Below are 105,802 nucleotides of genomic sequence, written 5' to 3' on the forward strand. Positions count from 1 at the left end.
GTATTCTTGGAACAGCATTGTCCCAGTTTCCACCCCAACCTCCAGCCTCCCTACCCCAAGGGGCTCTCAGCTTCTATGAGCTAAAACATTTTTTCAAAGAAGAAAGCTATTATCCGTGTAAGTGGGTGAATTTGAATATGGAGTACAAGTTAGATAATGTTGTTTTGATGCCATTAACAGAATTTTTTTTTTTTTTTTTTTTTTTGCAGTGCTGGGGATCAAACCCAGGGACTTGTGCTTGCAACGCAAGCACTCTACCAACTGAGCTCTCTCCCCAGCCCCATCAACAGAATGTTAAAAATTTGGAGCATTGCGATCTGTGTAGGAGAATGATTTTATTTTTCTGGAGATTTCCGTGAAGTATTTAGGTCTGAAATATTTTGAGGTCTGCAACTTAATTTCAAATGGGAGAGAGACAGAAAGGGAGGCAAAGCCCCTGGGGGACCCCTCCATGGGGGTGCTTTGTACTTTTGTTATAATTTTTCTGCAAGAATGACAATTTCAAGATAAATAAATGGGGATGAATCAACACATATTTCCCATTAAGACTTTTGCACGTTTCAAACAATCGGAAGAGTTTTTTCCCTTCCTTGGAGTGTCAGCCTGGGTGGCATTCACTCAAGGCTCGTTGCGTGCTGATTGTGTGCTAAGCATTGTTCTAATGGACAAAACTCAGAAATCCTTGCTCTGGCGGAGCTGCCATCACGGTGGGAAAAGCTCGCCCACCGCACATTTCTGTTCTCTGCACCTGCGCCCTCGCCATCTGGCTACAGGTGTGAAAAGGCTCGTTGCCTAGGCTACGTCCGTCCTCCACTTCTCTGATTTCATCTCAGGTGACTATCGGCCCAGCTAAAAGATATTACCAGCCTCCCTTGCAGCTAAGATAGCTAAGGAAAAAACAAAAACAAAAACAACTCAAATATCCGGGTGGGGCACCCAGAACAGTTTCTTAAAGGGATGCGGTAGCTGGTAAGCATCCTTCACCCCTTCATCATTTTTCTTTTGAACATGGATGTGATGGCTCCAGCCGCCACGGTGAACCAAGAGATAAAATTCAGAGTGTGATCCAAGCACCGAGACAGGCAGTAGAGAAGGCGAGAGGCGCCTGGATTCCTGACGACACTGCACCCTGCAATGCTGGCCCACCCTCTGGACTTGTTTCCTAGGGGGAAATAAAGTTCTCTCCTTCAGTCAGTCTGTAGTCTGTCACTCAACTATAACTCGAAGCCCTTGGCATCCACGAACCCACCCACCAGAGCTGATGCGGGAAGGCGGCAGTGGGCCAGTGTTTGTTGAGTCCGTCTGCGCGCCAGACGTGGAACTCAGGCATTGAACTTCTCTGATCATCACAACTACACTTGGAGATAGACCCTTGTGGGTGAGGACACTGAGGCACAGAGCAGTTGAATCACTTGGCCAAGCGCTACAGCCAGGCTGTGCAGTCATCCAACCACACCTGTCTTACGACAAAGGACACTGCCTTGCAAAACTGGCAGGGGAAGGCTTCTCTGGGTGGCCCTGATGAGCCACACCTGTGGGAAGCTCCAGGTGGTCTTCTTGCCCACTGACCGAGGCTGTGACAAGAGGGCATTCACAAAGGACCAGATGAGCACCCAGGCACTGGGGCTCACGCTCTCGGAAATACCCTTCCCACCATGAGAGGTAGCCCGGCCAAGACGCTGAGTGATGGAGGACCACCAGGGAAGGGTGACCGCGTGAGCAGCCCAAGTGACCAGGACCCAGGTGGCCTCAGGAGTGGGCACAGGAGACACCAGCAGAAGGATCACCAGGTCAACACACAGAATCTTGAGAAATAAGAATCAGACTGCTGCTTTTGCCTGCCAGGTTTTGGGGTCGTTTATCACATATCAACAGATCACCAAAATAGGTAGGTGAGACACTGGAAGTGACCAGAGGAAAGAGACAAATTCTCTCACCAATGTCTTAGTCTGATCTGTGCTGCTATAAAAGGATACCTAAGACTGGGTAATTTATAAAGAACAGAAATTTATTCCTCAGAGGCCTGGAAGCTGGGAAGTCCAAGATGGAGACGTCTCTACCTGGTGAGGGTGTTCCTGCTTCCTGCTCCCAAGATGGAAGGCAGACGGGCAAGCAGGCAAGCTAACCCAAGGCCCCGTGAAGCCTCTCCTATAAGGCCACTAACATCAATCAGCAGGGCGGTGCCACATGGGCTGATGGCTCTTAGAGTCCCCATTACCTTATACGACCACATTGGCAACAGCTGGATTTTTGAGAGAACCTTGGCGACCATTCATTGACCCTGTGTACTGTAGGACCCAGAGGAAGCCACGAACGGGGGAGAATGCAATCAGCATATCCAAGTGATCAGCCATCAGGCGCTGACTTTCTCAGCTTCCAGAAGATTCCATCACATGAGAGATGGTCCTAGACTCAGGAGCCTAAAGATGTGGGTTAAGTTCTCGGGATGAGCACTTTCTGGTTGTGTAATCTTTGGCAAGTTATTTCACTTCACTGTGCATTATTTATTTGGCCTCAAATACCTATTTAAAAACCCTAGAAAATGCAACCTCATCTAAACGGAAAGTAGCTGGCTTGCTTCCTGAGGAAGGAAATACGCAGGTGTATACAGATGTCAAGACTCATCGACGATACACTTTAAATGTGTGCAGCTCACTGTATATAAATTATACCTTCGTGTGACGGTCCCTTTTCTGTATCAGCTTGGAGAGGCTTCAGTATCCAGTTGTTCCCTTAAACACTAGCTCAGGTGCTTCTGTGAAGGGGCTTTGAAGATGTGATTAAATCTACAGTCGGTTGACTAAAGTAAAGGAGAGGATCCTCATGATATCTGTTGACTTCATCTAATCAGCTTAAACGCAAAACTGAGGTTTCCGCGAGAGAGAAGAAATTCTGCGCCTGCAGACAAGCAGCATCACTTCCTGCAAAGCCGATTCCCTGAAATCAGCCTCTCTCCATAAATCTGTGTGTGTGTGTGTGTGTGTGTGTGTGTACACACGCACGTGTGCGCACGCGCCCCTTTTTTTCTGGTAGAACCCTGACTAATACATCAATAAAGTGGTTTAAAAAAAAAGATTTAAAAATATACATAAGGGACCACAGATGTAGTTCAGTGGTAGAGCTCATGCCTAGCAAGTGTCGTGCTCTGAATTTGGTTCCCAGCACAAAGAACAGGAAGAGGAAGAAGAGGAGGACAAGGAGGAGGAGAGGAAAAGAAGGAGGAAGAGGAGGAGGACAATGAGGAAGAAGGAAAAAAGAAAGCCAAATAAATAAAGAAGAGAACCAGGCATGGTGGTGCACACCTGTAATCCCAGCAGTTCAGGAGGCTGAGACAGGAGGATCACAAGTTCAAAGCCAGCCTCAGCAAAATCGAGGCACTAAGCAACTCAGTGAGACCCTGTCTCTAAGTAAAATGCAAAATAGAACTGGGGATGTGGCTCCAGCCCTCGTTCAGCTGAGGATGAAGCAAGGCAGCAACTTATGCAAATATTTGGGCAAAGAACTTCAGGTGGCAGGAACTGCAAGTGCAAAGGTCCTGGGACAGTGCTGGGGTTGGAGTGTGTCCTCCAAAGGCTCCTGTCTCTGATCTCTAGTGAGGCAGTGTTGAGGTGGAGAAGACCTTAAGAAGCAGGGCTCAGTGGAAGATAATTAGGTCACAGGGGAAGCTCTTAAAGGGGTTAATACTGGTCTCAAGAGCAGGTTGTTATAAAGCAAGTCCATTCCATGCATGCAGCCCCTTTGGCATAAGACTGCTTCCCTTTCCAGTTCTCCACTGCGTTATGACGCAGCCAAGGGGGCCTCTGCAGAGAGCAAACAGATGAGATTGCCTGATTTTGGACTTTCAGTTTCCAAAATTGGGGATTAAATAAACCTCTTTCCTTTAGAAAGTACCCAGCCTCAGGTATTTTGTTATAGCAACAGAAGCTGGACTAACAGATTATATAGATGACAGTAGTTGATTGCGGCTGTCTGCCCAGCATGTACTGATTGCCAGTCTGAGACCAAATGAGAGAGACCACAGTAAGCACATCGGGGGAAGTTAACATAATGAATTATGAAGGAATGCAGAGGATTAACTACAGAGATGGAAAGAACTCTAAAGGACACCCAAAGGCTGAGGAAGAGTGTCCAAGGAAGGACAAACTTGGAAGTGGGCTTCAGGCCCTCACCGCTGATGACAGTAGAAGTTCTCTGGGTGCCAGGTAAACAGAAACAACCCTCTGGGTGGAGGCAAGCCCAGGTTGGTAGGCAGATGCACAGAGAATCAGAGAGCTGCTGAGGGCACTGACAGACTAGGAACTAAAGAGGCCCTGCACTGCAGGAGCCCAGGAACTTCCGTGTGGGGCGCAGACCAGGCAGCTGCAGGCCAGATGGATGAAGTCTGGGTCATCAGCTCACTAATGGCCAGCCCCATGTCTCTGCCCAGCATTCACATTCTGGGGGCTGGAGAGAGGATGTGAGGACAGTGACGACCAGCCTAGCGCCCTCTGAGGTGCCTGGAGAGGCTGCCGCCACCTAAGTCAAAAGGCAGGCGGGAAATGCTGGAGAAAGCAGGCGACTCCCTGAGCCTGCAGCAGCATGGTCCCCGGGAAGTCACGGGCTCCCGGCAGCGCCCAAAGAGCGGGCTTGGCGGGAGCCCTCGGCGAGCCGCCCCTTGTCCTGCCGCGTCTCTCCAGCACCCTCTACTGGCCAGGCTGACCAAGTTTCTGGCTGGCAAAGGAGGCACCGGCAGGCCCTGGGTATCCACTGGGGGCTTTAGCCAACTACAGTGAAAAATTAAGAAAAAAAAAAAAATTCCAGAAAGTTCCAAAAGCAAAAGGAATTTGGGGGCGGGGTATACTGAACACTAAGCCGAATCCATGTGTGTAGAGGGACGTGCAGGCCACCCTGCCGTACCCCACCGTCTCACAGAGCCATCTCCCCGCGGCCGGTGGCTCAGCCCTGCACTGTCGGTGGGCCTAGGCGACTGCGAGGGTGCTGAACATGCGCAGATTTTTTTCTCATCTTTATTTTCTAAACGATCCAACGACCACATAGCATGTACACTGCATTAGGTATTATACATAATCTGGGATGGTCTAATATACAAGAGATGTACATAGGTTCTAGGCAAATACTATGAACTTTTTTGTTGTTGTTATTGTTTTTCGGTTTTTTGTTTTGTATTTTACCACAGTACTGGGAATTGGACCCAGGGGCGCTCTACCACTGAGCTACATCCCCAGCTCTTTTTATTTATTTATTTATTTTAATTTTGAGCAGAGTTTTGCTAAATTCCTGAGACTGGCCTCAAACTTGCAATCCTCCTCCCTCAGCCTCCCAAGTCACTGGGATTACAGGCTTGCACCTGGCGCCCAGCTACTATATCACTTTAGTTAAGGGGCTTGAGCATCCTCAGATTTTGGTGTCCTTGAACAAATGTTCCTTGGACACCGAAGGAGTATGTACAAGGCTTAACTTGGTTATCACAGAGCAAGCAAAAGGAATAACTTTAGAGTCAAGAAGCAATAAATTTAAAACCCACACAAATGCTCTCTGGCACTGTGGTTATCACATTACTGAGCCGATCCTTCCTCACCAAGAAGCCAACAAACTCACTCCCAGGCATGCTCCCTCGCACCTCTGAGGTGGGTTGTTGTTGTTGTTTCTTTTTTTTTTTTTTTTTTGCAGTTATGTGACCTGGGCTCCTCCAATCAGATGCATCCTCAGAAACTTGAGTTCCAAAGTGAGCCATCCCTAGCGGAGGCACCGGCCTGTAATCCTAGCAGCTCAGGAGGCTGAGGCAGGAGGATCGCAAGTCCAAAGCCAGCAACTTAGTGAGGCCCTGTCTCAAAATAAAAGGGGCTGGGGATGTGGCTCAGTGGTTAAGCACCCCGGGTTCAATCCCTGGTGCAAAGGAAAAGCAAACCACAGACACACAAGAAATGCAAAGACTTGTCCACACAAAATCTTATATACAAGTGTTCATGGCAGCATTGTTCATAATAGCCAGACGCAAAAGATCACTTATGGTACAATACCACTTACATGAAGTATCCAGAGTGGATGTGGGAGAAAACAGAGGATAACACTGCTAAGAATGTGAGATTTCTTCTTGGGGTGATAAAAATGTTCCAAAATTGATTGTGGTGATGGTTTCACAACGCTGCATCTCCTGAAGTCCATCGAATTGTTTATTTTACATGGGTGAGCTCCATGGTATGGGAATTACATCTCCATGGAGCTGTTATGAAAAAAATATGTAATGAAATGTCAAGCAGGGTTATGGAGTATGAAATGCATTAAGGCAGACTCGAGGGCAGTATCTGACTTTGCCGCTTACAAATTGGCTGACCTTGGATGGGTTGCTTTACATTTCCAATCCTTAGTTTCCTCATCTATAAAATTGGGATTCCATCCGTGGGGCAATTGTGAGGAATAAATGAAGTGAATAATAGTACCTGGGATGGAATAAAGTGCTCAATAATTGTTGGATTTTGTTATTAAATAAAAATAAGAAGCAGGCCATAAGAGGAGATGACCATAAAAACAGAGCGGTACCTGGTGTCCACTGCAATAGAGCCAGGCAGGTGGGACAGAGTTTTCTGGAGCCCCGTCCTATTAGCAGTTCTAAGCAGCACATGCGGAGCTTTTCTCCAGAGAAGCCCTCAGGGTGTGGATGGGGTCGTTCAGATCTTTAGCTTCATGATTTGCCTCTCTGCCCTCTCGGATGATCTATGAGTTTCCCACGGCCTGCAACTGCTCAGAAAAGTGGCCAGTGTGGATTCTGTTGTCTGCAACTAACTAAGAGCCCTGGGATACACAGTTAGGAACAGGCTCCTTGTTCAGGACACAGCAGGGAGGCCAGATGGTAGAAGAGGGGAGTGAAGAGATGAGGTCAGGAGGCCCAGACGGTCCAGGTCTCAAGGACTTTGCCAGGCATGGCATTGGTGGTGGCATGCGTTTTGTGCCAAGTGGAACAGGAGCCACCTGGGGGTTTTGAATAGAAAGCCGATGTGATCTCCAACTATAAGGGAGAAACAGAGTGTGGGGATCTTGGGGGACCAGGAGGAGGCTGCTGTGGTTAGCCAGGTGGGAGTTGATGGGGATCAAGACCAAGACGGGGAGGGTGTGGAGAAGGGAGATGTGGGTGAATATGGAAACAATTTGAAAATGAAGGACTGGGCAAAGGACTTAAAATCAGCATACTACAGTGACATGCCCATCAGTGTACATAGTAGCTCAATTCACAATAGCTAAGCTATGGAACCAGCCTAGGTGCCCTTCAACAGATGAATGATTAAAGAAAATGTGGTATATACACACAATGGAATATTACTCAGCCATAAAGAAGAATGAATTATGGCATTTCCTGGTAAATGGATAGAACTGGAGACTATCATGCTAACTGAAATAAGTCAATCCCCCAAAACCAAAGACCAAATGTTCTCTGATATATGGATGCTTATTCACAACAAGGCAGGGGAGAGAAGAGAAGTTTATTGAACTGGACAAAGGGGAATGAAGGGAAGGGAGAAGGATGGGAATAGAAAAGATAGTGGAATGAATCAGACATCACTTGCCTATGTTCATATATGAATACATGGCCAGTGAAACACCACATCACGTTCAACCATAACAATGCTTCATGTGTGTATAATATGTCCAAATACATCCTACTGTCATATAAAGTAAAAAATAAATAAATAAAAATAAAAAAATAAAAGATAAAAAAGTACAGGGTTGGGGGTGTGGCTCAGTGGTAGAGCATGTGCCTAGCACACAGGAGGTCCCAGATTCCCTCCCTAGCACTACACTCGAAAAAAAAAATTATTTTAAAAAGCACCTTTAAACTTGGCACACTGCAACATGCATGTAGTTTCAGCTACTAGGGAGGCCAAGGCCAGAGGCTCACTTGAGCCCAGGAGTTCAAGGCCAGCCAGTCAGCCGAGGCAGCAGTGAGACCCTTCCCCAAAATAGTAATAGAGCTGGGGACATAGCTCAGTGGTAGAGCACTTGTCTAGCATGGACAAGGCCCTGGGTTTGATCCCCAGCACAGCAAAATAATAATATATTTTAAAAATACATAACAAAATATACAACTCAATGGTTTCAAAAAAGAAAAGTCACTTTAGATAATAAATTAGCCCGGCGTGGTGGCTCACGCCTGTAATTTCAGCAGCTCAGGAGGCCGAGGCAGAAGGATCGCGAGTTCAAAGCCAGCCTCAGCAAAGGCGAGCCACTAAGCAACTCAGTGAGACCCTGTCTCTAAATAAATACAAAATAGGGCTGGGGATGTAGCTCAGTGGCCGAGTGCACCTGAGTTTAATCCCCAGTACCAAAAAAAAAAAAAAAAAAAAAAAGAAAAGAAAAAGGAAAAAAAAGTCACTTTAGATAATAAATTAATAATTTTTTTAAAAAAGTACAGTCATCAGAATTAGCTGATAAATTGAGAGTGTGTGTGTGTGTGTGTGTGTGTGTGTGTGTGTGTCTGTGGTGCGGGGGGGGGGGGGAGAGGGAGGTGGGGTTGCTCAATGGGTACGATGAGGCCTCAATTTCCTCAACAGAAAGAGGAGGATAATCCTGCATCGGGTCGTTGAGGGGCAGCTCCTAATCGTGGGTGTAAAGCACTTAGTGCATTTCATGAAACACAGTCACTGTCATCATTATTTATTACGGGGTATGTGTGAGACAAGTCATCTGAACCCATCATCTTTCTTCTGGCACCCCCCCAAAACTCCTACACGTGTCCCCTAAGATTCCAAGAAAGGCCTCCTCCGTGCCCCAATTTCTTTAAAAACATCTACCTCCTTACTTTGTACTTTCACCATCGCTAGAAAATAGGGGTGACTCAGGGCGACTTCCTCTCCTCCCGCCACTCCCTGAGTGCTGAGGATTTTCCAGTCAGGAATCTCTTTCTAGAAGAACTCCAAGCTCCCTGCTCCAGCCTCTTTCCTGAGTCTCTTTCAGCCTGCCATCCCCTGGCCGCCACCCACCTGGGCTTCCCCAGCCCTGCCCTGGAGACCCTTGCAAATCCAGGCGCGGTTCCTGGCTCTCTCCCGCGGAACTCTGGCGCAGAGACTTGATTGGTCTCATCATCACACACCATCAGGGGTTCCCAAACTTGACTGTGTTCCAGAATCAGCTAGAGGTCTTGCTAAAACATAGATTGCTGGATCCCACCCCCAGCACTGTTGATTCAATAGCTCAGAGAACGGGTGGTTCTAACAACTTCCCAGGTGACGCTGATGCTACTGGTCCACAGACCACACTTTGAGAATCACTGCTTTATAACAGGTGGCCGTAACAGGGAATGATTAAAACTCTTGCTCCTCAAAGTGGGAGCCTTAGCATCTTGTGGAGGCTGATCCACAGACCAACAGCATCAGCATCGCCTTTACAGAATGGTAGAAATGCAGAATCTCTTGTTGGGTACAGTGGCCCGCACCCGTAGTCCCAGCCACCCAGGAAAATGAGGCAAGAGGATCACCTGAGCCCAGAAGTTTGAGGTCAATCTGGGTGACAGAGTGAGACCCCATCTCCGGAAGGGGAAGGGGAAGGGAAGAAGGAAGGGAAGAAGGAAGGAAGGAAGGAAGGAAGGAAGGAAGGGAAGGGAAGGGAAGGGAAGGGGAAGGGGAAAAGAAGGGAAGGGGAAGGGAAGGTGGGGGAGGGCAAGGGAAGGAGGGGGAAGGGAAGGAGGGGGAGGGGAAGGGAAGGAGGGGGAAGGGAAGGAGGGGGAGGGGGAGGGGAAGGGAAGGAGGGGGAAGGGAAGGGAAGGGAAGGGAAAGAGTCTCAGGCCCTGACCCAGACTCAAAAATCTACACTTTAACACTGTCCACAGGTGATTCATAGACATATTAAAGTTGAAGAAACACCGACTTCAATCCCAGAGCTGTCTATTACTAATTGAGATCTGAAAGAGGAAAACCTCATCTTGAGGTCTCAGTTTCCTCATCTGTAAAATGGAAGTGATTGAAACACCACCATCACAAGGTTGTAGTTAGAATTACATGAATTAAACGTAAGTATCGAGACCCGAGAATTCAAAAGCAAAGGGGAACCTTCCAGTGGGGGACACAGAGTCTCCAGAGAAACACACCCGTGGAGAAGCCTTAGCTCTCAGGACAAAGCTAAGTGAGACTGACCTGCCCTGATCAACAGCTAGCCAGCCTGCCAGCCGCCTGTCCCACTCCGTCCCCTAATGGGTGACCCAGCCCAGGTCCTTAACCCTCCGCTCCACCCATTCAACAGGCAGAGCCAGTGGGTCCAGCATGGTCCTGGTGGCCGCAGCTGGAACAGCGGTGTCTCCTTGCCTCTGGGGACCCAGAGGCAGCACTAGGGGAGGGTCCAGTCAGAGGCATCCAAAGTAGCACAGGTGGCTTCCCTTGTGAGTGTCCCCACAGGGTGATTAGGAAGGCAAGCGCTGGAGTCAGGAACCCCGGGCATGAACACAACTACCAGCTGGGCCTCGAGGAAAACAGCAAATAATAATAAAACAGAGCCACGGAGTCAGGAGCATAGCCCGGGGAGGTACTCAGAACAGGGGAGCATTCAGGAGTGCTCTGAGGGTCGCCTCTCCCACTTGCTAAAGGCCTTGGTGCGCTTGCTCCCAGCATGCCTCTCTGCTCCTTCGTGGTCCATGTGTCCCCTGCTTGGGAGAGAACGGCAGTGGCTCTTCCTATTGAGATCTTCCCTGTTGCGCAAGCTGGGGGCTCCTCCGCGTCGCCGTCCTCAGAGCCGCTCCCCCTGCGGGACCATGACAGGAAACCCTTGCCCATCCTGGCAGGTAGGAGGGGCTCGTCCGTATTTGATGGAAGAAAGGATGGGCGACTCCTTTGGGACTGCGGGCTGGGCTGTGGGCCACAGCTGCCACCTCCCCACAGGGCCTGGGCCTGCGCCTGCTGTAGCACGCAGGGAGGGGAGGCGCTTCTGGTTTAGATCTGAACTGTCCCCCAAAGCTCGGGTGTCGAGGTCTCGGTCCCCAAGGCAGCAGTGTCCAGAGGTGGGACCTCTGGGAGGCGAGTGGCCTCATGGATGGATTAATCCATTTATGGACTCTTGACTTCCTGGGTTCTTTTGGTGGTGACTTTGGGAGGTGGGGCCGGGTTGGAGGAAGTAGGTCCCTGGGGTATACCCTGGAAGGGTATATTTGTCCCCACCCCTTCCTCTCTTGCTCTCTGCTCCCTGGTCACCCTGAGGGGAGCATCTCTGCCCCACCGCATCCCCCTCCACCATGATGCTTTTCCTCATGACAGGCCCAGAAACGATGGAGCCAGCTGATCATGAACCCAACCAAAATAAATCTCTCCTCCTCTGAACTGATTTTCTCTGGTATTTTGTCACAGCAACAGAAAGATGACAAGGACTTAAGGGAGGGGTGCATGGGAAGGAGAAGGAACAGGGCCTCAGACAAAGGAGGACAGGTGACCCGTGAGGGTCAAGTTGGAAAAAACGCTTTGAACTCGAGATCCTCCCGCCTCAGCCTACGCGCTGCTGGGATCACAGTCCTGCGCCACCACCCGTACTGATGGGGTTCCACGTGATGTTTTGAAGCACTGATGCGTCGTGTCGGGTTTGAATCAGGGTAAACTGCTATCTCTTCCCACATTCACCATTTCTTCATGATGAAAACGTTCAAAAATCCGTTCTTTGAGTTTTTGGAAATTCACAGGACACGACTGTTCCCTGCGGTCACCGTACCATGCCTCAGCCCGCCACGGGGCTCACTCCTATTTCACTATAGCGAGTCCCCATTGGTCATTTCGCCGTCCCTCCCCCACCCCACCTGCCCCGCGCCATCCCAGGTATGAACTCTGAGGGGACACGAAGGGCAAACCACGGCACTGCTCCTGGGCTCCCTAGGGACACAACAAGACTCCAAGGTGGCAGGGCTGGCACTGAGGAAGGAGGGAGGCCAAGAAAGCAGGGGAGGTCGCTCCGCGCAGGGTCCCCCACCTCGGCTTCTCCCACCCCCACCCCAGAAACTGTGCCTAGTGCTCCTCCCACCTGACCCACCTGGACAGTTCAGCCACTTCCAGGAGCCTTGCCCAGGGAGAAAAGCAAGTGTGCGGTGGGATGGATGCCCCTTTACACCGACAGGAACAAGGACGGAATCTGCAGCTTGTCTAGCCGGGACAGTGGCTCACACCTGTCGTCCCAGTGGCTTGGGAGGCTGAGGTAGGAGGATCGCAAGTTTGAGGCCAGCCTCAGCAACTTAGCGAGAGCCTATTTCAAAATAAAATAGGGCTGGGGATGTAGCTCAGTGGTTAAGCGCCCCTGAGTTCCAATCCCGGGGAGAATGGTTGTCAAAGTGAGCCCTAGTGTAAAAGAGAGGGGTGGAGAGGGAGAAAAGAGAAAAATACACCTTAAATGGAAAGTAGGCATGGAATTACAACTCTTAATATTTTGACCTTTTAGAAACTTTTTTTTATTTTAAAATGCTATAGACTTACAAGAAGTTGCAAAAACACTACAAAGAGCCACACCACACCCCCGTACCCCTCAGTCAGCTTTCCCTAAAGGTAACATCTGACATTCTGAAAACAACATTGTCACAATACAGCGTAGTAGATGACACGCCTTCCTGGCACTTCCCCATCTTTGGAAGGTGCTCCTTTCTTTGTGTGAGCCTTTGTATATGATTCCGGGACATTTCATCACATGTATAAATCCACAATCAAGATGCAGAATTGCTTTTTTACCACAAAGAAACACCTAGCACCGCCCCTTTCCTGTCACTGCCTCCTGCTCCTTTCTTCACCCTTGACAACCACTAATCTCTTTTCCATCTCTATAATTTTGTCATTTCCAGAATGTTATATACCCGGGTGACGCATGCCTGTAATTCCAGCTACTCAGGAGGCTGACGTAGGAGGTCACAAGTTCGAGGCCAGCCTGAGTAATTCAGTGAGACCCTGTCTCAAAATAAGAAGGACGGGATGGAGCTCAGTGGATTTGCCTAGCATGCAGGAGCCCCTGGTCCAATTCCCATGAATGAACAAAAGAAGTTCTACAAATTGAATCATACAACAACATCTTTTTTCCCCCCGCTCAACAAAATGTCCTTAAAATCCATGAGAGTTATGCCAATCGATGGTTTAAGGTCTTTTATTGCTGATGGATCCCCTTGTGTGGATGAGCCAAACTTGAACCATTTGCCTCTAGAAAGACATGAGTTGCTTCTAGTTCGGAATTTTAAAAATATATATATTTTTAGTTGTAGATGGACACAACACCTTTATTTTATATGTGGTGCTGAGGATCAAACCCAGTGCCTCACATGTGCCAGGCAAGCACTGAGCCACAACCCCAGCCCCAGTTTAGGATTATTACTAAATCAGCTGCTGTTAACATTTTTCTTGTGTTTTTGTACAAACATACATGTTGACAGGCACACACGGTAATCCCAGCAACTTTGGAGACTTAGGCAGGAGGATTGCAAGTTCGAGGCCAGCTTCAGCAACTTAGCAAGACCCTAAGCAACTCAGTGAGACCCTGTCTCAAAATAAAATATAAAAAAGGGCTGGGGATGTGGCTCAGTGATTAAGTACCCCTAGCTTCAATCCCCAGTGCAAAAAAGAAAGAAAGAAAAACATCAGAATGAATGCCCAGGAGTGTGATTGCTGAGTCATGTGGTAAGTGTATGCTTAATTTTTAAGAAACTGACAATGTTTGCCTGGCATGTGCAAAGCCCTGGTTCAATCCCTAGTATCACCACAAAAGTAAATTAATCATTTAATTAAGTAAATAAAATAAAAAGAAAGAAAAGAAAGTGACAAGAGTTTTCCAGAATGACTGCCATTTGATATTCCCACAAGCCACATACTCCTGTCCCTGCCAGCCTTTGGTCGTATCAGTGTTATTGCTAGTCATCCTAATAGGTGTGCAGTGATGACATGGTTTTAATTTGTATTTCACTAATGGCTAGTGATATTGACATTTTCCATGTTGATCCTCTTTGATGAATTACCTGTTCATGTCTTCTGCCTGCTTTCTACCAGATTGTTTCTTGTTTTTATGGATCAGTTTTGAAAGTTATATGTGTGTAAATAGATCATTAGTCCATGTTGGATATGTGATTTGCATTTTTTTCCATTAATGACTTGTTTTCTCATTCTTTTAACAGGATCTTTCACAGACCAAATGGCTATTTTGATAGAGTGCAGTTGATCCTTTTCATAGTTTAAAGATGTGTTTGAGCAGGGTATGGTGACACATGCCTGTGACCCCAGGCTTGCAGATTCAAGGTCAGCCTCAGCGACCTAGCAAGATCCTCAGCCACTTAGTGAGACCCTGTCTTCAAAGAAAGAAAGAAAAGGAAAGAAAGAGAGAGAGAGAGAGAGAGAGAGAGAGAGAGAGAGAGAGAGAGGGAGGAAGGGAGGGAGGGAGGGAGAGAGGGAGGGAAAGAAAAGGAGGGAGGGAGAGAGAAAGAGAAAGGGAGAAAGAAAGAAAGAAAGAAAGAAAGAAAGAAAGAAAGAAAGAAAGAAAGAAAGAAAGAAAGAAAGAAAGAATCGTGTCTTTTTTTTTTTTTTTTTTAAGCCGGGTGTGACCACATTGGTGGTCCCAGCTATTTGGGAGACTGAGGCAGGAGAATCACTTGAACCCAGAGTTCAAGGCAAGTCTAGGCAACATAGTGAGACCCCATCTGACAAACCTAGAAAAAGAAGAGTTAAATAAACCAAATAAAGCAGAAGGAAAGACATACTATGTCTTTTAGACCCATCTTCTTTCTGTTTTACTGGAATTTCAATGATATGAATACTAGATCTTTTCTTACCATCCCTAATGTCCTTGAAGCTTTTCATTTAAAAAAATCAATTTTCTCTCTTTTGTTTCATTCTTCAATCTATTTACTACTTGCTTCTGTTGTTCAAAATGGATCATTTCTATTGATCTTTGAGCTCCCTGATTCTTTTCTCCATCATCTCCATTCACTAGCTGGCCCCACTAGTGAATTTTACTTCAGTTCTTGTTATTTTTTTCACTTCTAAAATGTCCATTCATTTCTTTGTATGTGCTATTTCTTTGAAGCTTTCTATTTTTAAGTTGTTTCAAGAGTATTTCTGATTGCTTGTTGAAGCATTTTTACAATAGTTAACTTAAAACTCTTGTCAGCTAATTCCAATATCAGTTTCACCTTGGTTTTTCCACCTGTTGACTGACTTTTCTCACTCTACTTGAGCTTTTCCTGGTTCTTGAGATGACAAGTATTTATTTATTGTGGTGCTTGGTGTTGAACCCAGGATCTCACATATGCTAAGCAAGTGCTCTACTACTGTGAGAAAAATATGAAAAATCATTATCTCTTGTATCTTGGAACATTAAAGACATTATATCATGAAGACTTTGGCTTCTTTTTAAATTTTGTCATTGCCAAGACAATCAACAAAGCTCTGTTCACACATTCCCAGTGCCAGTCACCTTGCACGGTGACAGAATCACAAGTTTGTTACATGGTAACTGTAGCACAACTTGCAAAAAGAATAAGCTTATCCGTATGTAAAGGGGAAAACTGTATAAGTGTGCGTATGTAATTCCTTTATTCTCAGGGCCGCAGAGGCAGAGGAATAACTGATCAGAAATGACTATGTAGGGTGCTTGGTGGGGTGGGAATTAGACGTGACAAGCCCCCATCATAGTTAGGGAAACTAAGAGCTGTGCCAGATAGCCAAGTTGGCTCACTCCCACGAGTGGCAGCTGATGGCAAGTGAGGCTGGGAGCGTGGTGGTCTGAGAGTGACTGGCTTTCTCACATGGCACCAAGCAAATGCCTAGTCGAGGAACTCCCAAGCCCTTCTGGAGGGGAGGAAGCAGGCACTATGATGAGTATTTAAAACCACTGCCCACTGGGCATGGTGGCGCACACCTGTCATCCCAGGGGCTTAGGAGGCTGAGGCAGGAGGATCCCGAGTTCAAAGCCAGCCTCAGCAACTTGGTGAGACCCTGTCTCTAAACAAAGTACAAAAAAAAGTGGGGGGGCTGGGGATGTGGCTCAGTTGTTAATCATCCCTGGTTCAATACCCAGTACAAAAAAAAAAAAAAAAAGCCACCAAACTGCTGTCCTGGTGGGTGAGGTGGCACATGCCTATCATCCCAGCAATTCTGGAGGCTGAGGCAGGAGGATCACAAGGTGATAGACCAGCCTGGGCAACTGATCAAGACCCTGTTTCAAAATAAGAACCAAAAAGGGTTGGAGATGTAGCTCAGGGGTACAGCGCCCCTGGGTTCAATCCCTGGTATGAGGGAGAAAGAAGTTGGAAGCTACCTATAGCAATTAAATTGAAATAGAATGAAAGTTTAAGTCCTCTGTTGCATGAGTCAGGTTTTAAGTATTCCACAGCTGCATGTGGCTAGTATTACAGTAGTCGCTGGCTATCTGCCAGGGTTTGGCTCCAGGATTCTCCACGGACACCAAAACACACAGATGCTTGAGTTCCTTATGTAAAATGATGTAGTATTCATATATTCCTATGCACATCTTTCTGTACTCCTTAAATCATCTCTAGATTATTTATAATGCCTATTACGGTGTAAAGTCTATGTAAATACTTGTCAGACTGTATTGCTTAGGGAATAATGACCAAAATTGAAGTTTATACACATCCAATAGAAATGCAGTTATTTTTCCAGTCCATGGTTGGTTGAATCTGTGATGCAGAACCACCCTGTGGAGAACCAACTGAATATGTCCATTACTGCAGAAGGTTCTACCGAACTGCACTGCTTAGACAATAGAAGCACAGGTGTGCTCTGTGACATGGCAGTCCTACCCCTGGATGTACCCATGTCTGAGCTTGGGTCTTCCCAAAGTCTACCCTGAGCCAAGAGTATAGGTGATTGATTTGGAAAATGCTCCCCAGAACCATAAGTGATTGGGGATAGTGAGACCGGAAGAACAAAATGATCATAAATGCCAGGCATGGTGGCTCATGCCTGTGAACCCAGCATTTGTCACACACCTGTAACCCTGGGGAGGCTGAGGCAGGAGGGTCACGAGTTCAAAGTCAGCCTCAGCAACTTAGCGAGGCCCTAAACAACTCAGTGAGACCCTGTCTCTAAATAAAATACAAAAAAGGGCTGGGGATGTGGCTCAGTGGTTGAGAGCCTCTGAATTCAATCCCCAGTACCCCCCAAAAAAGGAACACTATAAAGGGTGCAGCCTGGAGTAGCGGGAGACACTTGGGGTACTTGCCCAATGATGACAGTGAGCGCCCCGCTTCAGTTTTGCACCCTGTGGCCCTCACTTGCCTCACCCCAGCCCCAGCCTTAAAAGGGTGACTGCCGTGAGCATCTAGAGCTCACTCGCGCTAGGGACCCTTGGAAGATGCAGGAATCGTGTAGCAGCCACCTCGGAGGTGGCCCTCTCAGGAACAGGGCACTGTGGCATTCCTTCCCTGACTTCCGACCACCGCTGGTTGGTCCTGGGGGAGTCAGTCCTAGTACTTCCGGTCTGTTCAGCATGCAGACCGTGGAAAGACCTAGACTCAACCGGAGAAGCAGGAAGAGCCAGGCACAGGAGGTGGGAAGCTGTCAGCGTGTGGGAACTGCCCACCATATCTGCGAGTGGCTGCCCAAGCGAGCTGACGGGATGTGGTAGGAGGGCGCCAGCTGGTGTGCCGCAGTATATTCTAGAAAGTCTCCCACACAGAGGACAGGTGTGAGCCCCATGACGATGGAGAGCTGGAGGCAACCTAAGTGTCCATCTCTGGGGGAGTCAGTTAGTGAAGGTGCTGTGGGCGCACCCTGGAAGACAGCGGCCGTCAGCAGCAGAACTTGAGGTTCAGGGACTCAACATGCAGCATTAAGTTAAAGAAGAAGAAGATTTAAAGCACACTCTCACTTATGTAAATTGGAAGCCCATACACACACAATCACAAATTATAAAGGCATATCTTTGCAGCCATAGATCAAACCCATTCAATGGGGCGTTTATGGGGAGGAGGGGTGGCGGCGGGAACTGGTGATCGGGACGTGAGACCGCAGAGGGTCTTTTATGGGCCATTGGTGATCCTGCGTTACGATATGAGGAGTGTTATTAATAACTTTTGGCACCTAAGGACTGAGAAAAAGAAATAAAAGAATGAAAAATGCAGGGCTCCTGCACATTGGAGCCATTTCTTACCTGCCACACAATTGTTATGACCGCGGGGGTGGTGACAGCAGAGCCATCAGGCTGACGCCTGCCGAGTGGAAGCCCCCCTCAATGCCTGCTGCCCAGGCAGCCCCTCCGAGCCCCTGGAAGTGCCCTTGTCCTCAGCAAATGAGGAACTGCCTGCCCCTTTCCTGAGGAACAGGAAGAACTGGTGACTGAGGAAGTTCTTTGCAGATGCGACGAGGCTTGCACACAGGACTCTTCACAGCTCAACCCTGTAGCTAATCAACTGTGGGACCCAAGGCAGGTGGCTTTGCCTTCCTCGGCCTCAGTTACCACATCAGTGAAATGGGAAGGATCTGTGTATTATTCAGGGCTCTCCAGAGAAACAGAACCCTAGGATACACAGTCCTGGGTCACATAACAGCATTTCCCCCAGCAATGGACCATCTACACCACAATGGTCCCACGAGATTACAGTGTCTAATGTGGGGTGCAGTGGTGCACACCGTGATCCCAGAAACTCTGGAGGCTGAGGCAAGAGGATCGTGAGTTGAAGGTCTTCCCAAGTAACTTAGTGAGACCCTTTCCCAAACACACACACACACACACACACACACACACACACACACACAAAAGAATTATATTATCTAGTGACATCCTAACCATCTTAATTTGTGCAAGTACCTTCTAGAATGTTCACACAACAAAATAAGCAACGCATCATCACTCAGAACCTGTTCCCATGATGAAGTGACTTAAGACTATATATGCACAGCTATATGAGAAGGGACTTACAGAAATGTACTATTGGCTCACGTAATTATGGTGACTGGGAAAGCCCACAATAGGCCATCTGCAAACTGCAGAACCAGGGAAACGTGATTCAATCCAAGTCTGGAGGCCTCAGAACAGGGAGGTTGAGGGTGTAACTCTCATCTGAGGCCAAAGGCCTGGGAATCTGGGGAACTGCAAGTCCCAGAATCCAAAGGCCACAAGAGGTAGAGTCTGAGGTACAAGGGCAGGAAGAGAAGGGTGCCCCAGCACAGAAGAAAGAGCAAATTCGTCTTGCCTCTGCCTTTTTGAGATCCTGGAGATTGAACCTAGGGGTGCTTTAACACTGAGCCACAACTGGACATGGTGCACACTCTAGTAACCCTAGTAACTCTGGAGGCTGAGGCAGGAGGATTGCAAGTTCAAAGTCAGACTTAGCAACTTAGCGAGACTCTAGGTAACTTAGTGAGACCTACATTTCCAGCCCTGTTTTTTACCTTTTTTATTTTGAGACAGGAACTCACTAAGTGGGTGAGGCTGGCTTTGAACTTGAGATCCTCCCCCTCCTCCAGAGTCACTGGGATTATACCACACCCAGCTCCTCTGCCTTTTTGTTCCATCTGGGTCCTCGACTGATTGGAAGGTACTTGCTCACACTGGGCCAGGGCAGCTCTTACTCAGTCTGCTGACTCAGTCCCTTCCAGAAACACCTTCACAGTCACATCCAGAAATGATGTTCTACCAGCTACCTGGGCACCCCTCAGCTAGTCAAGCTGACACCCAAAATTAGCCATCACAGTCACAAAAGGAACTATTCGTGGACTGTTAGGAGCATGAAATGAGTTCATGCGTGGAATGTTCTGGTACAGGGAATTGAATCCAGGGGTGCTGTACCATTGAACTACATCCCCAGCCCTTTTTATTTTTTATTTTGAGGCAGGGTATCACGAGGTTGCTTAGGGCCTCCCTAAGTTGCTGAGGCTGGCCTTGAACTTGGGATCCTCCTGCTCAGCCTCCCCAGTCATTGGGTTTACAGGTGTGTGTCCAATGCTGGACTCACCTGGCCACGTGCACACCTGCTGCTTACTCACTGGCTCCACTCATTCATGTCTTCTGACTCAAGTGTTGCGTGCCTTACTGGCCAACGTTAATTCAGACTGCACCTTTAGCTGGGGTTAAAAAGCGGAGCCAGTAGCCAGGGAAGCAGCTGCGATTTGGCCAACGCTCTAACAATCCCCGCAGCATGGCGCCTGATGCTGGTGAGTATGGTGCTGGGCTTGGCCAAAGTAGGACCTGGCCCCTCTATCAAGCCCACTACAGCCAGGTTGGTATGTCACCTTGACAGGTGTCAAATCGCTGTCACCACAGGAGCTGGAGGTGTACCAAGGATGCCTTCGTGAGTTTCCGAGGTTGTGGGCTAACATTGTGGCCAAGCTGGTGGCCTGCCGCTATGGGCTAACCTTTAACCTTTCTGATATGGGTTCAACTTAAACCTTCCTGTCAGGCCAACCTTCCTCCTTCTGCTATGAGCTAGCCCCCAGCCCTCCTGCATGGGCTAACCTGTGCCCTTGCTCTCGAGGAAAAGTCACTCTTGCTGAAAAACTGCAGATGCGGCTCATACCCCTCCCTCAGGACCTGCGACCTGCAGGCACCGCAGGTGATCTGGATGTGCCGTTGCCCTTGCCCCTCTCCCTGGCCTCCATAGTGGCCCCTTCATCTTCCCATCTCATCTCCCCACCTGTCCCGCTTCCCAGTGCCCCCAAGTGTCCCTCCCAGCTCCTTCTCACCTCCTGTCCTCCCGGCCATGGCCTCGGGCTGTGCCCCAGGTGCTTCCATCCTGGTCCTGTTCCGTCTCCCTCTGCCTCGGGTGCTCGGGTTCACTCCCCCTACTTTCCCTAACCTGACCTCTTCCCACCTGTCCCCACCCCCTGTCCCCAAGGCCTCCTGTGACCCCCCTGGGGATCCCCTTTCCCCTTCCTCATCCCCCTACCTCACCTGGATCCCTGTCATCTGCATTATTCCTCACATGTCCCCTTCTCACTCCCTCCCTCATCCTGGCCCTCGCCTGTCCCTGTCACATGTTCCATGTCACCTATCCACTCCCTGTTCTCCTGTACTGTCCCCTCACTGGGCAGTCTTACCTATTGTCTCTCACTTGTGTCCCCTGGCCTGTTCTTTGTCACCTCTTCTCAGGATGGTGGCACCCTATGGCCCCGCAGGCTGAGCTGGCCCTGATGCTGAAGGTGGGAGGGGGGGAGTCCTGGACCAACCCCTTCACACCCAGTGCCACACCCAGTCCCAGCTCCGGACCCGTTTGTGTCCTTGGCCCCAGGCCAGCTGTGTTGTGGCTCTGGTGGCCGCACTTGCCCTGTGCCCCTGGCCCCACTCACACCTCTTCCTGCCCATAGATCCCGGCTCAGCCCACAGCAGGCCCAGGCCCCACGGCAGCCACCGCTGCCAACACGGCCTGTCCCGCTGGTTGCAGAGGTTCCAGGAGGTTCCAGGATGGCCCACGGGGGGCCATCAAGCTCTCCCTGCCTCCCGCAGGAGTCCCGGCAGCCTCGTGGCCTCTGTCACCTCCCACCTTCAGCCTCCTGATCCGGCCAGAGGCGTGTCTCCAGGGGGGGCTGAGAACTGGACCCACCCCGCCTACCTGGGAGCCCCGCCTTATTTTTGCTTTGGGCCCCGCCCTGCCTGAAGTCATTTCCCCTCCCCCCTTATTTATGGAACTACCGTCCTGACGCTTAACCCAGGACTGAGTGTATTTTTGTACTTTTATAAACCATACAGGTAAACAGGAAGGAATCGGGCCCTCTGTGACACATGCATCCTTTGCCGTGCGGTGACTGCGGGCACCTGCGCAGCGCGGCTGTTTGGTACCAGCAAGATCCGCGGCGGGGTGGGTACGTTGGCGTGTGCCTGACTTCTGTGGCTGTGCGTCCAAGTGTCTTCCCAAACCCAGGTCCAACCAAAGCTGCATACCTGTGCACACCCGTGCGCACGTGCGCGCTTTCCTGTGTTTATACATCGGTCTCTCCCCACCTGCGTGAACTGCAGCTCTCCCTTCTGGGTACCTGGGATGAACCGGGAGCTTTAACAGTCAGAACGCTTGATTCTCTAATAAGTAACCAAAAAACTCAACTTACATGGCCAAAATAAAAACGAGTTTATAATCAACCTAACAAAACTTGTGCCTGGCACGTGGCACATGCCTGTAATTCCAGTGGCTCAAGAAGCTGAGGCAGGAGCATTACAAGTTCAAAGCCAGCCACAGTAAATTAGTGAGGCCCTAAGTGACTTGGTGAGAGGGTTGGGGGTGTAGCTCAGTGGCTAACTGCCCATGAGTTCAATACCTGGTACCAATAAATAAATAAAGTAAGTAAGTAAGTGAGTAAGTAAGTTAGTTGGCAGGGAAGTTCTAGGACTGTTTAATTGTTTCATTCTATAATATCCTTGGAGAACAGGCTTCTACCCATTTTTGTTGACTGATTCTTACTCTAACTACCTCATAATTCCAAGATGGCAGCCACAGCTCCAGCTGTCACACCCAAACCACCTCAGAACAATAATAAACCACTCCAAATGTAGTGGAATAAAGCAATGACCATCTGACTATGCTCACAGATTTTGTGGGACACAAATTTGGACAAGATTCAAAGTGAATAGCTTGCCTCCACTCCATGATCTCTGGGACACTGTTTTATTTTGCAGGTTTTTTTTTTTTTTCCTTTGGGTCACACTCTCAGCCCCACTTCCATACTTCTGAGGGCAAGGGAAAAATTTTCACAAAAACCTCCTATTAGATATGCATGCTTGTCTCGCTGGCCAGAATTAAGTCATATGCCCAAATCTAAACCAATCGTTATCAAGAAAGATGGAGGCTGGTGGGGTGGCATATACCTGTAATCCCAGTGGTTCAGAAGGATCGGAAGTTCAAAGCCAGCCTCAGCAACTTAGTGAGGCCCTAAGTGACTCAGTGAGACCCTGTCTCTAGATAAAATATAAAAAGGGCTGGGGATGTGGCTCAGTGGGTGTATGCCAAAGAAGAAAGGAAGGAAGAAAGATGGAATTACAAAGATAGTCCCAAAGCAATCAAGATTCTCCCCAAAGACTGAAGAGGAGCCCTTTCCCTGAAAACCTGCCCCCAAGAGGGCAAATAACAGAATAAACTTGGAGCCCACAAGCCAGGGAGGCTGGAGAAGGGACCTAGGTAGCGGCCTGAATTTGCATGCAAGGTCCGAGGCTCCGGCTATTTCAGGACTGAAGTTTGTGTTCCATGGTAGCATTGTTTCTATTGTTAAAACACCGAAATGCTTTCCTATCCGCAGGTAAATAGCTATTTCTCCAAGATGCTCCAGAGCATACCCTTCCCATGCTGCCCAGCCTCCACCCTGGGACTCCCAGACCTTCCTGCAATTCCAAAGCAAAGAGTTAGTACAGGCAGCCCAGCCCTGGGTGTCCACGGATGGATTCAACCAGGGATGGAGAATATTTGAAAAAAAAAAAATGGGCCTGTCCTGAACATGTACAGACCTTTTTCTTGCCCTTATTCCCTAAACATAAAAACTATTTATATAGGACTTATGTCATCTTAGATAGTATAAGTGATCTAGAGATGATTTAACAGATACAGAAGGATGTGCTCAGATGCTACACAAGTACTATGGGATGCCACTGTGTATAGGGTCTTGAGCATCTCAGGATTTTGGTATGCCCAGGGATCTTGGAAACAATCCCCCAAGGATACCAAAGGATGGCTATTTGTGTTAAACAACAAAAAGACTTCATTATAGAGTTTATAGTTTGGTAAAGAGTTCCATGGACTGAAAAAACACAGTGTCGGGCTTGGATTTATTTCCCTTTCTTATGACACCTGCTTTCCTGGCTGCCCTGCAGCTGGCAGTGTCCGTGCATCTCAGGGCTTTTTAAGTGTACTAATTGGTGAAAATAATTTTGTCCCCCTCTGGTACTAGGGAATGAACCCAGAGGCAATCTACCACTGAGCTACATCCCCAGGCCTTTAAAATTTTTTAATTTGTTATTTTAAGACTGGGCCTCACTAAGTTGCTAATGCTGGCCTTGAACTTGAGATCCTCCTGCCTCAGCCTCCCAAGTCACTGGGATTACAGCCATGTGTCACTGTACCTGGCTATGAAAATAATTTAAAACAGAGTCTGACACAGGACACACACCATATATGTGCATGTTGGTGCTACTCTTATTATTTAAATTTTTTTCTTCCCTGATATAAGTGAAACCTTTTTCTGTTTATTCCCTTCCTTCCTATTTAATTCACTGGTATAGGGATTGAGACCTGGGGCTGTAGCAACCATCTTAAGACAATGAAGCAGCAACTTAGGATATGAGGCTATCATTTTGAGGACGGAAGAACAAAAGATAAGTAAATTGAGTCTTTGCTGATATCAATATGCCATTGTGCACACACCTGTAATCCCAGTGGCTCGGAGGCTGAGGCAGGAGGATCGAGAGTTCAAAGCCAGCCTCAGCAATTTACTGAGGCCCTAAGCAACTTAGCAAGACCCTGTCTCTAAATAAAATATTAAAAAGGGCTGGGGATGTAGCTCAGTGTTTAGGCACCCCTGGGTTCAATCCTGGGTTCCAAATAAATAAAAAATAAGTCATTGCACCAAACTCCAGACTTATGTTAGATCTCATAACTGAACTTCTTTAATGCTTCAGTCATGTTAATTTGGTTTTCTGTTTCTTGCAGCCAGATGTAGCCCCACAAATCCATCTCTGGAGAGCCAGCATGAAACACAGAGAAGGTGGTCACTTAATATTTAATAATAAAAAATTCAATCACATAGGAGACTCCTGAGTTCAGACATACAACTCTCTTCAATTATGGGTATTGCAATGGAATAAAATAAATATGTAACTCTCTGTTTGGAGATGACAAGACCTTAGAGGAGACTGTGATCCGGATATATTTGGGTTCTGTCCATCACCCATTCCTCCTGGAAACGGCTCCCCAACGCTCCTTTGGAAATGACCCCTTCCCATCCCTCAACTGGTGGGACGCCTGGCTCAGGTGTGACCGGTCAGAGCATGCCATCTTCAGGGCACAGCGACAAGCCTTCCTTGTCCTCTCTCACGAGGGCCTTGGCTTGGGCTCTTCTCCCTGCTCGTGCCATTCCAATTGCTCTCCTGCCACCACCCTGTCACCGAGTCACTTTCCATTCACCCCCCATGTCTTAGCAAATATCAGCTCCTCCTCTTCCCAAACCCCTTCTAGAGGTGCACTGGGATTTCTTTTTGTTTTGGGGGGGGGGGTACGAGGAACTGAACTGAGGGGCACTTGCCCACTGAGCCACATCCCCAGCCCTATTTTGTATTTTATTTAGAGACAGGGTCTCACTGAGTTGCCAAGTGCCTCGCTGTTGCTGAAGCTGGCTTTGAACTTGAGATCCTCCTGCCTCAACCTCCGGAGCCTCTGGAACTACAGGCACGTGCTGCCACACCCAGCGTGGGCTTTCTTTTGTTTTTATATACCCAGCAAACTCTCAACCTGGTGAGTAGGTTGAGATTTGGATCCAACCACATGAAATTGCCAATACTCCACCTTTCTTGATACACAAAAAGGGCGAGTTCCTATGGTTAGCAACCCCCTCCCCCAGGCCACAGCACCTGAACATACGCCCCCCACTGGCCAATCAAAGCATTATATTTCCTTGGATGCCACAATCGGTGGGGGCAGGAGGGCAGGTGGCCTCATTCAGGCCAGAGTCCTTCCCTGGGATTTTTCTCTTAAGACCAGAGTCTGCCATTTGACCTCCGGACTATGGAAGGGTGAGTCTGTCTGTATGCAAATGACCATTTCCCCAGGATGTGCAGTGGACGAAGAGTCCCAGCGGAGTGGGACAGAGCCCAGAGCCGAGAGATGGACAGGAAGCTCGGCTGGGGGTGCTCCCTCCCCGAGGCCCTGCTTCTTGTAGACTTAGCCTGAGTGCTGTTTCTTTCCCAGCTACATGAACCAAAACAAAAGTCACCTTTTCATGCCTAATCCAGTTGGGCTGAGTTTCTGTCCCTCGCCACGCAAAGACCTTAACTCAGGCCCTCATCCTTCCGGGTAGGTTGGGCAACTCCTCTGGGCTCCCTGCCAGCCCTGTTGTCCACAGCCCCATGTCTGTCTGGGTTCCAGGAGAACAGACACGAGTCACCGCTGTCTCTGGTGCCCAGCACAGGGCCAGGCACAGGCCCAAACCCTGCCAGGGGTGACCTTGTGCCCTCTCTCACTCGTGTGCCCATTTGTTGGGTTTAAAACTTTAAATTTTGAAAAATGAGCCTGGCGGGGGCTTGGAGAACTACTGCCCTATTAGACGAAGGGCTGGGGCTGTGGAGGAAGGTGTGTGGGGTGTCACACAAAGGGCGGGACCAGGACCATGGGGCCCCAAATACACTGATGAGTGGACACCAAGATGGCCGTTCTTGATTTTGTTTTGAAGGTAGACTTGTCCCACCCTGGAGCCGGGGTGTCCATGGAAATCAGACCACGTACTACTCTTGCAGAAAGCCCTTCACAGGCTGTCCCCAGTTCTGGAGAAGGCCACTTCTTTTCTTTCTTCTTCTTATCATCATTATTATTAGTTGTTTTTGTTGCTGCTGGGGATTGAACTCAGGGGCACTTAATCACTGGGCCACATCTCCAGCCCTTTTTATTTTATTTTATTTTATTTTATTTTTTTTTTTTTTTTGAGATAGGGTCTCACTACGTTGCTGAGGCTGGTTTTGAACTTGTGATTCTCCTGACTCAGCCTCTCAAGTCGCTGGGATTACAGGTGTGCACCACCACATCCAGCAACATGTCACTTCTTAATGACAGCCTAGAAGGTTCTGCAGAACATGCTCTGTGCTTGCTTCTAACACCTTGTTTCATTCGTCCCCTCTCCAGTCCAGACAAGTCACCTCCAACACACCAAGCATGCTTCTACCTCAGGGCCTTTGCACGTGCTGTTCCCTTTGCCAGGGGTGCATTTCTCCACAGTGGATTTCTGCACCTTTAATGCCACCCATATTTACTCCTCCCCCAACATTAAGTGGACCTCTTGGCCATTCCCTGTGCCATCATCCTGTTTGCATTCTTCGCATGGCACTCATTCATCCTCATGCGTTATTTACTTCCTTATTTGTTTACTTCTCCACTCTAGAATACAGGCTCCATGAGCCAGGGCTTTCTTACATGTTTTGTCTATTTTGTCCACTGCTGTAGCCCCTGCACTGGGTCAGGCAGGCAGCACATGCTCAGTACCGTTCCATTAAGTGAAATGAAGACAACATAGGTCTGACGGTCGGGGTTGCGGGATTTGGAGGCGATCAGCTGGCCCATCATTGCTCATGTTACTGGCTGTGTGATCTTGGGCAAGCTCCCTAACCTGCCTGACCTTCAGGCCCCTCATGGAGCACCCCACACACCCCGCACATCTGTTGCAGACTTTAAATGTGATCTTGTTCTTCGAGTAACTCCACTTCATGAGCACTACATACCGTGCACCAGGTGCATCGGGAGGGACGTGAGCTGGGTGTCTGGCTGGTGGGAAGCACTCAGTCCCAGGCGTCGTTCTGACTGCCATGATAAGTGTGGCCGGGCCCCTGGGCGAGGGAGCCGCCTGGCCTGTGCCTGCCTGCCTGTCCTTGCTGCCTCCCTCCCTGTCTGCCCAGGTCCATCCTCCTCCCTCCTGCTGTTTCTATTTTTGTCTTTCTCTCCTCCTCCCCAGGCCTCAGGGGGCCCCTCACTGGCTTGAAGCCTTCTTCCTGCTTCCCCAAGATGAGGAAGGAGTTTTCACTGCAGGGTCCCTGCAAGGGCTGGGATGCTCAAGAGCCCCCAACCAGCCTTCCTTCTCCAGCCCTCAGCCTCACCTAAGAGCCCCCTCCCCATGCCACCTCCGTGCTTCCAGCTGACCCTGTCTTCACCTAGGACCCCTCAGATTCCACACCAGTGACCAAAGAGCTCACCCTAGCCCTCTCTGTCACTGTACTGGCTTTGGATAGCTAAGCTCAGCTGAAGTCATTAGAGCCATTCCCTGGCCTCCAGACACAGCTACCAGAGGCAACCTGCCAGCTCCACTATAGATTCGTGGCGGGTGGGAGGGCAAGTGACTTTACTGCTCTCTCTCTCTCTCTCTCTCTCTCTCTCTCTCTCTGGTTCAAAATCCTGTCTGTAAAATGGGTCAAAGGGACAGGCATAGTGGTGCACACCTGTAATCCCAGTGGTTTGGGAGGCTGAGGCAGGAGGATCAGGAGTTCAAGGCCAACCTCAACAATTTGGCAAGACCCTAAACAATTCAGTGAGACCCTGTCTCTAAAATGTAAACAAAAAAAAAAAAAAAAAAAAAGGGCCGGGAATGTGGCTCAGTGGTAAAGCACCCCTGGGTTCAATCCCCAGGACCAGAACAAAGGGCACCACCTCACACAGTTGTGGAGGCTCAGGTCAACAGTCAGTGACTCTCAGCAGAGTGCAGGGGTTATGAGGGCAGATTCAGAAGGCAGGCCACCACCTTTCATGGTTGAGATGGGGTCTCATTTTGTTGCCCAGGCTGGCCTGATCACCTGGGTTCCAGTGACCCTGTCTCAGCCTTCCAAGTAGCCAGAACACAGACAAGCCCCACTGCTTCCACTCCACCCCCCTTTTTAAATGCCAATTTTGCCACCTTCTCTTTCTGTCGCCATGGGTAAGTTAACTTTCTGGACCTCAACTTCTCGCCTGTAAAATGGAATAACAATACCATACTGATGTCCAGCCCTGGTTGTGAGGAGTAAATGACTTAAGTGCTCAGCACATAACAGGCACCTCCCTGGGTGTCAGCTTTTATCAATTTGCTTTTGATTATTCCCCACCTCTAAGTCTCTCAAAAGATAGGAACCTGCCTGCCAGTCTCCCCAGCCCCATTAGTCATCCTCCTTTCTGACTTATGAGTCCTTACGCAGTTATCTAGGTCATTCTCCCCCCAAGACACACGGACACACACAGGTCAGAAGAGCGGCCTCAGACACAGAAAAAAGTTTAATTCTGCTGCGGCGGAGGGTCCCGGCTCCGGTAGGGAGTGGGATTTGGTTTTGAATTTTGTTCGTGTGGGGATTTGCTGGGGGGGATGAGGAAGGCTGGGGAGAGTCTGGTCCTTCCAGTGGGACCTGCCCGGGAGAATGGATAGTGGAGAGAGGGAATTGGGGGACCAGGGAGACTGGACAAAACGAGGAAGGGCAGAGGGGGAAGAGACCCGACGAGGGGACAGACAGGAGAGACAAGTAGGGAAGGACAGAGACGAACAAGAGACGACAGAGGGAGGGACAGAGACAGACGAACGGGAGAGAGAAAGGAAGACCCCAAGCCAGACCCGACGGGACCAGGGAGGTAAGTGGGGTGGGGTGGGGGGCTTTGGAGGCCGCCGCGGGACAGAATAGGATCTAGTCCAGCCAGATACAGGAAATGGGCCCCTCGCCCCTGCCCCGGGTCCCGGGCTGGGGGAGGGGGCTCGTGTCTCAGTGCTGCAGTGTGGGGGGGCCCCGCCCCTCCCCGCGCTTCGCTGTGTAAGGCACCGGCTCCAGCGAGGTCCGCGAGCGCGCGGGGGGAGGGGCGGAGGGGCGGAGTCTGGAGGGCGCGGCGGCCCGCCCCCAGCCCCCCCCGGCGCGGGGCGTGGCCTCCAGAGCGGTCGGAGGCTGCCCCGCCCCTGTGGGAGGAGGAGGCCGGGTCTCCTCTCCACTCCGACGGCCCGGCGCTGCGCGTTCTCCCCCGAGTCCCGCCCCGGCGTCCGGGCGGCTGGGCGTTTGCCCTCGGCCCCCAGGCGTCCCGGCGCCCGCCCGCCGCTCACACGGTACTCTCCAGCATCCACTCGGTGCTGGTAAAGGCCAGGCGCGCCCTGGCGGAGCCCAGCCCCAGGTCTCCATCCTCCCCGGCCGCGCCCCCGCCAGCCCCGTCCAGGTGCGGCGTGGATCGGTGGCGCTTTGTCCGCCGGGCGCGGCGCGGGTAACTGTGGCTCTGAAAGAGCGCCCCGTAGTCCCCGTCGAAGGAATAACGCTGCTGCGGCCTAGGCCGAGCCGGGGCGCCCCCGGGAACCAGAGCTAGAGTTGGGGGCGCTGAAGTTGGCGGCCCCAGGGCCCCTGAGCGGCTTCTCCGAGGACCTGCCACGGCCCGAGGTTCCTCCCCAGAAGTTTCCTCGGAGGGCAGCAGGCACAGAGAGGTGGCCGAGCCGCCCAGCGAGCGTCCAAGGACCGCCTCCGGCTCCGCGGAAGCCGCCTCCACCGCGGAGGCCTTGGCCTCAACGGCGACGGCTGGGGTGGCCACCTCGCGCAGCGCCTCGTAGCGGTCCTGCGCGGGCTGGGGCGGGGCCTGCTGCGCGCCTGCGCCGTTGGTCTGCGAGCACACGTGGCTGACCCGCGGCGGAGACCTGGAGGTGCCCTTGACCCGGCGGCCGTCCCCGTCGCCATACACCTTGTAGCGAATCATGAGCAGAACGATGAAAACGAGGACCGAAGCGACGATGACACCCCCGATGGCGATGATCATGGTGCCGCCCAAGAAATGGGCCCTCAGCGGGCGGCAAGGAGCAGGATCCCCAGCCGTAGTGAACTGCACGCAGCCCACCACTCTCGTGGCCGGCAGAGCGGTGGCCCCGTCGTCGTAGACTGCCAGCACGCACAAGTCGTAAGCGCGGCCAGCTGCCAGATCATTCACCAAGAAGGTCTGACTGGTGGACGGGATCATCCTGCAGGAGGGGGCAGGATCAGGGCGGAGTTAGCCCCACTCTTGAACCACGCACGCCTTTTCACTTTATTCCCCGCCCCTGGTGAACCGTGGGGACTGCACCATACTCCCTGTGTCTCACCCCAACTCAGCAGCCATCCTCCATCAGCATATACCCAGCCTTACACAACCATTGCTACAGGTCACCACTCTCATCTGCGACTTCAGACACACCTGGCTGTCTAATCACCTACTGAGATGACATCAGCCATTCGTGTAGATGGCCACACATCCTGGCTCAGGCATGGGAAGAGTGCTATAGTTTGCATCCCCTGGTCTCATGGGACACGTTCCCTCAGAGCATCTCACTCCTACTAAGACAACTACCATTCAAACTCCCTCATCTGCATAGATCTAGCATTTAAGGGACTGGTGCTACCGCCATGGCCTCTTATCTGCATACCCCACCCCCACATCGGTGGACATCCAAGTCAACAACTTACAAACCCTTACTCCCACTGGGACAAAGGATGATTTCCTAGGTCCTCTTTTATACATATTCCTGCCTTTCAGGGAAAACCATGATGCAGGTCACACCCCCTCATCTGTATGCCCCACCTTTGGGTAAAACATAGCTTCTGGGTAAAACATTTACTTCTGGCACAATTTCCAAGTGCCTCAACCAGACATTCCAGCTCATTAAGGGGCCACTGCTATAAGCTACTCTGCTTCTGATTGAAGTGTGGCTTCCAAGCCACACCCCACAAGGCCAACTAGGGATGGGTCCCTACTATGCTTAGGATCATGTGCACCCTTTGCATGCCCTGCTCCTTGTCCAGATATTAGAGGCAATCACCCCTTATGTGCATGCCTAACTCTGCCACCAGAAGTCACCAAATCATGCTCCCTAAGGTTCATCCTTAATTGGGCCAAATGTAGTCAAGCACACATGCTCCTTTCCTGCAATAGGTCCCTTCCCTCAAAAGAGGAGGAGCATAGAGAAGTGGTTAAGCCAGCCCAATGTGGGAGCCAGACTGCCGGTTTTGAATCTCTCCTCTGCCCCCTTGCTAGCTCTGTGACCTTAGGTGAGTTTCTTAACCTCTCTGTGCATCATTTTCCCTAAACAGAGATAATGGGAATCCCCACATTGTAGAGATGGTGGGGGAGTGAATGAGTTAACATATCCGAAGTCTGGCACTTAATAACACCTTTAGCTTAGTGTCCCACCCAGCAATGGCCAGAACCCCTTGCTGTGGCTCCTGCTCGTACTCCTCACCTGTGAGACTCTCCCCTCTGGAGGTCTTTCCTCCTAGGCCTTGGTCCCCTTCTACTGAGCACATCCCTTCCACCCTGATGGCCATGTCCAGCCTCAGCGGACCCAGGACTGCCAAGTCCACACTGATTTGCACACCTAGCACCAACCTCACGAGCTCTCCTCTCCTGCAGAGGCTCTGAGGGGCTCACCAGGGACTAGGACCACACCTTCCTCAGCCTGGGACCACACAAAACAAGCTCCAATCCTGCTGGAGGGCCATGCCCCCTCCACAGCCTCCCTCCCTCCCAGAAGGCCCACCTTCCCCCCAGCAGGGCCACCTTCTGGTCCTCCCAGGGACCCCACCACCAAGAGCCACCCTCCCACCCAAAGACTTCAAGTATGGCCACACCCCCTCAAAAAGCCCACCGTTTCTGCCACTTTTTGCAGACCACTGCCAGCCCAGCCAACACCCTTGGTCTCTGGCTTTAAGTCTGTCTTGTCCTCTCCTGTCTCCTCTCGCTGAGACTTGGATTCCTCTTGCTTCTTCCCCTAAATAACCAGTTGCTGGGGACTCCCCCCTTTTCAAGGACAGAGGGGGGCTCCTTAAGAAAGCTTGAGCCCATGTGTCTCTAATTGGCTGCAAGACCAGAGCAAGCAGCTGAGCAGGATTCTGGTTGGATGTCACCTCCGCCCATGGCGGCAGTGAAGAAATTAACCCCTGCAGCGCCACAGGACAGGCATCAGCAATGGGGAATGGAGATCAAGAACTGTGGCCCTAAGAAGGAGGGGAAAGTCCTGGGGTCTGCTGCCCAGCTGGGGACAGGGGACCAACAACAGCATAGGTTCAAGGTCTGGGGCCTGTGACCCATCCTGCCAGGTGTGGCCATGGGTCAGAGAGAAAGCACAGAAACAGGTGGAGAGTCACAGAAAGTGAGTCATTTACAGAAATGTATTATCCATCTCTCTCCATCCTGCCTGGCAAATGGAAGGTGTTCAATAGGTGTGTGTGTTTAGCATAAAGAGGACAGCTCTGCTCTTCCTGGGTGACCACGGGCAAGTGCCTTTCTCCACTGAGCCTCAATTTCTCTGTCTGTAAAATGAGGAGAGGGCTGGGGGTGTGGCTCCACAGCAGAGCACTTGTCTAACATGCGGGTGACCCTCCACAATCCCCAGCATCACAAACAAAGACATAAATAAATATAACATCAGAGGGGGTGACAATTGTTGCTCTGCAGTGAAATTGGGAAGAGAAGTGGAAGTAGCTTCCAACTCTGGAAGTATCTTATGAAGCTTTTAGTTTCGTTCATTTGTCTACTACTCGTGACCCTGGGCCAGTCTATCTCAGTAGGCCCAGGGACAGCACAGGATCTGGCATGCAGAAGGCATTGGTGACCAGAATCAAGAAAACAAAAATGAGGAAAACAGACAAGGAGAAAGAGGCACTGATGCCTTCCGCCAATAGTGGGAAAGCGCCCGATGCTCGCCAGGACTGTGGTCAAGGGAAGCTCGGGAAGGCGAAGACAGAGATCAAAGGGCAGGTCTTTGGGGACAGTTTCAGCATTCCCAACAGCTGGGAGGGAAATGGCTTCGGCCCCCTTGGCATCCACAAGCAGAGTTAAGCACAGAGGCCAGCAGGCACTCGGCAGCCACTCTGCAGCATGCACCAGGGAGAGGCCTCCGTGAAGCCAAGGGCCATTTATCAAGTGCCCACTGTGTGTCCTTCGATAGCCAAGGGTCTACGAAAAACCACCAAGGTGGAGAGACATGGCAGGGCCACGACAGTAATTTGTTGTGCGCTGGGGCCTCCACCCCTGGCTGAGCACCCCAAAGGCAAGGACTGGACCTCTTGGTCTCCTTGGGTTCCCAGCACCCAGGTCAGGGCCTAGCATAGAGCAAAGGCTCGGAGCCTAAGGAAGCAGGGGAGAGCGATGGCAGAGACCGACAGAGAGTGGAGCAAGGGAGGACGGGAGATGATGGAGGAGTAACTCCGATGCCTGTGCTCGCCATCCAGGCCTGTCCTACACGTCAGGACAATGACTCTAACCCAGGAAGGGGGCAATAACTTACATTTCTATCATTTTGTTTTCTAGGCTGGGGTTGTGGCTCAGTGGTAGAGCACTTGCCTAGCATGTGTGAGGCACTGGGTTCGAGTCTCAGCACTGCAAACAAACAAAGGTCCATTTTGTTTTCTGTCTCTATGATGTACTCAGTGTGTTGGTAGAGTATTTATAATTCTATTTATACCTTTGAATAGAAATATAACTATAAATATACATGTGTGTTTGGTGCTCCAAAATGTTTAACTGATGAGGGGCACAATCAGACACCATTGCTGAGCAGTGACATTGACAGTGCATCCCCTGAGAGCACAGCTAGACCCCAGTGCCCAGCCCTAATCTTACTCCTGTAGGCGCTCAACAAATATTTGCTAAATTAAAAGAAAACAGACAGGATGAAGAAGAAGAGAGAACAGGACTGAGATAACCCTGCAAGGCCTCCAGAACCCCAGCTAAGCAAGGCCAAGAGAATCAGCAGTGGGAGGCAGGGACTGGGCTTGGGAGCAGGTCCTAGGGCAGCAGCACCCACACCCACCTGTAGACTAGGGAGTCATCCACGGAGCTGTTGTACTGGACCTGGTACATGCGGATGCCGGGCACCGGCCTCTGGGCTGGCCAGCGGATGAGCACGGAGCTTGAGGTGAGCTCGGCTGCCACGAGCCGTCGCTCAGCAGCTGAATCATTGGCACCAGGTCGGCCGGGTGTGGCAATGTCAGAGGAGCCAGGCTCGGTGAGAGGCGGTGGGGCAGCGGGTGGGGGCGCCATCAGGGGCAGAGGTACAACACACACCTCCACAGGCGCTGTGGCTTCCCCCGCGGCATTGGAAGCGATGCAAGTGAAGGTGCCACTATCCCTCAAGGTGGTGATGGTCACATCCAGCGTCCCGTCCCCACGGACCCGGGTCCGGCTGGAGTTCCCCAGCAGACGCCCATCAGGTGCCACCCAATGCACCACGGGCTCAGGGTCACCCACCGCCCGGCAGCGCAAGCTGACCGCCTGGCCCTCTACCACCAGGGCCCGGCCCCCAGCCTGCCGCGTGATCAGCGGAGGTTCACACAGAAACTCCTCCTCCGGGATGGACCAGAAGTAGCGGTCGGTGAGGTGCTCGGGTGTGGCGCAGGTCTCCAGGTCGTCCTCTCTGGTCAGCCGCCGCAGCCAGAGCAGCTCGCAGTTGCAGTGCAGCGGGTTCCCGCCGAAGCTGACCGTCAGCGGCGTGGGGGGCTTGGGACCGCTGCCTTGGGACCTTAAGAAAAGCCCGTCCGGCGGAAGTTTATGGAGGCGATTAGAGGTCATGTCCAGGCGCACCAGTTTATGCAGCTGCACAAAGGTGCCCTCGGCGATGTGGTCGATGAGATTGTGGTCCAGCGTGAGGGTGTTCAGGTTCACCATCTGGCCCACGGCCTCCCAGGGCAAGGCCTCCAGGTTGTTGTAGGACAGATCCAGGTCCTCCACCGTGGACAGGAAGGCGTCGAAGGCAGCCGACTCCACCCTGCGGATCTGGTTGTTGCCAAGGATCAGGTGGCGGAGGTTGCCCAGGCCACGCAGCTGGTCGCCGCGCACCTCCGCCAAGCGATTGCTGTCGAGGTGCAGGGCGCGGAGAGCTCGGAGGTCAGCGAAGGCGCCGGCCGCCACCTGGCCAATGGTGTTCCGGGAAAGGGTGAGGTGCACCAGGCTGGTCATGTTGGCGAAGTCTCGGCGGCGGACGGCGGCGATGAAGTTGTCGGTGAGCCGCAGCTCCACCACGCGACGGTCAATGGCAGGTGGCACGAAGAGCAAGCCGGTCTTGGCGCACAGCATGGTCAGCGTGGGCGCCACGTTCTGGCAGATGCAGCGGCCTGGGCAGGGCTGGCCACGAGATGCCCCTGCCCAGAGCAGCAGCAGAAAGGACAGGGCAGCAGGTGGCGGCGAGAGGAGCCCCGAGGAAGAGGGACCCGGAGCCATGGTGCAATGGAAAGGCAGGAGGAGTGGGAGGTGAGGCCTGCGGGCAGAAGAGACTGTTACCCAGGCACTGGGCTCTTGGGGCGCCCTGCCAAGAGTCCATCTGCTTCCCTCCCCGCCAAATAACTGTATCCTACAGGACAGCAGCAGGACTCGCCACGGGATGGCATGAATTTGCTATTAACAAAGTACAATACTTCATGCCGGTTGGTAAAGTACCACTGCTCGGCCCATGAGTGTCCCACCCCAACCCCTGTCCCTCCTCTAGGAGCTCCCAGACCTTTCATGATCTCCTGGCCCAGTTTAGGCCCTTCTGCACCCAACAGATATTTTTAAATCACTGTTGACTACAGTTCAAGGCCTCGAATGTCAAAGTCATACTCTCTGGGTTCAAATCCCAACAGTGACACTTACTAGCTGTGTGACTTCGGGCAAGTGTCTGAACCTTTCTGAATCTCGGTTTCTTCATCTGTAAAATGGAGATAGAAACAGGCCTTACTTTTGTGGGTATAATTTGTTAACAAATATGGCAGACTTAGAACAATGCTTGGCATGTAAAATGGGCTTCGTACATGCTAGCAGCCACCATCATCATCATCATCGAGGCCTTAATATGTACCAGGCACAGAACTGGGCACCATTATTAAAAGCGAGTACAACAAAGTCAAACAGATTCAAGTGCAAATCCTGGCTCCCCATGGCAAGCTCTGTGACCCCACACCAATGAGTTCCCATCTCCCCACCTCGGCCATAATTTCTTGACTTATAAATGATGGTCGCACCATCTTCACTGAGCCATGTGTGAGAACAGCTGAACACAGATCCCGGCATACAGTAGGCACTCAGTAAACATTAAGGTGCCCACACACACCTTTGCAGGAGCAGAAAGAACGTTAAAGTAGGAGGGACTGAGGAAAAGACATCAGCCTCCCAGCTTAGCCACAGGAAGTCCTTCTCTGAGTCTGGCTTTGTCCTGGGCTTAGCTGAGTTCCCAAGCAGGGCGGACTTTGGTGCTCACATCAGTAGGTACACATGAGGCCCCATACGTGCACACACACACACACACACACACACACACACTCATGCTATGCCTCTGCTCCAGGCAAAACCTTCCGGCAGGGATTCCCCCTGCGGCGGCTACAGCCCACGACATGTCATTTCCCATCACAACACAGGGTGGGAGGGGGGTGAAGAGGAAAGGATGGGAAGGGGGCGTCCCTGACACTGCTTTCACCCCACCCTGCCCTGTACCCCAGCCCTGCTGGCCCTCCTCCCAGAATCTGCCTGTGAGGCAGCGGCCATATGAGGCCTTGATCTTTCTACCTATGGGAGGGAAACTGGGACCAAGGAAGTCAGAGGGGTGGAGAGAGGCAGGGAGGGGCGAGGGGGAGAGGGATGGACTGGCAGAAATGGGCAGATTCAGAGAAAGAGACAAAAAACAGGAAAAGTCTCAAAAGAAGGTGAAAAAGTCCGGGGCGTGGCTCAGTGGTGGAGGGCCTGCCCAGCACGCGCAAGGCCCTGGGTTCCACCCCAAGTGCTGCAAAAGATCAATCACTCAATCAATGGTGAAAAGATGGGGTGACGCTGAAGCAGAGAGAGAAAAAACAGAGTGGAGAGACAGAGAGGAGGGACTGAGACAGAGAGATGGAGAGAGGAAGCGGAGGGAGCTAGGTGGAGGGAAAGAGCATTAGACAAAAACAGGAAGAGACAGAGACAGAGGGAGACCGTGACCGGGCTGAAGAGAGAAAATGAGGCAGGGTCTGGGCATCCCACCATCCCTGAGCACCCACCCCTAATTTGTCCTCACTCCCTCTAGGACCCTGTGCTGTACTGACTGAAATCCCTGGCCTGGACAGTGGGACTCCAGGATAGGAGGCCGTGGGGTGTCCAGGGCTCAGAGCCCCAGTCTTTGAAACAAGTACAGAGTTTTGCCTCCCTCAGCCAGAATGGGACTCAAAGGAACCACAGCAGAAATGAAAACAGCGGACATTTATCGAGAGGCCCTGTGGCACTGCAGGACAGAATCTGGACCCCACGCCCTGGGTTCACACCCCAAGTTCCTGCTGTGTGACTTTAATCAAGGGACTCCCCCTCTGTGCCTCAGTGTGCTCATCTGTAAAAGGGGATAACAATGGGGCCTACCTCCTAGGACTGTTGTGAGGATCAGTGAGATATTTTATAACATGTTTCTGGTCCTGACAAAGGAACACTATAAAAATGTTAGCTGCTGCTATAATTATTATTACTATTATTAATGTATTATTTTCTCTGGCTCTCTCTCTCAGCTACCCAGCAGTCAGAATATCAGGACTTCCACGCACATGTGCAAGCACATCTCATGTCCATATCCATATCCAACCTACGAGTCATTTCATTTCTTGAAACCCTCTTATACCCTTTTGGTATCTTGAGGGAACCGCTCTTTCCTGACCACCTTGTATCCATCCTGCCAAAGGATGCTTCCTGGCCTGAGACTCACCCATGCCTGTCTCGGAGCCTCCTGACCACCATGAGCCAGACATGACATTCCTGGGGGCCACCACTCCTCAGGCTGGGGCTGAGGGCAGGCACCTGGCCCTCTGGACACCGCTATACCCTGCACTGGGATTCATGCTAGGGAGCGCTCTAGACTCTACCAAGTTCAGACACCCCTTCGCCCCACGTCTCTGTCCCCAGTTCAAGGGCTGTACTCACCTCTCTTCAGCAAGTCAGGGCCTGGGCCAGTACCTACAAAGGAATAAAACCACCCTGTTAGCATCCGCGGGCCCTTTCTAGGCACCAGGGCAGATCTCAGGGTCACCCTGGGTGATCAATCTCTCAACCCTTCTGCAGCAGGTTCTCCAGAGCCTCAGAGGACCCCAGAAGTCATCTCAGAAAACCTGAGACGGGGCCTCAGGACTGTTGATTCTCCAAAACCTGAGAGTCCAGCATGTTAGCCCTTTGTCATCTGGGGTGTCAGGAGCCATGGACTTGCCACCCGCCTCTTCCCTTAAGATCTTGGAGTCTGGAATCTGTTCCCTTCTCTCTCAGACTCAGGATTCTCTAAGTTCCCAGGCTCCCAGAAGTTCAGATCAGATGTCTCTTCCTTTAGCACCCAAGAGTTTACATCCCAGTCCCCCAACTTTAAAGATGTGAGTGGTATCAGAAGCTGGAGAGGGCACGGGCCAGAGGGTCCCATTTTTACCGTCACCCTATTTCCCATGCCAACCTGTGTGGACCTGTCCAAACCCACACAGGCCCACACCCAAGCTCTACATCTGGATCTCCATGGACACACCAGCATGGTCTGGGTACTCCCTGCATTGCATGGCACCTGACCAACAATATGGGCAGGCTTGTGTCCAGGGACTACAGGCTGGACATGCTACAGGTCATGCCACGTGGGCCTCAATCCCACTGGGCCCAGAGGTGGAGTCAGCCTTGTGCCAGGGACACAGGCACATGCATCCTGCACTTATATGTTGGAACACACATAACCCGCTCCCCAGAGACCAACACTGAAGCATGAAGAGACTCTCAGCACAGAGGGACACACAGCCTGGAAGTTGACACACCTGCATACCACATCACACATATAACACTGACCTTCCCTCGCACACTCACAGATGCACAGACACAACAGAGAAACCCAAATGCCCCCTAACAGCCAACCAGGTACCTGCACCTAACACACATACACCGTGCACTCTCACCAACACACAGGGGCACACACAAAACATACACACCTGCACAATCCACAACACACAGATGCACATTCTTAAATGCCCAAACACACTCACGACTTCACATATTGTCACGATGCACTGTCATAAAGCCGAACCCTTCCCACACCAACCGACACACATAGGCATACACTAGCTGGTACACACCTCACACATGTACACAGAACCACAAGTGTACACAGCCACTTGGGAGGCTGAGAGATCCCGGAACAAGCACACAGGCACAAAAAAGATCCACCTTCTCAGGCACTCCTAGATGTTCACTCACAACAGGCACATCTTCATACCACAGTCCCATGAGGGATTTACACACTTACGAATGCATACAAAATACTGAACCACAGGAGCACAGACAATCGACAGGCCCAGATTCACACACACTCACAGTCCTGGACACACATTCCTTCCAGTCCGAAGCACCCTCACCCCACCTACTTCCCAGACCAAAGAAATCCTAACAGCACACTCTGCACCACCCCTCCTCACACCAGGGCACAAGCCGGGGCCAGAGGTCAGAGTTCAGCAGGTGGAATCTCAAAGGATTGGGGGTTAAGTCCCAAAGCACCATTCCAAGGAGATCTCCTCACCAGCAGCTCCAGAGGTCCCCCAGCCTGGCCATCAGGATGCAGGCAACTCTGGCCCCATCTGCAGATATCTGGCCAGTGGGGGAGTTAGGGTGGGGTGGATGGGGAAGGGCCAGGTCTTTGCCCCCCCAACCCCAGGGCCCATCTGTCCATCCTTCGGCCTCTCATCCCTCCATCTGTCCACCTCCCGGCAGCCCATCCCCCCCCGCAGCCACCGGGAAGGGGAAGACATGGCCGTCTCCCCAAGAACCGCTGAGGACCCCCCCCCCAGTTGACATGGACCGAGGGAGCGGCAAACTCCCCTCCCCCAAACCCACACAGAGGCCTGGACCCACAAGGCACCGAGCCTCAGCCCCCGGCAGGGAACCTGACGTGGACTCACAGACACACACCCTCGGAGACATACAACCCGCAGACACACACACACACACACACACACAAATGGACACCGGAGCGAACACACCCGGCTCCACAGACCCTCGGATGGACATGGAACCGGACGCAAGCACCCAACGCAGGCAGCCGCGCGCACACACGGCTGGGGGACCCACACCTGGGCACACAACCCACGCACACACACCTGCACACTGCCCCTCCGATGGGCGCGAGACAGCCCCGACACGCCGCCGGAGGGGCAGCCGCTCGCGGGGACACACACGCACGGCCGGACACACCGCCTCGCTCGCCACCCGGCACACACCCGGGCGGCCACACGAGCAGGGCGCCGCGCACGCCGGCCGGGCACACACAGGGCCGCGCGAGCGCACGCCGGGCCGCCGCAGCGCGCGGACACACTCGCACGCCCGCACGCTCACACCCGCGCCCACACCGGCGCCCCGCCCGCCGCCGCCCGGGCCGCTGCGGGCCGCGCTCACCCAGCCCGGGGGGGCCCCGGGCCCGGCCCCGCCGCCGCCGCCTCGCTCCGCGCCATGGTGGGGGGAGGGCCGGGGGAGGGGGCGCGGTGCCGCGGGGCCGCCTCCCGCCCGCCTCCCGCCCTCCCGGCCGCCGCCGAGCTCCGCCCTCCGCGCCGCCCGCCGTCCGGGCCCCGCCGCCGCCGCCGCCGCAAGGGGGGAGGGGGCGCCGAGCCGAGGGGCGGCCGGGCGGGGCGGCCGCACGCCCCGGACCCCGGCCCCCGGGCTGCCGCAGACCCCCCTCCACTGCGGAGCCGCCACGGGCCCGCCCCCCCCCCCTCCCCGGCCCCACCCCCGGCCCCGCCGGAGACCCCCTCCCCAGACCACGCCCCAACTGGTACGGGGACCCAGCTTTCCCTACGGAGGCTGGGATCACGTCCCAAGACCCAGGGGGACCTCAGAGCAGGCCTCACCTCCTTTGAGGCCCCAGATCATGTCGAAGAGCCACCCCGGACCACAAACCGTGTCCTACTCTCCTGGGTGACCTCAGACTGTGCCCCGCACCCTGAGGGACTCCAGACCGTGTCCCCAAATGCACAGGGACCCCGACCTTATTCCAGCCTTGAAGGGGATTCAGACCACCCCCCAGGGACTCTAAATCATATCCCAACATTCAGGTAGACCTCAGACCACACCCCAAATCCAAGGAGGACCCAGACCATATGTTAAAAGCCAAGAGACCCCTGATCATGCCTTACTCACTCTGGGGGCCCAGACCATGTTTCCGGGACCATAGCCATCTGAGACCACAGTTATTGAGGAACACAAAACGGATCCACTCCTCCTCAGGGACCCCAAACATGTCCTTCCACCCTCAAGGACTCTAATCCACTTCCTGGCTCCCAACAGGGACTCCAGACCATGTCTAACTTCTAAGGGACCCCAAAAAGCTTTCTTTTTTTCATGGAGGACCCTAAACTTTCCCCATTTGACCCCAAACCATCCTCCAACCCCTGGGGGCCTTAGGCCCTTCCCTCTCTCCCTTCCCTTCAGGGCACCCCTTGGTTTCCAGTCGTGGTTTGCAGGACTTCCTATCATTCCTGCTCCCTTGGGGACCTTGACTCCTTTCTCATGGACCCCACAGACCCTTCCTTCTGACTGACTTCCATGAAGCCCAGAAGGCCTTGATCCTTCCTTGCACAGATCCTTTGCCCCAACCTCTACCCCAGAGCTTACCTCCCAGGCCCTCCCTCAAACCCAATAAGGGTCTTAAGTCACTCTCCATCTCCTGAAATACAAGGCCCCCAAACACTACAAGAACTCCCCTCAAAATTTGCCCTTTTGGGGGCATGCTGGAGATAGAACCAGACCCTGGTGCATGCTAGGCAAGCGCTTGGCTACTGAGCTTGATCCTAGCCAAATGTTTTTTATTTATTTATTTTAAGACAGGATCTTACTAAATTGCTGAGGTTAGCCTCCAACTTGTGATCCTCCTACCTCAGCCTCCCTGGTAGTTCATATATTACAGGCATGTGCCACTGCTCCAGCTTTGAAATGTCTTATTGCAGTCCCCCAGATCTCTGAAGTCTCTAGTCATTCCCATTTTGGATCCTACTGTATGGTGATCCTCCCCAAACCCCTTCTGTATATTCTTCCTAGTTGTGCCACCACGAGGCCTGCCCTGGTCCCAGAGCAAGCTCACCTCTGCAGATCCTCCCTTTATGAACCTTGACCCCACTCACAACTACCAGGTGCCTCCAGGGACACTCACAATCTCCACACTGCCTAGACTCCACATGTCACCCCCCCCTCCACAGGCCTCATCTCCACCCCACCCCCTATGGTTCCTAATGGAGCATGGAAGCCTAGGGCTGGGACTGTGGTTGTAGAACACTTGCCTGACACTCACAAGGCCCTGGCTTCAATCCCCAGTGGTTGTTCCCAAACAAGAACAAAACACACACGCACACACAAAAAAAAAGTGAACAAATACGCAGCACCAGCGTGTGCCAGCTGTGGTTCTAAGTGCTTCACATATCTGTGTGAAGTTCATCCAATCTTAGCAACCATGATGACCAGGTCCCATTACTATCCCCATTTTACAGATGAGGAAAAGAGAGACACCCAGAGGTTTGGTCTCTTGCCCAAGGTCTCACGGGGAGTAAGTGGAAGAACAGGATGAACGAGAAGGGAAGATGATGAAGGAGGGCAGGCCTAGACTGGACAGGCGTGGAAAGGGGTGGTGCTGGGGTGAGAAAAAAGATAATAAAAGAAACATACAAAGATGGAGAACCAAAGTGCCAGAGACCGGGGCAGAGGCGGCCTTATTCACAGGATCTGGGCCCTGCCCCTTCTTGGCCTCATGGGCCACTCTTACCTTCCAGCTTCCTGAGGACTTCTCTGCTCCCCCAGCTCCCAGCAGCCCCTCGGCCCTGCTCTCTCTCCTCTTTCCAGGGCTGGCTCCTTCTCTTCATTCAGGTCATAAATGTAATCTCTTCAGGGAGACCTTCCTTTTTCATCCCCAATTTGCACGCACGCACACACAGGCACACACATGCACACACCCCTCAGGTCCCACCATGCTTTCCAATGTCTGCAAATGACTTTGAAATGCATAAAAATTAAAATGGGTTGATGGACGACTGGGTAATAAAGCAAGGACTATGAACTGTTCATGGTAGAATCCAGGAGGTAGATATATGGGTCTTCACTGTAAAATTATTTCAACTTTGCTACAGGTTTGAAATTTTTCATAATAAATGTTGGAGAGGGGAAAAAAAGCAGGAGGATGCTTCTAAAGACTAAAGAAGCAGCAAAGAGCCCCAACAGGTCTTACTGTTTCTACCGCATCACTTTCCTTCATAACATCTACCACTTTCTGAAAGGGTCTTACTGGTTCCTTGTTTTTCTATTTATTACTTAGTTATTTAGTGGTTCATTGTTTGTTTGTTCGTTTGTTTTATTTTGTACTAGAGATTGAATCCAGGGGCATTTACTACTGAACTACATACCCAACCCTTTTTATTTTTTGATTTGAGACAGAGTCTCGCTAAATTGCCGAAGCTGACCTTCCTTTAATTTGCGATCCTCCTACCTCAGCCTCCTGAGTCGCTGGGATTACATGCAGGTGACACTATGCCCAGCTTCATTGTTTATTTTCTAGTCATTGAAAGGTAAGCATTTTCATAGCGTGGACACCAATTTTCTTTTTCTCTAGTTATCATTTTGAAAATGATAACTAGAGACTGGCACCTGTAGATATTCAGTAAATGTGTTGAGTGTCCCTTAAGAGAGGGTTGTGGGGGGCGCTGGTGTTGTGGCTCAGTGGTGGAGCGCTTGCCTAGCATATGTGAGGCACCGGTTCGATCCTCAGTACCGCATATAAATAAATAAGTGAAATAAAGATCCATTGACAACTAAAAAATATATTTAAAAAAAAAAAAAAAAAGAAAGAAAAAAGAAAAGGAAGGGTTGGGGAACCAGGCCGACTGCAAACTCCCCCCAGGTACCACAGCAACACTTCCCAAACCTGGAGTCACTAAAGGGAAGGGGTGTTCCTGTGAGGTCAGGGCGCTTGCTCATTGGCCTGAAGAATAGAGCAACAGGTGGAAGTGGGCAGTGTTGTTTCCACGGGACCCTCATCCCTCATCCTACCCCAGACTTCCATTTTTTTTTTTTTTTTTTTTTTTTTTTTTTGGTACCAGGGATTGAACCCAGGAGCGTAAAATTGCTGAGACTGGCTTTGAACTCGGGATCCCCCTGCCCCAGCCTGTGAGTAGCTGGCATGACGGGTGTGCACCCCCGCGCCGGCCCCAGACTTCCTAATATAGATCCACGACCAATCCTAGTCCCCAACAATTTAGGCCCCGCCCCAAACCTAAGCTCCACCCCGTTTTAGGCTCTGCCCCACAGCAAAAACTCCAGTCCAATCTGACCCTTATGAATAACTTCCAAGTCCATTCAGACGAGTCCCACACTGCTTAGGGAGCACCCCAAAGCATATAACATTCAGATTTCCTCGACCTAGGTCCCACCCACAGCCTGAGCCCTCAGCCTGAGCCCCATCCTTCTGCTTTAGCCTCCACATGGAAAGCATACTAACTTTGGGTCTAGGAATGGCGCCTCTTGCCTAAAGTGGGTTTTCTCCTCTCGACTCCTCCCCAAAGACCAGACTCAGACTTTGAAATATAAGCCATGCTCACATTCAAAATTAGAAGGGAGGTCGGGCTGGGGAGATAGCTCAGTCGGTAGAGTGCTTGCCTCTCAAGCATAAGGCCCTGAGTTCGATCCCCAGCACTGCAAAAAAATAAATAAATAAAAAAAGGGAGAAGACCCTCAGGGAAAGTTTAGAGGCCAGATTTAAAAATGGGGAGCTTGGGGGGCTGGGGTTGTAGCTTAGTGGTCAAGCGCTTGCCTAGCATGTGTGAAGCACTGGATTCGATTCTCAGCACCACATGCAAATAAGTGAATAAAATAAAGATCTATCAACATCTAAAAAAAAAATTTTTTTTTAATTAAGGAGCTTGGATCTGTGGGAGTTCAAAGCTAGGCTGGCAGAACTAGAAAATGTGGTCCCTGGTTGATACCGCCCCTTGGAGGAGTCATACTAAACCCAAAGCCACACCCCATGTGCTGTCTCCTCGTTGGATAACAGATTCTGCTCTGGCCTCTCTGATTGGTCCTTCCACTACTCTGGCCATACCCCTCTGCATTGGACTGCCTCCCTGAATCTCCTTCTTTGATTGGTCTTTGCTTTCCAAACTCTTGGTTTCTGATTGGGCAAGTCCTTGTACATGCTCCCTTCTGATTGGATTACTTACAATCAAGAGCCCAGATGCAATGGATGGGTGGGAACTGCAGGGAGGAGGGGAAGGAAGAGGAAGAGATGGTTCTCTAAATCTCTTGCTAGGAGAGGGTATGGCCATTGATCACAGGGTGACCTGGAGCTGGTGTGTTAGCTTTGCAGATCACTAGCCATGTGGCTGCAAGCGACTAATTTTGGCTTCTGTGCCTCAGTTTCTTTATCTTTAAATTAGGGATAACTTCTTGGTCTATTGTAAGAATTAAATTAGTTAATACCTTGAAAGAACTTGTAGAAGTACCGGGTACTTAGGAAGCCCCCAACGGAAGAATTAGCAATTATAATTTATTTGATTATGTAAGTGTATGACCTTGGACAAGTCCCTCTGCCTCTCTGACCTTTGCAGGCCAGTTCCTTGTCGTCTTAGGCGAATACCTGTCTTATCCCCTTTCCCATCTCCATCCATCAGGGACTGGGGCTGCGATAAGTGGGACAGATAGAAGGATGGGGGCAGAGAGCATTAAGAGAAAAGAAGGGAGCTCCACTCGACACCCCAGAAAATTGAAGGCAGGGGGAATTTTTCTGTGGCCCAGTGTAGAGTGATTCTATCTGAAGTTAGGAAAGAACTTGTCCTAACTGGGGCCAAGGTCACAGCAGGGCAAGGACACAGGGGGACAAGGGATGGGGCAGAATGCTGTGGTGAGAGGACCTTCTGTTGTGACAGGGAAGGAGAGGAGAGGGCTGGAGCGAGGCCTTTATACTCTCCCCCAGGAAAACCGGTGTTGGGGGCAGGGCAACCCAGGTCCAAGGTCACTGTGTCACTGTTACCATGGCAACAGCCACCTCTCTACAGAGAACCTGGAAAGAAGTTGGGGGAGGGAGTTCCCAGGTCCCTGAACCTGGGGATAGAGAAGGGACGATGGCCGACATGGAGAAGCAGAGAGAGGCAGAAGATTCGCCCATCTCAGAATTCTCAGCACCTGGTACATCATGGGCACTCCATAAATGTCCTTCAGAGGCAGAGACAGAAGACCTGAGAGAAGTCAATGCCCAGAAATGCCAGAAGAAAGGCGGAAAAAAAATCAAAGGAGTCCCTCCATGGACTCTTCAGCCCCTCTGGGGTCCACCAGGGTTCTGGATGGTCTTTGAGTCCCATGATCCTGGACCCTAGGCCTGTCCATTCTCCAAGTCATCCACCCCAGCAACTCCCAAGCCCTGAAGCGATTGTGATTGAGCCTTTGGAAACTCCTTGGACTTGAACTTTTTTCTACCTGAGGGCTCAGCTGCGAAAAGTAGCATTGAGTGCCCACTCCTGTCTGCTAAGCCCAGAGCTTGGGTGTGGAGGAAATTGGGAGAGAAACAGACACTCCACCTCCTTTACTCTTGGGTGTTCTTGTTCCCCCTAGGAGTGACCAGTGCATGGGTCCAGCTATTCCCCCACATTTTCCAGGAGACCTAGGTCTCACGCACCCCCAGCCTCCCTAAGAAACTGCAGGCACCTCCTTTTCTCTAACAGGTGTCCTTTCCCAGCGGTTGGACCACTAGGCCGGCCCGCCCCCTGCCGACACAAGGCTGGAACTGCAAGGACTGTCGACTAGAGTCACGCTTAGGGGTAGAAACTGAACAAGAGGAACTGAGCACCGCTGAGTTCTGGCACTTTTAATTTTTTTTACAGTCATGAATGTTCAGATCCTAGGGGGTCTGAGTCTTCCGTCCTCTTGGGGACCCAGACATCATGAGTTCAAGTTCCTGGCTCAAAGGTCAACGAAAAAAAGACAACTTCTCTTGGAGCCAGGTCTCAGTGAGGTCGTCAGTGGTTCGGATTTCAAACACCTGGACAGAGAGAATCTCGGCATTATGATCCCTGAGGACCCAGACGGAGGAGCCCTGCTCCCGCCCTCCTCCCTCAGACCAGTCCCGGGGCCCTTGCTCCTGACACCCGAGGGCCCGTGCCCCCCACCTTTGTGAGCTCCGCCGTCTGCACCAGCCTGTTCTTACTCCCTGCGTACATCATCTGTTGCTCCGGCTTGCAGCCTGTGTAGAAAGGAGAAAGGCACCTAACGGGGGACCCAGGTGTGTTCTCGAAAACCCTAGTAAGGTCCCGCTGAACTGGAGTCCTCAGGGGGTCTCAGAAGCTGTTCTAGGAGACCCCTGAAGGCTGTACTTCAAGGTTTTAGGTTTGTTTGGGGACTTCAATTTGTGGTGAGGGACTCTGGAGATGACTTAGGGGCCAGACAGAGATTTCTAAGTTGGCCTGAGGACGGAGGGCGCTCTTGGTGAACCGGAGCCCCGCCCACTGCTTACACACCACGTGCCGCACGCTCACACAGCCTCTGGCATGTTCTCCCGCTTGTATCCTTTTTTTATTTCAGTGTCAGCGATGGAACCCAGTGCCTCTCACACACTCGGCAAGCGCTCTGCTATTGAGCTGCACCCCAGCCCGATGCCCCGATGTTCACACTTATTTGGGGGGGGACCAGGGATTGAACCCAGGGGCACTTAACCACCAAGCCATATTCCCAGCCATTTTTCGTATTTTATTTAGAGACGGGGTCTCACTGAGTTGCTTAGGGCCTCCCTAAGTTGCTGAGACTGGCCTTGAACTCGCGATCCTCCTGCCTTAGCCTCCCGAGTTGCTGGATTACAGGGGTGCGCCGCCATGCCCGGCCAATGTTCACATTCCTAGCACAGGTGCCTGTACGCATTTGCACACATATACATAATCACACACATCAACACAGGCACCTACACACGTTCACGTACGTGCATGCGTTCTGTACTCTTGCTTACACACCCCACACACAGAATCCAGGACCCATTCCTTAGGAAGGGTAGAGCCATGTCTCACCCACAGGGCTGGAGAAGATGAAACACAAAGGGTAGGATACGCGGCCATCCTCGTGTACGTACTTGTAGCTGTAGACCACAAACCTGTACCGTGAAAGGGATCACACTCAGGATAGGATGCAGCCCAGGCCCAACAGCCACCCCACAAGTCCACAGGCCTGACCCTTGTCTGAGACTGAGAGCTGAGGGTTGACACTGACTTCAACTACTATGAATGATTGAAAATAATAGTAGTGGCTGGGTGCAGTGATGCACAACTGTAATCCCAGCAGCTTGGGAGGCTGAGGCAGGAGGATCGTAAACTTGAGTCCAGCCTCAGCAACTTGGCAAGATCATGTATCAATAAAAAAGGCCGGGGGGCCGTGTGCAGAGACACACTCCTGTATTCCCAGTGGCTCGGGAGGCTGAGACAGGAGGATCTCAAGTTCAAAATCAGCCTCGACAATGGCGAGGCTCTAAGCAGCACAGTGAGACCCTGTATCTAAACAAAATACAAAATAGGGCTGGGGATGTGGCTCAGTGGTTGAGTGTCCTGAGTTCAATCCCCAGTAAACCCCTCCCCCCAAAAAGGACTGGAGATTTAGCTCAGTGGTAGAGCACTTGCTTAGCATGAGTGAGGCCCTGGGTTCAATCCTCAGGACCACAAGTAATCATAGCAATAGGCTCTGGGGCATAACTCAGTGATAGTTCACTGGCCTCGTGCACACAAGGCCCTGTGTTTAATCACTACCACTGTAATATACACACAACTATATCTATATATGTACTGATAATAGTAAGGGTTCACTGAACTCACAATCAACCTATGAAAGAGGTGCTATAGTTATTTACAAAACGCAAATTGGAAAACTGAGGCCCAGAAGCCCTGACCCAAAGTTCTATGGATAGAGCAAAGGTTAGAACCCAGGGAATTTAGCACCAGTGATGCTCAAACACTGTGCAGTACTGTCCGAAGTACTAGAACCTGGGCACTGACCAGGGCTGGCTACATAATTTTCCAAGCCCAGTGTACCAAATGAAGAGGCAAGGTCCTTGTTGGGAGGCTGAGGCAGGAGGATTGCGGGTTCAAAACCTGCAGCAACTTAGCGAGGCCCTAAGCAATTTAAAAGCAAGACCCTGTCTCAAAATAAAATATAAAAAGGGCTGGGGATGTGGCTCAGTGGTAAAGCTCCTCTGGGTTCCATCCCCAGTACCAAAATAAAATAAAATGAAAGTAGGAAAACATTTTCCTTTCTTCTGCCATCGTTCTCTATATTGACTAGAGTCATTTTAAATTTGTAATTTAAGGTTGTTAGGTTTTGTGTGTGTGTTTTACCGGGGATTGAACCCAGGGGCGCTTAACCACTGAGCCACATTCTCAGTCCATTTTTTAATATTTTATTTAGAGACAGCATCTCACTGAGTTGCTTAGGGCTTTGCTAAATTGCTGAGGCTGGCCTTGAACTCATGATCCTCCTACCTCAGCCTCCCAAACTGCTGGGATTACAGGTGTGCGCCACCATGCCGGGCTAGAGTTGTGAGTTCTGGGTCATGAGGATACTTGGGGGGTTAGAGGGAGAGCAGAGGCCCACAGGAGGCCCCTGGAAGTTGTGTTGCAGGGCTGTGGGTCAGGCCCTGACTTCCTCATGCCGGCAGGACAGCAGCAGAGAACTTACCCAGAGGAGGTGGCGGGAGGTGGGGCCTCAGGTGAGCCAAGGCTCCAGGCCCCCACTCACGCTCCATTGGCCCACCAGAGCTCATAGAAAACCAAGTTCAAAGATAAAACTACAAAGAATGTCAACATTGACCTCCGCAGGTATCAGGACCCCTCTGAGTGGATCCATGCCACCCTCCATCACCCACAAAGCTGATCCCAGCTAAGACCTCGAGTCTGGGAGACCCAAAGGGAATTCAATTGAGGTGCAATATCTAAAGAGATCAATTTTGTGGAAATGCTTAAAGAGTTCTTCCTCACAAAATCACCAGGCCCATGTGGCTTCACCTAGGATCTCACCTTATCATTAGCACGTGGGAGGCCCTAGATTCCAGCCCAGACCCACAAAAACAAACAATGGCAGCAACAAAAATCTTGCTACCTAAAGCATTCCCAAGCATGGAAAAAGAAGGAAATTTTGATTAAAAAAAGAACAAAGTCAGTCAGGCACAGTAGCATGTGCCTATAATCCCAGCCACTTGGGAGGCTGAGGCACCTTCAAGCAATGTAGGGAGAACTAGTCACAAAATTAAAAGGGATGGGTGGGGTGTAGCTCAGTAAAGCACCCCTGAGTTCCATTCCTAGTTCTGGAAAAAAAAAAAAAAAAAAACGAGTTCTAGAATATGAACTCTTGGCCTCAAATGCAGGATCTTGAGTCCACAACACAGGAATGGGGGCCAAGCAGTCCTCAGCCAGTACCTCCATTATTCCCCGCTCCCACAGCCTGGTCCTCCCTCTCACGGTACCTGGGCTGTCTCTCTGGCAACTCAGATTTGAGCTCATCTGGGGAAATGTTCTGAGGCAAAAGAGAGAGAGAGAGAAGAAAACAAAAATGACCGTCATTAAATGAGCACTTAGTATAAGCCAAAGCACTATTCTTTTTTTTTTTTTTTTCCCCCAAAGCACTATTCTAAGGAAAACACGTGGATTAATTCACTGGGCTCTCCCAGAACCCTGTGGGGTAGATCCTATTATTATGCCTACTCGACTGTTGAGCAAACTAAGACCCAGAGATGTCAGGGCCCTTGCCCAAGATTGCAGATGTTAAGCAGCAGAGTTCAGATCTGAATCTGTGTTCCCATGATAACTACTTCCTTTTAGGGTGCCTAAGAGAGCCCGGCTCACAGCGAGGCCCCCTCCCCTGGCCAACAGCACCAGCCCCAGGCTCCGTGACCTCCTCATAAATCCTTATCATGACAGAAGCTTCATTAGGGCCCCATATGACTGATAAAAAGAGTAAGGACATGAGCGGGAGGGTGAGGTCTGTCCATTTATAAGTTTCCTTCTAACTTTTTATTATCTGGAAACTCAAGTGCCCAGGAAGTATTATCGTTATCACTTTATTGAGCATATACTATGTTCCAGGCCTTGGTAAACCCATGACCAGGATTAAATCACTGGATTTGCAAAACAACCCCACGAGGTAGACCTATTCTCCCGTTTCACAGAGGACACAGAGAAACTTTAGGCAAAGTCCCTTGCCTAGGGTCACCGCTGCACCGGAACTGGACCTCCAGGTCTTTCTGGCCCCAGTGTGGGGCTCTGTGAATCAGTTCCAGTCCCTCATGTTCCCGAGGCCCCACCCTGTGCCTATTGGGGGGCCCCTCACACGGCCTCTCACCTGAAATTCTTCCTCCAGCACCACCATCTGCCGGTCTCTGTCCACCTTCACTGGGGAGGCATGACATATGGGGGTGAGGCACCCCTCTAACCCAAGGGACCCTAGCCCGGTCCTCCCAGTGTGTCCCCTCCCCTCCTATCCGTCGGGGAGGATGTCACTCACTTATTATGGCCGCATTGTCCGTCTCTTTTCGGAAGCGGAATTTCCTCAGCTTTTCCTTTAGCTCTGGGTCCACCTCGCACACCACCAGCGAGTCAGACTGCAGGAGGGACCGGGAAGAGCTGAGCCGGCCTGGCCTCAGCCCCGCTCCTTCCCCAGACCAGTGAAGAGGAGGCTCCCAACAGCCCATCTGAGGCTCTTGTGAACATTAGGCACGATGTCCTTCTCCAGGACACAGCCAGGGGACAGAGGCAGAGGCTAAACCCCAGCCCTCCCTGTGGGTCCCCGTAGGCTACTCGAGGACACCTGGGGACACACCCGGGGACGCTGCCTCAGCCATAAGCTGAGCCATCATCTCTCTTCCCCTAGCCAAGTTCTTTACTGAGGTTGGGTCCCCTTCCCTGCCCGTGACCTCCATCCCACAGCGGACCCTCCCAGGGGCCCTCCAGCCCCAGCCCAGCCCAGCCCAGCCCAGCCCTAGCCCTTCCCATCGGGCCTCTGCCCCCGGACCATGGTCTTTTCTGCCCACAGGCCTCTTCTTTTTTCAGTTCCGCTGTCTTTTAGGGGTGGGGACCAGGGCCGTGGGGGGCGGGCTGTGGGGCAGGGGAAGGTTTCATCCAACACCACATCCTGTTTATGCCCGTCTGGGACAACTGTCACACAGGCCCTCCCCCTCCTTCCTTCCCCTCATCTGCCAGGACCCATCAGACTTTGCGATCACTCAGACCCGGGTTCTAATACTGCCCGTCTGTGTGACTGACCCTAAATACGTAAGTTTGTCCCTCTGAGTTGGGATTGCCATGAGGACAAAATAGCTCCTCCACGGTTCCAGCATGGTAGGGGTGCTCATCACAGTGAGCGTGAGCTGGACACCAGGGTGCACACCCGTGATCCCAGTGGCTTGGGAGGCTGAGGCAGGAGGATTGCAGTTCGAGGCCAGGCTCAGCAAATGAGCAAAGCCCCAAGCAACTCAGTGAAACACTGTCTCAAAATAAAAAATAAAAAGGGCTGGGGATGTGGCTCAGCATCCTGGGTTCAACCCCTGGTACCAAAAAAAAAAAAAAAAAAAAAAAAATAGATGTTAATAATGGCTCTTTGGCTCTTGCTCCTCTCTTCTTCCAAGAAGCCTTCCTGGGTTATTTATCCCTACCTGAAATATGTGAATCCCAGAGTTAAGGAAAAGGGAGCGCAGAGACTTTTGCTAGTCATTCCCATCCATCGTTGATGGACAGGCACCTCCATATTACCTGAATGATGGGGATTTTCTTTCCCTATACTTTCAACCTCATGAACCCAAGGACCTTATAATGGCTTCTGAGTCCCTACAACAATGGAGTTAAGTCCTGTCAGACCTGTACCCCACTTGTTTCTGTGGCACTGGGGATCAAGCCTCCCAGGGTCTTGCCAAAGCCAGGCAAGTGCTCTACCACTGAGCTACATTCCCCAACTTATTTTTTAAATTTTGAGGCAGGATCTCACTACATTGCTGAAGCTGGCCTCAAACTTGCCATCCTCCTGCCTCAGCCTCCTAAGTAGCTGGGATTACAGGTGTGTGCCACCATGCCCAGCTCCATACCCCTTCTTCTTAAAAAATAAAAGTGTTTGGGGGTGCTGGAGTTGTGACTCAGTGATAGACCGCTTTCCTAGCATGTGTGAGGCACTGGGTTTGATCCTTGGCACCACATAAAAATAAATAAAATAAAGGTACCGTGTCCATCTACAGCTAAAAAAATATTTTTAAAAAAGTGTTTGGCGGGGCTAGAGATCTGGCTTAGTGGTACGGAATGTGCTTATTGCTCAGCGTGTATGAGGTCCTGTGTTCAATCCCCAGCACCAAAATGAAAAAAAAAAAGTTTTATATTGCCCTCGTTCCCATCTTAAAATGAAATTCCTAGGTAATGTGACCTACTTACACACATAAATTTTTTAAAAAATCAATATAATAATCAAAACTGTCATATAAAGAAGAAATGAAAGGAAAGGAATTTTTTTTTTTTTAGTGAGAAAATACAAGCAAACCATAGAGAACTTTCCCAGGATCCCACCTCACTCTGCTCACCAAGCTGACTTCCCTTCATCATACTGGGCAGATCCTCCACCTGTACCCAGTCCCACCCCCACCTGGTCTAGGGTATCTCGGGGACTCTTCTTCCTCTCTCATCTGTGTCATCAATTCTTCTAGATCTTTCCTCTGAGCCTACATGTGGTGTTATTCATTCAGCCATTCTTCATTTTTTTTCTTTCTTTGTTTACTTATTTATTTATACTGGAAATTGAACCCAGGGGTGCTCTACCACTGAGCAAGGTCCCCAGCCCCTTTTATTTTTTATTTTGAGACAAGGTCTCACTGAGTTGTGGAGGTTGGCCTCGAATTTGCAATCCTCCTGCCTCAGCCTCCCAAGTAGCCTGGATTACAGGCATATTTCTTGCATCTTAAAAACTACCAACCCTGTCTCCCCCTGCCCCAACTACTGCTCATTCATTTCCTTCCCTTTTCAGCAAAACTTCTTAAACAAATCATCTGCATTTGTTGCTTCTTATTTCCCCCTCCTGGTTTTCTTTTGAGCCCTCTCCAACCAGGCTTCACCCCCTGCCCCTCTCCACTGATACCCCTTTGTCAGGGTCACCAAGGCCATCCGTGGTGCTGGACCTAACAGTCAACTCTCAGTCCTCATTAGCAAAGGCAACCACTACCTGTTCCCTGCAACGCCTTCTTTCTTGGCTTAGGGGATGACATACTTGCTTCATTTTCCTCCTACTCCTCTATCTGCTCCTCTCAGTCTCTTGCTGATTCTCCTAACACTGGAGCGCCCCAGGACTCAGTCAGTCCTTGCACCCCTTCTCTTTGCCCTGACCTCACCCAGACTTCCAGACAGGACACCCTAACCCTAATCGTTTCTCCAGTCTGAGGCTCTCCCTGAACGCCAGCTCGACATCTCCACCCGCATCTTGGGTATCCTTGACCTTTGTCTTTCTTCTTGCTACGCAGATGGGAACTTGTCAGCTCTGGACTCTGGCATATAACCAGAACCTGCCCACTTCTCCCCGTCTAAGCCCATCTCCTGGGTCTGCCCACCTTCATCTCCTGCCTGGATTTGGTAGCTGCCTTACCCCCCATCTATTCTTCATATAACTTCCAAAGGGAGCCTCAAAAAACCCATCAGATGACATCCCTAGGGTATATAACTCAGTGGCAGAGCGCTTGCTTGGATGCCCCACACGGTAAAAAAAAAAAAAAAAAAAAAAAAAAAAATATATATATATATATATATATATATGTTATATATATATATATATATATATATATATATATATATATATAAATGACATCTCTCCTGTCCAAATCCTCCCATGGCTCCCATATCCTTTGGGTAAAAGTCAAAGTCAAAGTCCTTACAGTGACCTTGAAAACTGTATGTATTTGCATTTTCCCTACCACCACTTCCTTTTGGACCTTGTCCTCCACTATCCTCCTTGGGGCTCACCCTGCTCCAGTTATGTTAGCCTCTTTGATTCTGTAAAGGACCCTGCCACCGGGCCTTTGCACATGCTGTTCCCTTTTTCTGCAACTCTTTCCCTCTTGGCTCACCCCTTCATTCCTTCAGCTATCTGTTCAAATTCCACCTGATAGAGACCGTTCCCCATCTGAAATAATTCTGACTGCCCCACTCCATCCCTTTAGCTTGCTTTATTTATCTCCAGGTACTTATCACCAAGTTACATTGTATTTCCCTATGTATTGTGTCCCTCAAATAGAATGGAAGGTTCACAGCAGCAGGGACTTTTTTGTTTTGTCCTGTTCCTTGTTGTTTTTCTAGCTCCTTGAGCAGATCCTGACAGAGAAACTCAAGAAATCCCCCACCCCAGCTTGAAATAGCCTCCTTACAGCATTTGAGGCCACACACAACTGATTTTTCTCCCTCTTTCTTGCTGTCCCTTCTCAGTCATTCTTAAGAGGGTCCTTTTCTCAAGTGTTCCCATTTCTCAGGGTTCACTACGTCCTGTCTCCATTCATTCTTTCTACTGTCCCTGGGTTAGGTCACTATCTTTAATGATCCTTTAACCTCGGTTTCCAGCCCCGATTTTTCAAGGTTCAGGTTCCTATGGTTGTGCAGCCTTTCTGCCGGGCATCCCACACTGAGCTTCTCCCCTGGGGTCCAATCTCGAAGACAGAGCTCAAGCTTTGTCTCGGACTCCCCTACCCGCGAAACTCTCCATAGTCAGCCGGTTTCAGAGCTTGTTCAGTCTACCTCTTGGGCTTCCATCCCATCTGCACCTCTTCTCCTCCCCACGGTTCCCGCCCTGCTTTTGCCCTGTCCCCAGTTGCCTCCCTAGACTCCCGGGTCCTAGTGCCATTCCTTCTAAGCCACCTTCCCTAAATAAGCCAGAGACACCTCTCCAAAACCCCCAACTCACCATGACCCTCCCCATCTTGAATCCCTTCCGTGGCTCCCTAGTGCCCTTAGGACAAGTCCGAACTCCCTCCAGTGGCCACACATCTGGCAGCAGCTCATTTCTCACCGCAGCCAGTCTTGAAGTCGACCCTCCACCCGCCCTGCATTCCTGTAACAAGCCACGTCTGTATCACCCAAGAACCTTCTGAGGACGGGCCCCATTCTGACTGATTCACCCCGATCCTGGACAGTCTGTGGACTAACTAGATGGCACAAAAGTCGTAGCAACAACTACCCTTTATTGACGGCCTCCTTTATGCCGAGCGCTTTGTACGCCCTCTCTGTTTCCAGTCTGAAGGGTCGACCTCGCCTCGCTGGTCCGGTCTGAGAATGGCGCGCGGGACGCCGGAACCCTGGAGCCGAGCGCAGACGGCCCAGACCAGCCCCGGCGCCGCGGGGTACAGGCCCTCGGTGGGGCGTGTCAGAGGGGCGGGGAAAAGGCCCCGCACGCCAGAATGAGGAATTGTGACTCGGCTCGGGGCGGTGAGGTAGACCTGCGCGAGACTGCCCCCTGCGGGCTTGGAGGTCCAATCCCGGGCTCCGCCGGGCCCGTTGCTCTGGCAACCTGGCGCGCGCCCCTCCCCTTCCCCGCCCTCCGCCCGGAGCCCCAGACCTGGCCGGCTGCCCGTCACCCCCGCGTCCGACCAATCCCACTGAGGAGGGGGCGGGCCTCTTGGGCCTCGTTCCAGCCCCGTCGCTCCCCTCCTGGCCAGGACCCCGCCTTTCTCGGCGCACACCTCCCGCCCTTCGGGCTGCCCTCGCCGCCCGTTGGCTGGCGCGCCGTTCGTCACCGGGGCGTAAGCTAATGCCGGCGCGCGGTGGCCCCGTCGGGGCGGGGCCAGGGGCGGTGACGCACGGCGCGGTGACGCAGCGCGACGGCGGCGGTGGCGGCGGCGGTGGTCGGTGCGGGAGGAGGGAGGGGAGCTCGCGGGCCAGAGAGGGGGCGACGGCGGCGGCGGTGGCCTGAGGAGGCCCGGGCGGCGGCGGCGGCGGCGGCGGAGGCCGAGGCGGTGAGTCTCCGGCCGGGCCGGGCGGGCGCGGGGCGGCGGCGGGTCGGGGCGCGCGGGGCTCCCCTCAGGGCGACCCAGGCCGCGCGGGCGGCCCCGCCCCCTCAGGGACCCCGAGCCGCGGGCGGTGGCGGGCGCGGAGCGCGGGCCTCCGGGGGCCCGGCCCGCCAGAGAAGCCCGCAGCCGGGCGCCACTCTCGCTGTCGGGCCCCTGCGGGAGCTTCCCTCCGAAACCGCCTCACGCCCTCGGGATCGCCCCGGGGCCGCCCGGGGACCTCCCTGCGAGCCGCGCCGATCTGCCGGGAGAGCCCCGGAAGCCCTCGGGGCCGCCGCCCGCGACCCGAAAGGCCTCCCCAGAGAGCAGCCCTCTCCTTCCAACCGCCTTTCCCGGGACCTTCATGTGTCCCGGCAGCCTTCCCCGCAGACCCCCGCCCTTCGGCCCCGCGTCCCCATCCTCCTCCCCGATCGAAAAACATCCCGCGGTGGCCACTCCTCGTTTCTTCCGAGAGTGTGTCTCACTGCTCCCCCAGGAGCCGCCCTCGTCACCCCCAAAACCTCTCCCCTTCCGAGACCCCCCCCCCGAAATCGCCTCCAGACCCTCGGGCATTCCAGAAATCCCCCGGAGACCTGCTTCGCACATCCCAACAGTCTCCCCCTCACACATCCCAAGAATTTTCCTCCCACCCACCCCCATTCCAGAAATCTCCTTACAGATTTTCACTCGTATCCCCCTCCACAGTCCCAAATGCCCCGATGAACCCTGGACATCTTCCTTGAAGATTTCCTTCCCCTACCTCCCACCGCAAATTTTACCCAGCTTGAAATGCCTGGTCCCTGAAACTCATCTGGAGGACCCCCACCCCCCGTCACCCTATTACATCCCTTCATATACCCCTTTGGATCATTCTGCAGACCCCCATAATTTGTCCCAGAGACCTCATGTTCCCCAGATCTCCCCACCCTGAGATGCTCAAGAGATTATTATCCTCAGGTACCCCAACAATCTTTCCCTGAGGCTCTCTATTTCCATTCTAAAATTCTAGAAATTGCCTGAAATCTCCAGAGAGTTTTTCTCCCATATTCCAAAAACCTTTTTCCAGAATCCCTTTAACACATCCCAAATCTTTCCCAGTAAACCACACCATATATTCCAAAAAGTTTGCTTATCATCTCATATTCTTGGGAACCCTTCTTAGAGCCAGGCTTGGTTTTGCTCACCTGTAATCCTAGTGACTGGGGAGGCAGAGGCAGGAGGATGACAAGTTCAAAGCCAACCTCAGCAATTTAGTGAGGCCCTAAGCAACTCAGTGAGACCCTGTCTTTAAATAAAAGATAAGAAAAAGGGCTGGGGATGTGACTCAGTCGTTAAGTGCCCCTGGGTTCAATCCCTGGTACAAAAAATAAATAAGATCTCTTCTTAGATAACCTGCTAGTCCCCCCCTCTTGTGGATCTATTTTAGATTAACTTTCTAAAGATCCTCCTTACGACACCTATAAGACTCCAAGATCCTCTTCATGACCCTTTTGAGATACAGTTTTCAGACCCCCCCCCCCATCAGAGGACCCCAGCAACCCCTTAGAGCCCTCCCGAGTTGGCCCTTGGAATCCTTCTCAGAAACCCTCTGACACCCCTGGAGCCCTTTGAATCATTACTCAGAGACTGCCTTGGAAGAGACCTTTCTAGAGATGTCTCTCCCTTGGAGGTCCCACAAATCTGCTGGAATCCTCTGTAGAAGACCCCACACATATTACTAATTTCCTATCAAAAAAAAAAAAAAAAAAATCTCTCTACTCTTGACACTCCCAGGCCCCCCTCAGAAGGGTTCCTTCCCGGTTCCCGTATGCCCTTATGGAGACTTCACTCAGATTTCTCCTCATCAGAGATGTCTGAGGAGTTTTTGGGAAAAGATCCCTCTGTCATCCTACTCCAGTACACTGAGATCTCTCAGAAGACTACACCTTCCCCAGATACCCTTAAGAGAATTTTCTCCAAAATTGTTCTGTATCAGCAACCCCCAGCAATTCTTGAGACTTCCTCAGAATGCTCCCTCAGATTCACCCTGTGGTATCCCCAAGAAAGCTTATTCAGGACTGTCATAATTACTGCCTTAAGGGACCCTTATGTATATATTCCCTTACCATGTCTCTACCATTAGTATTCCTCCAAAACCAGCTCAGAGACCCTTCTAGGTTCTGAGCCTCCTTCCCCCATTATGTCTTCAGAGGCTCCAGTATCCTCCAGACTTCTGCCTCCAATCCTCTGTGTCTGTTTTTCAAGATCCTCCCCACTCCCAATCACACACACACACTGGAAATCCCAGTGTTCAGAGAGTTTTCTCTTGGACAGTTTTTTTTAGGCCCCACCCGAAAAGACCTCTCTTCCCTGCAGAGATAGACCTTTAACACTCCTTTAAGACTTCTTGAGGACTTGCCCCATTTTCCTTTCAGAAGCCTTCCTTTTCACCTTGAGAGATCCCTCACTAAAGAACCTCTTCCTATACAGTGATGGTTTTCAAAGTATGTTCCTGGGACTAGCAGCAGCAGCACTTGCTAGAAATGCAGATTCTGAGGTTCTACCCAAACCTACTGAATCTGAAAACCTGGGAGCAGAGCCCAGCAGTGAGAGTTTTTAACAAACCCTCCTGGTGATTCTGATGCATGCTTAAGTTTCAGAACCTCTGCCCTCTAGGCTGACTTTCCTTTCCCCAGAAAAAGTTCCTGAAAATGCCTCAGGGTGTGCCTCTGAGCCCTCCTGTCCACCCCCATTTTCCTGGGAGTCCCCTTTGTGAAGTTCCTATCCTCCAACAAGACTCTGTAACCTCCTTTGAAAGGATCATGACTTCACAAGGTTACCCGTGCTCTCAGTAGTACTTCAGATTCTGCCCGTGAGTGGTTCTTTCAGCTCCTCCTCAGCACTTTCTTCCTCTGGCTTCCCCTCTCCACCTCCAGCCCACCCTTGGCTCTTTGGTGCTTCTGCTTTAAGTTGCGCCCTCCTTGAACACATATGTCCCTCTCATCTCATCCCCTCTCCACATAAGCTCCCTCCCCTTGAGGCACCTTCAGGTCTTTTCATTCTGTGTCTTAACTGCCAAGTGTCCTCCATTGTACTTAAACTTCCTCTCACCTTCTCTGTGGTAGTTTTTTATATACTTGACCACTCTCCCTCACTACACTGGGAGCTCTGGAAGTACAGGGATGTGTCTTGTTACTTTTTGAGTCCACCAGGTGGGATCTGCATTCCATGAGTTACTGGAAATCATTGGAGACCCAGCAGCCCCGGCAGCCCGGTTTCAGCTCTCACTCCCCATTCAGGTTTAGCACTCCTTCCCTACCCACTCCTTTCCTTTCACTTCTTTTCTTCTCTATACCCAGTCCTCTCACCTCTCTTACTGTCCCACCTGCTTCTGTGAATGGGACCTTGCTTTGTGTTCAGCTATTCCAAGTTCTGTTACTGGTGACTGGTCTCACCCCAGCTTCCTTAAGCACGGTGCCTCCACAGGGCTCTCTCATCTTTTTTTCCAGGGGATTCTGTTTCTCTCTAAGGCTGAGAAGAGGAAAGAGATCCTGGGTAAACAGAGGTGCCTGCCTTCAGGGGGGCTTCACAGTACAGTAGCCGTCTTGGGCAGGTATACCAGGCAGAGCATGAGGTACAAATTATATGCTGTGGGAATTCGGCAGTGAGAGAGAGCCCTTTATGTGGAAAAACTAAACAGAAAAGGTGGTATTTGGGCTGGGAGTGTACCACAGGAGTTGGAACAGCGATGAGATGCCTTCCGAACAGAGAAAACAACTTAAGCAATGGGTCAAACAAGAATGCCTCCTTATTTCTCACCTGTGGTATCTCTTCTGTTCACCTATGGACAGAGATGAAAGAAGACATCTCTTCCATTTGCATGGTATTTTCCAGCTGTACTATTCTAGCTCTGGAGTGCTCTACAGAGTAATATTAATATTGACTACTGTTTATTGAATGTTAACTATCAGCCAGGCACTGTTTTAAGTACTTTACCCTGTATTGTCTCATCTCACATTCAAAAGAAGCCTATGAGGGAGGGAAACTATAATTGTCCTCATTTTACATATGATGAATGGGGACTAATAGAAGGTCTTTGGGACCGGTCTGTCCCAAGATTGTAGTGCCATAGGTCAGAGAGTTGGATTTTCAGTTCAGATATGGGGGTGCCAGTGGGGTATTACAGTATTGATTAGGTATGCAGACTCTAAAGCCAGATAGGATTTGCATCCCAGATCATCCTTTATCAGTTTTGTGTCCTATGACAAGTAATTTAACCTCTAGTCCATAATTTCCACAGTTAAAAAAAAAAAAAGGGTAATAATGATATTCTACTGCATAGAATTGTTACCAGGACCAAGTTAGTACACATGAAATACTTAGAACAATGCCTTGCTATAGAAGTGCTAAGTGTTAGCAGAAAGTAGCTTCTATCAGCCAGGATACAAGGATTAAAAATGGTAAGCAATAGAACCTTACCTCAAAGCAGTTTAAAAAGGGAATTTCAATCCACAGCACCACAATCAAATAATATTCTGTCTTCTCATTAGTTAGCTTAAGGATAAGTTCGTTTTATCCTCAACAGATCTCTACTTTCTGGTTACAGAGATGGTCCTTAGCATTCCCAGGTTTAAATCCTACCTCCTTAGCCTCAGTGAAGTGAGAACTTTTTCCTGAGAGTACCAGTTTGGAAACAGTTTCTTCCTTGAATAAGTATGAAATGATGACAGAGAGTCTTAGAGACATGTTTTGGGTTCTGTATGATGGAACTCAAATCTCTTGGTTGCTGAGCCAAATAGGACAGTGATTCCATCCCATGACATTTCTGGGCCTTAATGGTAGTTCCCCTCTTCACTGTCCTCCCATCCCAATCCTGATCTGCTCTTGATTGATTGAATCCAGAGAGATCTAATGGCAACTCTGACCCAACCAGACTTGCCTTTGAGATCTCACTGGAAGAGACAGGAATGAGGTGAACAGATTGACAGATTGACCTGATGGTGACTTCACAGTATGGAATCCAGTAGTCCTGGCATTCATTCCTTCACCTCTGCTTTGTATTTCCTGGGCTCAGAACTTTAGAAGAGAGTTAAGGAGGTAGATACAAGCGGAGTTTTACTTTTCTTGAATAGACTCTGGTTGAGGGAAATATGGAGTATAAAAGTCTCAAGTGTCTCCCGCCTGTACTCATTCATTAGACAATTTTATGGAAGCACTATTTGAGGTACTAGAGATACAGCAGAGAATAAGATAGTTGAGAGGAACTCCTGAAACTTATGGAACTTACCTACTGGTTCAGGGGAGACATACAAATGATAAAAGAAAGCCAAGTGTGATATATGCTATGAAGAAAATAAAACTGTAGGTGAAAAAGAGGGTGGGATGGCCAGTATAGAGAGATCAGAAATGGCCTGTTTAAGGAGGTGACAATTGAGTCTGATAAACTAAAAAGATGAGAGGAACCAGTTGCAGGGAGACCTGGCAATGGGATATTCTCAACAAACCATTATTACCATGCAGAGAAAGGACTGCTGCAAGCTTGAGAAATTTAGCACAGATGATTCTCAAGACCCTGCTATGTGCCAGGGTCTGTGCTGGGAGGTGGAGACAATAGTGAATACAGGCACAGCGTTTCCTTCCCTTGTGACTCTTAATAAGGTCTAGGTGATTTGGGAAAGAGCTGCAGCCTCTGGTGGAACACCTCTTGGTAATATCAAAGACTCCTTGCAGGGAGGGTGAGGAAGATGGGGACATATGTGAGCCCAGATCTGGTTAAGAGGATTGGGTTAGGATTGGATTAGAAGGGTTTTGTTTTTGTTTTTAAAGCAAGACAGTGACATGATTTTTTTTTTTTTTTTTTTTAAAGAAAGGTCACCTTGGTCTTTGTGAGGAAAACAGGGGCAAGGATAGAAGCAGGAAGGTCAGTTAGAGGCAGTCCATTTGTCCAGGTGAGGGAATGGTGACTTGAATGTGGTGGTAGTCAAGACGAAGAGAACCAGTGTTTAGGGTATAGACAAAATAGGATTTGATGAGATTAGAGAAAGGAATATAGGATAGAACATTTATGTCTCACAGCTCTATTAAGACAGCTACTGTTATTAAATCTATTTTACAGATGAGAAAATAGGTGTAGTAAGGTGGAGTCACTTGCCTGAAGTTATGCAGGTGATAAGTAGTAGGGCTATGTTTCCAGTGGGAACTGGGGCTGGGGTTGTGGTTCAGGAATAGCACACTCACGTGAGGCACTGAGTTCAACCCTCAGCATCACATAAGAATGAATAAATAAACAAAATAAAAGTATTGTGTCCATCAGCATCTTAAAAATAAAATAAAAAGGAACTATCAAGATTTGATGTCTGCATCTTCAGGAAGAGGAAAGTGTCAAAGATGACTAAAAAATTCTGAGTTGTCGGGGCTGGGGAGATAGCTCAGTCAGTAGAGTGCCTGCCTTGTAAGCACAAGGCCCTGGGTTCGATCCCCAGGACCCCCCCCCCCCAAAAAAAAAAATTCTGAGTTGTCCACAGAGGTGATGGTTGAATCTATAGGAGTTGATTACATTCCTAAATGGGAAAGTACAAGTGCACAAAAGGCATCAGAAGGTAGACTTTTAAAGGGGAAGGCTCAATGGGTTTAAAAACGGGAGAGGAGCACCAGCTTCTTCTCTATTCGAGGGTTTCCTGGAGCTCCCCATGTTTTGCTTACCTTCCAGAGGCACCTTCTCTCCTCCTCTCCTTCCCTCCCTCAGGACCATTCGTATTCATACAAAAGATTAAGGCAGTAGTGTGTGTGTGTGTGTGTGTGTGTGTGTGTATGTGTGTGTGTAATGTACATATGTGAGGAGTTTCTAGAAATAGTTGGCTCCTTCAAGAGAGAGATTAGACTCCTTCGGCTTCTGCCATTCTCTTCTCAGGTTAGGATGGTGATATCACCTGTTACCTTGCTTATGAAATAAGTATCCCCAAAGGCCTAGGTGAGTGCTGTAGAAGAGCTCAGAATGGGCAGGAAGGCTAATATAACCCTTTATTTACCCAGAGATGTTGGCATTGAAGGGTGTACCCATAGGCCCAACTTTGGAAGAGGTTTTACAGAGTGCTGCAGCATTTTTGTTACAACCAAGCAGGAGCTTTGAAACCAAACTGCTTGATCCTTGAAAAATCTCAGCCTAACTGTGCATTCAGTTGTGGGTAAATGGAATACTTTGTACCTCAGTTTTTCCATCTGCAAGATAAGGATACTCATGCACATGATGTGTTCATGCTTTTATATATAAATATATATAAAAAATTGAGATAGTCTGGCTGTGTTGCCAATTTGTGATCTTCTTCCCTTAACCTTGTGAGTAGCTGGGGTAATAGGCATACACTGTCTTACTCAGCTTTTTTGTTTGTTTGTTTTTTTTTTTTCTTTTGATACTAGGGATTGAACCCAGGAATGCTTTACCACTGCACTCTATCCTTGGTCTTTTTTATTTTTAGATAATCTTACTTGCTGAGAGTCTTGAAAAGTTGCTGAGGCTGGCCTTGAACTTGCAATCCTCCTGCCTCAGCCTCGAGTCACTGGGATTATAGGCATGAGCCACCATGCCTAGCTGCTTACATATATTTTTAGAATAGATTTTTTTAGGATCACTGAGCTCATCCACAGAGAACTGTTAGCTCAGGGCCTGGCACATGACAGTCTATGATGGGTGAAAACTGTGCTCAGCATCATGCTAGGTATTTTTATATACATTGTTTCACTTAATTCTTTTAAGAAGCTTCACTAAGGAAGAAACTGAGTTACTTGCCAAAGGTCAACACAGCAAGTAAGTATCAGCAGGACAGCCAGGATTTGAGCTAGGTCCTGCTTCTGAATGAAGAGAACTGACCTCCAGAGGCATGTCCTGTGTATGGACTCCTTCACCCTGTTTCAGGCCAGGGAAGAAGCCCAGAGGGCAGTTTTCCCTGGAACCTCTTTGCTTTTTGTTAGTTCCATTCTCACATCCAGCAATGGTAGGTGCTTACCAAGAAGGTTACTTGGTCAAAATATGGCAAAACAACTGCAGTCTTATAGGGCTGCTGGAGAGACATTTGCCAGAGAGGTTTCCCTGTCCTGTGTTTCCTCAAAAGTGGGGAATCATTTTCAGTTATATGAGAACATAGAGACCAGAGCACTGCTGAATTCTGTTTTGTATGGAAGTGACCAAACCTCTTTCAGTTTTAAGTAATAGAAACCACCAAACTCAACTGTCCTAAGCCAAAAAGAAATGTATTGATCCATGGAACTGAAAAGTCTGGGTCAGTAGTTTCAGGTTAGATGGATCTTGGTCTTCAAATGATGTGACTAGGCCTCCCTTTTTCTCCCCTCATTTCTTGAATGCTTTTATCTGAGTTGGTTTCATTTGAAAGCAAAAATCCACCAGAGGTTAGCAGAGTAGCAGCCAGTAATTGAGAACTTATTTCTCCACTTGTTCCAGCAAGAGTCCAAGGAGCATGCTTTAGCCAGACTTAACCTGGGTCCTCTTGTGGAGCCAAGAAAGACTTTTTAATTCTCCAAGGGGAACTCATGGTACTGTTAACAGGAGATGGGAATGGATATTTGGCAGGTGAATCCATCATAGTAAGATGGTACTCTGGTGAGATGTCTTGGGAATATTTGGCACTGATGCCTTATCCATGTCCTCTTCTCTCACTGTAGCCAAGCACCTGGGGGAAAGTGGTTGACCACCTCGAGTCCACTGATAGAAGGATCTCAACCAGTCTTCCTGTTCAGTCACCATACAGACCAAACACAAGACACCCTTTTGTCCCAAAGACATAGGAAACACTTCCTTTAGAGGTGATTTTTTTGTCAGTGCAACCTTAAAAGTGACTGCTTGAAGCCCTAAGTATTTACTGCAGATTGTCTAGTGATGGACCCTCCTCCATCACTAGATCCTCCCACCAATCATGTTCCCTGTGCAGTGGGGTGACCAAAAAGGTTAAACTAGAGTCTTATTCTAGTTTGTGTTCATCTGTTCAAGGACCTCAGGCCACAGGTTTTGTTTATTCTGTTTAGTAGTTCACTGTCACTGTTTTATTTTAACTTAGTTTCCTACATTTAAAACTAGGGGAGTTTTCTTTTAAAAGCCAGATTTCAGCTCCTCTGAGACCTAATAATACTGGACCCACATTCCCACATGACAGCAGTTGATTAGAGCTGAATAGTGATGTCTCCCTTTAGACAGGGTGTGTACTTTCCAACTCACCATAGTGAGCTGGCCTGCTTTGTTCAAAGCCTGACCTGGTAAGCATCATGTTTGAGAACCCATTCTGTCCCAAAACTTTGCTAGAAGAAGATGGATTAATGTTTAGTCGGCTGCTTATTTCAGGGATGCAGTGCTGTTGCTTAGGAAAAGTAACAACCCAGTAAAAGAATTGATGGGAAAGAATATGCACAACTTTGGTCTGTTTGTGGATTTGGTCATCTTTTTGCTGCAAATGCTGTTGGCATATCAAACCTCCCATCACAAATGTACCCTTTGAAATAGTAACATGTCCTTCTATCATTCTGAGTTGCCACCCAGTAAAGGAATCCCTCCCACTCCCAAGGGATGTTCATCCAGCCTCCGTTTGACCACTTCCAGCAGCTTCAGAGCTTATTACCTCCTCACATGGCAGCCAGTTCCATTCTTGGACAGATAACATTATTTTAAAATTCTTCCTTATGTTGAGGCAGCTGTTGCCTCCTTGGGACTGAAAGCCACAAAATGCTGGAGCTGGGAAGGGAAACTGATTTTTTTAGGCACGTGAGCTGTCACTCATCCACCCAGCACCCCAGGCACACACTGATAATTAATCACAGTACTCTTTCTCACTAATCCAGGAAGTAGAATGCAGTTTTTTTCAAAGTTAAATTCTTCTTTTAAAATTGCAAAAATAATGTGTTCACTTGCAACTAGTGAAATAGTACAAAATTATATAAAGAGAGTGTTTATAAATTCCTATCTCTCCAAAGTAACCAATCTTAGCCTAGTGTGTATCTGTACACTTCTCTATACACATACAAACATAGGTATTGATATATAAGGGACTTTGTTTATGACTTTTTTGTTTAAACAAAAATAGCATCTTGTACATACTTTACATCTGTGGACACCCCTCCAAGTTGGTAGTTACAGTTCAAACACTAGATATAAATTTCTTTTGTATTTTTTAAAATGCGTTGTTTGTTTTGGGGGACTGAATATTGAATCCAGGGTGCTCTACTACTGAGCTTTATCTCCCGCCCTTTTTCTTTTGAGACACGGTCTCACCAAGTTGCCCAGGCTGGCCTCAAACTTTCAGTCCTCCTGACTCAGCCCCCCATGTAATTGGGATTATAGGCACCACTCCTCACTCAAGCATTTTGTTTTAGTTAGTTTGTTTGTTTTTTCCTTTCTCGCAATATAGGAATTGAACCCAGGGACACTCTACCACTAAACTACATCCCCAGTTCTTTATATTTTTTATTTCAAGACAGGTTTTCATTAAGTTGCTGAGTCTGGCCTCAATCTTGTGATTCTCCTGCCTCAGCCTCCCAAGTTGCTGGGATTACTGGTGTGTGCCACCATGCCTGGCTCAAGTATGTGTGTGTGTGTGTTTTTTTTTTTAATGTTTTTTAGTTGTAGACGTACACAATATCTTTATTATTTATTTTATGTGGTGCTGAGGATTGAACCCAGTGCTTCACACATACGAGGCAAGTGCTCTCCCACTGAGCTACAACCGCAGCCCCTCAAGTGTGTGTTTAAATAATGCATTGTGTGGGATCTGTCCCAGTTTATTTATTTATTGTGGTACTGGGGATTGAATCCAGGAGCATTCTACCACTGAGCTATATCCTCAGCCTCTTTTTTGTTGTTGTTGCTATTAGTTTTATTTTGTGACAGGGTCTTGCTAAGTTGCTGAAGCTAGCCTTCAGCTTGCAATTGATCCTCCTGCCTCAGTCTCTCAAATCACTGGGAATATGGGCAACCCCAATTAACTGATCATTCCCCATTGATGTCTCATTACTTCATTTCTTTGGGATCCTCCCTATCATAGTGCTCCAGGCAGTTACTACCAATCAGTTGAAGTTTGCCTGTGAGGTAAAACCTATTTTTCATGTCTGACCCAGGTCTGCTCCTTATCTCTCACATTCTAAAGAAGAGAGGCAGATATAATTTCAAGATCAAAGTGAATCTGAGGCTGGAGTAGGACTAGAACTAAATTTTCTTGACTTTAAACGTTTCCCATATCCCGTGTTGCCTGTCACTTAGAGCCATCTACCCTGGTAGATGGTTCTTTTCTGTGTAGTAAAAGAACAAATATGGCTCCTCTTCTGTGTGCCATGTCTTCCATATTCAAAGTTAGTTTTGCGAGTTCCCCCAAGTCTTCTCTTTCCCTAGTGAGAACTTAGTACCTTCAAATTTTTCCTTTTAGGACAAAATTTCCAAATTCCTTGAAACAATCTATTGTAATTCCTGCCTAAGAGAGCAATTTGGAGCTGTGTGTGTGTGTGTATGTATGTGTGTGTATCCAGTTTCTTTTATATAAAAGAAATAAAACAATACAAAATAGTGACCATGGAAGATCTCCTTAGATTAGATTTTTAGGGAAACTGTCTCAGGAGATGACATAGAACTGAGACCTGAGTAACAAATAGGAGCTAGCCTGGAAGGGAAGAGAAGTCCAGTGAATAAGAAGAAACTTGGTACAAGGTGAAATTGGAAAGGCCACAGGAGTCCTGCAGGGAGGGCCCTTTTGGCCAAGATACATATGCATTTTAGATTTTATTTAAGGGCAGTGGGAAACCACTGGAGAATTTTAAACCAGGGAGGCAACATCTGATTTCCCCTTTAAAAAGATTTGAGGACTGGGGAGACCGCTCAGTCGGTAGAGTGCTTGCCTTGTAAGCACAAGGCCCTGGGTTCGATCCCCAGCACCTCCCCCCCGCCAAAAAAAAAAAAAAAAAAAAGATTTGAGAAGCCTGATAACTTGGAGCAAGGTTTCATCCTCCCTCAAACGTTTTCCTGCTTCTTATATCAGAGGGATTGACAGCTATGCTATTTGCTCTGTTTAGGACTTCTACAGGGGATCTTGTTTGGGAGTCTTTGAATTTTGATTTCTCCTCTTTACCTCAGGTTGGTATCCTCTTGGCTCTCAAGGGTTTGGATGACAGTGTTCTAGAAGCCAAGAGGACTTTCCAACCTAGAGAGCTTGAATCTGAAGCAAATTTCAGAGAAATGAAGAAGAATTCTAGGAGGAATTCTCCTTATATTAGAGATAGGTAGTATCTTAGAGATCAGAGATGTAGATTTTCCAGAATGGGAAAGCTGGATTGGAGAGGGTGAGATCTCCTCAGCCTGTTCATAATCTGAAAAAGCCTCTGTCTGTGCCAATGTCCAAGGGCTGACTGGTACCCAGCCAGTTAGTGACTAAATAAATATCTATATTCCTGAGATGTTCACTGGGGCCACCACCCCACATTCACCCCTGACCAAGTCTTGTAAGTTGAAGTAATTACAGAACCCTTAGGGTCCTTCCAGCATATGAGTAATCACTCTTTCCAGCTCTCAGAGGAGCTAGTAAGTGACCAGCAAAGTTAGGAGATGTGCCCATGTCTTCTTTGTAATGACACCTTGAGTTAGATCTCCATTAATTCAGAACTTTTCCCATAATGTGAAGCCTATCTTATTTCCCTTTTCTGTAAAACCTTCCCAGCTTATTTTCTGCTTTAACTCCACCCTGTGGCAACCAGGTATGAGGGTAGCATCTCCTTAGTGTCTGGGTGGGTCTCTGAGTGCCAGGGCCTTTTCTCTGGACCTGGAGATTGACAGGAAGTTGGTTTAGTATCTGAAGTTGGCTTCATCTTTTTCCCAGGAGCTCCTCAGAACAAACACTCTGAAAGAGAAAGGCAAGAGACCTCTATACCCTCTTCAGCCCACTCTGGCTCCTTCATTCTCTCTGATCCCTTTGCTTCCTTTTCCAGGAGCCTGGAGAGGCGTGGCTGGACCAAGACCTCCCCCAATGTGAGCAGGCTCCCTCCTCCCCTAACCACCCATTGCCACCACGCCAGGGAACGTCCTCAAGCCCTGGCCCTCAGGGGAGAGCTAACAGGAGCCCAGAGCCGAGACCATGTGACGGCGCTGGCCCTTGCCACCGCCGTCCCCCCCACCCTGGCCCCAGGCCTGGCACCATGATGTTCCGAGACCAGGTGGGCATCCTCGCTGGCTGGTTCAAGGGCTGGAATGAGTGTGAGCAGACAGTGGCCCTGTTGTCGCTTCTGAAGCGGGTCACCCGTACCCAAGCCCGCTTCCTGCAGCTCTGCCTGGAGCACTCGCTGGCGGACTGCAATGACATCCACCTGCTGGAGTCGGAGGCCAACAGTGCTGGTGAGTCTCTGCCCCTAGAGATGGGAGTGAATTAGGAGGGTGACCTGGAACAGATGCCAGATGCCCAAGGAGACCAGCCAATAATGGTGCCAAGAAATGTGGGTGCTACACTTGTTGGGAGTTGGGAAGTTCCCATCCTCCCAAGCCATCATCTTGGCTCTCCTGGGGCTTTTTTGCCATATATCCTCAGGGTGGAATGGGAGACTCCCAATGGGGCGGGAAACCCATAACAGAGGAAGGATTGGTAGGGTTTCTTGTGTGGGCAGCTGAAAGGAACAGACTAAAGTCATTACCTATGAAAGAGGGATGGAAGGCAAGCAATAATTTGTCAAGCTCCAAGACATCAAGGTGAGCATGATGACACCTGTAATCCCAGGGCTCCAGAGACTGAGGCAGGAGGTTAGAGGCCGGCCTGGAAGACTTAGTGAGACCCTGTCTCAAAATATAAAGGACTGGGGATGTTGCTTAGTGATAGAGGGCCCTTGAGTTCCACCACCAGTTACCCCTCCCCCCCCCCCCAAAAAAAAAAGAGAGAAAAAACTCTAAGAGGGAATTTTAGAACTCTTCCAGAATTCACAAGTCATCCTATACTATATTTTATCCCCAAGGGTAGGTTGGACTTAAGGCATAAATAGCTTCAAGAGAGTTTTGCATTTAGATATAGTTCTTTATTTCCAGTCCTGAAGCATCCTGTAGAGAGGCATTCCATGTCTTAAGAGGTTGTCATTGGGATAAGTGAGCCAGGCTTCTCTAGAACCTGTCTTGACAGGAATGAGGCCAGAGAACAACCTTAGGTACCACTGCTATAGTCTTTCTGACCTTCTGGGCCTCCAAATGACTGAATGGAGCTGCTGACCCCACTGACCAGTGAGAGATGGAGGCCAGAGAAGAGGGAGGGTAGTGGATACCCAAAAGTTAGCTGGGAAGGGGACAGGGGGCTACATGCAGTTTCTCCAAATTAGTCATCCTCACTTCATCCCACCTTCTTCATAATAATAGTTGACATTGAACCCTTACAAGCTACATCTTTTTTTTTTAAGTATACAAGAATACACCATTTTTTAATTTATTTAGAGCAAAGTAATGGAATTTATTTTTGAAACAGAAAGGTAACAAAGGTCCCACAAGGGAGGGGTCTCAAGAGAGGGTTGCCCCCAAGCATTCTTCACTTCTGTTTATTAACTCTGAAAGCAGTGTTCTCTGGTGGCTCTCAGTTCAGATTGTCTAGGTTTAAATCACAGTTTTCACTTGCCGTGTAACCACGTAATTTAACCTCTCCATGCCTCAATTTTGCCATCTTAAAGTCAAAATTACAATTATATTGACCTTCTAGGTTACTTGTGAGGAGTCAGTAAATAATGTGTAGAGCTCTTAGAACGGTGCCTGGCCTGCGGTAAACACTTTGTGACTGTCAACTGTTGTTCTCATTGTCAGTAATTCATTTGGTCCTCACAACCAGTCTTGCAGGTACTGTTATTATCCCCAAGTTTCAAGGTAAGGAAATGAGCATGGGCTTCTAATAGTGAAGAGCCACAGAGCTGCCTGGCCTCCCTCATCTCTCCAGGCCCACCCATTTTAGCATTAATCAGCTTGCTTGCTTGTTTTTTTTAATATATATTTTTAGTTATAAAAGACACAATTCTTTATTTCATTTATTTTTATGTGTTTCTGAGGATGGAACCCAGTGCCTCACACATGCTAGGCAAGTGTTCTGCCACTGAGCTACAACCCCAGCCCAGTCAGCTTTATTTCTTATTGAATTTTTATGTGCAAGTCACAGAAGCACAGTGGTTATAGGGGAAAGCCGTTACTTAGACCAGGAGCTACATCAGCCAAATTCCCAGACTGTCAGACAAAGAGCAGCAAGAATCCAGCTCAGCTACTGCAGGCACAGAACTTAGCCATTTCTCACCCCTCCCATCCTCCCCGCTAGGGAGGGCACCCCTCTTCTCTAATATCAGGAACAGGAGTTTGTGCTGTGACCCTGCTTCCAGCATGGGGGCTTTTTGGGGACAGGCCAGTGTCTTATACAGCCTTGTCACACATCTTCTACCACTCCATCCCATGAAGGCAGTTGGATAATTTTGGGGTGCCAGTCTTGGTGGCACCAGTGGTGCTCATTACTGTTGCTTTATTCAAGAGCATTTTCAGTCATTGCTTTCGTTTTCAGAACTTGTAGTAAAATCAAACCATACAGAAGGTGAAAAGTGAGGTCTCCGTTTCAGACTCCCATGTTCCCATTTTCTTTTTTTTTTTTTAATACTTTGTTTTAGTTGTAGGTGGACAGAATACCTTTTATTTTACTTTTATATGGTGCCAAGGATCAAACCCAGGACCTTACACATGTAGGCGAATGCTCTACCACTGAGCCACAACCCCAGCCTCCCACTTCTTGTGCTATTGTTTATGAGATGAATTCTGTACATGTACAACTACAAACTTATTCTCGTCCTAGTTTTATCACATATAGCCAGATATGCATATTGACCAATTTGCTTTGTTTACTTATTAAAATAATTTCATACCATTCCATATTCAGCCCATACATATATGCCTCATTGTTAATGGCATGCCAGGGCTGAGAACTGCTGGGGAATAAACTGAATCACAAGTACATGAATCAAGGCCTTTCTCTATATCCCCATATCTGGGGTAAAAATTTTTATAACAAGATGGTTCTTAACATGAGTGGGAAGTAATGAAAACTTACAAAGAGGGAAGAGAGGGAGGGCCATGGTATATTCCAAAAGGAGGGAAATTGCCTGTGATCACTTCTCTCAAGTCAAGCTCTGCTCCAATCTTGATGCGCTCGCTGGTTGGCTGACTGGCTTGCTTCTTTTCTTCCTGTATTAAATGTTAAGAACTGTTGATCTAGAAGAAGGTTCTGAGCCCCCAAAGAAAGTAGTATGCTTGGCTGTGGTTCTGTCTACTTTGACACGAAGAAAAGGAGAAAACCCACCAAAATTGGAGCAGAGCATGACATGAGAGAGAAGTGATCATAGGTAAATTCTGTGGGGCTTTGAATGGAATGCCTCTGCCTAATAGATACGAGGACTCCAAGCCTAATAAGGCAGTTTCCTGCCTTAATCCTACCTTCAAGTAGAATCTGCCACCACTTTCACCTTGTATGTCTTTCGGGAGGAGCTGGCCTCCTCTTTTTCTCTTTGTCTGTTTATTATTGGCCTTTCTATTCTCTTGGGTTTTCCAACTTGCACCATCATCACAATCCTCTGGGATGGGCAGAGTGACTTAAAATTCAGATTCCTGGCCCTCACTGTGCCCCCAGACCCACTAAATGAGCAATCTAAGGGGATGAGCCTGGGAAAAAGTACCCAAATGCTTCTGATGACCAGTCACCATGAGAGATGATGCCCTGCTGTGTGATTCAACTTGTTATGGAACATAAGACCAGAAATCAGAACACACCCAAGTTCTACATCCAGCTCTGTCACTAACACCTGCCATTCTTGAGCCTGAGGATCCTTATCTGGTCAATGAAGGGGTTGTTCTGAGTGCTTTCCAGGTACCTCTTTAGCTTCTGAAAAAACATGTCAAAAGTTGGCAGAACCATAACCAAGCATACTACTTTCTTTGGGGGCCCAGCACATTCTAGAGCAATAGTTCTTAATATATAATGCAGGCTGGAGATGTAACTCAGTGATAGAGCACTCACTTAGCATGTGCAAGGCCCCGGATTCAGTCCCCAGTACTGCCCCCTGCCAAATTTTATGGGATGGACTGCTCAGAAAATTTGCCCTTTTCCCAGAGAAATGAACTTACCCCACTAACCAAATCCTGAGTTCAGTTGTCCCACCAATCCCCAGTTAAGAGCTGCCCATTACAGGGACTGAAGCCCTTCTGTAGCTCTTCAGATCCCTTCAGAGCAGGAGGCCTGAGAGTGAGGTAGATCCCCTGCTTTTTATCTCCATGACCTACTCCATGAACCCTGCCTCTTCCTCCAGTTCTCCAGGGAGACCCTGGGCTTGGGTAAGAGCTGCCTACCTGCCTATCTCTTCCGCAGATAGGGCAGGGAGCACAGAGAAATCAACCTAAGAGAGTGCCCCAGTCCTGGCTTCACGTCACAATCCCTCAGGAACTTCCTAAAACTAATGTGAGGGGGCATAGGTCCTGCCCTCTGAGAGTTAAAGCTCCCTAGTGGACTTGTGTGTGACCCAGTGGAGAATGACATGATGCTTGCTGATGCTGAATCTAGGTAGGCCCAAGAATGTGCTAAGGAATGTGACCTGTTGAAAGGGGTGAGGGGAGGGTTATAGCCTAGACTGTCCCCCTTGGGACAAGGAGGGTATAGGGAAGTCCTCCAGCTCCAGCATCCCACATTGGTTTCATGCAAGCAGAACCTCAGGCAACATCCAGGAACATAAAGGCAGTACCCAGGCTCTGGAACGGGGAAAGACACAGGTTTCCCCTTGTTGTCATCCTTGTTCCTTCTCCTCTATTCCCTACTGTTTGGAACTGTAACAGTAATCTTGGCCCTCTCCTTTCCCTGATGCTGCCTTGGGCCAGAACACCTTGGGTATTCTCATGGACAGGATGGAGGAGATGGGGGCCAGGAGAGCTGAATTTGCCTTCCCTTCCTGATCCTAGCTTCCTAGGCCACATTTCCTGCCTTTCTTCCCACTTCATCTCTTCTGAGTCAGTCCCCAAATCCAGCAGGTTTAAGCTCCTCCTCCTTGGCTCCCTGAGTCTGGGTGGGGAAACTGAGGTCAGGAGGGGCCATGGCAAGTGAGTCACCAGACTGGCTCAGTCCTGATGCCTCCACCCTCCCCTTTCAGACTCTGACACAGTTCATCAAACAAAAATGTGAGCCCCTTAGCCCTCCCTCATGTCTATGTGAGCTGGGGTGAGGCAGAGAAGGGCATATTTGGAGCCAAACCCCAGCCCCTCTGACTGGTGCCTGAGGCTTCCAAAATTGTTGCAACAGTCCAGCACATAAAAATGGGTTTGCTCTTATGGCAGTTCTCAGAGATATATTTGGCTCCTGTGATTTGCCAGGACCCAGGGTTATGACCTACTTAGCTCTGCTCACCTGGCCAGACCTGCCCTGTGACCACTGTGCCAAGGCGGGCACTCATACACAGTCTCCCTCACCCTCTCCATGCCTGTGGAGTCCAAATTTGCAGCTTGGTGAGAAGCAGCTATGGGCGTCATGGCATTCCCCAGCCCCCTCCCCCATCCACCCACCTCCAGAATTTCATCACTGCTTGTTTTGCCTGTAGCTCCAAGGAACCAGAGGTCTGTCTGTTTTTGGTAAATAACTGCATGAAATTCCCCAACCCTGTTGGAAATCTTAAGGGGGAGTCCCAGATGTGTTCTCCTAAATGAACTACTCCCCCAGCCCTGAAATAGCATGGATTTAGATCTTCAACCAGGAGCAATAACAGTAATAGTCAAATGTACTGAGCATCACACATGCTAGGTGCTTTGCATCATTATTTCATTGGTTCTTTACAGCCATGTAATAAGGGCTTTTATAACCCCCATTTGATAGAAGAGACCAAGGCTCAGAAAGGTAAAAGGACTGGCCCACAGTGGCATTGACCTAAGTCATAGAGGTAGAGCTGGATTTTGAACCCAGACAAATTTGCCTTTTGAACTTGTGCTTTTATTCAGTATGCTCTGCTAGGTAACATGAGGTTGGGGGAGTCTAGAGAGGGCACATTATGCACACATAGATATCATACCTTCCAGGGATAATCTGGGTTCACTTGGGTTCGTTGTGCCCCTGATGTGCCTATACTCAGGGCCAGACTTTTCTGATCTGGGCAGGAAACTAGAAGTTCCATCCCCACCCGTCATCTGCAGCCTCAGCTGGGCTCACTCACCCCAAGGGGCCTGAGGCTGCACAAATTCCTTGGACCAGTTCCAGTACTCATTGATGCTTCCCAGTCAGGGGAGTCCCGCCCTTACCACCACCACCACCGCTCAGACACATGAACACACATTTCCCCAGGGTCAGCTTCCACTCGTCCAAAACCACTCTCCCCTTTCTGGGCAGTAGAACAAGGTCTTTCATTGAACCCAACCCTTAGGGCTGTTCCATCACGTCCCCTGGCAGTACCAGAGGAGAAGCTGTGTCCCTTAGCCCTGGGGTCCTGGCAGTACTCTGAGGTGGGGGAGGGACTAGACAAGGCCTCTCTGTCCCAGATGCCTCTGGCTGCCCCGTAAGGCCCAAACAACGGCAATTGAGAATGTCAGGGTAGGGATGAAGGGACAGGCTGACTCTGCTGGTGGAGAAGGGAGAAAGGCACCCATCCCTGAGCCACATCCTGAGAGCTTACTATGGGCAGACTCTGTCAGATGCTTTATATGCATCGCCTCCCTGAATCTTCTCAGTAGCCCCGTCATCCCTGTTTTACAGAAGAGGAAGGGTATTGTCCAGACAACTGCATGATGCAATTGGGATGCAAATCTTTGACTTTGTCTCTAATATTATGCACTATATTTCTTCTCATCAAGAGCTGAAAGCTCAGGAACTAAGTTAGGGAAAGCGGGGAGCTAGAGAGTTCCTTATCATGTGACCCAGTACCAGATGGAGGTGGGAGAGCAGGAAAGACTAGGCTCCCTGACTTTAAAAGGCCTGCCCCATCTTGGAAAGATCTTTAGATATGGAGGATCTTATCTTTAGCCTGAGGGAACAGTTTTGTGGTCATGGGGAGCTGGTTCAGATGAAGACAGAGGGGATGCAGTTTCCTAGCTTTGAGAGGCAGATACTGATGGGGATCTGGAAAGCCAGCCAGGGAAGGAGAAGAAGGAAGAGTCGACTCTGGAGAATAGGTTATAGTGAAAGTTCCTCTCAATTCCAGAGGCAGATAGACCTGACTTCAGATCTTGGTATTGTCATTGACTAGCTCTGTCACTTGGGGGAAATGAATTCACCTTCCCAAATGTTATTTATCTGGAATATGGGAATACGAAACAGGATAGAGGAGGGAATGAAAACTAGTCAGTACTGTTCATACAGCGTCTGGAACATGGCAAATGTTCAATAAAGGTTATCCATTATTATTGCCATTACTTCTAGGGCCAGTAGTACTATTAGTTCTATTATTAATTTGGGGTAGTGCTGTGCATAGCGTGAGTTGACTTTAAATGAATAAATGGATGAATTCCCTGGGTACTTTAACAGGGTTTCTCTAGGAAGCCTGGAACAAGGAGAGCCAAGTCAAGAAAATACACAATTTATATAGCCAGGAGTTGGAAATTGTTTCATTTTCCTAGGGCTACAAATTTAAGTAGAATTAGAAGTTAATGTGAATTCCTGCTGGGTGCTGTGGCGCATCTGTAGTCCCAGCAACTAGGGAGGCTACGGCAGGAGGATCACAAGTTGAAATCCAGCCTCAGCAAAAGTGAGGTTCTAAAATCAGTGAGAACCTGTCTCTAAATAAAATACAAAATAGGTCTGGGGGTATGGCTCAATGATCAAGTGCCCCTGAGTTCATCCTCAGTACCCAACAAGAAGTTAATGTGAATTCCAGGCCACAGATTTCTAAGCAGGTCATTAAAAAAAGAGAGATACAGAAGGGTACTTTTCAAGTATCTATGCAAGTTACCAAGTATGTATCCTGCAGTATGGCAGAAGGAACCTTAAGCCTTTGGACTCTTTTTTTTTTTTCAGTACTAGGTATTAAACCTAGGGATGCTTTACTACTGAGCTACTTCTCTAACCCTTTATATTTTTCAATTTGAGATAGGGTCTTAGTAAGTTGACTAGACTGGCCTTGAATTTGCAATCTTCCTGCCTCAGCCTCCTGACTTACTGGGATTACAGGCGTGTGCCCCAGCACCTGGCAGTCCTTGGAATCTTAAGGCTTAAGGAAATTGCCTTGAAAGTCCCTTGGATGCCTAGGTTTCCTTACACTTGCCTATTCCCAGCTTCTCTGTTTCCTAGGCTGGAAGATTGACTTGTGCTTTTAAAATCTATGTATTAAAAGGAAGGAGCCACAGTAAAGTATACTACCCATAATGCTAGTTGTGCTAGTGAGCTTTCTGATGCTGTGACAAGATCCCTGAGAAAATCAACTTAGAGGAAAAAAGTTTTATTTTGGCTTACAGTTTGAGAGGTTTCAGTTTATAGTTGTCTGGCTCCATTATGCTGTGGGCTTGTAGTAAGGCAGAGCAGAACTGCTTCACCTTATGGTGTGGGGGATGTGAGAGAGACAGGGACTTGGGGTAAGATACACCCTTCCAGACTAGTCCCCGGTAACCCACATGCTCCAACTAGGCCCCACCTCCCAGGAGTGGCATCCGCTGTGAACCCCATCAGAAGATTCATCCTTTGATAAGATCAAAATTCTCATGAGGCAGTCATTTCCCCAGATCTGCAGCTCTGAACTTTGCTGCATTGGGTACCAAGCCTTTGTTATTTCCGCAATCCCACAGTGCTGGGGACTCGAACCCGGGCCTCCAGCATGCAAGGCAGGCACTCTACGAGATAGGCTATATGGCCTGCTGGGTACCAAGCCTTTAACATAACACATGAACCTTTGGGGGACATTTCATAACCCAATTATATCACTAGTAAAAACAGCCAGTGTTTCCTGAGGATGGGCTTTAAGCTGTGGTCTCAATTCCTCGCAGCCAAGCCAGTTAGGAACAATTCTGAGTTCCCCTGTATAGACAGAGAAAGCAGAGCTCAGTAAAGGAGTTACTTTTTCCAAAGTTACATAGCTAATGAGCAGTGAAGTGACATGAGCTTCTGCCTGTTCATTTTTATCACCCACTTTGGGGTCTTAGTTCTATCCACTTAGAACCAGCTGCTTTGCCTCCTTCCAGGACATCACCAATAGCACATCTCTCATCATCCTGTGAATCATCTTGGCTACAGGTGTGACCCCAATTGCCCAAGGGTTCATTGGCCTTGATCCTTGAACACTCTTTTAAGTATTGGTGTTCTTTGTGCCTTTCTTAGCCTTTTCAGCATCATCTCCATCCTCTATTTTGTTGAGCTAGTCACAGAGTAATAAGGTTTTTAAGAGGAACAGTCAGACCTGCAGTGGTTCCTTCCCAAGACCTCCTTTATGCAGCCAGCCTGGGGCCTTGTTCTTGGGGAGCTTCCTCCTGGGTGAAACCATGATTCATCAGTCAGGTTCTCAGACATGAAATGAAAGGAGAGGTCAAGATGACCCTGGCACAGAGGAGCCAGGTTTAGGCATTGTATTAAATACATCAAATTTGGTGCTCACTTCAGCAAAACATAAGCTAAAATTGGAACAATACAGAGAAAATTAGCCTGAGACTCACTCAAGAATGATCCCAAATTCTTGAGGTGCTCCATATTGTTTTATTTATTTATGACATATTTTAAAAAATGAAGTCATAGAATTTAGGCAGAAGGAAAGAGGTTGCTGCAGGCTAAGGCCTCAAATCTTAGCCTGATTTTGGAAAATTGGATGAATATAGTGTTAGAGAGCCCCAGAGAAGATGGGTGTACCCTGAGCTGAGTCTCTATCTGGAGGAATAGATGGGGAGTGCCCTGAAAATGAAGGTGATGTTGGGCTGTGAGTCTTGGTGCTGGTTGCCATTGTAAAACTCCTCGTGAGGAGCACAACATTCTGGTGCGGTTTAGGAAGATCATCAGTCTGTGTGTATGTATGGGACACAGGGTGAGTGTGTTTGATCTCAATTATATGAGGGACAAGATCAAGCAAGAACAGAGAAAGGAGAGGAGGAGATTGGAACTGAGGGAGTAGACTGTGACTCTTGGGTTTATAGTAGTTTCCACCCAGACTCTCCTGACATTCCCTCTTATCCCCTCTGTAGCCATCGTCAGCCAGTGGCAACAGGAGTCCAAAGAGAAGGTGGTGTCCCTCCTGCTGTCCCACCTGCCCCTGCTTCAGCCAGGCAACACGGAGGCCAAGTCGGAGTACATGAGGCTACTGCAAAAAGTGCTGGCTTACTCGATCGAGAGCAATGCCTTCATCGAGGAGAGCCGCCAGCTGCTCTCCTATGCCCTCATCCACCCAGCCACCACACTGGAGGACCGCAATGCGCTGGCCCTCTGGCTGAGCCACCTGGAAGAGCGGCTGGCTAGTGGCTTCCGTACCCGGCCAGAGCCCTCCTACCACTCACGCCAGGGCTCAGATGAGTGGGGGGGAACTGCAGAGCTGGGCCCTGGAGATGCAGGGCCAGGCTGGCAAGACAAGCCACCCCGGGAAAATGGACACGTGCCCTTCCACCCATCCACCTCGGTGCCGCCAGCCATCAACAGTATTGGGAGCAATGCAAACACAGGTGAGGGGGTATTGCAGGAGGCTATGCCTGAAAATGGCCAGACTGGGCAGTGTTCACTCACTCTGTGGCCTTGGACAATTCCATAACCTCTCTGGACCTCAGCTTTTTTAGGCAGTGCAGAGGTTGGGAACTTGCATTGCCAGAGCCATATTGGACCTACAGACATGTCTTATTGCATCCACACTTTGTTTTTGTTTTGTGTTTTCACATAAATTTAGTGAGGCTGGGCATGGTGGTTCACACCTATAATCCCAGTGACTTGGGAAGCTGAGGCAGAAAGATCACAAGTTCAAAGCCAGACTCAGCAATTTAGCAAGACCCTGTCTCAGAATTTCAAAAAAAGGAAAAAAAAAATATGGGAATGTTACTCAGTGGTAAAGCTCTTTGGGGTTCAATCCCTGGTCCTTAGTACAAAATATAAAATTTGCTTAATTTATTAATTTAGTGATATTAGCTTTTCCCCCTTAAAATCTCATTTCCAACTTCTCTTGAGAAATCCAGAGATCTGGCAGCTCAAGGTCTGTATCCTCAGCAGCCACAATAAGAGAAGAACTGACTATCAGCCACCTGCAGCCTACCTCTGACCCACCTAAACCATCTTTGAGCATTTCTTTTTTTTTTTTTTTTTTTGTGGTGCTGGGGATCGAACCCAGGGCCTTGTGCTTGCAAGGCAAGCACTCTACCAACTGAGCTATCTCCCCAGCCCACTGAGCATTTCTTATACCTGGCCTCTGAGGACCTTGAGTTTGCAGCCCCTGATAGAGGCAGGGCCAGGCTCATCTGAGGTCCCGTCCTGTTCACTGGATTTTTGTGTCTGGCTTCAGCTTGCAGTCTTGTTTCTTAGATGTATTCTTGTATGTCTGTTTGTATAAGATGTAACTTTCACATGCCTATAATCCCAGCTACTCGGGATGCTGAGGTAGGAGGATTGTAAACTCAAGGCCATTTCAGCAACTTAGTGAGACCCTATCTTAAAGTTTAAAAGGTGGGAGCTGGGAACCAGGCAGGGTGGCATGTGCCTGTATTCCCAGTGACTTGGGAGAGGGAGGCAGGAGAATCACAAATTTGAAGCCAGCCTCAGCAACTCATTGAGACCATGTCTTAAAATAAAAAGGGCTGCAGACATGACTCAATGGTAGAGTGCCCCTGGATTCAGTCCCTAGGACTGAAAAAAAAAAAAAGAGATGGAGATGTAGCTCTGTGGTAGATCACCCCTGAGTTCACCCCAGTAACACACACAAGAAGACACCCTGCTGCTGCAGGCATTAGTAACACTAGGTAACGCTTTTGAGCACTGACTGTGCAGGTTCTCTCTTTGTGGGTGCGTGCATAATAATTATACATCGCCCTGGGATTCGTTGTGACATATCAGTACGTGCACATGACATAATTTGGTCAATTTCGTTCCCTAGACATTTCTTTAATAAACACTGTTTCAGATATGATCTCTTTTCATCCTCATGACAATCATACCTTTAGTTCCATTTGACAGATGAGGACACTGGAACTCAATGAGGCACATATTCAAGGTTGCACATAGAACAAGTGGTGGAACCGGCCAAGGTTCACACCCAACCATTCTGATGCCAGAGCTGGCCTCTGACCACTGGGCTGTCCTGCCAACTAAGTTGGCTTGAAAGGCTCTCTTAGTAATGCCCTGGAGGCTGGGGAGCAGGAGCAGCTGGCGCAGCAGTGCCTTTTTGAAATGTTAGTGGAAATGAACAGGGTAAAGGAGGGTAGGGTGGCTTTTCCAAGTCCTGGTGACATGGCATGACCCTAGTCAAGGTGAGGAGCCATGACTCAATCTCAGGGTGGCCAGCCCCCTCCAGCAGACAGTGGTTAGAGCTGCAGTGGAATGTCACAAGTGTCAGCAGAGTGTAATCCCAGGAGTGCCCAGCTCTGGTACCATGTGCACTTCAGTTACCCCCCAAGCTTGTTTTTTACCCGGATGATGTTGATGTCCTGGTCAGCCTGTCCAGGTACTAGTATCAACCTGGGAAAGTAGGATAGGAGGGCATTTCCAGGGAACTCTAGCAACCTGCAATGCCTTGGTCTTAGAGCACCATAGTTCCTGGACCCCCACTGGGAGAATATATTAATTATGATAATTCTGGTTTTTAAATGTTGGTCACTGCCAGGCACAGTAATGTATACCTGTAATATCAGCTACTTGTGAGGCTGAGGCAGGAGGATCCTGAGTTCAAAGCCAACCTCAGCAACTTAGCAAGGTCCTAAGCAACTTTGAAATGCCTTGTTTCAAAATAAAAATGCGTGGTGAAAAGCACCCCTGGGTTCAATCCCCAGTGCAAAAAATAAATAAAATTATATATATGTATGTATGTGTATATATGTGTGTGCGCGCACACACACATATATGTATATATATAAATGCAAACACACACAAGTCCTTAAAGCTATTCTGAGAACTCTATACCTATAAACTTCAGAAACTTCGCTGACTCAGTGAAGTTACTTGCACACGATGGTATACCTGGAAATCAAATCCAAGCAATCTGGCTCCAGAGCTTTGACTTTGAATTGGTATCTTATGCTACCTTCACCTAAAAGTGACCCTCCTGGAGATAGATGCCCCACACCTGGGTTTCCCAGGATGGGGTCATGTGCAGGTTTTTTGGTTCTGTTTTTCCCTTTGGCAGTACTGGGGGTCAAACCTAGGGCCTTGCACATGTTAAGCAAATGATCGACCACTGAGCTACATCCACATTCCCACCTCCCCAGCAGCTTTAAAGACCAGTGTTGGAATAGGGGTTTGAACCAAAAGAGAACAGAATTCCACACAGAGGGCACAACCTGAGTCAAAGGCACAGGAGTGACAGGGGACAGTTAATAGCCAGTCTGGCTGTGGTGAATTTACATATGTAATAGCAGTAGTAGATACTTAGTTTACCATGTGCCTATCATTGTGCTAAGAACTGTGTGTGGAAATGGAGGCACACAGTCCAAAAGTGGCAGAGCCAAGATTTGAACTTAAGTCTTAGGGCCACAGTCTTACAGCAGGGGGACAGGACCAGACTTTTGGATTTTAGGCAGTTGCAGGAAACAGGAAACCATTAAAATATTTTTGAGTGGGAAGCAAGGATTGGCTTGGGAGGGCAGGCAGGGTGGGTTTGGGGTGCTGCCAAGGACAGACCAGGGTTTCTTGGAGAGAGAGAGGCCCCGGATCTCTGGCCAGCATTCCTGTTTTTATAATTCTCATGCTGTGGCCAGCCTCCACCCCAGTGCAGGGCCTAGCAGGGTTCCTCAGGAACTACATGTCATGCCAATCAGAATAATTTCCTGCCCTCTCAGCCTCGCCTGCCCCCTACTTGGCTGAGAAGGGAGGAAGGAGAAGGCCAGAGACACCAGACAGCCACAAAGACCTCTATTGAGGTTCTCCAGCCCCACAGGCCCAAAGTGTGCCATTTTTCTTAAGGAGTCCCAAGTGGAGCAAAAACCAGGGCCAAGGGAATCCAGAGATTTGGAGGGAACCCTAAGTAGAAGATCCCAGAGGTCATTAGCAGGGACAGAGGTTGAGTTGGTCTTAAGGGGTTAGCCAGTACACTGCCCTCTCCCTCAGGTGACTTCCTGGCTTTGAGCATCAGTGTTGTCATAGATGATAACAGTAGGTGCTTTGAGTCCTGCACCAGGTTGACCCTTCTTCCTGGATGGTTGTGTGGAACTCTGTCAAGAGCCCCCGCCTTTCCATTGAAAACACAGCCCAGGCTCTCTATCTCTGCCTGTCAACTCCCTGTGGGAACCGGGACAAAGGGCATTAGCTTCCTGGGCCTTGTGTTCTTACCTACCCAGGGTTTTTGGCTTTGTTTACTTTTTCTCTCAGCTGACTTGGGGGGACTCTGAATTCCCTGTGTCAGGACATCCTGGTTCCCTTAGCATCCTTTTGTCCTTTATGAAAGAAACATGGTTAAAGGACTTCTGTGTGTTGTGCCCTGTGCCTAATCCTGGGTGTGCAGAAATGATAGGACTGGTCACTGTTCTCCACGAGCCCCTAGTCCATTGCATGGGGCTGGCTAGTGAGGAGAGTGGCACACATTGGGCTTGAGGCAGCTGCAGAAAGAGAGGCTGCTTGAGTGAGGCATGAAGACAAGCAGCAGGTGGCAAAGGGTGGGAGAGCAGTGACTGGGCAGTGAGAAGAGGCACATGTATAGGTAGGAGAGCCTGTGGATCCTCTCCTATTTTGGGAATAGTTTAAAAAGCTGGATGTGGTGGCACACACCCGTAATCCCAGTGTTTCAGGAGGCTGAGGCAGGAGGATTGCAAGTTCAAAGCCAACAACTCAACAACTTAGTGAGGCCTTTAAAGCAATTTATCAAGACCCTCTCTAAATAAAATATGAAAAATGTGACTCAGTGGTTAAGCACCCCTGGGTTCAATCCCCAGTACAAAAAAAAAAAACAAACAAATGTCAAGTTGGAGCTGGGTGCCATGGTGCACTCTTGTAATCCCAGCAACTTGGGAGACTGAGGCAGGAGGATCACAAGTGTGAGGCTAGCCTGGGGACTTACTGGGACCCTGTGTCAAAATGAAAAGGGCTCAGGATGTAGCTCGGTAGTAGAGCATCCCTGAGTTCAATGCCCAGTACCCCCCCAAAAAAAAAAAAAGTTGAGTCACTCTGCTTACCTCAGAAACAGTATGGACAAGAGGATGTGAAGTGTCTTAGGGAAAAGGCCTCTAGGTTTACTTTGAGCCACCACGCCTCATGGGTGGCCTGTTTGGGCTCAGTACAGAGAAGAAGAAAAAAAACAGATGTGAGCCCCAGTGACATGGCACAGTACACATATGTCATCTCTAGGTACTAATGAAGCAGCTCCTCTGGGCCACGCCTCCACTGTAATTGCTAAGGATAGAATGCTGTTTATGAGACGGCAGTTCTTCTGTCAGTGGTCTTCCATTGTAGCCAAGGGAAACAGTTAATAAGCAAGTAGACAAATGATTAGATAAGATCATTTCAGGTAGTGATAGGTGCTACAAGACAGATAAGGCACTAATTGGGATTGAGCGTTGGGGAGGCAGCGATGTAAGAAGGTTCAGTATAGACCAGAGGAGGTGGCACTTGAGATGAGACTTGAGGGAGCCACCGGCTAAGATCAAGAGGACAAGAAGAAGGAGCAAGGGATGTGGCTCTGTAGAGTGCTTGCCCAGCATGTTTGTGTTCCCAACAGTACACACACATACACCAAAAAAAGGAGAGAGAATCCCTTGGAACGGGCTTGAGTTTTCCAGGGGCAAATGGGGGTTCGGAATAGGTGAAAGCTAGAAAGACATGAACCAAGGGCTGAGTATGGAAGATGAGAGATCAGATGAGCAGGGGCTAGGCCTTTGTAGCTTTTGAGGTATGTGGAAAAGCTCATATTTTGTTCTCACCATGAAGGACCCACATGGAGTTAAGCAGGGAGCCCACTTGATCAGAATTTGCACTTTTTGAAGGATTAGTGTGGCTGCTTGGAGGGAAAGGGGACTGTAAGAAGCAAGAATGAAGGCAAGAAAACAATGAGGAAGACAGGCGTGGTGGCACACATCTGTAATCCTAGCGATTCAGGTGGCTGAGGCAGAAGGACCGCAAGTTTGAGGCCAGCCTCGGCAATTTCACAGACCCTAAGCAACTTAGTAAGACCCTGTCTCAAAAAGTAAAAAGGGCTGGGGATGCCGCTCAGTGGTGGAATGCCCCTGGGTTCAATCCGCAGTACCAAAAAAAGGAAAAGGAAGGCCTGGGGGAGGTTGTGGCAGTAATTTCCAGCCAGGTATGCTGGCACCGAACCAGGCAAGCAGGGGAAGTGGGGGAGGTTCAGAGAAACGGGTGGCCATTGGCTAGGGAATCGGGCTTTGGGTGAAGGAATGAGCAGTATCTGGTAGGTAGGTACCTCTTGGACCCTGCAGTCCCTTCCCTTTGGAGGATTGTGGCACTGAGTGCCATCACAGCATCAGGGGCATGGTCTCTTCTAGTCAGATCCCCAAACCTGACCTCTTGCTTCTCCCTCTCTGGCCAGGTCTCCCCTGCCAAATCCACCCTAGCCCACTGAAGCGCTCCATGTCACTCATCCCTACGAGCCCCCAGGTCCCTGGTGAGTGGCCAAGTCCAGAGGAGCTCGGTGCTCGGGCTGCTTTCACCACGCCCGACCACGCACCCCTCTCGCCCCAGAGCAGCGTGGCCTCCTCTGGCAGTGAGCAGACGGAGGAGCAGGGCTCCAGCCGGAACACTTTCCAGGAGGACGGCAGTGGTATGAAAGGTACAACAGGAGGGCAGTACCAGGTCCCCTCTCCAGGGCTTCCACGGAACTTAAGAGGACAGAAAATTTTCTGGCTGCCACCTGTCTTCCCCCCTGAAGAGGAGACAGGTCTGCAAGGAGTAGGGAGTCCCTACCCTTTGGTTCACGACACAGCTGAGAGACCCCACATCTACCCTCATAGACCCTGGTGTGATGGGAAGGAACCCCTGCCCTCAACAGCCTAGAAGACTAGGACAAGTAACTGATAGAGATTCCAGGAAGATGTTCAGAGAAATCATTGAGGTCATCCTGACATCTTAGAGGGTCAGGTGTCCTGCCCAGTGGAGGCTATCTGAAAGGTTTCCTGCTGGGCAGATGAAGTAGCTTATGACCCCACCCCCTGCTAGCTTTCTAGAGCTTTTAAGACTGCCTATAGTTTATGCCTCGTCCCTCCCTAAAGCCTCCCTGTGTCTGGTCACCAGCATCAAATTTCTGACCCCTCACTCTCCCTCCTTTCCTGCAGATGTGCCCTCATGGCTCAAGAGCCTCCGTTTGCACAAATATGCAGCCCTCTTCTCACAGATGAGCTACGAGGAGATGATGACACTGACCGAGCAGCACCTAGAGTCACAGGTGAAGCCAAGGGGACTTCATAGAGGTGTTGGGGGCAGTACCATTTAGCAGTACCCCTACAGCCCAAGCCTCCTGTCTCTTTAGTCCTATTGGGACACTCCCAGTTACCTCACTTCCATTTCCAGCTTCTTGTCTCCTATCTTTATCATAGAATGTCACCAAAGGTGCCCGCCACAAGATAGCCCTGAGTATCCAGAAGCTGCGTGAGAGGCAGAGTGTCCTCAAGTCCCTAGAGAAGGTGAGAACCCGATATCCCTATCTCCAAGGCCAGTGGTTACCTAGTAGTACCAGTACACCAAAGGGCCATCTCTCCTCTGGGCCCCCCCACTCCTTAGCTCTCACCTCCAGTGGCCTCAACTCTGAGGAGCCAGATTCCAGGGTCCATGTACAAGTTGGCATCAAAGGGCTCACTTACTGGTGGCTAAGAGGCTTCCCTCCCTGTTGGTCCTGGTTTGTGATTCCAGAATCTCTTTTTTAATGCCACCCCTCCTTTTTCCTTCTGCTTTTCCATTTCTGACTAGTTGGTCTTTCTGGTGAAGGAGAGTCTCTCTGTGTGTTCTCTTTCCATCTGATTGATTTCCATCCACTCACTCTCCTCCCGCATCAGCTCTGTTTGCTTTCCTTTCTCCCTCTCCCTGCTGCTTGCCTTCTGCTTTTCCCTCCCCTCATCCCCAGTGTCTTGGTCTGAGTCTCTGGTTCCTCCTGGGTGGATCCCTGAGGCCCCACCTTTAGACTGCCTTCTTTTTAGTGCTGTGGGCCTCCACGTTAAGGGGAAGAGGGAATGTATGCATACAAGTGTGTACCTGTCTGCGTGTGTGTTGGCGGTGCCTTTACCTGCCCTCTCTATGAATCCAGGCTGCCACCCTTTCTTTTCCAAGCTGTCTGGTCCCACTTGTACAGACATTCTCTTTGTTTCACTGTGGGGTCTGTATGTGACTCGAGCTGTGTCCTTCCCATGCAGGATGTGCTAGAAGGTGGGAATCTGCGGAATGCTCTGCAGGAGCTGCAGCAGATCATCATCACCCCCATCAAGGCCTACAGTGTCCTTCAGGCTACTGTGGCTGCCACCACTACCACCCCTACTGCCAAGGATGGGGGCCGGGGGGAGCCGCTGCTGCCAGGTGCTGAGCCTCCCCTAGCCCACCCTGGCACGGACAAGGGCACTGAGGCCAAGGACCCTCCAGCAGCAGAGAAGTATCCCCCTCCACCAGCTCCAGCTCCCACTGATGGCAGTGAGCCAGCGCCGGCTCCCGTTGCTGACGGAGACATCCCCAGCCAGTTTACACGGGTGATGGGCAAAGGTAAGGCCAGCGAGGGCCTAGCTCAAAATGCTGAGGCAAGCCAGGCATGGTGGTGCACACTCAGTGGCTTGGGAGGCTGAGACAGGAGGCTTACAAGTTCAAAGCCAGCCTTAGCAAATTAGTGAGGCCCTAAGCAACTTAGTGAGTCCCTGTCTCAAAATAGAGGGCTGGGGATGTGTCTCAGTGGTTAAGTGCCCCTAGGTTCGATCCCTGGTACTAAAAACAGCCAAAAACTCCTGAGGCAGAAAGCCAGGTGAACCCAACCAAGTATCAGGTCTAATCCAAGTTAGGTGCGTAGCAGAGCTTTTTAAAGCCAGCTTGGAGTATGGAGCACTGTGGAAAGTACCTGAAATAGAGAGTGACAGGGTCCCTGCACTTGGATAAGCTCGGGCTGATAGTAGGACAGTGTGTCGGAGGAAACTCCCTACAGTAAAGGTAGAACATCCAGGGGACAGGGACGATGAATCTCATGGTAGGTTTGACCTTTCCTGAGATAGCATGGCATAACAGACCTTATACTTGGATCCAAATCTTTAGAACTGTGTAGCCTGGGACAAGTGACTCAACCTTTTTGAACTAAAAATGCTAATTTTGACAAGATTGTTGCTGTTGTAAAAATTAAAATGGGTGTTGTGGCACACACCTGTAATCACAACTATTAAGGAGGCTGAGGCAGGAGGATCACAAGTCCAAGGCCAGCCTTGGCAACTTAGCAAAACCTTAACTCATGAATAGAAAAGGCTGGGGATATGACATAGCAGTAGAGTGTTTAGCATGTGTGAGGCCTGAGTTCAGTCCCCAGCACGGCCAAAAAAATGTTTACAAGATTTAAATGAGGTTTTTGGTTTTTTTTAAATATATTTTTAGATGTTGATAGACCTTTATTTTTATTCATTTATTTTTATGTGGTGTTGGGAATCGAACCCAGTGCCTTAGACATGCTAGGCAAGCGCTGTACCACTGAGCCACAACCCCGACCCCTAAATGAGGTCTTACTGACTTCATGTCTGCCTTGTGCCAAGCACTGTAATGGGTGCTTTATATCCTTGTGATAACCCAGGTAACCTGAGTGGAGTCTCGTCCAGCCCACATCCCCTGTTCCTCCTCCTGTACCAGCTGACTAGGACTGGGGAGTACGGCGAAGGGCATGCCAGTAGCTAACCTCCTGCCCTTTTGCATGTCCCCAGTGTGTACCCAGCTGCTGGTGTCCCGACCAGACGAGGAGAACATCACCAGTTACCTCCAGCTCATCGAAAAGTGCCTGACTCATGAGGTAAGGCCTTCTATAGGACCCTCAAGAAGAGAAAAAGCTGCTTCATCTAAGGACAGCATTCGAACATTCTAGCGTCCACCCCTTCTCCATCCCCTCAGCTTCCCAGTATTGGCTGCAAAGGTTTCTTAGAGTCCTGTCAGGAGCAGTCCCTTCCCTCCTGCTAACCCTTCAGTTCTGTTTTGACATTTGTATGGGGACCCCAAAGACACCCTCAACCTTTGCTCCTGCCAAGTCAGGTTCCTCGTGCCTCCTGCTCTGGGCCCTCACTGGGAGAGATGACTGCACAGTCACCTTCACATGTGTGTTTCCCACAGCTAAGCTGTGAGGGTCATGAGCACAGCCACCTCTGTCCAGCATCTCTTGGCACAGAGCAGGCAAGCATGAACACCTAAGCAGTGAATGGAAGGCAGGTAACAAAGAAGCAACTCTCCCTACTCCTTCCCTCTTCCCAATTTTAGGCTTTCACAGAGACACAGAAAAAGCGGCTCTTGTCCTGGAAACAGCAAGTGCTGAAGCTCCTCCGGACATTCCCGCGCAAAGCCGCACTGGACATGCAGAACTACCGGCAGCAGAAGGGGTAAGCGGGTGCCCTCCCTCAGCCCTTGTGCTTGGTAGATAGGTGCTTAGAGGGGTCATTGTTTCTGGATTGGGATCCTGGTTGTATTTATTCAAATCACCCAGTGAAGGACTTTCTTAGGAGAAAATCAGGATGAGCCAGCTGCTGTAGCATACACCTTTAATCCCAGTAACTTGAGAGACCTAGGCAGGAGGACTACAAGTTCAAGGCCAGCCTCAGCAAAGTAGCAAGTCCCTAAATAACTTAGACACTGTCTCAAAATTTTTAAAAAGTGGGTGTTGAGGGACTGGGGGTGTAACTTAGTGGTGAAGCACCCCTGGGTTCAATTCCTAGTACTAAAAAGAAGAAAGAAAAGGAAAGACTAGAAGGGTATTGTTACCAGAATAGGGCGCAGGGGCTGAGGACATAGCTTAGTGGTAGAGCACTTACCTAGCGTGCAGAGACCCCTGAGTCCAATCCCTAGCATCACCAAAAAAATTAAAATACTGAACTGGCAAAAAACAGCACATGTCTAGAGAGCAGGCCCCTTCCTTCTACGTTTTCCTCTTCACCTGCATGCAGAGGGTCTGAAGTCCTTTCTTGTACCAAACAAATAGCAGAAATCTCTCTTGAGAAGTGACGATCAGATAATTGTTCTGAGTGGACAGTGAAGAAACCTTCTCACACTCCCAGTTTCTACTCCTGAGGCACTCTTGTGTCAGGAGGAAATAGAAGTGTGTGCTGAGGGATGTGGTCAGGGAATCCCTGCTCAGGATAAGTTCCTGTTCTGTCCCGCCCACTGGGGCTGTGGAGGAAGTTGAGGGAGGGGTGGACCGATGGGCCCTGTCCACCTAAGCTCACAGCTTGCCTTTTCTCTCACAGCTGGGCATTCGGCTCCAACTCACTCCCCATAGCTGGCTCTGTGGGGATGGGGGTGGCTCGGCGGACCCAGCGGCAGTTCCCAATGCCTCCCCGGGCCCTCCCACCTGGCAGGATGGGTCTCCTGAGCCCCTCGGGCATTGGGGGTGTCTCCCCTCGACATGCCCTCACCAGCCCCAGCCTTGGGGGCCAGGGCCGGCAGGTGAGCCTGCAGGAAGCGGAAGCCCTGGTGCTTCTGGGGTTGGGGTGGTGTTGTCTGGGATGTGTCTGCACCTGGGACTCTAGAGGGGAGGGTCCTCCTTGGTCAGTGCATGCTTGGGCCTTTTTCTCACTCATCCTCTGTGTTATCTTCCATGTCCTGTGCAGAACCTCTGGTTTGCCAACCCTGGAGGCAGCAACAGCATGCCCAGTCAGAGTCGAAGCTCCGTGCAGCGAACCCACTCACTCCCAGTCCACTCGTCACCCCAGGCCATTCTCATGTTCCCTCCAGGTGAGGTACCCCAGCCTTGGGACCACACCTTGCCGATCCCCTCAGCTGGCCCTTCTCTTTTCCTCTGGGTCTTAGGTTCATCATTCCTTCTGACTGCATGAGCATTTCTCCCCTCGCTTCCCTCTCTCTGTACTCACCTCCCCCACTATTGTGAGATAGATTTTTTTTTCTGTTTCATCTCTGAAGTCCTGCTTTTTGTCTCTACCACTACCTTTTATTCTTAACCACTTATCAACACTCTATCTCCACATCTTTCTGTCCTGTGAAATGATGTTACTGTCCATGTTGATCTTTGTTACTGTCTCCTCCTTGGGTCATTAAACATTCAGTTTGGAAGAGTTGAGGGACAAGAGGTAAAGTGTGAGGTGTCTGTGGAGGGGAGTCCAGCGTCAGCCACCTGCATTCTTTCAGAGGCCAGTGACGACATGGGAGCCAGTGGGCCCCACATTTTAGGTGAGGTTCTACTATAAAGGGTGTTCAGAGTAGGACTCTCTTACCTGTGCTCACAGACCAGCCTGGAGATGCAGGGTCAGGAGGGCAAAGTGGGCAAGAGAGAGATGAGAGACGCACAGTCACAGTCCCTTCCTTGCTGGACATGGTGGGGTTGGCTGGCCCACTGCTGGGCACTGGTGGGGCATCTGCAGACAGATGATGCCCTAGAGAGATCTTAGATTTACAGATGGCCTGAACTTTTGATGTTACAAACTGGCATCAGTAGAGATTCTTTTCTTTTTTTTTTTTTTTTTTCTTTTTTGAGGTACTAGGGATTGAACCCAGGGCCTTACACATTCTGGGTTTGTTTTGTTTGGATCATAGGCATGCACCACCACATCCACCTAGTCAGGACTGAATTTATGAGATGCTATGAACTCTGCTGACTGTAGAGCCAGGGGCCCCCATGGTTTCATTCTAGCACAGGGCTTGACACATGGTAGGCATCTGTAAATGATGTTAAACGAGTGGTTGGATAAACTGTAGGAGCAAAAAATAAGAACTTTTCCTAGTATGCTGTGTGTAAGGCTCTGTCAGAAAGCTTTCCTGCACTAGGAAATTGAATTCTCCCAACTGCACACGGAAGATCTCTAATATTATTCCCATCTTTCCATTCACCAGTATGAGACAAAGAGGTGACTCATTCAGGTTCAAAAGATACTTTTAGAAGAGACAGTTCTGCTAGGACCTGAGCTCAGGGTTTGGATCACTAGGGATGAAAGGTGAGACTGGAGATGGGAGCTGGCTCTTCTGAATTCAGATCAGAAGCTCAGACTTCCTCCCAGTGGCAGTGAAGGGTTTTAAGCATTGCAGAGTGGGGTCAGGTCTGCCCAGGGACCTGGGCTGTTGCCCAAGTGCTATAATACGAGGACCTTTTGGGAAGCAGTTTGAGGATAAGCCCCATGGCTGCCGTCCATTTTGCCTCACCTGCTCTGCCCACCTGTCCAGAGGAGCAAGTTTGAGTGGGAACAGGAAGGGTTTTAATTTAGCCTTTGCACCAGGTACAGAGCAAGTCTTCAGTTAGGGAACATGGGTCTGCCCAGTGTCTAAGGCAGATGCCCAGACTGCCCAAGGCAACTTGTAGTCTGTGTCCAAAATAGTCACAGCCTGTGTGGCCTCCAGGAAAGCTCCGTCAGCTTCAGTCACTTCCTCTGTCTGCAAGTCCAGCTTTTTGCATTGCCAAGCCTTTGCATTTGCTGTTGTGTCTCCTGCCTCCTTTGTGACAACCCCGGCTTATGGCCCTTCCTCCCTCCTCCCAGTCATGTCCTTCATCCATGTGAGTGTATGCCTTGGCAGCTTGTTTCTATCTCTTGTCCTCTGTCCCCACACCAGCAGCCTTTGTCACCCTGGCTCTCTCATTCACCCAGTCAGTCCTCACCACCTCCATTCTCCTCTCTCCCTCCCAGACTGCCCGGTCCCTGGGCCTGACCTGGAGATCAATCCCACCCTGGAGTCTCTGTGTCTGAGCATGACAGAACACGCCTTGGGTGGTGAGCATTTCCTCTTTCCCTGACCCAGCTCCCACCTACCCAGCGTCTCCATCTCTGAACTGAGCAACTCAGAGTCATTCTAAGGGTCCTAAGGGGAGGCCAGACTCCAGGGAGGGCCCGCCTGGGATGACAGGCTATGTGAGTGCCTTTCCTCGGGCCTCCTGCCAGCTCCTGATCTTCCTCCCTTCCTCCCTTTCTTACCACAGATGGGACAGACAAAACCTCCACCATCTGACGGGACCCACAGCCCAGCGCACCCATAGGCTCCCCGGGCGGCGGGCGGGGGCCAACCCCCAGCGGGCTTCTCTGCGGCAGCGAGAGGGTGGGCTGGCTCAGCTATACATTCTAATATTTTTCTACTCTCTCACCCTTTTAACTTTTGTTTAACATTGGCACATGCCTTGCTCACTCCCAGGCCCGTTGAGGGATCTCTGCTGAGGCCAGGGGACAGAGGGGGCAGCCAGGATCAAAGGGGCAGGAACTGCTCAGAGTGCCTCCTCTTCTTCCCTCCTGCATCCCCACCTGGGCCTGTCCCACCCCTGCCTCCTCCAGACCACTGATCACCTGCCCCTCCCCAAGGGAGCAGACTCCCAGACAAACTGACCGCTACCTTGTGGAGCCTGCTCAAAAACCTTTGATATTGAGGGACAAATGAGCAGGGTGGACAACCCCCTCCCCGTGATGTAACTGGAGAGGAGCTGGGGAGAAAAGGAGTGAGGAGAGGAAGTGCTCTCCCTCCCCTCTCCAGGGTCTGCCCTTCCCCAGTTCCATTATTCCCTGAGGACAGGAACCACATTCCTCTCACCTCCTCTTGCCCTGTTTATCAGAGGTTCTCTACAATTAATTTCTTAGGCCTATTTAAGATACATATTTATATAGTTCTTAACGGTTTTTCTCTCTGATCATTCCCTGTCATTTTTAGAATCCCCAGGCCTCTCTTTGAGCCAAGACAGTGGTGGGGGAGCCTGAACTTAGAGTGGAGAGGGCAGCGCCCACTCCTCCAGCCCCCCACCCTTCCCCTTTTCCCCCAGCCCTGGCTTCTCAGATGCAGAGGTTGAGGTGGGCAGCCAGGGCAGCGGTGAGGTCAGGAAGTCTGTTGCCTTAACGTCCCCTTCCCCCAAGTACACACCCTTCCTTTACTCCCAGGTCTGGTTGGTAAAGACTTGGGGGTTAGGAATACGGGAAAGGGGATTGTTTGGTTTTTGTTTATTTTTCCCGCCGCACCCCACTTTTCTTTCAGCCTTTCCCATTCCCCATTATGTCATGACCTCATGTAAGTGGAACACTATATCATAATCCAGAGGTGCATCCCAGCCCCGGAGTCACATAGACCCTCTGGTCCCTGTTCCTGATGAGGGCTTGTGCTGGGGCTCAGGTGGAGGGAGGGGATTTGGGGGTTCATACTGTGGGGAAGCCAGGGTCCCCCTATTCCAACCTCCTCTTCCCCCTCAACTTATCCCTCTCACTGGGACATTCTCAAGCTTTTCACACCGAAAAGGAAAAAAATGTTATTTTTAGATACATTTTATGAATAACTTTTGTTATGAATATGGCTGGTAACCATTGTGTATGTTATTAAAGATACAAAATGTTGGGAAAAAACAAAAAACCAAAAAAAAAAAAAAAAAAAAATGGAAAACCACCACCCTCCCTGTGCACTATCAGCCCATTCCCCAGACCTTCTTGCCCCTGCCCTCCTGGTCTGTGCACCTCCCTCCGCTCTGAGCCCAGGGAGGGGGAAGAAGCCAGGGGGTAGAGTGGCCCTGGGGACCTGCTTCTAGGTCCCCACCTCCTCTCCCAGTGCCGGGCTGGGTGGGGTGTCAGGTTTATTTATGTACCTCTTGCACACTCATCAACCTATGCAAGTCCCCACCCCGGCCCCTCCATGTTTCTGTGCCTTTGCTCATTCCCCTCAAGCTCCCAGGGCTTCTCCAGCCCCCTTCCCACTAGCCACAGGAAGTGGGATGGATGGGCCACCTCGTTTTGGAATCAGCAGGGTGTCCCTCTAATGGGACCCTCACCTCTCCCTGGCTGGTTCTGTCTTGTTCACTCCCCGTCAGGGTGAGCTGACCCTGCCTGGCACTGGGAGGTGGTGAGGGACACCCTCCCACACACACAGGGAGGCGAGCTGCCCCCTCCCCACCTGACAGCAGAGTGTGTAGGACGCAGGCGGCCCCACTCTGATGGGCAGGACCCTGACCACCTGCTCCCCCTCCCCAGGCCTCTTTCCATAATTTCACCCTCCCTCCCTACTTCTGTCCCCAGCCCCACTGGCAGAATCAGCTTTGAGTAACTGTATAGTTTTTCTCGCTGTTGGAGAAGACTTATTTGTTGGAGTTCACTTGTTTAATGGTCTGGGCTTATTTTGGAAAAAAAAAAAAAAAAAAAAAAAAAAAAAACACAAAAACAAAATGATTCTGACCTTTGTTATGTTCCATTTCCTGGGAAACCTAGTAGCCTTGCTTCTGTGCCTCAATCTGAGGTCCTTGAGCATTTGGGGAGGGGGAGTGGTGGTTGAAATGAGACCAGAGGCTCTGGGAGGAGACGTCAAGAGAAGCTGATTTTATTAACAGCAAAGGTTGGGGCGGGGGGGGGGGGGGGGGGTGGCAAACAAAGTGAAGGGCTCACAAATAGACCACTAGAAAAGTGCCTTGCTCTGAGCAGGGTGTCTGTGCTCGCCCCCTTCGAAGGTCCTGGGGCTCAGTCACTGTCGCTGTCAGCCTCACTGGAATCAGAAGCTGCAGCCTCACTGCCGTCCTCCTGGGCTGAATGTTCACTGCCACTGGGGAAGGGGCTGGCGCTCCGGCTGCGACTCCGCTGGCCACCCCCATCACTGCCACTGTCTGAGTCATTGTCACTGCCACCACGGGCCCGTCCTCTGTCCTCATCATCAGAGTCAGCATCATCCTCCGAATCAGCATCACTACCAAAGATCTCCTCTTTGTCCCGGGCAGCCCGGGCTTCGTCCTCGCTGCTCTCGTCCTCACCACTTCCACTCTTGTCACTTGCCTCCTCCCTGTCGCCCTCCTCCCGTTCACTCTCACTGCCTGAACGCTCGTCCTCGCTGCCCTCCTTCTCACTGCTGCTACCCTTCTCATTCTCCTCATCTGTGAAGGGAGCAGAAAGAGGTGAGACCCAGTTTCCCGCCCTCCCCAGGCTCCCAGGGTCTGACCTGTTCCTTTTTACCTGAGCCCCCAGCTTCTTTCTCTTCTGCCTCCATCTCCTCCTCCTCTTCCTCCTCGGGCTCGTGGTTTTCCAGCTGGGCCTTCCGTGCCTCCTGGAAGCAGCAGGATTGGGAAGGAGGGTGTTCTGTCAGGCGTCTACCCTTCTCACCCACACTGCCCTCCCTGGATGCCCTGGGCCAGGGTTGCTTGTTACCTGGGCTTCTAATTCCTTCTCATTCATGTCCCGGTGTTTGACCACAAGCAGGGCATTGGTGCCTGACTGAACTCCAGCCTTGGCCCGTCGCTTACTAAGGCGGACCCTGCAGCGGGCAAGTTGCACAAGTGTAGAAGATGTGGTTAAAGACCCTGAGGGGTCTGGTTAGACTGAGTAGCCAGTCAGGGCTTGGCCCAGAACACCGCGGGGAAGGATGGCCTACTGTACAAATGTGTGATGTGTATGTGGTATAATCATGTTCGCATGTGTGCATTAGTTACCATACTTAAAAACCAGAAGTAGGGCTGGGACATGGCTCCGTGTTAGAGTACCTAGCGTGTGTGAGGCCCTGTGGGCCATCCCTGACACCACAAAACAAAAACCAGAAGCTGGAATTCTGGTTTTTGAAAAACGAATTTGTGGCCCTACTGGACCTTCTCACCCCCAACAGTGTGACAATGAGCTGAAACAGGACAGATGTCCCTTGGAAGTTGCAAAGACTTCCAGGTCACCCTGAGCCCTCCAGCCCTCTGCTTTCTTTCATATTTTCTGCCTAGCTATGGGATCAGAATTTCTCATCTCTCCTTTAAACAAAAATTCAGGTCATATTTTGCTCAACTCTTATACCTAGGGCCTGGCACAGCAGTTAACAAGTTAAGCCCTTAGTGAAGAGTTTTGGGGTCACCTTTTGAAAATGGTTATCAAGTGTCTCACTTAAAACATATGCTAATGTTATGTATTTCTCGTACTGTGGCTGTGTACTCTCACATGAAGTCTCATTAATAACAGTGTATCAGGAAAGTTGGCTGTCTACTATCCACAAAACCTCCAAAGGTCTCCTGCATTACCTGAACATTTTCTTTTTGACTTCTTGTATTAAAGCCAGGTCTAGCCCATGTACGTGAGCAGGTTCCTGCTGCTCTTGCTACAAATGCATGATAAATCCTAAGGCACAGATGACCTCCAGGGTGGTTCTTATATGCCCCAGTGTCTTGAGAAGCCCAGAAGCAGTCTAATCGGGAGTGTGCTGAGTACCTGGTCTCCAACTCATTGTAGTAAACCCCATCACCCTCTCGGAAGATGAAGAAATAGTTTTCCTCGTAGCCCTTGCTAGCCTTGTTCTTCACATTCCAGTTGTACTCCCGAGCAATCTTGTAGTCATACCTGAGAATGACAGATTGGAGTCAGCATGTTTTCACCCCTGACAAGGAGAAAAGGAGACACACTTCTCAATTCCTAAAACCTGTCCCCAACACACGCACACATCATCTGGTGCATAGTCCATCTCCTCCTCCTGGTCACGTTTTCGTTTCTTCAGTGTCTCTTCCACAGGCAGGAAATAGGCCACAAATTGGTTCCCCTCTTCATCCATCATGCCCCTAGTTGCAAGAAGAGTGATGGTAAAGAGTGAGGGCAGAGATGAGGAGCCGCAGGCGGACGCAGACAGCAGAACCACTGACCTGATCATGGCCTGAGACATCATCTCCAGTGCCGCTGCACCACTTGTGTCCTTGGGGGCTGGATCTGAATCAAAGATTACCTGAGCGCATGGGTTGATCCACATCTGGGAGAATGGAGGCCACTAGGTTAGTCTAGAACTCGCAGACATGAGAGACTAACCCACAGCCTCTTGCCCTTGGCCTGACCTTAAAGTCTGGGAAGACAGGCATGACCTCCACTGGTGTCACTCGGGGCTTGCTGTAATGCTGGGAGATCTAGGGAGAGCAAAAACAGGGTGAGGGAAAGAGCTCAAGTCACACCTGTCTGCTTTTCCCCATCCTAGTCCTTCAATTACTGATTTCTGGGCATCCTCAAAAGTCTTCTCGATGGCTGTGATCTGGCTGTCCCTGTCTTTATATATTTCTTCCTCGGTGAACTGCTGCTTCACAGAAACTCCAATCCTAGGAGTGAAGACAACCTTCAGGGACCAGTGGACTTAACCTGAAGTCTCTACCTTCCCCCACCCTTCCCACCTGCAACTTACTTGACCTCAGGTTTCTCGTTAGAGATGCCATAACGGTTGAACTCAGTGGAGATGTACTCTGTCTTCCGCATCCATGGCACTACCTTTGCATGCTGCTGGGATCTAGGGTAGGAGATGAGGTACTTTAGAACCCCATTGCAGGACTCCCTCCTGTTTGCAGAGCCTATCCCAGCCAGATCCAGTACCTGGTAGGCACCCCCTCACCTCTTGGAGCTAGTGGGAGCCTGAATCTCCTCTTCTAAAAGCTTCTCATCAGCTGGATCCAGGAGAACTAGAGAGGGAAGAGGCAGGAGGACCATGAAGGAGGCCCAGTTCTGACCTTTTATGGCCTAGAGTAGACTCACCCTGTCTTCCCACAGACCATTAGGATCAATGCGGTAGGTGTCAGGGTTGATGAGGTCAATGGTGACTCCCAGATCTGGCTCAGTCAGGAGGTCATGTTTGTGCTGTTTCTCCAACGAAGTCGCTTTATACTGGACAAACCTGGGTAAGGAAACGTCCTTTGTGGTTTCCTGATTCCAGCTTCATCCCCTCTCCTCCCTGCTTCCCAGAAGCTAACCCCTGGGAAGAAATTCAGAGACTGCCCCATCCATTAGTATTTAACTGAGCACCTGCTACTGTGGGTTGGGTGCTTCCTGTATTAGGCCCAGAGAAGAGAGAAGTCAACAAGGGCAATCCTTAACTTCAAGGCTCCTAATTTCTGAGTAGTTTTACCATCCCTGATCTTAGTCTCACCTGTTCTGGTCAAAGGGGTATGTGATGAACTTGGGGTCGAAGGGGATGTCAGGGAGACTATTGCAGTACTTGACTCGGCAGACCACTCCAGATCTAGGAAAACAATGGCTCAAAATTTGGCCCATACTGCCCCACCTCTGCTCCCAGCCCCCATGCCCACCTCTTCTGGGGAATCACAGTTGGGCTCACCTCTCAGGCAGAGTTCGGTGGGAATTGGGCCTGATGGAGAAAAGAGAGACTGATAGAACGAAGGAGAGAACAAGGATTGACAGAACAGTGAAAGAGGCTTCTCCAAGCTTCTAAGAGGTGCACGCATTTTGGTGGTGGGCGGGGCTCCAAGTGCTTTAATGGGGAGGGGGACCAAGCATTCGATTCCGTTTGGTGGCATGTCCCCAGAAGCTTTAATGAATGAGTCTGGGTGCACAATCCCTTGTGGGTGTTGTCCAGTATTTTAATCAAGAACCACGGACTCAATCGTTTTGGGAAGAGTGGTCTCCAAACGCTTGACTGGGGGTATCTAAGCGTTCAGTCCCTCTGGAGAACCTCCAAGGGAGTAATTCCTGAATTCGATGGCAGGGTATTTAGAGGCAAAACCGAGTCCCAGAAGGAGCCCGCCCCTCCGTCAAAGGTAAGCGCTCCGTGACATCACAGGTAGACCTGGGGTACCAGTGACGACGTAGGCAGACACCCTCACCCGACCCCCCGCCTGGCTGAAGCCCTGAGAGGCATAGAGGTGAAGGGTAGAGCCGAGTGGCGTGGCGCCTACCTGTGGCCATCCTCCCGCTGGGCCTGGGTCTGGATGGTGGGCGCCATAGCGACGAGGCGACGGCGGCCCGGACGGGGTCTTTGCTGCGCCGCGGGCAGACGCGGAGGGGCGTGCCGACTTCGGTGGACGCCTGACCTGAGGCAGTACTCGGGATGGCGCCGCTGTCTGCTGGGAAGAGATGGAGTGAGAGGCTAGCGGGAAGAGCTTTGGGCAAGACTCAGGTGAACGCTCAGGCAGCGCCAGAGACGGACTCGCAGCTCCAGCTCCACCAACTGCCGCCAAGACGCTAAGGACCCGACAGGTCGCCTCAGGCCGCAAGGCCTTCCGGGAAAGAGAGTCCGGATCAGCAACACACACGAATTGGAGAGTTTCTGGGTAAAGGGTGGAGCGATGGAGGAAAACCTCTTATGATTGGTGAAAAGAAATCCTAGTCTGGACATCGGATTTGAGGTTGATGGAAGGTGGGGGCATCTCCTCTCCTTTCATTGGTTGAATTGTCTGGAGGCGGAGCTAAGTGGTAAACGGGGCCGACAGATGGAGCTGCTGAAACAAACCAGGGGAGCAGCACTTGTGACGCACTTCCGGCGCTCTAAGCAAGGAAGATGGCTGCGCCCCAGCAGCAAGCTTCAGTGGCTTCCTCAGCTGCTGGTGTGTCGGGTCCAGGTTCGACTGGTGGCCCGGGTCCCCAGCAGCAGCCACAGCCGCCAGCACAACTGGTGGGACCTGCCCAAAGCGGTCTCCTGCAGCAACAGCAACAGGACTTCGATCCTGTGCAGCGCTATAAGATGCTCATTCCTCAGCTGAAGGAAAGTCTGCAGGTGATTGACGGGGAGCTGCGAGAACGCGGGATTTGGTAGTCTGACTCCCAAGAGGGCGTGCTGAGGGGTTAGTTAGTAGTGGAGAGATCGTTGTAGGGAAGAGGAGAAAGACATTCATTTTTGTGATGCCAAAGCAAAGCTCTGTGGATTGACGTTGTGGGGTGGGATCAATGTAGATGTTGAGGCTGGGATTGGCCAGAACTTGAGTGGGAGGGCGTGTCAGGTAGAAACCCGACTCTGGTCGTTGAAGACTGTGGAAAGGAGTGTCTATTCGTAGCTTCTGCCCATGATTGGTGGAAAATGGAGATTGTTGGTGAAACCCAGGCGAGGGCAGGCCTCTGGGAAAATACCAGTGGTGTTTGCTATAGGAATGGAAATAAGCATTATTCTGGAGTGTCAGGAGGGAAGTGCCTAACGAAGAGGACTAATACTGGATGTTATCTCAAGAGCTTAGATCTAACAAAGTTATCCCCTTCTGCTTATTTCCCGCATCTTCTTTTCTTTTTTAACTAGACCTTGATGAAGGTTGCAGCACAGAACTTGATTCAGAACACTAACATTGACAATGGACAGTAAGTACAGTCCTTTTCCCCCAGGATATCCTCTCTCCACCCAGCCTTAGAAATTCCTCCCCCTTTCCCCTCCTAATTTCAAGCCGTGCTTCAGATCTCCTGGGCCTGTCCCTGGTTTCCTGATGAACACTTAGTTGGGTACACACTGGTGCCCCAGAGATTGGAAATCCATTCCCCGCTTTTCTCCCGGGTTGTAGAAAGAGCAGCGATGGACCCATACAGCGCTTTGACAAGTGCCTGGAGGAGTTCTACGCACTCTGTGACCAGCTGGAGCTGTGTCTGGTAAGGGTTCTTCGGGACACTGGGTGACCACAGCCTTGCCTCAGTTCCCAGGATCTTCAGGAACCATCAGTCAGCTCATTCACTGGGTACCTCTTCTGGAACAGACCTGGGCTTCACCTGATGCTGGGAACCCACTGTTGCCCTGATCCTGGCTCTCAGAACATCCAGTTCACTGGAACGACAAATGTAACCCCAAACAGGAACAGCTCAGAGTGGTCAAGGCTGTGATGGGAGAATTCCAGGGCACAGTGGCAAGGGCTGTGGAGGCAGAGGCACAGGCAGGGCTATGATGGGGACAGCTGGGGGGATGTGGAAGCATGGGTTGGGGGTAGAGAGTGAACGGTTCAGGGAAGGCTACAGTGGAGAGCACATCAGAGAGAGATCAGAACAAAAATTGGAGAGTGGCAGGAGGTGAGAGGCAGGTGTGACTCAAAGCCTCTAAACAGACTGACTTCCTGTGAGCCTGGGGTTCCTCCCTTGGAAAATAGAGTTTCAAGAAAACTCAGCAAGATCATGCATGGAAAGTACATACCCATGATCCTAGGTGTATGGTAAGTGTTTCCTGTAGTATCATCATCACTTGTTCTGGACCAGGTGTTGAAGGTAAGGCAGAATTGAGAAGCTGTTAGCAGTAAAACAGTGTTCCAACCAGGAACAACTTCTGCTTTTTTTTTTTTTTTTTTGGGTGCTGGGGATGGAACACAAGGCCTTGTGCTTGCAAGGCAAGCACTCTACCAACTGAGCTATCTCCCCAGCCCCACAACTTCTGCTTTAAATTTTAGGAGACATTAGGAGATTTAGTCTGGCTTAGGTGTAGTAGGAGTGGGATGTTGGACTTTGAATATAACCCTGAGGGCACTGGGGAGCCATGGAGAGTTTCAGGGAAGGGAGAACATGGAACCATTTGCTTTTTAGTAATATAATATGCTTCAAGCTACCAAAAGAAGGATTTGTAAGAGGAGCTGAGACTGGAAGTGGGTGCCCGGAGAGGGGCCATCAGGAAGTGAGGAAGAACAGATGGGAGCTTGGGGGTTTTTCAGGCCACAGGACTTGATGGGCTGTCAGGGAGTTGTTTCCAGGATGAAGCCCAAGGCTCTGGTAGGAAGGGTGGAATCATCTGAGATGGGGACCTCTGAGAAACAACAGTTTGGGAGAGAGTATGAGGGAAGGGCCCTAGGAATATCAGGGCAGCTGAGGACAGATGTGGGCACCGCCACTGAAGATGTGGGAGCTGAATGGTGTGTGGGGGTGTGATGGCCTGGGGAGCACGGGGAGCGGAAGGAGGCCAAGCCTGGAAATTGCCCCTTCAGTCTTGGGTAGAGCAAGAACCTGGAAGGAGTGACCAGAGAAGCAGGAGAAACCAGTGGCAGGTCCTATTAGAGAAGCCATTGCCAATGCCAAGCCTGGGGTTAAGACAGGAACAGCAGTCGTACCCAACAGTGATCATTCATGCTTAAAAATAGGTGTACCAGGATCTGTGCCTCAGCACACCTGTTCTTACTCTTTTTACCTATGAGGTCAAAAGAGGTAGTTTTTTTTTTTTTTTTTTTTTAATATGCAGTGCTGAGAATTGAACACATGCTAGGCAAGTGCTCTACTACTGAGTGACAACCCCAGCCTGAAAGAGGTAGTTATTAAACCCATTTTCCAGAGGAGAAAACTGAGGCTTGGAGAGGAGCAGTCACGTGCTTCAGGTAACCCAGCCAGTGATTGGCAAGGCCAGGCTCTGACTCCAAGACCTTGGGACTCCAAAGACTTAGCTCCAAAGACTCAGGCTGCCTCAGCCAGGCTGGCCCCCAGGCGGGTGAGGGACTGTGTGTACCTGGAGTGAAGCTGATGCTGCACCCCTACCTTCCTGTCCACAGCGCCTGGCGCACGAGTGCCTTTCACAGAGCTGTGACAGTGCCAAGCACTCTCCGACCTTGGTGCCCACAGCCACCAAGCCAGATGCCGTGCAGCCTGACAGCCTGCCCTACCCACAGTACCTGGCCGTCATCAAAGCCCAGATTGCCTGTGCCAAGGACATTCACACGGCCCTGCTGGACTGTGCCAACAAGGTCACAGGCAAGACGCCTGCACCACCTACTGGCCCCGGGGGCACCCTCTGAGGTGGCATGGCAGGGAGTGGGGCTGGCATTGGGGGGTAGGGGGCAGACAAAGAATGAAGATTGGCCTAAGCCAAAAAACCCTGTTGTCTCATTTATTCTTCCCACCTGAGCGTCATCGTGGACCCCAGCCAGCAGGGGGCAGCAGAGGCCAACAGGGAGAACACAGGACCCAACCCCACCTCCACTGCTCTCCCTCCTGCTTCCCTGCTTGGGCTGGTATGGACTTTGAACTGTGCCATCTTGATGACCTTTGTTCCAGGGGACCTACCCCTGCCTGGTGTAGGTGTGGTGTGGGTGTGGTGTCCTGGCTGGGCCCTTCCCCCTCAGTACTTCCTGGAGTTTGTATCGACTTAGGCTGTCTGCTTCTTCAGCTGATCCCCTCTCCTGTGTTGCTTCTTTTTGTTTTTTCCATCTGCCCCCATTTCTGTCTCTGCCCCTATGGTTTTCTGTCTCCCTGTCTCTAACGGTCCTTTTGCTGTCTTCTACCCCCAACTCCTAACGGGGACTCATGAAGAGACCCAGAACCCTTGAATTTCCCGGAGCTAAGGAAAGGCGCTTCCTTTCTAGAGACCCCAGCACCTCCCACATTAGCTCAGCCTCCAGGGTCTTTAGCCCAGGAAAGAAGTGGAGGGGCCTAGGCCCTGAACTCAACATGC

The 105,802-nt window shown here is 50.2% G+C and overlaps 5 protein-coding genes and 1 non-coding gene across 13 annotated transcripts; 3 read left to right on the plus strand and 3 right to left on the minus strand.

Moving 5' to 3' along the window:
- Window positions 1–28,835: 28,835 nt before the first annotated feature.
- Window positions 28,836–41,437, minus strand: Lrfn1 (leucine rich repeat and fibronectin type III domain containing 1). 3 transcript variants are annotated; one of them, XM_047528521.1, is made up of 5 exons: window positions 41,422–41,437; window positions 38,486–38,518; window positions 36,206–36,260; window positions 34,389–35,831; window positions 28,836–30,563 (listed from the first exon to the last, which is right to left on the minus strand). In XM_047528521.1, exons 4-5 carry the CDS (start codon window positions 35,792–35,794, stop codon window positions 29,666–29,668), a joined length of 2,304 nt encoding a protein of 767 aa, XP_047384477.1. In that variant the 5' UTR covers window positions 35,795–35,831; window positions 36,206–36,260; window positions 38,486–38,518; window positions 41,422–41,437; the 3' UTR covers window positions 28,836–29,665. The 3 variants fall into 3 exon arrangements, with proteins under 3 accessions (XP_047384477.1, XP_047384474.1, XP_047384475.1); XM_047528518.1 differs by lacking the exon at window positions 41,422–41,437 and adding an exon at window positions 40,973–41,090; XM_047528519.1 differs by lacking the exon at window positions 41,422–41,437 and adding an exon at window positions 40,678–40,889.
- A 5,950-nt stretch (window positions 41,438–47,387) lies between these two features.
- Window positions 47,388–56,936, minus strand: Gmfg (glia maturation factor gamma). Of its 3 annotated transcripts, none has more exons than XM_047528931.1 (7): window positions 56,759–56,936; window positions 52,073–52,169; window positions 51,911–51,960; window positions 51,036–51,085; window positions 48,598–48,680; window positions 47,710–47,783; window positions 47,388–47,582 (listed from the first exon to the last, which is right to left on the minus strand). In XM_047528931.1, coding segments are annotated over exons 2-7 (330 nt in total). In that variant the 5' UTR covers window positions 52,074–52,169; window positions 56,759–56,936; the 3' UTR covers window positions 47,388–47,510. The 3 variants fall into 3 exon arrangements, with proteins under 3 accessions (XP_047384887.1, XP_047384885.1, XP_047384884.1); XM_047528929.1 differs by lacking the exon at window positions 56,759–56,936 and adding an exon at window positions 52,580–52,660; XM_047528928.1 differs by lacking the exon at window positions 56,759–56,936 and having other exon boundaries at window positions 52,073–52,501.
- A 542-nt stretch (window positions 56,937–57,478) lies between these two features.
- Window positions 57,479–96,892, plus strand: Samd4b (sterile alpha motif domain containing 4B). 4 transcript variants are annotated; one of them, XM_047527349.1, is made up of 13 exons: window positions 57,479–57,533; window positions 70,512–70,914; window positions 80,695–81,165; window positions 87,171–87,410; window positions 87,913–88,022; window positions 88,174–88,260; window positions 88,984–89,323; window positions 90,511–90,596; window positions 91,055–91,173; window positions 92,035–92,233; window positions 92,398–92,521; window positions 94,420–94,503; window positions 94,710–96,889. In XM_047527349.1, the coding sequence occupies exons 2-13, from the start codon at window positions 70,719–70,721 to the stop codon at window positions 94,736–94,738; spliced, it is 2,085 nt and encodes a 694-aa protein (XP_047383305.1). In that variant the 5' UTR covers window positions 57,479–57,533; window positions 70,512–70,718; the 3' UTR covers window positions 94,739–96,889. The 4 variants fall into 4 exon arrangements, with proteins under 4 accessions (XP_047383305.1, XP_047383308.1, XP_047383306.1 ...); XM_047527352.1 differs by lacking the exon at window positions 92,035–92,233 and having other exon boundaries at window positions 94,710–96,892; XM_047527350.1 differs by lacking the exon at window positions 87,171–87,410 and having other exon boundaries at window positions 94,710–96,891.
- LOC124967683 (U6 spliceosomal RNA) lies at window positions 80,110–80,215 on the plus strand. Its single transcript, XR_007105601.1, has one exon. It is a non-coding gene; the product is annotated as a U6 spliceosomal RNA (small nuclear RNA).
- A 151-nt stretch (window positions 96,893–97,043) lies between the features above and the next one.
- On the minus strand, window positions 97,044–101,706 carry Paf1 (PAF1 homolog, Paf1/RNA polymerase II complex component). Its single transcript, XM_047527354.1, has 14 exons — window positions 101,367–101,706; window positions 100,790–100,819; window positions 100,601–100,693; window positions 100,227–100,348; window positions 100,070–100,136; window positions 99,866–99,967; window positions 99,677–99,782; window positions 99,528–99,596; window positions 99,342–99,445; window positions 99,144–99,260; window positions 98,917–99,045; window positions 97,882–97,987; window positions 97,690–97,780; window positions 97,044–97,610 (listed from the first exon to the last, which is right to left on the minus strand). Exons 1-14 carry the CDS (start codon window positions 101,411–101,413, stop codon window positions 97,204–97,206), a joined length of 1,590 nt encoding a protein of 529 aa, XP_047383310.1. The 5' UTR covers window positions 101,414–101,706; the 3' UTR covers window positions 97,044–97,203.
- A 221-nt stretch (window positions 101,707–101,927) lies between these two features.
- On the plus strand, window positions 101,928–105,210 carry Med29 (mediator complex subunit 29). The gene is made up of 4 exons (XM_047527355.1): window positions 101,928–102,184; window positions 102,698–102,756; window positions 102,954–103,038; window positions 104,904–105,210. Exons 1-4 carry the CDS (start codon window positions 101,969–101,971, stop codon window positions 105,144–105,146), a joined length of 603 nt encoding a protein of 200 aa, XP_047383311.1. The 5' UTR covers window positions 101,928–101,968; the 3' UTR covers window positions 105,147–105,210.
- The last annotated feature ends 592 nt before the right edge of the window (window positions 105,211–105,802 follow it).

Source organism: Sciurus carolinensis, chromosome 16 (assembly GCF_902686445.1).
Source record: "Sciurus carolinensis chromosome 16, mSciCar1.2, whole genome shotgun sequence".
Lineage (NCBI taxonomy): Eukaryota > Metazoa > Chordata > Mammalia > Rodentia > Sciuridae > Sciurus > Sciurus carolinensis.

Bases quoted from the DNA above. Each gene is read 5' to 3' on its own strand.
- Lrfn1 (XM_047528521.1), bottom strand. From the start codon at position 35,794: ATGGCTCCGGGTCCCTCTTCCTCGGGGCTCCTCTCGCCGCCACCTGCT. The intron at 30,564-34,388 runs GTGGGTGTGGGT...CCCCTCCTGCAG, and splicing joins GATGACTCCCTAGTCTACAG to GATGATCCCGTCCACCAGTC.
- Gmfg (XM_047528928.1), bottom strand. From the start codon at position 52,259: ATGGGCTGTTGGGAGCCTCCTCTTCACTGGTCTGGGGAAGGAGCGGGG. The intron at 47,784-48,597 runs GTGAGACATGGC...CTTTCTACACAG, and splicing joins CATCTTCTCCAGCCCTGTGG to GCTGCAAGCCGGAGCAACAG. The intron at 47,583-47,709 runs GTGGGGGGCACG...CTCTCTGTCCAG, and splicing joins AGACGGCGGAGCTCACAAAG to GTGTTTGAAATCCGAACCAC.
- Samd4b (XM_047527349.1), top strand. From the start codon at position 70,719: ATGATGTTCCGAGACCAGGTGGGCATCCTCGCTGGCTGGTTCAAGGGC. The intron at 90,597-91,054 runs GTAAGGCCTTCT...TCCCAATTTTAG, and splicing joins AAAAGTGCCTGACTCATGAG to GCTTTCACAGAGACACAGAA. The intron at 94,504-94,709 runs GTGAGCATTTCC...TTCTTACCACAG, and splicing joins GACAGAACACGCCTTGGGTG to ATGGGACAGACAAAACCTCC.
- Paf1 (XM_047527354.1), bottom strand. From the start codon at position 101,413: ATGGCGCCCACCATCCAGACCCAGGCCCAGCGGGAGGATGGCCACAG. The intron at 99,968-100,069 runs GTGAGGGGGTGC...CTCCTACCCTAG, and splicing joins GCTCCCACTAGCTCCAAGAG to ATCCCAGCAGCATGCAAAGG. The intron at 99,597-99,676 runs GTAATTGAAGGA...TGCTCTCCCTAG, and splicing joins TTGAGGATGCCCAGAAATCA to ATCTCCCAGCATTACAGCAA.
- Med29 (XM_047527355.1), top strand. From the start codon at position 101,969: ATGGCTGCGCCCCAGCAGCAAGCTTCAGTGGCTTCCTCAGCTGCTGGT. The intron at 102,185-102,697 runs GTGATTGACGGG...TTTTTTAACTAG, and splicing joins AGCTGAAGGAAAGTCTGCAG to ACCTTGATGAAGGTTGCAGC. The intron at 102,757-102,953 runs GTAAGTACAGTC...CCCGGGTTGTAG, and splicing joins ACTAACATTGACAATGGACA to AAAGAGCAGCGATGGACCCA.